Genomic DNA, 144,179 nt, shown 5'->3' on the forward strand with positions numbered 1-144,179 from the left:
GACGGCGAATATCTCAGCAACCATCGGCTTGCAGATGACATTGTCCTATTCAGCAACAATGGAGATGAATTACAACAAACGATTGAGGACCTTAATCGAGAAAGTGTAAGAATTGGGTTGAAGATGAATATGCCGAAGAGAAAGATAATGTTCAATAGCCTGGCAAGGGAACAATAATTCAGGATCGCCAGTTAGCCTCTAGAGTATGTAAAGGAGTACGTTTATCTAGGTCAATTACTGACAGGGGACCGTGATCATGAGAAATAAATTTACGCAAGAATAAAATTGGGTTGGAGTGCATACGGCAGGCATTGCCAAATCCTGACTGGGAGCTTACCACTGTAGTTGAAAAGAAAAGTGTACAATCATTGCATTCTACCGGTGCTAACACATGGGGCAGAAACTTGGAGGTTAACAAAGAAGCTCGAGAACAAGTTAAGGACCGCACAAAGAGCGATGGAACGAAAAATCTTACGAGTAAAGTTAAGAGACAGGAAGCGAGCGGTGATAGACGAGATAAACGGGGATAGACGATATTCTAGTTGACATTAAGCGGAAGAAATGGAGCTGGGCAGGCCATGTAATGCGTAGGATGGATAACCGGTGGACCATTAGGGTTACAGAATGGATACCAAGAGAAGGGAAGCGCAGTCGAGGACGGGAGAAAACCAGGTGGGAGGATGAAGTTAGGAAATGCGCAGGCGCAAGTTGGAATACGCTAGCGCAAGACAGGCGTAATTGGAGATCGCAGGGAGAGGCCTTCGTCCTGCAGTGGACATAAATATAGGCTGATGATGATAACTTGAATACTCGAAAGATAATTCGATTAACTTCGGTAATTACGCTTATCTCGTGGCAAAATACTCTTTTTATATGGAGACTGCCAAGCTGGACACTCGAATGTTAACAATAACATGATGATAATTTATGTCGTTCTAACTTAAAGAAGTAGTTAATTTGACGAGAGGTGATATTTTAAAGCGAACGTGAAATCACGGGTAATAATAATAATAATAATAATAATAATAATAATAATAATAATGGGGTTTTACGTGCCAAAACCACGGTCTGAGTATCAGGCACGCCGTAATGGGGAACTCTGGAATAAATTCGGTCACTGGGGGTTCTTTAACGTACACGTAAACCTAAGTGCACGGGTGTTTTTGCATTTCGCCCCCATCGAAGTGCGGCCGCCGTGGCCGGGATTCGATCCCGCGACCTCGCGCTCAGTAGCCCAACGCCACAGCCACTGAGCAACCACGGCAGCTGTGAATTCACGCGTATGAAATTATTTATTTATTTATTATATGTTATTTAAAGTTACCTAGTTATAACGCGCATTACGCATCACTGTGCGTGATAATTGAACATGGCTCCTGAAACTTTACATAGGAATTAATTACCGTCTTTAAATCACAAGAGCCGCATAAAAGCTCTCGCATTGCGATGTCGTTATATTCAGCACAGTTTCTCTCAAATTATCGAAATCCACACTGAATAGCTCAAAATGTCGAGGGGCTATGGTGTTGAGCTACTAAGCACAAGGTCGCAGGATCAAGTCCCGGCCACGGCGACCACATTTTGATAAGGTCGGAATGCGAAAAAACCTGTGTACTTCGATTTAGGTGCAATTTAAAAAACCCCAGGTGGTGCAAATTATTCCGGAGTCCCCCAATTCAGCGTGTCTCATAATCGAATCGTGGTTGGGCACGTAAAACCCGATAACTTTATAATCTAGCGGACCGCAGAACTTGTTTATTCCCTCGGCAGGTTATTGGATAAGGAAATCGTGAGCGCCACTCATTTTGTTGGCGGTGCATGAAAAGTACAAGATGGCGGAAGCAACAAGCACACGCGCTGTAGTAAGCACAGCCAACACCTGTCAGGAAATACTACAAGTGCAGTCGCGTGAAATCCCAATGAATTTGTTTTTGGGAAGAGCGCAAGCCTCGCATTGTTGAGCAAGCATATTTTAGGGGGCACTTGTGCTCTTCAAGGAACCGCTCTGGACCTGCAAACATTATGCGCACTCCTTATTTATACACAAATCATCGCTCATCGTTTCGTTCAATGTCGACGTGGAGAAACCGCACTGCGATGATGGGCACAAGAATGCAGGCAGTAGGGACGCACAACCCTGCAACACTTCTGGTAGAATTATGCGTGTTGTGACTGCAGTGGTCATGTTAGTTGTTGTTGTCTCTGCTCACGTTCCCACTATTGAAGACCTTAAAAATGTAAGATTTTTTTCCATTTATTATTCGATGTGTGACCACAAAATAAGGCTTATCGGGTAATGAAACAGAGATTGCCACTCAATATCTAAGATATGCACGGTTTACTCAAGTTTAAAAATGATTGCAGGGCTTTACGTGCAACGACCACGATATCATTATGAGGCAAGCTGTAGACTGGGACATTGAATTAACTTTCAGCACTTAGGGTATTTTACCGTGTACCATAGTCTAATTACGATAAACGCACTTTCATTCCACCCTGATCTGAATGTGACAGCCGCGGCAGGACTTGAGCCCTAGATCTCGAGCTCAGCAATGCAACACCATAACCGCTAAGCTACGACAGCGGGTGTTTATTCGACCAGCCTTTTTCATAAGTACTCACGTGTGTTTGCTAAAGGACAGTTTCGTACGCTTCTATGTTTTTAAAGAGAACATAAGAAACCATTCATAAGCTGGCACATGTGTTTGACTTTCCGTAGAGCTCTAACCTTGGTTAACTCATCTTTTAATTATGCATTATGAATTTAGGAATAACTATTATGCTAGAGTACAGTCGATGCTATCTCTAACTGCCGAAGCATGAAAATACCAGATAAATTAGCAGGAATAACTCCTAGCTGTGTATTACCATATATATTGTTTGTTTAATGCATTGGGGAAAGTCTAAGACATATGTATTGGGTGCAATTTATTGTGGGCAAATTGAATTACCCAAAAACAAGAAATGTTAGGCTAAATACTCGGCGCCATGTCACTGTCAATGATTAAGTTACCCCACGAGACTGAACCGAGAACAGCACAGAGTAAAAAATGTTAACTTGTAACTTTTGCTGTAATCTTGTGTAACTCTTACTTAAAACCGAGTTACACTAGCTAACTCGCTTTTTCAAACTATCGTGCATCAGTACGAAGCCCTTTCTTGTCTTTTTCAAATCTTTCGTTTACGCCATGTCAATTACGACTGTCACGGAGGTTTTGCAAGGTTAAATTCACTAATAATAACAATAACTGATCAACGAAAACACATTTCCTTGGAGTGATATTGCAGAATTAAACCTCAGTTTTCGATGAAGTTTTATCTTTCGAGCATATGCATTACAGGTGATAGTTGTCTGTTATAAACCACCCACATTTAAGAGTTGTCCACATATAAGTCATAGGTTTGAAGTGTCGATCGCAGATAGTGTTTTCGGGAACCTGATGAAAAGCGAATGCATTACTATATATAAAGGTACATATTAAATTTTTATGCTTATCACCTAAATTGCTTGCTTCCTTAATTTCCAAATTTGATCTCGGTGGCTGGAAAAGTTTCTTGCAGTGCAAATAAATTATGGTGCTCTGGGGTCCACTTTAAATCATTCACTGCGAAAGCCATAAATAGCCGGTAGGCTTTGTGCTTTGCTTGAGCAACGTCAATAACCTGCTCATGCTTCTGCTGCACATAAGCTAGGTGATTTGCTTGGTTCAACAAAGACACTTTGGGTGCCTCAATAAATTCATGAAAGTATCAGTGTGAAATTCATCGCAGGTTGAGTACGTTCTTCACATGGCCAAACTTCATAAGTGGTTTGTCAAATTTTGAACACTTCTGCAGGTTATTTACAGTAAATGTTACAAGTAACAAACATGGTTCAATCACGGTTCAAATGCGCTCACCCTGTTCTCCAATCTTTTTCATTACCCCTTCCACCTTCCTTCTTGCTTGTTCTGAGCTGCGCTACAATCCTAAAATGGTTCAATTTCTTGTCGTATAAAAACTTCAGAATGCTTCCTCTTCCTTAAAAAAATAAAATACTTGTGTAGTCTAAATACACACAGACTTTGTTTTGTTTGCAAAATGAACCAAACGAAGCTGCATAAACTGAACGTCCAGTGATTATATAATTCAGGAGACCGAGAGAACCAATTATACGCATCATCTATGCATGAAAATATGGAGAAAACAAGCATTCAGTAATAATTTTCCAACCACTCACTTAACCCTAGACACTACACATTTTTGATTATTCTGGAGACATATAAAATTGCTCCAAGCTTTTTATCTCCAAATCTAGCAGCAAAGTCTTGTAAACTCGTCTTACAACGCTTCTGAAGACGCTTAAAAGGAGGGTTTAGGAAATCCAGCTAGCCCGTATTTTTTAAAAACCCATACACTTCAAAATATTCCTGCACATGACCAAAGACATGTATCCCATTTTCGCTAAATTTAACTAAGATGAATAATATAGTTATTTCAGAACAGCGTGAGAACCTGCGTATGATGCTTTCGAACACTCATTTTTGCAATTAAAGCTTCGCTGTAATTGCAAATCCATGCAAGCCGCAACTTAAGAAAGAGCGAACATTTTCCCAGTGCATGATAACATGCCGCAGGCATAGCTTACAGGTACAACTTATACAAGTTTTACGGCGCGCTGGTCACCTAATCGTCCGAAAACAAAACACTCGTGGTTCCGCCATTCCACCTTTATTTCGCATGGCGTAGATTTGCCGCAGCCGCTGGCGGCACTGTGACGTGGGGCCTGCTGCGAAACGTTACGCTGTGAAACGTGCATTATCCTGTGCCCGAGGGGCGCGCCGCTGTCACTCTCTCCTTAAAATCTGTCTTCTACAGCACCCGAGATACGCGGGTGCCTTCGCCCATCACATTCACGTTCGGCACTCTTCCATATAGGTGCCACGCCACTCTGAGCAAGGTGACCCCCCATTTAGTGTAAAGATTATGGCTGAGAGAGCCATATGTGGCTCTGTGTTAGAGCCCCAGTGCCGTAGTTGCTGTCTGATACGCACCCCTCGTGCACACGGAGAAATAAATCCCCTATCGATGACAATATAACTGGAGGCGCCTCTACACCTTGCCGATGAGTGAGCAAACTCACAGCAAAGCGCCTTTTTGTGCGTTTTTGTGGCACAAACTTCGCATATTGACGCATGTAAAGGGTCAGCCACTATTAGTACGAACACGGCGCAGAGTGGCCGCGCTCGGCGCAGCGCCAACGCACAAGCCACGGCCGCGCATCGAAGCTTAGCGGCGCAGGAGCCCAGGGGCTTGGAGGCGCGACTTCGTGTCGTCTGCTAAAGTGCGGGAGCGCGCCGTGCTTGCTTTGCTGCGAAGCGCGCCTAACTCTCGGCATGCTTGTAATGCCTGAGCGCCTCGAAACCGCGTTGCGGGAAAGCGCACTTCACTCACTGCGGCGTGTTGAGTAGTTTCAGCGTTCGACAACTGAGCGCTTCCTGTTTTCGGTGCCACGATCCCAGTTAAATGTATGTATTGTTGCAAACATCTCAGGACTGGCTTGGTTTGGTTTAATGAGAGACGTTGTAGAGGAAGGCTCCGTATAATTTCGGCAACCAGGATTTATTTGACGTGCACTGTCATTACGCAGTACACGGTTGTCCGTGCATTTCACCTCCACAGAATTTCGGCCACAGCGGCTGGGTTTCGACCCCGCGACCGTGGTCTTGATGTCTGTTGGCTTTTTTTTTCGTATATATCGTGCATCGTCGAGACAGTTCAAGCAGTCGCTCAGCAAGCGGGTCTCACGCACCCAGCCCGATCGTTCCACTCTCCGGCAGAGTCCTGGACTTGTGCCGCTCTAGTCTGCTGCATTATAATGGATATATTGCTACTGGTTGAGCTGCCCCAATGAATCTGTGTTCACCACTTCCATGCGCCACCGTTGTGGAACAGCTTCTCCGTTCTTGAGGTCCACAACTTCTGCATTCTTGTCTTCACCATCTCCGAACGCATAGCCTAGCCGAACGCCACGAATAGAAATATCAACAACATGTTCAATATGTTCTGAATGTGGAATCAAACCCCAAAGATTGCGAAAGCGTCCTGCCATTCATCACCTCCGCCTTCCAAAACCGTATGACGCGAGACGACTGTTTTGAATAAATTATTCTCTACGCTGAACCCACGAGTTCAAGAAAGGCAAACAAAACAGTAGTTGGGTGACTGGCGATTTTGACGCAGGCGGTGCACATACCAAGGATGGTGGGAGTTCCTCCATCGGCCACTCTTACAACGTGGGAAGTAGCCGGTGTGACCACCTTCTTTAGGCAATGGCGAACAGTAGAGCTCATGACAGAAATATAAGCTCCGGTGTCGACAAGTGCAGAAATCTTCCCGCCATCAACGTCAATGTCCAAACACACAGCGTCGAGTCGGCAGAGTCGGCAGAGTCGTCGATGCAGCGTTACCTCCGGGCGATGCATCGTTTAGTTTTCCGGAGGGAAGGAGCCACGGGTGCTCAGTGACGGGGCGCGGCGTGGTGGCGGGGAGCGGGAGGACTGACGGCGGTACAGTTGCGAACGCGACTGGTGACCTCTAGGTGACGGCAAGCGGCTGGACCATGTCGTGGCAGCGTCAGGATTGTAGGGGTGTGCCGCAGATAGTGGTTCGAAAGGGCTGCGATCAAGGCGGCGAGCATGGCCAAAGGATGGAGTACGTGGCGGAACGACCAGCGGTTGTGACAGTAGCGAGAAACGTGCCCCACACGGCGGCAGTGAAAGCAGATAGGCCGATCGTCTTCAGTTCGCCAATCAGCAGGGTCTCGCGATCGTGGAGCGAACCGTGGATACCGAGGGAACGATGTCGGGGCCCCGGAAGCGGATGTAGGGCTGACAACGGCGCAAGCAGCGTGAACCCCGAGATTCGCGAGTTCGTTTCGCACGATGGTTTGGACGAGTGAAACCGCTGGTGTGCTCGAGTCGCCGGCGTTAGGGCTGGTAAAGACGCTAGCGGGAGCCATTGCCTCGATTTCACGGCGGACAATCCTCGTCAATTCGGCCGACGGCGGCGAAAGGTTGGATTGCGGCCGATCTTCACACGACGACTTTGCAGCGGTGTTGGGAAGCCGGGCGAATGGTCATTCAATACGGCGGCTCTTAGCCTGCTCGAAGCGCTGACACTCCTCGATCATGGCATCGACGGTAGCACAATTTCTGCACATGAGCAGATTTAATGCGTCGTCCGCTATCCCTTTCAGGACGTGGCCAACCTTGTCAGACTCTGGCATGTTATTGTCAGCTTTACGGCACAGCGCCAGCACATCCTGTATGTAAGACAAATATGATTCCGTAGACGTCTGAGCGCGAGTGGACAGCTGCTGCTTCGCAGCGATTTTTCGACTGGAGGCCTTACCGAACCGGTCACGGAGCTTTTGTTTGAATGTATCCAAGCTCCCAAAGTCGGCCCTCATGATTGTCATACCATAACTTCGCCGTTCCACTGAGATAAAACACCACATTGGCCAGCATGACTGTCAGGTCCCAGTGGTTGGAGTCGCTCACCCGTTCATATAGCGTGAGCCATTCCTCAACGTCGATACCATCGGTGCCGTTGAACGTTCCAGGGTCTCGAGGTTGGACTACTACAATCGGTGTCCGCGGCGCAGAAGCAGATTCCGGTTGGTGTGCCATGGTGGTCGCACCGCAGTGCCGACCGCTTCGGAGCTCCGTCGTCTGGCGAGAATACCCCGCACCTCCACCAATGTGTGACGGGGCGTCAAATAGATAAAAAGGGACAGTATTTATGTACAGGGATTGTTGACAGAGATGGCCAAGATGGCTGAACACGCGCAGCGTTTCCCGACGATCGTCGTCTTCTTCCATAATGCAAGGAGGCGGCCCGCAACTATATCAGCCCGCAACTGAAGAATCTCAGTGGATTGGGTATTCACATTTTCCTTCAGTGACACCACTTGAGTTTCTAGGCTTTTCAAGGCCGAGTCGGGCTTTTTTGTCTGCATCACAACAGTGTCATAGGCGGATGACAAAAACTGTACAGAATTTTGCAGTTCAACTACAGTCCCTTTCACTGAAAACACTTCATCTATTATTGGTTTCAGAGCCAAGAGCTCGTCGAAAGAGGCAGAAGAACAACCATCATGTCCTTAATACCCCTTAGTTCGTCTCTGAGAGCATTTAATTCCTTTGCGCAAGAGCCAGGATCCCAGCCACTGCAGTTCCTTCAGGATTATGGGCTGTCAATATGCGGTTATCACTTGCAGGTGTTCTGCGTTGCTTGCATTTCCAGGCCTCTCTTTCTGTCACGCCCATTGATGTAAACGTATTTTCAGCCACACCCGAACAATTTTTGCCAAGGTGATAGCCTAGCTTGCAATCCAAACACGTCAGGAATCTGCCATCACCTGGCAGCTTCTCCAAGCAAGATTCACATCTGGTTCGGTCTGGCATGGTCACACACACAAAGGAAAAAAAATGACAAGGCTGAATATACTGTTCACTAAATACCTATCACATCAGCGCAATGTTCAACACAATAAAACGCAATATACTTATAACATTAGCACAAAGTTCAACATAACTAGACAGCAGTCGGCAGCACTGGCAAACGACTATGCTCTTAAAAGTAATGGCTTGTCGTAGCGGCACCCGCCGCTATCAGTGCGTGATCGGCGAAAGACTGAGGCGACTGTCGTCCAACTCGCAGGCAGGCGAAAAAGCCCCGTCTTTATTTCCACAGCAGTTTAAGTAGAACCAGCGTGACGTCAATGACACGTGGTTCTATACAGATGCGTCAGGCACAATGAATCGGCACATCATGCGGGAGCGTGCTTTCAGCCGCATAGAAATACAATCCAGCACATCCCCCCCCCCCCTTTTGCAAAATAAAAGTGGTTTTCGTGTGTGGCATTTACAACACTCGCGCATGAACAAAAAAGCAAGAAACCTTAGTGGTAATCGACCACGAACGAAACCTTATTCATCAATCCCGTAGCGAACTGGTCGCTTAACCACTCTGCCAGACTTGGTGATGGTTACTGTAGCAGAAGGTACTCAAGTTGAAATCATAGCCCCTGAAGCTAAAGGAAACCAAGCTGTTAAGGTAGCGCGTGACTCCCTTTCCATAGAAACCAATTCGGCTGTATCGCTTTCATTTGGAAAGTCGTACCTGCCTTCGGTCTTCCTCTGTTCTGGCAAGCGGTTCAGCATTCGTCGGTTACGCCGGAGCGTACTCCCTTCCTGGGTACGTATTATGTAGGACCGCGGTGTAGCGGCTGTCGCTAGCACCGTTGCTCTGGACTTCATGTCTGTTACCCAAACGGAATCACCTGCTCTTAGTTTATTTGTTCCCGGGTTCTGTGGCGCCTGTTGTAGTACCGTGCTTGCAATATCTTGTTGTCACTGTCTTTGGCCCCAAGATTAAGCAGCGGTGGCTGCACTGGACCACGTAGCTGCGGCGCCATTGGACCTCTAGTTCTAAGACACCGGCCCATGAGGATTTCAGCCGGACTAGAGCCAAGAATGCCTGGGGTCGCCCTGTAGGCAAGCAGAGCCAAGTACGGGTCCTTAGATTTAAGGATCAGGCGCCTAATTGTTTGCACCATACGTTCTACTTCCCCATTAGCCTGAGGGTACCTAGGGCTAGCAGTGACACGTGACCAAAGCCATAATTATGTGCAAACCTATCAAACTCTGTACAAGAAAATTGTGGTCCATTGTCTGTCACTACGGTCTCCGGGATGCCATGGCGTTCAAAAACACTTTTTAGTCTTTCTATCACCGCACCAGTTTTTGTTGAGCGAAGGAGGGCTACTTCCGGATACCGTGACAGGTAGTCGACCATGACAAGAAAATGACAGTTGTTAATAAAGCGCAAATCGACCCCAACTCGTTCCCACGGGAAACTTGGCGTTGGGTTTGAAATCAATGACTCCGAGTTCTGGGTGACAATGCGCGCACAAGTAACACATTCTTTCACTTGCCGCGCAAGTTGTTCGCCGACGCCTGGCCACCAGACCAATTCTTTTGCCAAAGCTCTAGTCCTTGAGATGCCCTGATGCCCATCATGTAGCTTTTTTAGTACTTCATTTCTTAGGCACTGAGGTACCACCAATCTCGTCCGCTTTAGCAGCATGCTATTGCCTTCAAAAATTAGTGCTCGTTCCTGCCAGTACGGAACTAAGTAACAGGAAAGCTTTGGTTTTTCCGGCCAGCCTTGGCGACACAACTTAAGCAAGGCTTGGTTCGTTTTTTGCGCAACTTAAGCAAGGTCCGTTTTTTGCGCATCCCGCATTCTGTTACCAAAATTGTCACCCATTTAAAGCCCTTGAACACATGTTTTGACGAAAGACAACACTTCCGAGACGGTAAGTTCACCGGTGACTTTATCTGATTTCCTCGGCGCTCGTGAAAGAGCATCCGCAGTTATCAAGCTTTTACCGGGAACTTACACAATATGAAAGTGATACCTCATCATCCGCATTCTGAAGCGCTGTACCCTTGGCGGCAACAGATCAATAGCCATTTAACCAAGCAATGAAACAAGAGGTTTGTGGTCCGTTTCAGGCATCGCCTCAATACCTCTTATGTATTCATCGAACCTTTCGGCAGCCCATGTTAATGCTAGTGCCTCCTTTTCCAATTGCGCATAGCGTTGCTCGGTTTTGGTCAGTGACCTTGAAGCAAACGCTATCGGTCGGCACTCGCCATCGCGTTGTTTCTGGAAAAGGACGGCACCGAGACCATAAGACGAGGCGTCTGCCGAAAAATCGTCGGAAGGCGTGGATCGTACATAGCCTTGCACTTTGCCGAGAAGATAATAGATTTCAAGCTTTCAAAAGCCGTGTTCTGAGCAGGACCCCAAGCGCATTCGGTCTTTTTCTGTAAAAGCACCTGTAGCGGGGCAGTGGTTTGCGCCAAGTTCGGCAAAAAACGGCCTAGATGGTTGGCCATGCCCAGAACACTGCGTAATTGCGATATATCAGAGGGTGCTTTCAGCTCTTTAATGGCCCTAAGTTTGGCCGGATCCGGCGGTATGCCTTCCTCGCTTAGTAAGTGGCCCAGAAATATTATACTTCGAACACCGAACACACACTTTGCTTTGTTTAGGGTAACGTTAGACTGGGCCAGCTTAGCTGAAACGCTTGATAGCCTAGAGTCATGTTGTGCTTTGCTGTCACTAAATATGAGAATGTCGTCCATCAGGTTGACGACGCCAGGAAGGCCGGTCAGGATTTCCGACATTCTTCTTTGAAAGTACTCTGGAGCTGATGTAATCGCGAACGGCAACCTAGTGAAGCAGTACCGCCCAGACGGCGTAATGAACGTGGTCAGCTCTTCTGAGGCCTTACTTAGTCGCACCTGATGGAAGCCGGAATTTGCGTCCAATTTGGAAAACCATTTTGCACCGGCAAGAGAGCCCAGTGCTTGGTCGACAGTAGGCAATGTGTATCTTTCTCTTAAGACAAACTTGTTCAACTGCGTAAGGTCTACACATATTCTTACATCTCCCAAGTGTTTTTGTACAGGCACAATACCGGCACACCACTCTGTTGGCTCTTCGACTTTACGAATGACGCCCGTTTGTTCCATCTTATCGAGTTCTCGTTTTACAGGCTGCTGAAGCGGTATAGGAATCCTGCGTGGTGCGCTTTTTGCATATGGAACAGCGTCTGGTTTAAGCCCTATTGTATACTCCCCGGGCATAGTGCTTAAGTCGTTGAAAACCCGAGGGCACAAAACTTCGTAGTTGGGCTCCTTGTGAGCCACAGAGTCAACGAACTTGATGGCTCCCAACACTTCGAGAGCCGGCAATCCCAGCAGTACATGACGCAAAGGAGTGACCACATAACACGTTTGGCGAGAAGTTTGTCCCCTCCAAAATATATCCGCCTGAAACTTGGCCAGAACATTTAGGCGGTCACTGCTAGCGCCTGTCAAGACCTCGTCGGCCCTTTCCAAACTCGTGGGAAGTCCAGGAAACGACGCTGGAATTACGGACACTTCTGCGCCTGAGTCGACCTTTGCGAAAACAGGCACCGAGTTAAGCAATACCTGAACGTAACGCGCTTTGGTGCCAGGCGCCTCGACCGCGCCCATAAAAACCTTCCCAGTGCCCGTTTGTACAGACGACACTTTTCGCTCGTAGCCTGGAGAAGTCCCTTTTAGGCACACCTTGCCAAAGTGTCCCTTTAAGCCATAGTTGAAGCACCTCTGGTCCCTCTCTGGGCAGGCTGTCCTTGGGTGCGAGTTGCCTCCGCAGAAGATGCATGGTCCGTCGGAACGAGCTGATGTCGGCCGTGTTTCCTTGCTGCGTTGCGGTTTCCTGCGGTAGCCCACTGTGTCAACGTTGACGTCCTCACATGGCTTGCATATTGTGTAGTCGTGAACTTCGTTGGAGTTTCGGAGTTCTTCTTGCTGCTGCTGAACGGTCTCTTTTAGGCCGGCCCTCGCCAGGGCAGTTGCGAGAGACAGCTTGGGATCCATTTGGAGTGACTCGGAAAGTTTTTCATCCCGCAGGCCCACGACGAACCGGTCCCTGATGAGGCGCTGCTTGAATTCTCCGATGTCGCATTTGTCTGCCAAGACGTGTAAAGCAGTCATAAACTGGTCAATTGACTCTTAAGGCATCTGGTGCCGCTTCAAGCGCTCTCGTAGACACGTTGCTCTCCTTGATGAAGCAATCGTCAAACTTCTTGACCAAGTCCAATTTCTTCGAATCTTCTGCAGAAAGATTGAAGGTGGCGAAGATGTCCCTTGCTTGTCGGCCCATGGTATTAAGCAGAGTGCGTACTTGTGCGTCTTCCGAGCGCTCGTTCAGACCCGAAGCATAGCGATAGTCTTCCAAGTGTAGTATCAAAGTCAGCCACTCCGAGGTAGTGTCGAAGTCCAGCGGTGACGGCTGCTGAAGGCCCGCCGACGATGCAGTGGCCATTGCAGCCTCCATTTCTAACGACGTCTAGATCGAACTTTTCGAACGCTTTTAAAGTGGGTGGATTGCATCACTTCTGACACCATGTCGTAGCGGCGCCCGCCGCTATCAGTGCGTGATCGGCGAAAGAATGAGGCGATTGTCGTCCAACTCGCAGGCAGGCGAAAAAGCCCCGTCTTTATTTCCACAGATGTTTAAGTAGAACCAGCGTGACGTCAACGACACGTGGTTCCATGCACATGCGTCAGGCACAATGGATCGGCACATCATGCGGGAGCGTGTTTTAGCCGCATAGAAATACAATCCAGCACAGCTCACCTGCCAAGACAATGAACGTGGCGATGAGTATTTGGTGACAACTTCGCCACCGACCGCGGAGCACTGTTGATTCGGGAGCGTCTTTTATAGTTCCATGAAGGATCCAGGCGCCACGGTTCGGTGCGATGCCGAAGCTAGCAGCGGCCACTTTGGACACAGCTTAGCGGGCTATCAGGAACACCACCCCAACCTTCCAGCTGTATACCGGGCCTTGCTTGGGACGAAGAATTGCGCAGCCGCAGAAGCTTGCTCCAGGTTATTTCACGGCGACTACAGCAGCATCTGCCAAGACAATGAACGTGGCAATAAGTATTTGTTGACAACTTCGCCACCGACTAATAATAACAATAATAATAACTATTATTATTATTATTATTATTATTATTATTATTATTATTATTATTATTACTTTGATGTTGACTCGTCAGTTGTGAATCTCTTGCGCAGTTATGTTCTTGATAGACCGTGTCATATTAACGTCAATGGCCAAACGTCTTCTTCTTACTTGGCAACTAGCGGCGTCCCTCAAGGGTCAGTATTAGGACCACTCCTTTTTAAATTTTTATTATTGACCTTCTTTCTGTTATTCGGAACTCTTCTTTCCTTCTATATGCCAATGAAATCAAGATTATAAAGAAAATTCACACTTTTGATGACTGTCGCGCCCTGCAGTCTGACCTGCTTTCCTTTTCTGAAGGGTGCAAGGATAATAACCTCACCTTGAATGCTGCTAAGACCAAAGTCATGACTTTCACACGCAAAACAGCAAGTATTTCTTTTTCTTATTCTGTGGATTCTGTGCCGTTGTGTAAAGTCTGCGAGATCAATGATATTGGTGTACTTTTTGATGCAACCTTACACTTTTCGGCTCACACTAAACGTGTTGCAATGCGGGGTATGCGCTCTCTTGGTTCTGTATGCAGACTATCGAGGGAATTCAAATCTCCTACACCGTTCCGCAAATTATACACAACCATCTGTCTTGCTCAACTCGAATATGCGTCGGTCGTCTGGAATGGCTCTTCTAGATCCAACAGTGACATTATAGATCGTGTCCAGAAAAAGTTTCTAAGCATATATAATCACCGCTTTGCAAACCTGGACATTGCACCCTGTACTAGCACTGTTGGATTGTTGTCATTGCCCTCACTTCGCGACCGCCGTAATCGCGCTGACCTGTTTCTCTTTAAACTCCTCCACAGTAACCTCACCTGTCCCGAACTTCTGAGCTGTGTCATGTTCCGTATCCCACGCAAAATCACCAGAGAACATAGACCTTTCCATGTTCCTACCTGTCATCACGAACACTCAACTGTGCCCAGAATACAGAATCTTTATAACGCTTACTTTCGTGAACTTGATATCTTTCATAACTCCTTTTCATCGTTCTTTTCCGAGCTTTGCCTTGTGTTATAATTTCATGTATTGTTCAAGTGCCCTTCTCCCCCTTTTTCTTTTGTATTTACTTTGCGCTTGTTGTCGGTACTCTCTTCTTCTCACAAATTTTATTTTTATTCATTTATTTTTTAATAATTTTTTACCTGAGTGTTTTGTTTTTGGTTTGTAATGTATGCGTGCGCAAGCACTCAGACCTTGGGGTTGTTCCTGGGCACGTTAAATAAACATGATTGATTGATTGATTTTTTCAGTTTGAACATCGCGAAGCTGCACATTGGGTAAGAGAGACGTGATAGCATGGTATAGAAGTATAATTTACGTTGTGCTTATCAGGCTAAACATTTTAAACGGAGTATTGAGGAGACAAATATTATCAGCGGGGCGTGCTGCCAGCACAACAGTTTGAGTTTATCTGATTTTAGATCATAAATCCTGTAGACTATTCTCCTCCTTGAGAAATAGTGGCAGTTAGAGAGCCGATTTACGAGCACTGTGGCGTATACGTAGAAACGATGTTCTGCCAAAATCTGGGATTATGTATGATGTCTGAAACACACTGAGAAAAGAGAGGCCCCGTTTACATATTTTTCATAACAGCTTTAAGGAAAAATTTGTTTTAGCCCATTCATGTCCATCAGAATAAGCTAAAAGACAAAACCATTCAATGCTTGTTCCTTGTAGCCGATGGTTTCACTCGCATTTTATACCGAGGACAACAAAATATTTTGATTTTTTCAGGTATATGTCGGAGTTCATGCAGTGAGTCGCAGCCAGCGGTCGCTCTCCAGTGAGTGTTTGGGGCATCGTGACAGCCGAAGGCCTGGGACCCCTCGTGAGAATCGGGAACCGCTTTAACACGGATTCGTACTGTGCCGTCCTGGACTATGTGCTGCTACCATACCTTGTTGGGGGACCATTTACAGAATAGGAATTCATCCTGCAGCATAGCAATTCGCCCATACACAAGTAAAAAAAGTTTCTGCGTTGCTAGAGAGTCGTGATGTGGCAGTCCTCGAATGGCCTCCATAGTCGCCTGACCTCAATGTCATAGAAAATTTATGGGGCAACATGAAGGTTGCTCTGGCCCACCGATAGGTTCATGCCCTCTCAGCACATGCGCTGTGGCCTATTGTCGAGGCGGAGTGGGAGCGGCTTAGATCAAACACCAACATTTGTCGGTCCCTATACTGCTCCCTGCAACACAGAATGCAGGCTGTGATAAATGCTGGAGGTGAACCTACCCGCTACTGAGCTTAGGGTACTTCCGGAAGTACACCCCACACGTGAAAGGGGCTTCACACCAGTGTAGTCTCAGTGACATCAGCAATAATAAAATTTTTGTTCTTAGTTGGCAGTTGTCCTTGTAGTTCTTTGCGCTTGTTGCCTGTGCTTTGCGCTGCATTCCGCCTGACCCAAGAAAGAGCTGCAGTGGCGGAAAACCTTCAGCGGAGACCAGGAGATTGACTGACCCATTATAAGGTGTTTCAGCCTGCGTAATAATGCAAGCAATGACTTGCATATAAACAAACGCTTGCATTGTGGACTGAACACATTCTGATTTTTTTCGCATATTTACGACATGTGTTGTCGATTTCCATGAGTTCGTTGGTCACATTCAAAGTCTCATCGAACGATCCGCGAGCACCTTAGAGCTATACTGAACATGTGAACACTCCGATCAAAAAGAAAAGCGATCCAGACGCCATATTCGGGCACATGGTATTGGCAGCTGCTGCTTTAAAACAACCTATCTGCTTTAGAGCGCACATGGAGAAAATAAAGCTTTGCTGCGTGCCCCTCTTCCAGAGTGCAGTCAAGTCGCGAGAATGCCCCGCCGCGATTGGCTATACTGAGCCGGCAGACCTATGTTCGATCCCGGTAGCTAGTGCCGCGTTCCAATGGAGGCGAAATAGAAGAACGCCCGTTTGCTACGATATATCAGTGCATGTTAAAGAGACTCGGGTGGTGGTTGTGAAACTTTATTTCCCAAAAGGTTTTTGAAGGACACCCGACTGTTCGTCAAGGTGTAGAGGGCACCTCCCAAGGGTGGTCGAAATTATCCGGAGCCCTCCTCTACAGCGTCTTCATAGCCAGAGTTGCTTTGCGACTTGAAACTCCGTAACCCTAACAAACCAGTATTGAGATGTTTGCAACAATACATACATTTAACTGGGATCATAGTACAGAAAACAGGAAGCGCTCAGTTGTGGAACGCTGAAACTACACAACACGCCGCAGTGAGAAGTGCGCGTTCCCGCAACGCGGTCGCGAGGCGCTCAGGCGCTACTAGCATGCCGAGAGTTAGGCATGCTTCACAGTAAGGCAAGCACGGCGCGCTCCCGCACTTTAGCAGACGACACGAAGCCCCGCCTCCAAGCCCCTGTGCGCCCGCGCCGCTTAGCTTTCCTCAACCGCAGCATTGTCGTTCTCTGAAAAATAGTGTTCCATGTGAAAAAAAAAGAAAAAAGTTCATTCCATGTAAATGCGACTTGAGAACTCCGTGGCCTCAATTCGCTGAAGGAATTGTCTCTTGAAGTAATTATATAAAATATTTATTTGAGAAATTTAGGTTTTCTTAGTATTAAACAAAAAATTAGAATTGCGCTATCTGCAAAATGGGATGTTTCTTTTTTTATGTTAAGTGAAAAGCAAAACACCCAATACATGGTGAACATAACACCAATTGTGGTGGAAAATCAACATTTATTCAGTGTAAGTTGCGCAGTATAGCTATCTGAGTAAAAAGGAACAAAAAATCACCAGCCATTCCGCGGTCGAGAAAATGGGGGTAAGGGAAGCTTGTGGCAAGACGACGCTCTCGCGGGCATTCGGCTTAGTTTGCCCTAAACTCAGGGTCGGCGACTCTTCGCTGACGTTCAACCTCAACATCGCGCTTCTGCAATTCGGAGTCTACGGCTCTTTTCTGACTTTTCGCCTCGACTTCTGAAGCCTGCACGCTAGAATCGGCACGCTAGAATAGGACGAAAACCTTCGCTTACCCCCATTTTCTCCAAAAGGGACGGACCGGTAATTTTGTCTCTTTGGGTCCCACATGTGACAAGGGTAGTTAAAGGGCGCGTTACAGGCCCCCGAGTCCAGCGGGGTATCTGCCATTGAGCTTGGACCCTTTCAGCGCGATTACCCGGATGGGCCCACTCTTTAGCGTGACACCACCACCACTACCACCAGCACAGCCGCCGACAATTGTGAGGCAATACAAGCTTCGCTTGAAAGCTGATGATTGGTCTCGTAGAAATTACAGTGCGGAAATTGTTCAAAAAACAATAAGATCTACAATTTCACAGCACTGAAATGTAGTGCGCTATCGTCTGCAAAAAAAAAATTGCCAGCTGCAGCATCAAGATATAATTCTCTATCCATGGTTCTACAAGTCTTAATATTTAAAAACTATAAACACCACCCGTTTCACCCTATCCTCACAAATAGAAATTGTGGAAAGCAACATGCACACGTGCTGAAGTAAAGTGCAGCACCAACTTAGAGAAAATATCGCATGTGAAAAGTAACAACATTTTATAAAATGGGACGCTGCAAATACATGCTCAACATATGTATTTCTTTCAAGCTTTTCTGCACTGCCACGTAAGCCAGCTGTACTTTTCAAGCTGCTGCTCTATACATAGAAATATTGCTCACGGTTGTGCACGTACCTTTGACCAAACAAAAGATCATCACTTACAGGTGTCTTTGTAGTGGAACCCTCAACTTTTAGCAAGAACATTCGCCACACTCCTAAAATAGCTTCAGCAATGTTGGCATTCGTGATTCTGACACGCAATGTCGTGCAACAGTTGCGGAAGAACTGCACGTCTCGAGAGACTGGCGTTGCTGATTACTTTGGTTCTTGCTTACGAAATTCCCACTCTAAAAGACCTTGAAAATGTAAGCTTTCTGTCCAAAATTTTACTTTCCAGTACGGAACACATCTTTTATGGCTAGATATTCAACTTCTTTAAGTTACGCATTAATGGTACAATCAGCTCGCCTTCCTCACAAAGAGTCCACAACCGTGTTTGCTGGCGAAACTTGCATGACATTCTGAATTTGCAGTTCAATAAGTACTTTGCTAAATATGTAACTAATCGAGCTGGTAAGTAGCCAAGATTTTAAGAATAAATGTCTAATGTTGCACGTAAACAAAGTGCAGGAAAGGCACCACATATATGTTGAGTTGTGCAGCAAGCAGCTAGATCAATTTCTGAGGGCAACAAGGGCGCTCATATTGTTATTTGAGAGTATGGAATGATTTTGATAGGCCATTTATTGCCCATAGTAGGAAAGAACTTTAAGTTCTTTCCTACTAGGGCAAATCTGACAAATCTACCCCCAGTTACTAGCAAAAGTAAAGCGGACATGCAAAATTCCTCTTGATTGACTATAAACTACTCAACATTTAGGGGATACAGGTTTAGTGCAATATTGAGAAAGGCGCTTATAAAGGGAACTGCATAGCCTAATAGTAAAGCAGAACAATCATTAGCGCATTGCTTCAGTGTTAGTGGCTTGCGAGGTGCTCTGATCCTTGTTTGCATTACGAGTTTCTTTATGTTGTTGGATGGTCAGAACAACTAGCTACTATTTACTGCACGAGCAGATAACTATTCTAAGTGGGATTTGCTGTGTCTGATTGTGCGTCCATCCAATCAAGGATGTTGCTCCATTTCTGTGATAGCAAGTCGTTACCGGTCATCTTCTCATCCTCACGATACATCCTGCCTTATGGCGCGGAAAAACAACGCATTTTAGTACTGACACTTGAGATCCAACTCCTAAACCTACTGAAGTTGGGACACGGACGCGATAGATACTGCTGTATCGCGCATCTTCAGCATTTCGAAAGTTGCGAGTGGTTTCCCACATTAGGTGTGTTATGATGCTGGCGGCGCTTGTTGAATTTCGCTGTCCTGAAGAGGATATACGCTATCGAAAAAAAGCAGCGTCTGCTTCTCTAGTCAGGCCGTCGCTGGGCACTGCGTTGCGGAGTGCATATGCGGCCCGCTCACCTTATCATGGAGCTAATCTGCGGTTGTTGCCAAAGTTTTGCGCGAGTAGAGTGGCTGGAGGCTTCATGTCTCCGATATGGGCGACCACCAAGTCTTGGAACAAGAGTAATCTTAAGCTTCGGAGATGCGTTTAAGCGAGAGGCAGCACGAAGTGCTCGCTCCCAGCTGCCGGTGTTCTTGACCACGCAAGCGTTATCACAACGAATATTCGCCGCCAACGAGTTATACCTGCTCCGCGTTTTCCGGTCGGTGCGTGACAACGTACTCGTAATTTAATTAATAAGTGAATGGTTGCTACAGAATACCGAACATGGAATAATTTAAAGGAATGAAATGGGCTAGACCAGCTGAGCAGAAAAGAAAGTGGCACTCGACCCTACCAACAGCAGCTGTCCTGCAGTCTTCCTCGGAATTAAAGATAACGACTGTCTCCTCTGTCTGTCTTTAGAGCACTCTACTCCAGTTTGTGACAGCAGTGTCAACTACGAAGAAAAGTTGAATAAATTGGCTACAGAGAACCGATGTTATCGAGCACCGTGAGCGGACATCTCGCAAAATACTGTTATTGAAAAGTCAAGTGCATAACATGCACAGGAAGACACGTCTCCTCAATGTGCGATCTCAAGTGGAAACGTAAGAAGGCAGAACAAAAAAATCCCCTAACCACGAACAGTCTTCATACCATCTCTTCTTCGTATGTGGATGTTGAAGTTTTATTGCAGATAATTAGGGCATGGATCTTCGGGAAAAATCAGAGGGCCTACATTCGTGGCATTGTCTACAGCGGAAGCTAGCGCACATTCAATCGTGAAGACGTATCCAAGACACTTGGCTTGAAAGAACTTTGATCTGTTAATTTACAGCTAAATATTTTTAGGCAGACAAGCTGGGTTGCCAAGCAGAATCGCCTTGTGGAACTAAAACTTCCCAGCCAGTATGACACACGCGAGTTCCTGATACCGCCCATTGAAGTACCTTTTGTATGCAAGCATGTTCAAGTACCAATCGGGCATGAATTTCTTAATAACATTGGAAGCCGCGGTCATCTCCTCGCAGATAAGCTGTCGTTGCCGAGCATGACTGAAGTTTCTGATATTAGCCTTTTACTGGGTGCTGACCATGGAACTACTGAAATTCATGTCCAGAGAAACAAAATGTTGTCATGGCCAATAAGACATGGTGGTGCTCGGTTCTGCATTTGGCTCGATGTTACAAGGACCTCTTTCTTTTAACACCTGTTTGGAAGCAGCACTCAATGCATGCGTCTTGCGAATAAGTGCATCTATCGACTCTAAGAACGAGATTCTTCCGAGGTTGTGCAAGTTAGAGAGCATCAGGATTATGCCAGTCGACAACACTCCAGATAAGGAACGCAATGGGGTGCTAGAAATATTTGGACATGATATCGATTTCGTCAACGGTCACTACCAAGTAGATGTGGACAACTAGAAGATAACCGATTGCAAGCACATAAGGGACTGATGTATCTCGGATAGAAAATGATGAACAAGCTAGAGTGTGCCGTAGAATATGATACAACCATCAAGAACTATTTGAAGATGGAGCACGCTGAGAGAGCACCTATAAAAATTGAGGCGCAATCCTCTCCGCTCTACTATATGCCGCATCACGTTGTTGTGCGAAGCTAGTCGACAATACCCGAAAACGAGTAGTTTTTGACGCATACTTTCATGATCTTGGTTCATCGTCCCTAAATATCCATCTCGAAAAAGGACCAAAGGTACTAGTCGACTTGGTTACTCTTCACATACGTTTTCTCATGAACTGTATTGCTCCGACGGCAGAAATTGAGAAAGCCGTTCTCCAGATTAGCGTAAAATAAGAAAACAGAGATGGGTTGATATTCGTATGGTTCAAGGATATACTCTCTAAGAGACAACCCGATCCCAAAATAGAGGAATGGCGCATAACAAGGGCACCTTTTGGAACAGTAGCAAGCTGATTCCTACTCAATGCTATACTACAACGCCACCTGAAGGCAGTAAAGGTTCAAACAGAAGACACGGCCAAATTGCTTGCTGCTTCTTTCTACGTTGATGATCTTCTTATAAGAGTCGATAGCGAGAATTAAGCTCAAAATGTATAGAGAGAGGCAAATGCTATAATAGTCATCTAATTTGTCATCACATTCTTAACTAAAATGGTAACTAAATTGTCATCATATTCTAAAGTGCTGAGAGATCTTATTGGCACGGCCGAAGAAGGTAGCGTCCCCTCGGGAGCGGTGAATAAAATTGCTGTTGTTTAGCTTTGGTTAACCCTGGTTGATAGCGAAAGCTTCAGTGCCCTGGCTAGGCCCATCGCCGAGCTGTGGCCGAGGTGTGGTTTCGCCCAACTCTATTCGGGCAATGGCGTCAATGTCTCTTTCAGGGCTCCGCAAATGCCTAAATATAGTCCGACGTAGCGTGAACGCACGCACAGGTTATGTCACGTTGGCGAGAGCAACAGCTGCCATAGTTCGACCGATGGTTTGACGTACTGGCACCGCCAACGTAACCGGACGCGCGGCCAATGCGCTCCGTTGCGCCCAGCGTCTGATGACGCTCGCCCACGTCCTGATGGAATATAAACGCGCCTTAATGCTTTCTTGTGGTTTGACCTCTAGCTCTCAAGGTGAAAACTGTTGAGTCGCCGACGGCTACCCGAGGTAGCGTAATGAAGTTTTTGCTTCAATAGTGGGACTCTTGAGGGATCGACAAGATGACAGTAGGCGCCAAATGAGTATCATAGTTCACGGGAAAAGATCAAAAGCCGTCTAAAAAAGGCGTTCTGCGAGCAGTGTCTAGGATATTTTATCCGCTCTGAATAGTTGCACACTTAAGAATTCAGGCCAAGATATTGTTTCAGGAGTTGTGGTAAAGAGAAGCAGATTGGTACGCAGATTTGCCTTCGGACTTTGCTATAGAGTGGGAAGATTGGTGCTCAAATCTGCGTCAATTTCCTTCGACGACTTTCCCACTTTGGATTGTGTAAGACTAGGTTCGAAAGTCACTCCATGCAGCTCCTATTTTTGTGATTTGGGTCAGAGGGCATACGGAATTGGTGCATACTTGAAATTCCTTGACCAAGAGAATGGTGCTCATAGCCCCCTCATAATGCCGAAGTCATGAGGAGTGGCGCCTATGCAGAAATTGAAAACTGTACCGCCTTGACGTTTTGCTTGGAGAAAGGCTAGCGAAATTTCTGAAGACAGTCTTTAAGATGTGCACGTTGTAAACTAGCCTTTTGGACTGATTACAAGGTCACACTGCATTGGATAAAATGGTCTCCAAAGAAATGGAAGTCATTCATCGAGAATAGGGTGGCTGAAATTCCAGGCAGTTCCGGTAAAAGCAATGGTGTTATAGTCCTGGGACTGGTAATGCTGCAGATTACCTTACACGCGGAGTTCAGTTGCATCTTCTCAACACAAACCCAGTACGGTGGAAATTACCACCATAGTTGACAGAAATGAGGTATGCATGGCACATGCACACCCTTGAGGCAGATATGCAGAGTAATGATATAGACTGTAGTGAAGCAAAAGTCGTCGTGCAAGTTTTACATGTGAGAACTTCGTTGCTATGATGCGCCGTGAACGTCACTCAAGCCTCACAAGAGTATTACGAAGAACAGCGTGGGTATTTCGTTTCGTCAGAATGTGCAAAAGTAAATGCATCGGGGTCCAAGCACAGCTCACAGCCGAAGACATTAGCGGTGCTGAAAATTAATGGATCAAGATGGTTCAAGAGGATGTCTACGCAGAAGAAATCAATCAGCTTGCGAAAGAACTACAGCTGAATGACAATTCACGTCTGAGAATGCTTCATCATTTTCTCGTTATAAAAGTACGGTTGCGTGTATGTGCACGACTGCAATTCTCACAGGAAGTAGAAGAAATTAAACATCATATTTTGTTCTTCCGCTTCACCAACGTACGAGCCATGTTTTGAGGCAACAACAACAGCAACAACTGACAAAACTTCCCATCCGAGACTGCCATAAGGGGACACTCCACAGTACACTGCAAGATACCCTTACGGAGCTTAGGGAGAAATTTTGGGTACACCGGGGAAGACAAACTGTAAAAAGAAAGACATCAGACGATGCAACACTTGCGTCAAGATACACTTGAAGCCACGCAGCGCACCTGTTTCACCATTATCAAGTGAACGAGTACGCCGATCTGATACCTTTAAAGCGGCTGGAAACGATTTTGCTGGACTTCTTCATATTGACACGGAACAGCCGTCACAGTGCGGCTGCACTGAGGAGAAGTAAGACGACGTCTTCCCGCTTGCTATATCGTCGCCATTTTGGCCTCCGTTAGCTTCCCTGTAAATTAATTGTAAATAGCCTTAGGCATCAGCTACACGTAACATTATTTGGTGGAGGCGGATCTTCCCCGTAGCCATCATGGAGCTTCGCAGCGGTCGCAACGGTGACAGTGCAACTTCGGCTTCTGCTGGCGGCCCTGCATCTACGCTAAGCGTCTCCGCCTGCAGCCCCGACCTACATCGCCGTTTCCCCCCCCCCCCCTCGGGATCCTGGTGTTTTCACCGGAGTCGGCAGTCCTGATGTTGACGAACGTGTCAGCACCAGTCACAGGTGGGATCCGACTATTATGCTTGCCAACGTCCTTTTCTACCTCGACGGAGCGCCACGGGCATGGTTCCAGACTCTTGAAAAGGAGATCTCGAGCTGGGATCTCTTCAAAGAGAAGCTGCATTACCTTTTTGGCAATCCGTTCGGACGCCAAATCAATGTCAAAAAGGCCCTTGCTACACGTGTACAAACGTCGACCGAGTCCTACGTGTCGTACATTGTCGACTTCTTGGTCCTTTGTGCCTATAGGCTGGCCCCCACATGTCGCAGGACGATAAGGTTAGCGACGTCCTCAAAGGCATTGCTGACGACGCCTTCAATTTACTGGTGTTTATGAACGTCCCCAGCATCGATACGATCCTCAAGGAGTGCCGCCGTCTCGAGCATGCTAAAAGACGCCGGGTATCCCAGCACATCACGGGTCTTCCCAACACAGCTGCTGCGTCATCCTGTGACGACCTCTTCCCCCAGCCTTCGCGATGTTACAACTTAACCCGCATCATTCGTCGTGAGGTCAAAGCAGCACGACCGGCGGCCCCTTCATTCCCGTCACCTGATCATCCTCTGGCGACGATCTCCTTGATCCAGGCCATCGTCCGTCAAGGGTTCTGAAACGTTGGCCTGCAATCCGTTAGTTCCATGAGCTCGGAACCTTTTTCTCCACGCACATTCCCATCCCGCTCTTACTCGTCCTATGGAAAGCGCAACCCGTCCGCATGGCGAACCGTGGATTATAAGCCGATCTGTTTTAACTGCCGATGCATTGGACATATCGCTCGCCATTGCCGCAGCCGTTAGACTTTTCCGACCAACTATTATTCTGATTACCACCCTCGTCCCTCTAGCACTTCCTTTTCCTTCGCTCCTTCTATGCCCGATCTACCATCCTTCCCTGCAACACCTCTCACACGATCCCGCTACTACCGCTCGCCTGCTCCCTTCCGCCGTCAATCTCGTTCGCCCCCGTCACGCCGTGCTCCTTCTCCAACCTACTCGCCGCACCCCCGACCGGCAAAGTAGACAGTGCAGCTTCTGGAACTGAAGCTGCAATGATTTTGGCACGAAGTCATCCCTTCACCTTACCCACGAACAAGAATCTTTTGGACATTCTTGTTGACAATGTTCCCGTGTGCGCGCTGATTGACACCGGGGTGCATGTGTCCATTATGAGTGCTTATCTGCACCATCGGCTTAAAAAAGTTCTGACGCCTGCCCCAAACCGAGCTGTACGAGTGGCCGACGGAGGGACTGTAACAATTGTTTACATGTGCTCTGCCCGACTCACCATTGCTGAGAGACACACCGTCGTTCTATTCACCGTCATCGAGCATCTCCCTCGCGAACTCATTCTCGGTCAGGATTTCCTCGCCGGTCATTCTGCCCTCATTTACTGTTCGGCCGGCTTACATTGCCTTGCCTCTTCTAGCCGACCCTGTGGACCCGCCTCCAAGGCATTTGAACTGCATGGATTTTATTCGCCTACCGCCCCACTGTGTGACACACGGCTACTTATTTTCCTCACCAGCTGTACCTGACGGCAATTACGTGGTCGCACCGATTCCGGCCGTAATATTTGCACATGGTGTTAGCGTGCCGTACACTGTGCTGAGAATTACTGGCAACCGCACCTACCTTCCTGTTGTCAATTTCGCGCTAACCGCGCAACTTCTGCCTCTGGGGATCTCATTGGTTATAAGTAGCGCTCTGCAGGATGATGAGATCGAGCCATTCACAGTCGAAGATTGTTACAGCTCAGCCTATACCGTGACGCCATCCCACGGTAGTGACGTCGACACTGAGAAAATGGTTTCCCCTTACCTTACACCTGCTCAAGTTCAAGCCCTCTGTGCGTTCTTGATGGATATCGTGACATTTTTGAGTTTGACAATCGACCCTTAGGTCAAACGTCCGTCGTGACCCATCGCATAAATACTGGAGATGAGAACCCTATTCACCGACGCCCATATCGTGTTTCTGCGCTGGAATGAGCTGTTATCCAACAGGAAGTAAAAAAAGAGGCTTGAAAAGAACGTTATCGAGCCTTCCTCTAGTCTCTGGGCTTCTCCCGTCATACTTGTCAAAACAAATTACTCCATCTCCCGCTAAAGGGAACCATGCATGTGTGGATGCGAAGCAGCGGGGAGATGGTTATCTTGAGCGGGAGATGGTTTCGCGGCAGCGTCCCGAGCGCTCATCGCGGCGCTGCGCAGGAGAGAGAATGAGGCGCGCGCGCTCCGTCATTTCATACCGCGGAACTACCGTGGCGCCCCCAACGGAGTATGCAGCTTGAGCGGGAGATGGTTTCGCGGCAGCGGCCCGAGCGCTCATCGTGGCGTTGCACAGGAGAGAGAATGAGGCGCGCGCGCGCTCCGTCATTTTCATACCGCGGAACTACCGTGGCGCCCCCAGCGGAGTATGCAGCTGTTGCACCACCTGTCGTGCACGCCGCTCCTGATTCCTTGAGGAGAGAAAGGGGGAGCATAGGAGAGGAGAGAGAGGGGGAGGGGACGCGCATGCGCTGTGGGGTGTGGCACGCGGGCGCCGCTCCGTAGATGTTTCCTAGAGGAGAGAGAGGGGGAGGGGAAGCGCATGCGCTGTGGGGGTGTGGGACGCGGGCGCCGCTCCGTAGAGGATTCCTAGAGGAGAGGAAGGGGGGAGCGTAGGAGAGGAGAGAGGGGGAGGGGACGCGCATGCGCTGTGGAGGTGTGGGACGCCGCGGGAGGGACGGACAAAGCCACCGGCAAGAAATGCTTCGCATTTAAAAAAGGATGGAACGTGGTGCTTTTGTGGAGATTACCGCCACCTGAACAAAATCGCAAAAAAGGACGTTTACTCTTTGCCACGTATTAATGATGCTCTATACTGCCTGTACGGTGCCACTTAGTTTTCTTCTATCAACTTACCGTCGGGCAACTGGCAGATATCCCTTGACGACATGGACCAAGAGAAGACTGCATTTGTTACCTCTGACGGTCTTTACGAGTTCCAGGTGATGCCTTTCTGTCTCTGTAACGCACCCGCCACCTGCGAACGAACGATGGAGTCTGCTTCCGGGGTTCAAGTGGTCCACCTGGCTGTGCTTTCTGGACGACGTCATAGTTTATTCGCCCACATTCGACACGCATTTAGACCGTCTTTCAGCGATTCTTGACGTGTTCCGCCGGGCCGGCCTCCAGTTGAACTCGTCAAAATGTCACTTCGCTCGCCACCAAATCACCGTCCTTGGACACCTCGTGGATGCCAGAGGCGTGCGACCTGATCCGGTCAGAATTCGCGCCGTTACGAACTTTCCTTTTTCGAAGTCTAACAAGGAAGTTCGTAGTTTCATAGGGCTGTGCTCTTATTTCCGACGCTTTGGAAAGTATTTTGCAACCATGGCACGTTCCCTTACTGACCTCACGAAGAAAGACGTCCCGTTTTCTTGGGAACCTGACCATGCCGCATCTTTTACGCAGCACACTGCTCTCCTTACCACCTCTCCAATCCTGGCCCACTTTCACCCCTCTGCCTCAACGGAAGCTCGAACTGACGCCAGTGGTCACGGAATAGGAGCAGTGTTAGTACAACGCCAGCGTGGACATGATCGCATTATAGCCTATGCCAGCCGACATCCATCACCCGCCCAGCGCAATTATTCAATCACAGAGCACGAGTGCCTCACTCTTGTGTGGGCTGTTGCGAAGTTTCGTTCATACTTGTACGGACGCCCATTCTGTGTCATCACTAATCACCGCGCTCTCTGCTGGCTATTCTCGCTCAAGGACCCCACGGGACGACTCGCTCGCTGGGCTTTACGCCTGCAAAAATATACCACGAGCCCGTCGACGAACGGGATCATGCGGACACCATTACTTCCGTGTTCTCTGTGTGCCCAGTTGCTTCAAGTCGGTAACGATCAACGGCGCGATCTTTCATTACAAGTCCTCATAGACCGTCTGCAGTCATCGCCTGGGGGCCCCTCTCTCCGGAGTTTTCTCCAGCAGGAGGGGACATCATACCTCCACAATTTTGATCCCCACGGCGCTGACCTTCTGCTTGTCATTCCATCACACCTGCGTTCCACTGTCCTCCGCCAACTTCACGACGCTCCCTTGGCTGGGCACTTGGGCGCTTCGCGCACATACGACCGTGTACGCCGTCGCTTCTTTTGCCCGGGTCTCGCGCGCTCCGTACGGCGCTACGTTGCCGCTTGTGAGCCATGTCAGCGCCGGAATAATAATAACAATAATATTTTATTCCACAAAGTTACAAAGAAAGCAGCGTACATATCAGGCCTGCCAAAGCCACATAGGGCTTGAGCGGCAGTGCCTGGCAGGCAGCAGAACTCAACAGTTATTCAATTGACATACTTTTCACATTTAAAGTAGCATATGAAGGGGAAAAAAAACAAACGAGTAGTTCCCTGAGGCGACTAGCTGTCAATTTGCCTGAATGCCTTTTTTTAACTTGTATTTTGTTTCAGCGCGCAAGACGGTTTCAGATAATTGGTTAAAATATACAGGAAGACAGTAGTCTCGTATTCTCTTGTCACATATCGTACAACGCCTTAGTACAAGGTAAAGATTCTTAGGCCGCAAACAACGTGTCGCAACGTACCTGAGCTTGAAATTACTTTCCAAGAAATGGTTTAGCACAGCAGTTTCCAGCAGTAGTTGATTAAAGTCCGGCATAGATACGGTTTTGAAAACGTCACTTTGTCAATAAGATTTAAATCAAAGCTCATGTTCTTTAGAATAGAACGGTGAATAGAGTTTACCCTAGTCTGCCAACGAATTGCGCAATGACCATAAACTGTTATGCCGTACCTTATACACTATAACAAAACGCATGTACAACAACTTTTCGAACAGAGAGGGGCGTGTAATATCTAGAACCGTAAAGCACACAAGATGCCGCACCAAGTCCTTTGCATACATAATCTAAGTGGGATTTCCAGGAAAGATCACTGTCGAAGTACAGAAGTATTTTACAGAAGTCACATGATCTAAAGGATTACACAGCCATGAATAACACTTTGAATTGTGTTGCAGAAACGGGTAATCGATGTTTAGATTTTCAGAGGATTGTGAAAACAAATAAGTTTTCTGTTTGACGTAATATTATTGATTAAGTTAGCAAAAAACCAGTCTATAGCCTTAGTCGCCATTGCTTGTAAGGAAGTAATAGCGTGCATAAAGTTTGTTCACTGACCTAAAATGACAGTATCATCTGCATACTGATACAATCCAACAGGCACCATATCAGCAAGGTCACTGACATAAATATTGTATAACAGTGGACTGAGTATAGACCCCTGGGGGACACCGGATTTTATTACAAAGAAATCCTCTAGGCCGGCCCTAGTGAAACCTGCTGGCGCCTGTGGTGCAGAAAGTTTTCCAGGAGCGCGAGGAATGTGCCACAAAATCGTAACATTGAAAGCTTGGTTAACAGAATACCATGACTCACGCTATCGATAGCTTTGCTGACGTCAAGGAGGACCGCACATACGATCGGATTTCGTGGGCTTATTACCCATGGGCTTATTACCACGCCATTTCTGAATCATGAAAGTTTATGGGCCCATTAGCAGACACATAAAGGGCCAATCTCGCTGCTAGCGGGACTGCACGATGGTTCCACGACACAGTATATTACTATGCCCTCGGTAGCAACACCCACTATCCTTAGCTTCCTGTGTGCAACTTCGTTTTCCACCAATCGGCCATTCTCGAAGCGGAGGTGTCTGTTGCAGTTGGGGCGCTACTGCTTTGTTTTTATTATGGTGACATACATTTACTTTCACCTTGTAGTGTCATTGAGCAAGATTACGTGCAGTAAGAGACGTAGTGGACGGAACTACACTACATGAGGCACGAACTCGGGCAACAGTCTATGCTTCTTAACTTTCACCTTGTCGGAACAATTCTGGTGGATTGACCAAGAATTGGCAAACACCAGTGTCACATACACACCGCCGAGGTTATCTGCTCACACTTACCCAGTGGCACATAAAAATTCACCAACGTTGTAGGGCCTATACTTAGTGGCCCAAGCGAGTGGATACCTTGGGTCACTGACTATAAAAAAGAGGGTAGATGCGTACCATAATCTAAATGATGTTCCCAAATTATATGTATAGCACTAATAATTACAGTGCTAATGTATTTTACTACAATGGTTAGATGTGCTCTTGTTAATTGGCAGAAGAGAAAACTACTAAACGCATCTGATGTACATTGCCAGCGTTCAGACGAATTTTTCTCTCATGCCGCGACGTTCGGTACTGCAGATAGCACAATGCTGCGGCAGCATGCACGCTACGTCGTACATGATTTGAGCTAGACAGATACATTGAATACGCTGTTTCAAGATTTCCGTAAGCGAGTAATCTTTCATTCTCATGTATGAACACTGATCTATCTAGGGCACCAAGTCTTGCAGAAAAACAAAAACATGCTAGCAATATTGCTGTGAGAGGGTAAGTGGGCCCACAATTCTCATGTGGCGTTGTTAAAGTGCATGGCCTGTAAACATTCCTTTAAAAAAGCAAGGAAAGGAGCTAATTCAACTATTATGCGCAGTAAAGTTGAATGCTAACTGCAGTAAAGTCGCGGCCGCCGACAGCCCGAGATGGGAGCTGCCACGCTAGATGGCCAGGTTCACAGAGCATTCTATTTAGCTCACCATCAAGCATCACGAGGTATTGTTCACGTGCGACGTAGGGGCCTGACACTAAAATGAGACACCAGCGACTTTTCGGTTGTTCGTAAACGTACTTACTCTTGCGGATTGCCGGGTTACTTGAAAGCAAATATGAGTGGCCGGTTTGCTGGCGCTAGATGGCGGTGAGTTGCTTAACCAGATAACACCCAGAGGTAGTTGCTGCGAGGAACCGTAGCATACTTAGGTACTGGTGTACCGTGTCCGCAACAACGTAACCGTTAAAATGCTGTGTTTTCTTGATTTCTTTCGAGAACATCCACTTTACACGAAAACGCGTCTTATGTATTTGGATTACACAAAACGGCACAAGATGCCGCGATCAGCGGGCCATTGCCCAACTAGCGTTGGTAGCAATAACAGCAAGGAAGAAGTTGATACAGTTGGAGTCGTTACTTGCAGAGGTGTCTTGTACAATCTATACAGATCGAAGTTTTAATCAAGAGAGGAATTATCAAATAGAGATAAGCAAAATTCTCGATTGCAAAGTGATAAATTGTCTAACGCAAGTTAGCTGATTAATTTTCGCTGGCCTGTTTCGAAAAAGATGTCAATAAAATCATTATCATGACGCAGTGCTGACGCCTCCAATTGACGCAATCAAATTGTCGCCGCAGTCCAATTGCCGGAAGGGATTTGACACATCTATCATTCGTATAAAAGTGAACCGTCCTGTTAAACATCTTGAGCCACAAGGCTGTGGCACGGTTAGTAACGCGCCATCCAATCACTATGCCCTCGATAGCAACACCCACTATCCTTAGCTTCCTGACTGCAACTTCGTTTTCCACAAATCGGCGATCTCAGGCAAGACTGACTTGTAAGAATGTCTTAGTAGTTGGCCGTCTCGCAAACGTTTTATTGTCTCGGATGAAGTTATGCACAACGTAACACTCACTCTTGCTTAAGCTGACCTGGGGGCTTTCCAATAAACGAACTGCCTGTCTATTACTCTATGCTGCAAAGCGTTAGCAGGTTTATTAATGAAAATGAATTGTTGTAAACTTTAAAATCTACTTTTTCTGTACTTTTACCCAGGCACTGAATCCAAATGCGATAGTCTGGATCCGTCATAGAAACTACGAGCAGGCTATAGGATCCCAGCATTATTGCGAATATTTTGAAATAGCAAGCCCAAAACCTCCTAAATACGCAATTGTTCAACATTACAAGGTGGACAGCACATGGTGAGTATTCGGACACTAGTATATCTTAACATCATGATTAAAGATACCTCCTTTATTATAATAATTTAATAATTACTATTTTTGAGCCTATTCAATGACAGGAGTGTGCTTGGGGTATAAATAAGAACTGACTGTCCACTTAAATTTTAGAAGAATAATGCAATCCTTATCATGTGCATCCAGCGAAAACACGGGGAGGCGGGAAATTAAAATTCAAGACTATGCGCACAAGGAAGTGAAAGCAGGAGCCAACGTTTCGAGAAGTGCACTTTTTTTTTTCAAGGCGACATATGCTCTCCTCGCACACAGTATATATGCACGGTTCTTCTAAAGCGGAGAGAGGGTAAGGCGCGGGGGTGAGGCAACGAGTGGGGGTGTGTTGGTGGCGGGGGTGCAGAAGTGAAGAGAAAGATGTAATGGTCAACGTCGGTGGGGCAATGGCGGGGGGGGGGGGGGGCAGGCATTAGGTCAGTGAACTGTCGTTGCTGAAAGAGAATAAAAGTAGCGATAGAAAATGGTTCTCGTGGAGAAAAATTCATAAATATATAAATGAGCGAATGACAGAAATGAAATAAAAGGGAGGTGGGGGCGTTGCAATATTATCGACAACCCACAAAAGAATACCTTAAAATGATAAAAAGGCAAGAGAACCCAAGGAAAAATAACGAAGTGCTGTTGCCTACAGTTTGAAATTTATCATAGCTTATATATTCTAAATCTCTCTTTGAAACGTTTACGGCTATTGTTGCAATGTCTTCGATTTATGGATGAGGTATGATTCGCTGTATTTTTTGTCTCGTGCAGAACGGAAATTTGACGGTAGGGTGTAGAGTTCCAGTTCATAAAAGTTATGACCTAGTTAGTTGAAATGCTCAGTGACGGCTTTGGTAAGTATTTAGCTGTGTCCGCGTGATGTCCGTTTAGCATGACGTTCTTTTGCGGTGCTTTTAATTTTATGGTGACATTTAAAGTGCCTGTAGATCATGCACCTGGGGCAAGAACATAATTTAATTGCGGTAAATGATGTTGGCGGCCTTTTGCGTGCACTAACATGTCTTCAAAGGTTCGGTTGCGGCGATAGGTCAACCTTGGTATCGCCGGGAACGCTTTTCTCAGACGCTCGTTACGTGATAATATTGGGTGATATTTTCGTAGGATATTGTTTACGTTTGGTATGGCATTAGAATATTTATTATAAAGGCTCATGGTCTCTCAGATTCTGGTGTGGGCTGCTTCGTAGCTAAATCTGACTGCCTCTCCAATCTTCACGCGACGTGGCAACTGTTGTCGTTAGGAACTTGTGGATAGTTTCTTACTGCTAGCGTTCCTTTGAGATCATTTAGATGGTGGATATAATCACTGTCTTCGATACAGATTCTTCTTATTCGGTTCGCTTGCGCGACAAAAATTACTCGCTGGCTGTGTCGCGGCTGATCACTGGTGTAGTCTAAATGTTGCTGGCGAACCGTAGGCTCCCGGTACAGGCTTCCGGGCGATTTAGAATATATGCGCTATAATAAGTTTCAAACTATAGGCAACAGCACTTCGTCATTTTTTCTTGGGTTGCCTAGTTTTTTTTCACTTTTTTTTCATTTTGTTTATTGCATTGTTAATAAAATTCCAACCTCCCCACCTCACTTGTCTTACATTCTTTCCTTTCATTCGTTTATTTGTATTAATTTGTTATTTTTCCACGAGCACCATTTTCTGCCGCTACTTTCATTCTCTTTCAGAGATACGATAGTTCACTGACCGCCAGCGAAGCAGCTAATCCCTCCCCTCTCCTCCTGTCGTCCCGGCTCTTTCATGAAAAGTACAAATTAGACATGAGCAAAACGGTTCGCTTCAGTGAGCGGCTCGGAACGGCTCAGCTCACTGAAATGAACCGGTTCACTTAAATGTGTCACCTGTGTTATGCATATTCTATAGTTATTGGGCTTTAAAAAACGATATATGCATAATTGGATAACCGTGGTATTGCTATTTTCGCTATGCTTAGAGAATATTTTCACATATATAATTTTAGTTGTAATGAAACTTTATTTTCGAATATTGGTGATAAAATGCTTATGATACTGTAAAAGGCAGAATTCCACGTACTTTTTTCAGAAAAAAATATATAACTTCATCGTCATTACAGAAGCTCGTCTGTTTTTGTGGTACGTTAAAATCAACTTTCGTCAAAATAAGAAAACAAAATGATTGTACATTAGCTTTCAACTTTATTCATTTATTGACATACTCACGCTCCCTATAAAATGAGTGAGCTGTAACGCCATGCAAAATGAATATCGAAATCATTTCTTGAAGTAAAATACAAAAATCATACGAGAGATCCACAAAACTGTCGCACGTACCTTTCGTTTTTTTTTTTTTTTTTTGTATTGAGCGCACGCGCGATACCAGCGATCATGCCATCAGGCGCCAGGACAAAAAAAAGAAAAAAAAAAGAAATGAAGTTATATTACAACACAACAGATCACTGGCCTCGTTTTAATGACGTGCTAATGATACACGCTCAGAAAATGCACAGAAGTGGATGCCGTGGGCGACATTTTGATGACTACACTAATTAGCACAAATGAAGATCAGGATGTAAACTGTACGTTCACATGCTGTCTTTAAAGACACGGAAGACCATCTTCGGAGTGTTCTTGCACCAGAGCACGATGTGCGACCGGCGACTCATGCGAGGAAGGGCAGGAGGGCAGTTGCTTTCTTGTACCGCTAATAAATTACGCGTAGTCGCACCCAGCAGAAGACCCGGGTCTGACGGAACGCATCAGCACAGATCACTGAACGCGAGAGAACTGGCTCCCTTTCGCCAAAAGAACCGCCGCTCACTTTACTGAACCACGACTCACTCACTCTTTAAAAAGAGCCGCTCACAAGATCCGGCTCGCTCCTGAGCGACCCATCTCTAGTGCAAATTCGCAACTTCGCGTCTAATATATGTCCTATGGCACTAGCTATGAACTGCGGGAGCGGCTTGTACTTGCAGACTGCAGCCTGCGACAAATAATTCGCGACTTTATGACGTCGCTTAGCATTCTCCCCACATCCTGCATCGCTCTGACCCTTCAGCAAATACAAGGCTACACACAAACGCCAGTGGCACTGACCTCAGAGCCGTGCCCGAGCTAGCAAACCTGTCTGCCCGGACTATGTTGTGGCACCTGCCAGCTGTGCATTCACTAAAATGGAGGCAGACTACAGGGTTACTGTAAAAATAATGCTTATCCGTCGTACGGGCCACTGCCTAGTTCCGTCCACTTGTATGGGAACCCCTCGATGGGGTCACAGGCCACCAGGTCCTTTCTTAACTCTAGCCTTTGAAATACTATCCAACCAGATCAATTTGAAATACAGCTCCGGATGGAAATCCAAAATCAAAAGAGGTGGCTTAGAGACGGAGTAGCACACGAGGAATCAGGATTATAAACAGGGATAAGGTGCCTCAGAAAGGCTGGCCAACGTTTCGATAGGAGGACCTATCTTCGTCAAAGGAAGCTCCGGATGGAAGCATTTTGACGCTGAAACTCTATACCGTTCGCCTTTTATTGCCGAGTCTACTAGAGTTTCAACATGTGTGTAAATAGAATCGCCTCCCAACTAGTGATGCAAAACTATCGGTAAATTTACTGTCGATAGCAGCGATAGTTTTTTTAACTATCGATAGCGTAAAAAAACTACCGATAAATTATCGATAGTGCAGTCGGTGTTACTAACGATAGTACCATCGGTTGTGCCTGTACGTCCTTGTATGTACGTATGTACATTCGTGCGCTGACTTGTTTAGAACGCTGGAGTGGTGTGCTTCAAAACAAACAATAGTGCGCAACTTGTGTGTCAAGAGCAACGTGCTCGTTCCTCGATTTTATTGCCATGCAGCTTCGATTGAGTTCATGCACTGACCTCGAAACACAGCCAGCATATGTGCTGAAGTAATAATTGCACTCGCATTCAGCTCAGAAGCAGGCGCGCTAAGCGGTGCACCTCGGTTCGCTGTTGCCAGCACAGCAAGTACATTTGCGATACTAGCATTTTATCCAGCAGCTGTACGTATGGTACATCTGCAGAGCTCGGTGACGGGTAGACTGCGATAAGTAACTCATAGTTACCACTTCCACATTGGTCCGCAAGTTTGTTGCCTCGTGTTGAGCGAACAAACAGGCTGATAAAGGCTGAGTCCCTTGTAGCCTTTTCTCTGCCTCGTCCGCCCCGTTTAGTTGCTCCTTCTCGTGCTCCTTCTCCTAGCATCAGCCAGTAACCGCTGGGCATCATCGCTGTTGAATATATTATGCATTAGCTGATCGTGCAGCTGCGGCTCGTGAGGATGCCTCATTGCTGCTCAGCTGTTCCATTGTCCATCACGGTCGCCCTCTCGACAGAACGAGGTCGCCTCGTCAGCATCGCGGTCGCCCTCGTGCCCCTTCCGGGACAGAACGTGCGTCTTTTTACCTGAGGTTGTAGAAGCCCTTCTCGTCCAGTACCAAGATCCTTATCGAATTGATATAGCAGACGACCATCAGACGAAAGACCTCACCGAGCGTTCTAATTGCACTGTTGGCAATACGCTTGCCATGTATTTCGCACCAGATCGCACCAATCGGAGCCTAATTCTGCCACTAGGTACGTTTACATGCGACACCGCAACCCGAACAGCTACATGTTTTTCTCACTATTTTCCTCTCTAGGGCAGGCCTGATCTAGGGCATGACATGTACACTATACTGCCCTTCCACTCAACAGCTTAAAAATGTGCAGCAGTGTTCGCAGCAGCTCGTCATGCTGATGAATGCCGCCAGTTGGCACGAATTTTTATCACTGCCCCGCAGCAGATCTAGAAAAGGGTTGATGACGCCAATGGTCTGCCATTATTTGACTCAGTGGGAGATTTTGTCTGGATGTTAGTTTATAAACTCTGTTTTCGGCTCTCAAAAATTTTGTTCTCCGGTCTTACAGCGCGTATTGTACTGTTCAGTGTACGTAGCAGGGCAACTACATTCTTGAACCGTCTACGCTCCCTTTTAACCTTCGTTGTCATGGGCGCGATCTTGTTTATACTTCAAGCTGCTGGTCTGACAATTTTTTTCTATCGAATGTGATTGTTATGAAAACAAGCTCGGAGAGAATAGCAGCATCGCCAATGGTACACATAAGAGACTGAGGCCAAATCTAGAAGACAACACGTTGCCCTAAAGCACTCCGCTGCTATCCGTTTTGATAAACATCTCAACATTGCGTTAAATGATGGCCGATCGACCGGTGCGAATGAAACAAAAAAGAACATGTTCCAGTGCGCTGACGCGTTAAAAACGTTTATGCCGTTCATTGAGTAATAAATGTCAGGTTTATGTAATGCAACCATAATGGTGTTCCTATCTCACATTTTCATCGTGCTTCATCATTCTCGTAACATATTAGGCTGTTTAGACACTATTTGATCGATACAATTTACTTATATCGAACGTATGCATTGCGTGCGTGGGTGTCGTAAGCGGTAAGCAATATAATCTGCTATATATACGTGAGACCTAATATCAGGGTTGCGGACCTCCGAAGCTAATTTTCCCCTAACTCGGATAGAAAAATTTCCTACAGTTCCCTAGATTTAGGCAAAATGCGGATATTGAGTGTATTCTCTGCAAGATAAACTGCGTATGTGCTATGCAAATGCACTAAACAGTTTAGTTTTAAGACTTATTTATGTATTCGATTGAAAGGATTAATTAGTCACTGTGCTTAAGCTGAAATTATGTCACAGTGCAAGTTGCAATGCTTACAACAGCATTTATTCGCACACAGCCTCAACAATGTCAAACGTAGGAGCATAATTGTTCGTTTTGGAGACGTTTTGGTGACCATCGCACACACGGTAATAATAATTATAACAATAATAATGAAGTAGTAGTATTTTGCGAGTATGCTTGCAGAAACTAAGGAAGCATAAAATTTATTTCCGCCTCCATTCCACCCTGTGAAAGTGGTTGTACAGCGAAGCTGTTGCTGACGTTACACCAGCGCCACCACCACAAGGCGTTGCACCGTCGAGATCAATGTAGCATCCACGACCTCGTTCGCGCGCTTTCCGTCGGTGCTTGGACGCCGCGGTGCACGTTCGCGACGTCCATACGCTTGCGCATAACCCGCGTTCACAAAGTGAATGTCACTGTAGATTTTAAGAGTATTGCCCTGATGTCGATTACGGTCGCAGCTCTTTCTGCACGACCGATGCAACGGACAGAGCGCCCACTCATCAATGACAGATACATCTTGTGCACTTGTTCGTCACGCGCGCATGCCGGTGTGCCGGAGTGCAACAAATATCCTCATCCTAGTATACCTTACGCCTGCGCTACTGCGTTATTGAACTAATTCAACTTCTCAAAGTGCGTCACAAAATTTGTAAAGTGCGACACACACACATAACCTGCACACATGATAGCATCGAATTCTAATTTGAACATACGAGAAAACAATTCTGTTACACGGAAGTCAAAATTACACTATAGCTCTCCTTTCCCTAGTCGACGCGATGGTGTACACGTACGGACGCAGAAAATTTGCCTGCGTAGCCATATACAGTTTCGCTGTACACGTGCTACGTTCTGCTGTTGTGCACTTCGATTATGCAGTTCGATATGCTATACGATTATAATTAAGTAATACATAGCATTAAAATGCGAAGGTATTTTTTGCAATTACTAAAGTAAAAACACGCGGTCACCTCTGTCGTTCCATCGCGACAGTGGTTGCATTTCTCCTTGTGTAAGCGGAAAATTTCCCTAGATTTTGACAAAGTTCACTTTCCCCCTAAAGACAACACAAATTCCCTAAATTCCTCTAGGGTTGGCAGCACTGCTTACTGTTCACAAAACATATTCTTATAAAAATACTTTCTTGGCCTCTTCATTTCAGGAAACGCATATTTCGAGAAGCATACCTGACGCCAGCAGGAAAGTGGTATGGACCCAACTGGGTTTTGAAATACGGAAGTAAGTAAATACTTTATCACATATAGGTAATATTGAACTAACGCAGACGAGCGACAACGGTCCAGGAGCAGAAAGGCAACTCGCTTTATGGCCAAGAACGACTTGTTCTTATACAAAGAACGCTATGACGTCACATGGCCGTGTGCAATCTTTAATCGCACGTTATCACAAGACGTCACACCAAAGCTTGTGCTACGACATTCCTTCCCACTTAGATAAGTCCGCACTTCACTTCCTAAAGTCCTCATGTCTAAACCTATCCGGCGGACGTCGCGCACGGCCGCTTCGTCGAAGGATAACTTCGAGCTTGCTTGGAAGTTCGGTGCTCTGCTGGGGATATGTCCTGGCGTGAAGTCGTTGTTGGTGCTGTAGTGGGAGAGTCGGTTGATGCCCTGGAAGTTGGACCCTGCATAGAGTTCCGCAATGCAGATTCCATGGGTTGTGCGGCGGTCGTCGGGAGCCTTGTAGGGGTAACTACGGGATCTGTATCTGGCGGTTGTTGCGGCTCGGCCAGGCGCATCGTGCCGGGAAGTAGCTGCAATGGTTCAGCTGAGCCAGGTCTCGCAAAGGAGTGACGCAAATGGTCAGCATGTACAAAGCGCACTTCACCCGCCACATTGACAAAATATGTCACTGGGCTCGCAATCTGCGTAACTACGCCGTCTTCCCAAGCCACATTTTCACCACGACGCATTTAACAAACACTTTGTCGTTCACTAGGAATCCTAGTTCAGTACCCCGGTGCTTATCTTTCTGCCGCTTGCTGTTCAGCTGCTTGTTGAACAAATCTTGCTGAAAATCGGGTTTCAGGAATGACAACTTGGTCTTAGGTTACCTTTTTTAAGAGCTGTGCAGGAGTGCTTCATGTCACACTATGTGGCGTGTTTCGATAGCTCATCAAAAACCTGTCTAACCCGGTTGCACCGACTCTCTGTTTTGCGAGACATCTGACAACAGCTGTTTCAGCAATGCCCGCTTCGTTGTTTGCACCAGACGTTCGGCTGCCCCGTTCGAAATCGGGTGATAGGGCGGCGTTCTTGTATGATTTATGTTATTTTTAGCTAAGAAGTGCTCGAACTCTTGTGATACAAACTGCGGCCCATTATCACTCACAATTACGTCGGGAAGTCCGTACGCCGCGAAGACACTTCGAAGTTCGAAAATCATTTGGCTTGTGACGGTTGAGGTCATTAGCCATACTTCAATCCACTTAGAATAGGCATCAACTAAAACTAGGAAGTTAAACTGTCCTTTCATAGTGAAGTCAACATGCAGCCTTTGCCAAACCTTGGACGGATAAGGCCAAGGGTGCAGTGGTACAGGCTGCGCGGCTGCTTGCACGACTTGACAAACCCGACAGGCTCGTACGTAATCATCTACTGCTTTATCTAGACCTGGCCACCAAATGAAGCCTCTAGCCATCATTTTCATCCATGAGGTGCCTGGATGGTCCTCATGCAGCAAAGACAACAGAGCCGGTTGCAATGCATCGGGCACGATCACCCTTGTGCACCACGTGACGCAACCTTGCTCGAGTGATAGCTCTAGACGTCTAACGTAGTATGGCTTGAGTTCGTTAGGCACTTCTGAAGGCCAGCCATATCGCGTGTACTCGACGACTCTGCATAGTTTGCAATCACGGGCGGTGACCTTAGCTACGTCAGAAGAGTTCAACGGAGTGTTTTCGAACATGGAAAGGCGTTTCGAACTCTCAGATTTTAACATGATGCCAAAGGTAGACGAGACAGAGCATCAGCCACTTCGATTTCAGCCCATTTGCGATACTTAAGCGTATACCGGTACGCCGACATTATCAAGAACCATCCTTGTAGTTTGGCAGCTGCTTGCGATGGGGTTGCTTTGTTCTGTCTCAAGATGCTAACGAGTGGCTGATGGTCCGTGTACAACATAAACTTTCTACCCAAAAAAAGCTCGTGGAACTTTTAAGTCCAAAGATAAGTGCTAGGGCCTCTCTTTCACATTGTGCGTAATTTTTCTCGGCTGACGTCAGAGTTCGCGAAGCAAAAGCTATCGGACGCTTTTCTCCGTCCGGCAGCACGTGAAAAATAACCGCTCCAACGCCGTACGCAGACGCATCACATTGCAACCCGAGCGGCTTGCGTGCGTCGTAGTAGGTAAGTGCACGGTTGTTTACAAGCAGAAGCTTAGTCGCTTTGAAAGCATTACCACACTCCTTCGTCCACAGCCATCGTTCTCCCTTCCGCAACAATCTGTACATTGGTTCTGCAGCGGATCACACGTTCTTCATAAATTTGCTGGAAAAACTGAGCAGCCCTAAGTATGCTCTTAATTCGGTTACATTTGTTGGTTCAGGAGCGTGCAGGATTGCCTTCACCTTCTCTTCTGTCGGGTAGATGCCATCGGCGCTGACCTCGTGCCCAATGTACGACACAGAATCTTGGAAAAACTTGCATTTTCCAGCTTTAACGTAATGTTATACTCCGAAAGCTTGCCCAGCACCCGCTCGAGTGTCTTTTGGCAATCTTACACGTTCTGGCATGCAACTATGACATCATCTATATAACAACCAACATTTGGACTACCAAGAAAATCCTTATCCATCATGCACTGGAACAAATTAGGGGCACTGGCTATTCCATAAAGAAGTCTGTTATACCGATAGAGTCCCTTATGCGTGTTAACTGTCAGAATATGTCTTAATTCTTGGCTCAGTACCACTTGTTGGTATGCCGATGACAAATCTAAGACACAAAATACTTTGCCTTCACAAATTGCTGTGAACAATTCCTCTGGTTGTGGTAGTGGGTAGTGGTCTACTTTAGGTACAGGATTTGCAGTCATTTTGTTTTCACCACAAAGGCGTATTCGATCACCTTGCTTCTTTGGGACAAAAACCAGTGGAGTTGTCCAATCGCTTCTAGTCACAGGCGTGATAACGCCTTGGTTTCAAGCTCAGTGAGGCGTTTTTCCGCATGTTCGCGCAAAGAAAAAGGAAGTGGGCCTGCTTTACAAAACACCGGCGTACAACCAGGCTGCAAAACAATTTGCGCCTCGAAGTTCCTGATAGCACCAAGCGATTGCGAAAACACGTTTGGAAACTTCGCCCGAATCTTATCTACTCTGTCTTCGCTGCGTAGACTGCAAAGCAATTTCCAATTCAGCCGAAGCTTATTAAGCCAGGTTCGTCCCAGCAATACACGTAACTCGCGCTCACGTTCTTTGACAACAACGATTGGTAAAACGGCACTCTGCCCTTCATAGGTCGCGGTTACATTGCATTGCCCTATGACATCCATTTTCTCGCCTGTGTACGTCTTTAGAACAATCTGAGTTGGTTCACAATTCACATGCGAAAACTTTTCTTTGTACACACTTTCAGGTACAACTGTCACTGCGGCCCTCGTGTCCACCTGCATTGACACTTTCTGGCCCTCCACATTTACAGTCACCACATAACCGTTCATCACAGATGTCTCGACGGCGCAGTTGTACAGAGTGTGCTCGTCTTCCTCTGATGATTCCATTACTGCATGTGCCTTCAGCTCGCTTTTGCTCGTCCGACACATGTTTTGAAGCTGTCCAACTATTGAACATAGCTTGCACGGGTACTTTTTATACCAGCAATTTTCTGGCGCATGCATCTTGCCACAGCGGTAACATTTTTGTTTCTTGGTCTTGTTTCGCGGACGAACTTTTAGCCTTCGTTTCGTCCCGGTCGCTGCGCTCATGCTCGTTAGTTGTCATTTTCACTGCGTTTATGTTCTCCGCCCGGCTTCCTGCTTGTATTGCGGCTGTTTGTTTCGCAGCCAATTCACTGTCAAGAGCTATTTTGCATGTCCTTTCGAACGTGAGTGCGTCAGCCGTGAACATTGCCTTCTGCGTCTCTTCACTTCGAATCCCAGCTACCAATCTGTCGCGTAGGGCGTCCAGGAGAAATTCCCCGAAGTTACACTTCCGGGTTAGGTGTTTCAACTCTACTACGAAATCTTTCACACTTTCGTGCTCAAGTTGCACTCGGCGGTTTAATTTGCACCTTTCTGCAATTATAGACATCTTCGGGCTGTAGTGGCTTTGCAAGAGCTCTTTTACTTCCGCGAAGGTCTTATCCCCTGGCAGCAATGGAACAACCAAGTTCTTGAGAACATCATAGGCTTCTGCTCCAATTACTGTCAAGAAAACGCACAATTTCTTCTCATCCGCTATCTCGTTTGCCCTGATGTAATGCTCAAATCGTTCCACATACGATTCGAAATTCTGAACCTAAGGGTCGTACTCGTCTACTTTGCCGAGCCGGGACATGGCTTGGTAGGAGAAGTAAATGTTACTTGATTGACTTTCGGGTCCCTTGCTGTCCTCTGGTAGCGACGCCTCCAGTAGTAGCGTGGCTTCGTCGAGCCGCCACATCCTCGTTGATGGTGTCCAGTAGGCCAGGTTACGGCGATCCCATCCTCGTCGCCAGATCAACTAATGCAGACGAGCGACAACGGTCCAGGAGCAGAAAGGCAACTCGCTTTATTGCCAAGAACGACTTGTTCTTATACAAAGAACGCTATGACGTCACAGGGCCGTGCGCAATCTTTAATCGCACGTTATCACAAGACGTCACACCAAAGATTGCGCTACGACAAATACATAAGCCATTACCAAGCTTAATCATTTCATTTGCAGCTCGGATTAACTTAGTCGCAAAGTCTCATCAGTCATCATCATCAGCCCATATTTATGTCCACTGCAGGAGTAAAGCCTCTCCCTTCGACCTCCAATTACCCCTGTCTTGCGCTAGCTGATTCCAACTTACGCCTCCAAATTTCCTAACTTCATCACGCCACCTAGTTTCCTGCCGTCCTCGACTGCGCCTCCCTTCTCTTGGTATTCATTCTTTAAGTGTAATGCTCCGCCGGCTATCCAATCTACGCGTTACATGGCCTGCCCAGCTCCATATTTTTCTCTTAAGGTCAACAAGAATATCGGGTATCCCTCTTTGCCCTCTCATCCACACCGCTCTCTTCCTGTCTCGTAACGTTAGGCCTAACAGTTTTCGTTCAATTCCTCTGTTACATGGGAGAGCTTACCTACTGGTTGCCTTGGTGCCCTTCTTCCCACTTCAATTGCTGTTTCTGAGAGGAGCCCAGTTACGGTTTCATTCATTACCTCTATGTTGTCTTCATCCTCCTGTTCTAAAGCTGCATATTTGCGAGCACCTGCCTGAATTGGTCTGCTTTTACCCTTACTGCGTCTAGGTTGGCCTGTTTCTTCTTGAGTAATTTTATTCTTTCTATCTTCAAATTGAGAGAAATACTAGACCTCACTTACCTAGGGTTACTGTAATTTAACCTACACCTAACACTACTACATCCCGCACTATGGTGGGATCGGTGGAGAGCATGAAATCTATTTCATTTTTTTAACACGAAAGTGTTTTATGCCGGGGTCCACCAAGACTTCACTGACGTATTTCCGTCACGGAAATACGTCAGCTTACAATGTACACGAACATAATACAAAGAAAGAAACCAGAAGAAAAAGTTCCACAAACATGCAAAATTTGGAAATCGAACCCACGACCTCTAGGTCCGCGACGACAGATCGCCGAGCGTTTAACCCATTGCGCCACAAACGCATTTGCAGAGAGCTACACAGACGCGCCTTATATATCTAACACTCCTCCGTGTACCCGCGCTCTTGCTCGGGGCGGTGCCGCCGCCTACGAGCAGAAAAGAGAAGTACTGCATTATGACACTAACGCGCACCGACAGTGAACGCTTCGGTGGTCTCAGCACAACGACGCCTCGATGCCAGCATTCGAAGGGACGCTGGCATCAAGAAGCACTACCAACGCCACCTAGGTGGCGTTCACCGTACTCAGCACAGCGGAGCGTGGCCTCCGCAATTAGCTCTGAAAATGTTTCTGAAGTTGATCGCGGAGGCTGCAATTACGACGCGCTGTACGCGCTGATTTGACTCGGTGACGATTCAGTTACGTGCTTTGTCTTGCGCGTTGTATTAGTGTGTCAGTTACGCGCTTCGTCTTTCGCGTTGTGCTAGCGTGTGCAGCGTAGTGCAGCTTCCATATGCACGACGGTTGCTCATGGTCATCGACGTTGGTAGTCGTGATGGAGGAGACGTGCCACCAGGCGTCAGCGTGGGTGCATCAACGCCTAAGGGCGCTTTAGCCACAAAACACCAATAGACATTATATATCAATGTGCAATAAACATTACACTACTTCTGTGAAGACACGTTTCACTTTCGTGTTCTATACCGATTCCTATATAAGAGGGATCAACCACATTTTCTTGCTCTATTAAGACTTTTCCAGGTCCACTTCCCGTTGCTGCGTTTCCTGAAGAAGGTATTCATTCATCGGAACCAATTCTTTCCCTCGAATTCTAACAACATCTCTCCTGTAGTGTTCCTAGAATCAATGCCGTAGCTGTCATTTACTTGCTCACCAGCCTTTTCCCCCCTTTTGCACTGAAGTCGCCCATGACCACAGTATACTAAGTTTGTACCTTTCTCATTGCTAAATCAAAATGTTCATAAAACTGTTCTATTTCTTCATAATCGTGAAGGGCTTGCACTACCTTCATTCTATACCTCCTATTCAGCTTTATTACCACAACTGCTACCCTATCATTAATGCTATAGAATGTTTCAATGTTTCCCGCTATGTCCTTGTGGACACGAAATCCTACCCCCAATTCTCTTTTGTCTGGAAGACCTCTGTAGCACAGGACGTGGCTGTTAGTCAGCATTATATAAGACTCACCAGTTGTTCTAACGTCACTGAGGCCAATAATATCCCAGGCAATGACTGAGAATTCCTCAAATAGCCCTGCTAAGCTAGCCTCACTCGATAGTGTGCGCGTGTTGAACGTTGCCAGGTTCAGTTCCCAGTGACGGCCTGTCCGGACCCAGACATTCTTAGCACCCTCTGCCGCGTCGCAGGTCTGACCACCGCCTTGGTCAAGTGCTCCGCATCCGCGGGGGACTTAGGGTCATGGGTAATTGTAGAAGTTATGAGGGAGGTAGTGGCCGAATACTGCACCAGGGAGGCCAATTCCTGCTCTGATGAGGGAGTGTCTTTGTTTAAGATTAGTGGGTCTTCCAAATTTGGTTGCACCTAGAGTAGCATAGCCCCACTAGCTCTCGGTAATATTTTTTTTCCGGGTGTCAAGCGCCACTCTATGCCTGAAAATGTAGTGGGTTGGAGGTTGATTCGAACTAACGACCTTCAGATGAGAAGCCGGGTGTTGTACATCTGCTCCGCGCCACCACCTTGCAGAATAATGTATAATAAATACGCGCTCCCACACGCAGCTGGTACTCTGCTTTTTGACGGAAAAGAACTTCTAAAGATACTTACAGATCGGTAAGGCTGCCAAAAGTTCACAGTCGGTTGGCGCAAAATAGCAAGGGAAAGACACCCGACGAAAACACATGGTGTCTGTCGTATTTTTGCATACCGCCACATCGCTGGGAAGAACGCTAGTGTGTGCGTCCGGGCACATTTCCTTGATTCTTCATCAAACATGATTATTCATGGGCTCTGTCATTTATTGTGTAATAACCATTCATAACGATGTTATTGGCCTTCAAGAAAACATGGATACCATTTTTAACTGGTGCAATGAATAGAAAGCAGGTCTAAGTGTATCCAAATGTAAATGCATGCGCGTGCAGCAGTTCACCAATGTGTCATGGCTATACTATCAATAATATAGCTTTTCCCCCTGCTTCATCAGTTAAATAACTGGGCGTTATCATTACCAGTAACCCAACGGCGGGGGGGGGGGGATTATATAAATTCCACTATAGCAAACGCTAAACGAAAGTTAGGCTACATCAAATGGCACTTGTTCCTTGCACAACTCCCGTTAAAAAAGGTAATGTGCACAACATAGATGTCAATATAGATTCGCCCGCCTCTTCAATACGATTTTGCAATGTGCATGCATGCCAAACTGTGAACTTTACAATTCGTTGTGAGATGCCGCAAGAAAAGAGGGGGCGTAAGATAACACACATTGTTTTTGAGCTTGCCTTTCGCGCACGTCTTTTCAGGAATACATACGCATATCACTAACCAGTACTTAACTTTACACGCAGCATAGTGAGCAAGAGCAAACATGGAGCAACAATTACCGACAAGCAACAGATTCAATATTATTGATAGTGAAACGTGTGCAGCGATTGCTGTGCAAGGCTGTTGCGGTGCAAGGCTGGCACGGTATAAGCCTTTGGAGGGCTCTTAATCCTCTGAGCACAGGGCGTGCATGCACCGTTGATACCAAACAGCCCGATGGCGGCCGTGCCGATGGCACGAATGCACTTCGGTGTTCGTATTGTCACGAGACTCTAGAAGTGGACTTGAAGGTTTAATAACCCGTAGAGCAGCTGGCTCTCGGAAGACGCGACCGTCGGGGCTGGCTCGAGCAGTAAAGGGGGCGCGCGGTCTTCTTTCTTCTCTTGGGCTCGACCCACTCTTGCCCTCGACCCACTACCTACAGGTGGCAATATCCCCCCTTCCGAACAAAAGCATCGCCTCGATGCTAAAAAAAATAGGCGTAGAAGACAACGACGAAGAAGGCAGGCAAAGCGAAAGTACACAAAAAAAGTAGCCGTCACGCCGGCACAGTCAATGAACGAAGAAGCAATCTCCCAAAGATAAATGAAAAGTAGAAACAAAGAAGGGAATGAGAGAACAAAAAAAACGAAAACAAAAAAGTTACGGACGCGCAATGTACGGCTTCATGCGCACAACATGAACTATGTCTGAGCTCGGTTGTCTTTGTGTCCTACTCCGTGTCTGCGATGATGTGTCCGGAACAACTTCGTAGTTTACGCCACTGACGCGGCGGAGCACTTTATACGGACCGAAATACCGGCTTAGCAGTTTTTCACAGAGACCACGACGTCGAACGGGGGTCCACACCCAAACTTGGTCCCCGGGGTTGTAGGACACGTCCCTGTGGCGGATGTTGTAGCGTCGTGCGTCTGCCTGCTGCTGCTGGCCGATATGCAGCCACGCGAGCTGCCGGGCTTCCTCAGCACGCTCTGCAAATTCCTCGGCGTCAGTTGTCAATAGGTCAGCGTCTTGACACGGCAGCATAGCGTCCAGCATCGTCTGGACTTCGCGACCGTAGAGAAGGCGAAAGGGCGTGAAGCGCGTCGTCTCTTGCACAGCGGTGTTATACGCGAAGGTCACGTAAGGCAAGATCCGATCCCATGTTTTGTGTTGAACGTCTATGTACATTGCGAGCATATCTGTGACCGTCTTATTCAGTCGCTCGGTAAGTCCGTTGGTCTGCGGATGGTACGCGGTCGTCTTGCGATGCCTGGTGTTGCTCAATTCAAAAACCTCGTCCATAAGCTGCGCTGTGAATGCTGTCCCTCTGTCTGTTATTACAGTGGAGGGAGCACCGTGACGCAAGACGATGTGGCGCATGAAGAAGTGCGCTACCTCTGAGGCCGTGGCTCGTGGGATCGCCTGCGTCTCAGCATAGCGTGTTAAATAATCAGTCGCGACGATCACCCATTTGTTGCCGTCGGCAGAAAGGGGAAACGGTCCGAGAATGTCCATGCCGACTTGGTCGAAAGGCGTGTGAGGTGCTTCAATTGGCTGAAGTAAGCCAGCCGGTTTAACGGATGGTGTCTTGCGGCGCTGGCATTCACGACAGCCTTTAACGTACTGTTTGACGCTTGCCGAAAGCCCGGGCCAATAGTACATTTCGCTTACTCTAGCGAGTGTTCGTGAAAAAGCCTAAATGACCAGATGTTAGTTCGTCATGGCAAGCGAGGAGGTAAGCACGGCTGGTCGAACGAGCATTCTTCTTATACAGCACGTTATCTCGCAGACAGAAGGACGTCAGCGAGCGGGACAGATGGCGTGGTATGGTTGTGTCGCGACCCTCTAAATGATCGATGATCGGTCGAATCTCACCGTCGTCACGCTGCCGTCTGCTCAAGTCCGACGAACTAATGGCGCCCAGGAAGCCGTCATCATCCTCTGTTTCCTGACTGGCAGGATCAATGGGTGCGCGGGACAGCGGGTCAGCGTCTTCATGCTTACGGCCAGACTTATAAACGATGGTGATGTCAAATTCCTGTAGCCGCAAGCTCCACCGTGCCAGCCGTCCTGAAGGGTCGCGCATGCTTGCCAACCAACAGAGGGCATGGTGGTCCGTCACTACTTTGAAGGGACGACCATAGAGATAGGGGCGAAACTTGATGATCGCCCACACGACCGCGAGGCACTCCTTCTCCGTAGTCGAATAATTCGCCTCGGCACGGGACAGGGAGCGGCTGGCATACGCTATAACTCTTTCCACTCCATCTTGAAGCTGGACGAGCACTGCGCCAAGGCCAATGCTACTGGCGTCGGTATGCACCTCAGTATCAGCATCATCGTCAAAATGTGCAAGAACGGGTGCTGACTGAAGGCGCTGTCGTAATTCAGCAAAAGAAGCCTGTTGCTCATTATGCCACACAAATGGCGTATCGTCTCTTGTAAGGCGTGTCAGGGGTTCCGCTATCTTCGAAAAGCCTTTAATAAACCGGCGATAGTAGGCGCACAAACCCAGGAAGCGCCGGATGGCCTTCTTATCGGCAGGAGCTGGAAACGCGGCCACAGCGGCAAGCTTGTCTGGATCGGGTCGGACCCCTTTGGCGCTTACTACATGACCGAGGAACTTGAGCTCTTCGTAACCAAAGTGGCACTTTTCGGGCTTAAGTGTGAGGTCTGCCGATCGGATGGCTTCTAGCACCCTCCGTAGGCGGTGAAGATGCTGCTCGAACGTTTCAGAGAAGATGACCACATCATCCAGGTACACAAGACAGGCCTGCCACTTCAGTCCAGTAAGGACAGTGTCCATCATTCGCTGGAAAGTAGCCGGGGCTGAACACAAGCCAAAAGGAAGCACTCGAAATTCATAGAGCCCATCTGGAGTCACAAAGGCTGTTTCCTCGCGGTCGCGTTCGTCTACCTCGATTTGCCAGTACCCGCTTTTTAAATCGAGAGAAGAAAAGTACTGGGCGCGCCGTAGTCGATCTAACGAGTCGTCGATACGCGGCAGCGGGTACACGTCCTTTTTAGTCACGTTGTTGAGCTTGCGGTAGTCGACACAGAAGCGTAGCGTTCCGTCTTTCTTTTTGACAAGAACGACCGGAGATGACCACGGGCTGTTGGAAGGTTCGATGACGCCATCGTCAAGCATCTCTTGGACTTGCGTACGTATGGCTTGGCGTTCTCTTGCCGACACGCGGTAAGGCTGCTGGTGTATCGGGCGTGCGTCGTCGTACGTGATGATCCTGTGTTTAGTGATGGAAGTCTGGCGTACCTTGGAAGAATGTGCGAAGCAGGTCCTGAATTCAAGCAAGAGCTTGCGCAGTGCTGTCTGGCTATCGGTGGACAGTTCAGAATTGATGTCAAGATGGCCCAGAGACGTGTCTGCTGTCTCCACTACTTCTGACGTGAAACAGTTGTTAACGTCTGCTATTGCGTCTGCAAACGCTAACGAAGTGCCGCGGAACAGGTGTCGGTGCTCGTAGCTAAAGTTGGTAACAAGCAATTGCGAATGACCAGCACGAATCTGTATAACACTGCGAGCCACACAAACACCTTGTTTCAGTAGGTGTTCTAAGTTACTTTCGGCCACCGCTTCGCCATCGCGTAAGCAACAGCATGTGACGTCGACGAGGACACTGGCACGTGGAGGAAGCTTTACACTGTCAGCAGACACACGAAGTACGTCGTCGCGCCGTCGGCCGTCTTACACGTCGATTGCTCGTTCGGCAGAGAAAGTGATACGACGCTCTTGCAGATTGATAATCGCGCCGTACTCCTGCAGGAAGTCAACCCCAAGGATAACGTCGCGGGAGCATTCGCGTAAGACAAGGCAGCTCGCTACGAATGTAGATCCTTGAATCTCAACTCTAGTCGTGCAGGCGCCCAGCGGAGTAACGATGTGGCCGCCAGCCGTCCGAATCTGCGAGTTATGCCAGGGCGTGATCACTTTCTTCAGCTGCGTTGCTATTTTGCCGCTTAGTATCGTGTAGTCTGCGCCGGTGTCCACTAAAGCACTAACGGCATAACCGTCAACAGTAACTGGTATATCGAGCGAAAGCCGGTCGTCTCGTTCAGTTGCAGGTGGTGTCGGGTCGGTATCTTTCCGTAACTGCGTCCGTCGGAGGTCTTCAGCGCTTCGACCGTCAGCGACCTCGCCCCCAAAGATCGCTTCAGTTAGTTTTCCCGGCGGGGACTGGTCGACCGCTCGGGAGAATACCGCTGGGGCGGAGGTGAAAATCGTCTCAGAGACGGCGAACGCGACTGCCGCCGGGCAGGCGGTGGCAAGCGCTGCTGGGACAGGTATTCCTGAATGTCCCGGGGTCGTTGGCCGTATCGGGGCGGCGGCGAGTATGCGGAAAAGCCGCGAATCCCAAGGCGCCGGTATGGGCACTGGCGGTACAAGTGGTCAGCTTCACCGCAGTGGAAGCACAGAGGCCGCGAATCGGGTGTGCGCCAAACATCCGACTTCCGAGGGGGCGGGCGTCTATCGTCGACGTAGTGAACCGCTTGCTCCGTACGATGGGCAAATGGAGCGGCATGAACAACGGGCGGCGGCGTGTACCCAGCGTCGTAGTACGGTATCGGCTGCACCGACTGAACTGACACCGTAGGAGGAGCACGAACGAATAGCGGCGGAGAGGAAGCAGGGCGCTTCAGGGCTTCCGCGTAGGTCGCACGAGGGTATTCAGCAGGTACTGCCGCAGCGTTAGCAGGAGGCAAGGTATCACGAAGCGCCTGGTGCAGTTCGTCCTTGATAATGCTCGCTATGGAGCTTACCGTAGGTTGCGGTGTTACAGCGGCCTTTTGCAACTCTTCACGCACTACAGAGCGGATGAGTTCTCGCAGTGAGTCGCCGTTGCTTCCTATGGCCGTGAAAACGTCAGCAGCAGACATGCTGTTCGCTTGCCGCTCATACAAGTTCGAGCGATGCAAAGCATCTTTTCCATGGTTACGGCCTCGGACAAGAACTCCGCGACCGTCTTCGGAGGGCTCCGTATGAGGCCAGCGAAGAGTTGCTCCTTGACCCCGCGCATCAGATGACGTAACTTCTTCTCCTCCGTCATTCTTGGATCCGCTCGTCGGAAGAGGCGCGTCATGTCTTCGACGTACGTGGTCACAGTTTCGTTTGGCAACTGGACACGGGCCTGAATCGCTCGTTCCGCTCGTTCGTGGCGATCAGAACTGGTGTAGGTCTCCAGGAGCTGACGACAAAACTCGCGCCACGACGGCAGTTGCCCGTCGCGGTTCTGAAACCACGTACGCGCGCCATCCTCCAGGTAGAAGTAGACGTGTCTGAGTTTTTCCGTGTCGTTCCATTCGTTCACGGAGGCCACGCGCTCGTATTCGACCATCCAGTCTTCGACGTCTTCGAACACTGTGCCATGAAACGTCTTTGGGATCCGTGGGCTCTCAAGTGTGTAACGGTTCGACATCGTGCTTCCCGTACCGGTTGGGGCGGTTTGAAGGGTGGCGCTGGTCATACCGGTCGATGTGGTGGGAACCGTAGCGTCGACGACTTCTGGGGACAGTCCCCTGATCCTGCGGCTGGCCCGATGCACGGGAGTGTCGACAGGCACTGGATTCGTAGCGCGGATCCTTGGAGGGGTCTGAAACATCCGTGAGGACGCTTACCCAGCACCTCCACCAGTTTGTCACGAGCCTCTAGAAGTGGACTTGAAGGTTTAATAACCCGTAGAGCAGCTGGCTCTCGGAAGACGCGACCGTCGGGGCTGGCTCGAGAATCAGAATGGAGATGTATAAATCAAAACAAACATAAATGTGGGAATATATACGCACCTGAGAATGAATAATTAGAATATATCAAATCACTTGAATAGAATAAGGAGTAAATGATGAATTAAAAAAAAGAAGTAGATAGCAAGTCATCAAATTTGTAAAAATATTTCGGTACCCTAAGCCGTGATTTTCTCATCTAAATCTTTCTGACCCTGTAATGTAATTCTGGATGGCATCTACAACCTTCCCGTCGCTGTGCCCAAGGGTAGAGGCCCCCAATGATAGTAAATTTTGAACATTTAATTCTAATCTAAGAAGGCGGAACGGTGTTTCTAAGGTTCTTTTTCGCAATTCAGAATATCTTTGACAGGCCATGAGAAAGTGATCTAATGTTTCATGTTGTCCACAATAGGGACAGTTAGGTGAGGGAACCAGACCAGCTCTGTGTAGGTAAAAATTTAAAATGGAATTCTGCAGCGTAGTCTAGTGATTGCGACTTCAAGTGAACGCGTTTGACAGAGTTTGCTATTCCAAGTAAAGGGGGCGCGCGGTCTTCTTTCTTCTCTTGGGCTCGACCCACTCTTGCCCTCGACCCACTACCTACAGGTGGCAGTATAATTGCTATTGCAATTAAACATTGTGAATGTCAAAAGAGAGTCTTTGACTGGGCATCTTGGTGGTTAGCTTGCCGTCATCTGGTTTGAAAAAGTGTAAAATTCGGCTGAAAAAATAACGGGAAATGTTTGCATGCCCGTGCTAGTAGCATATTCAGAAATTTGCCAAATATATCTCTTTTTAGTCATATTAACAACCTTTACATGTTTGCAGTATGAGTGACTTTATTAGCGGCATAAACAGGCAGTAAACTGGCTTGATAAAATTCCTCAACAGACTTTGAGTATGTTCAATGCTTTGCGCCATTTAATCCCAAAAGAGATTGTGTGTCTTTATTTGTCGCTATTTATAAAGACATGCTAAAGAACTAATTAGTGAACCATCTGACAGCATAAAGGCTGCCTTTATAGGCAAATCACAACCTTGAGATCTGAAACCCTTTTAGATAACTGGGGATTTTATAATTGCTACAGCATAAACAACGAAGATGAAGTGGAGATGAAGATGAAGGGGGTCCGAAGGTACTGCTGCCAAATATACTTGACAAAGTAAAGCCAAACACCTGAAACTTGTTTTCCGCCAAGTATTTCTAGAGCCAATTGGTACAACATGAAGCCATGATGGCTGCGGTGTGTACAAACTAGCAAAACAACCAAATGGTAGCACGGCTTGGTCGCTTGATCTGGCTTGTGTAGCTCCACCATGGCAACGGTAAAGCGTTGCGCTGCTGAGCACGGCGGTCGCATTTCTATGGAGGCGAAATGCAAAAACGCCCGTGTGCTTGCGTTGTAGGCCACGTTAAAGAACGCCAGGTGGTCAAAATTATTCCGGAGCCCTCCACTACGACGTGCCTCATAATCAGAAGTGGCTTTGGCACGTAAAACGTGAAGAAGAAGAAGGCAAGGTAATTAAGGCAAGCTTGTTGTCAGTGGCTGTGGACACTCCACATTGCAATTGTTTCGCGGCACCCTGACACGAAACTATCTAGGATAGTTTCCAGGTAGACTGTGTTCATGACATAGCTCTTACGCGGAGTTTGTTACTTTTGTAATACAACGATTTATTGCAAAAATCTAAAGTCGCACTGGTTGTGCACGAACGCTGATCGCGCGCACAGCGACAGACGCAAGAGCGCTTCTTCGTCCTATCTACGCAGTAAATCGCCAGGAGGGCTCATCTTCTCACCCGGGGGCCATTGTAGTGAAGTCATCAGTATTGTGTATGAAATTTTTTATGGAAATGCCACGCGGCCCGGCGAGGCCCTCCTAATAAATGTACGCACCCTTTTAATTATGCTTACAATAAACCGTACCAACAAAATTTTAATGCCGGAGTGTAGGTACATTATGTAATATGGTACAGAAAGATACATATACGGCAGGACGCACCAAGCATAAATGAATTTGTCTATTGCAATGGCGCAAAACGTATTGTTTTCGTTATGTAGTGGGTACTTAGATTCTATGCAGTTTTGAAGAGCCCCTAATTGATCTTCACGTTGTAAAATAATTGCTAATTAGCCCGTTGGCAAAGTTCCCCCCTGAAGAAGAAGAAAACAGTGCAATCGTTAACGATGAGGACTACAGTGCGCCCAACAAACCCTTGCTCGTAACGCTTCTGTTGGCATCGATAGGCGCTACGCTTTCTTTTTCTTCTTGACATGAATTCGGGCTCTTGCAGCAATATAAAGACAGGTATTTATACGAGAATTTTTTTAACAGTTTGAAAACAGTTATGAAATGAACTTCGAAAAATAAAATAACAACGGTACAGTGACCTGAAGATTTCGCCGACACCACTCGCCCGCTCACCGACTTAAGAAAGACGTTGCTTTCAAATTGGGCCTTGCTCAGACCAAAGTCTTCTGCGCCCTTGTATGCTAGCTAACGGCTCCCCCATTACTGGCTCAGTGTGAACCATCACCTCCCACTAAAATTCACACGGATGCCAGTGGCCATGAAATTGGGGCTGTACGCGTTCAATGACAGCCTAACGCAGAGCGCGTAATTGGATACGCCAACCGCCACCTGTCACATGCCAAGAGTAATTTTTCAGTTACTGAAAGGGAGTGCCTGGCGTTAGTTTGCGCAGTAGCCAAATTCCGCCCCTACTTGTGGGCCCGCACATTTTCCGTGTTTACCGATCACCACGCCTTGTGCTGGCTCTCGTCACTTAAAGACCCCACTGTACGATTGGTTAGATGGGCGCTACGGCTCCAAGGATACTCATTTGATGTTTTATAGAAGTCAGGCCGCTTCCACAAGGACGCCGACGGCCTCTCCCGTCATGCTGTGGACCACCCTGAATATGATGCGCAGGACACCGACTCTTGTGTCCTTGCCATTTCTGATCTGCACCACATCCGCTCTGAACAACGGCGTGATGATTGGTTACGTGTTCGCACCAATCGTCTCAATTCTGGACGTTCGGGGGCCACCCTGTCCATGTTCCTACTCCGTGACGACGTTCTCTACCGTCGCAGCTTACGCTAAGAAGGACCAGAATTTCTACTCGTTGTACCACGCCATACCCGGGCATCAGTTTTTGAGCATTTGCGTGATTCTCCAATTGGAGGCCACCAGGAGTTTCTTGTACTTAAGAGCGCGTACGACGCCGCATCTACTGGCCAAGCTTGTACTTCTACATGCGCCGCCACGCTGCAGCCTGTGCGCTCTGCCAGCGTCGCAAAGAATCAGCTGTGCTGCCCGCTGGACGCTTTCACCCCATCGATGTGCCCCCAGAACCATTCTTTCGCGTCAGTCCCGACCTTTTCGGCCCTTACCCGACGTCGCAATCTGGCAATAAGTGGGTCTTTGTCACGACTGATTACGCGACGCGGTACGCAATCAAGTGAGCTTAGCCCCCAAGCTGTACAACTGAGATGGCGAATTTCCTTTTACACGACGTCCTACTCCATCACGGCGCACCCTGGCCGCTCCTCACTGTTCCCGGCCGCACCTTCTTGCCCGAGTTGTTGAAGACCTCATTGGCTCCTGTTATACGGAGCACAAGCACAAACAGCACGTTACCATTCGTGACCTTCACCTATAGTTCGTCCCGTCCCTAGACCGCTGGCTTTTCACCGAATTTACCTTCCTTCCTTGACGAACACTGCCACTGAATATATTCAAGGCGTCTTGGCCCGGGCTCACATGGCGTGCCAGGTTGCCGGCTTCCGCCTCACTGAGTCTAAAGCCGCGCAGAATATCTGGTATGACAGCCGACATCGGGACGCTCGATTTCCTTCTGGCTCCTGTGTTCTCTAATGGACACCGCTTTGGCTTGTCTGAAAAGCTGATGCCGCGCTACACAGGGCCATACACGATATTGCGTCAGCTTGGCGATGTTAACTACGAGATCGCTCCGCTGGACTTGCCTGTCCCCACGGACCTTGTGCATATGTCTCGGCTGAAGCCTTATTTTGGCGCGAGTTCAGCTCCCTTGTAGTTGGCACCGAGACGGCGCCTTTACAGGCATGGGTTATGCTACGGCGCAACCAAGAGTGGCGCCAGTCAGAAGAAGACGATTGGACGTGTAGAGGCGGAATCGGTCTCTACAGCCATTTTATTTATGTATCATGGTTTTTGCTGTAAATATTGTAAATACATCTTTATATCTTTATATGTTACTTACGCGTCCAACAATACGTAAATGTTACTTTGGGAAGTTCTGAGAATATAAACAAAACACGAAAGAATGTTTCAGTACATTTCTTGCGCACGTTCATCTTATATTTTCTACGTACGACTCGCCATGGTTGCTTTGCGACTACGCTGTTGGGCTCGCTGAGCACGAAGTCGCGGGATTAAATCCCAGCCACGGCAGCCAGAATTCGAAGGGGGCGAAATGCGACTACCCCCATCTAGAAACCCCCGGTGATCCAAACTTGTGCGAAGTCTCCCATTACCGCGTGCCTCATAATTATATCGTGGATTTGGCACATAAAACCCCATAATTTTATGGCATTGGGCTGCAACGCACGAGGTCACGGGATCCAATTATGACCACGGCGGCCACTTTTCCAGTGCCAGACTTTCATATTTTCCGCCGATTCCCATGATCCATGGGCCATGTGGGGTAGACAGTTCAGTATCGGTGGAATCTGAGATTGCCATGTTTTTCGCTTTACATGGTTCTGGAGTGCCCGGGTTATCCGCGGCTCCTTTCCTGCTCACTTTACGTGGATTGTCAATGGATTCTTTGATACAAGCTTTTAAGATGTTGGAATTTGCTGAACATTTGTGGTTAAAAGCTGTGTGCTCTGTACTGATGTTGCACAATTTGTTGCAACGTTTGCTCATTTGCTGTGTGCAATTTGCTTTAGACTGCCGCTTTACATACCGCGCCACCCGCAGTGGAAGTATTCGTCATTGCTGTTTCGCCCAATAGCTGTTGTTTAAGACATACCATCTGTTTTTTGAGCGTAGCAAAATTCTCTGTTAGCACGCGGTTTTCCGAGATCACTCTGGTATGCGATGGTGGATGTTATGGGAACCTGGGACTTTGGATGTTATGGGAGCCATCCCACGCTACTCGGGCACCAGCCTTCTTGCACCAGCCTTCTGAATCCCGGGAATGTGGTTTCGTTAAGGGAAAATAGTTTGTTGGGATGTAAGAGTATATTGTAGTCATGGGCGAGTCGAATGAAAAAGTGGGGGATAAGCAGGCTAGTGAGAAAGCAATTGGCAACTACGGCATAGTATCTACGGTCACAAGAAGAGAGATGTTGATAAAATTTGGGGAAAGTAATCGGCTCCGAATAATTAATACCTTCTGCAGGAAGCGTAGAAACAGATAGTGGTCCTGGAAAAGCACTAATGGCCAAACAAGAAATGAAATAGATTTCATACTCTCTGCCGACCCCAGCATAGTGCAGGATGTAGAAGTGTTAGGTAGGGTAAAGTGCAGTGACAATAGCCTAGTTAGGTCTAGGATTTGTCTCAATTTGATGAGAGAAAGAGTAAAATAAGTCAAGGAGAAACAAGCCAACCTAGACACTGTAAGGGTAAAAGCAGACCTAATTTAGGCTGGTGCTCGCGAAAAAATGTATAGCTTTAGAACATAAAGATGAAGAAAACATAAATGTAATGATTGAAACCATAACTTGGCTGATTTCAGAAGCAGAAATTGAAATGGAAGGTAAGGCACCAAGGCAACCAGTACGTAAGCTCTCCCAAGTAACAAAGGGCCCAATAAATTAACGACAAAGCATAAAAGTATTCAATTGAAAAGATCCGGTAGAATTCGCTGAACTGTCAAAACTGATAAACGAGAATAAAGTAAGGAATATCCGAAATTAATCGTGTGAAAGATTGAGGAAGCAGTAAAACACGGACACAGCATGCGATCAGTAAGAAAAAACTTGGCATAGGACAAGGCAAGCACTGAAAGATAAGCAGGATAATGTCATCAGCAATTTTTATAGCATTGCAAGAACAGCGGAAGAATTGTACCCTGATCTGTACAGTTCACAAAGCATCCAAGCTGCTTTCATTCGAAAAAAGTGATGACCTAGATACTGAGGCTGCTTCTTTAACTAGCCATGAAGTTAGAAGGGCCTTACAAGGCATGACCCAGGGAAAAGCGGCTGGAGAAGATGGAATAACAGCCGATTCAATAAAATACGGAGGTGAGAATATGCTTTATAAGCTTGCGGCCCTTTATACGCAATGCCCCACGACTTCAAGTGTACCAAGGAACTGGAAAACTGACAACATTATATTGATCGATAACAAGGGAGACGTTAAAGAATTGGAGAATTATTGATTGATTAGCTTGCTTTCAGTAGTGTATAAAATATTCACCAAGATAACTTCCAATAAATCAGGGCAACACTTGACTTCAATAAACCAAGAGAACAGGCTGCCTTCAGGAATGGATATACTACAAAGGTTCACATTCATGATATCAATCAGGTAATCGAGCAATATACGAAGCACACTAAACCTCTCTGTATGGCTTTCATGGATTATGAAAATACATTTCATTCAGTAAGGTACCAGCATTCATAGCGGCTTTGCGTAACCATGGAGTAAAGGAGGCATACGTTAATATCTTCGGAAATATTTCAACGAGGCGCTGCAGTAGCGAACGATCACGAGAGGACTGACAAAGACGACGATCGCCGATAGTGTCGTGCACGGGCTTCATCTTGTGTGCCTGTCTTTTGCCCGTTGTACATATCGTGTAAATATATTGCCAAGCGTCTTTTCTCTCCATAACATTTTGGTGGAGAGTGCGGGTGTTTGAAACATCAAGACGTATTTACGCAGCGGACGCTCCTTAGCTGCATCTACAATGCCAGCTCAAGGCGGGGACGACAATACTTCAGGCAGGTCGCCAACCGTGCCTCAACCAACCGCCGCCAACCGCCCTATCATCTTCCCACAACTGTTGTACCCGAGTACCTTTTCCGGCTCGGACCACACTGACATCGAAAATTGGCTTCACCTGTAATAACGGGTGAGCACTAGCTGCAACTGGGGCCGGACTTTTATGCCAGCGAGCATCATATATTACCTGACGGGCACGTCAGAAGTGTGGTTTCTGACCACGAACAGGAGATTACGATTTGGGAGGTCCGTAAGCAAAAGCTTGTAGCGCCCACCAATGCCACAGCGCGGAGCGCTTTTTTCGGCGCTCTCAGCCGGTGCCTTGGCGCCGGCTATCAAAGAAATAGAAAAATAAAGAAGCGCAGCGCGTGCTCGAGGCGCAAGCTCGGCACGCGCAGTGTGGTTCCAAAAGCCAGCCACGCTAGGTCGTCGCAACCGTCGCTCGGCTCGCCGCCTTCACCCTTCTGATCAGGGACGACGGCACGGCTCGTACAGCCGCCGCCACGTCCCTCCTACATTGGTGACCCGGGAGAACGCGCCTTCCACCGAGCGACACGCTGCCATGGCTCACTGGCCGGAGCCGCAGTTCGACCCACCACTGCCGCCGTTCTCATCCAGCTACGTCGGCGCATGGTTCGCTCAGTTCGAAGCGGCTCTGGAGCTTGACCACATCTGGATCCAGGAGTTCAAGCACGCGGTACTCCTCGACGTCCTGCCGCTTGCTCTCCAGCTCCACCTCGGCGTTCCATCGCCTGGCCCGCGCCCGTACGACGAACTGCGGCAGCGCGTGCTCGACTTCTTCGGCGCTGCCTACCACCCTCTTCCAGTGGCTGACCGCACGGTGCGCGAATCGCTGCCTGCGTTCCCACCGCCAGCGCTACCCGCATCTCAACCTGTGCCCGGAAGCCACCACCAGGCAAGCCTTCCTCCCCCTTTTGCCCGGTCAGCTCGTGGCTCACTCGCGACGTATTCCGTCGCTATGTACCCCGCCAGGCTGCGCCGCGTCCACCTGCACTGCTCGCGTCGTGGTCCGCCTAGCACTTCAACTCCATCGGTCGTGCGCGCACCCTACGCGCCACGTAACAGGTGCGGTACGTAATACGCCGCCGACAACGCTCGCGCGGGTACCGCCGGCGCACCATTCGCCTCACAGGCCTCCCCGTTCCTCCTTCAAGACGCATGGGCCGATCACTATATCGTCGGTTGGACGCGCCCCTCCCAACAGCGTCCGTTCAGCGAGTCCCTCGACCCTTGCGGAGCTCCCAGTGCCGCCCACCTGAATGGTGGCAGTGACCCGATGCCTTCACGTTGACGACTCGGACTGGCCACAGACACTTTTCAATCAGGACTCAACTGGCTCGCCATTTCGACGTTCCGTCTGGGCGGGGGGCCCTGTAGCGCCCACCGACGCCACAGCGCGGAGCGCTTTGTTCGGCGCTCTCAGCCGGTGCCTTGGCGCCGGCTATCAAATAAAGAGAAAAATAAAGAAGCGCAGCGCGTGCTCGAGGCGCAAGCTCGGCACGCGCAGTGTGGTTCCAAAAGCCAGCCACGCTGGTCGTCGCAACCGTCGCTCGGCTCGCCGCCTTCACCCTTCTGATCAGGAACGACGGCACGGCTCGTACAGCCGCCGTCACGTCCCTCTACAATCTCATCGATCTGTTGGGCAAGCCCATCCGACGCCGTCGCGCAACGCAGAAAGAACTTGCATGCCGAGCTCAGACTTGCACTGCGTCCTATGTCACGTACATTGAGGACGTGCGCGCGCTTTGTCGCAATGTCGATGACCATGCAGATTCCCGGAGCGGAAAACGTACCGCACATCGTCAAAGGTATCGCGTATGACGCGTTTACACTCCTGCTTTTTAAGAATTCATCTACAGTGCAAGACGTCATCAAGGAATCCCCGCGCCTTGAAGAAGCAAAAAGTCGCTGCATTACTCCGAACTTGACCCGTCTTCCGAACACGGCTGTGACGTCTACCTGCGAGGATCTTCGTCTCCCACCCGTTCCACCCATCCCTGCTCCATCAGATAATACTGTGAGCATCATCCGCCGCGAGACTGAAGCTGTCTCCCCAGTTCCCCTTTCGGTGCGTACCCCGACAAGTCCCATGCAACCATTTCTCTTATCCAGACCCAACGTTGTCCAGACCGTTGTGCGTCAAGAACTAGCAAACGAAGGATTACAGGACGCTTTGTCCAGTCAACGAACCCGACTACCGCCCACCTGCTGTACCTGAGCTATGCAGAAGCCCATACGTTCGCCCTCGTTATCAGAATTCCGCAGAATGGCACAATTCGGATGACAGGCCGATCTGCTTCTGCTGTGGACGCGTTGGACACATTTCCCGCCATTCTCGCAGTGCTTCGAACTCGCAGCCTTGGCCGCGCTATCGAAACATCCGACGTCCAAGTGGTAGCTCACTAGTCCCGGTACACAATAAAGACAGTAGCGCTCCGTCATCATGGCCAGCCCGATCCAACCGCTCCCCTTCGCCATCCCGACACCTGTCCCGCTCACCACTGCGTCGTCGCTCTCCTCCCTCGTACTCCCGCCGCTCATCGGATAACTGACCGACGCAGCTACGAGAGGTAAGCCTGCCACGACGACCCAACCCGACATTTTTCTGCTCACACTACCTGGACATCACAACCTCATCAACGTAGACGTGGACGGTAAATCCTGTCATTGCATTCATTCACACCGGCGCCCACATATCGATGAAGAACTTAAGCTCCGTACTCGTCGGAAGAAAGTTCTTACCCCTGCTCCGATTGCTGTAGTCAGCGTAGCCGATGGTGCGACTCCGGCTGTTTCTGGGTTGTGTACCGCCCGTGTCACTGCTGCCGGATGCCACACTTCAGTTTTGTTTTACGTCTTGGATCAGTGCCCACATGCAATTATCCTAGGACTTTATTTTTTCTCGCCAGATTCAGTTCTTATTGACTGCTCTGCTGGTGTCGTTCAGCTTGCCTTACCTCATGCGGTTGAGCGTTTTGATCCTGTGCCGCATCGCCTGTATTCCGCCGATTACATTCGCCTACCACGTCTAGCCATGACGTACATCGACGCCTCTCCGCATCCCTTTGAGGACGACGGCGGTTACATCGCGTCACCCAACTCCACCATCCTTTGTTCGCAGAATGTTGTGCTCCCGCACACGGTCATCCGTATAACCGGCAATGCCGCATGTCTCCCTACTGTGAATTTTGGACTATGCCCTCAAGTGATACCCCAGGGTGTCTCTCTTGAAACCCTGGCTCCAGCCAGCAACTATCATATTTCCGTCTTAACTGATCCTGCACCGCCTCCTGCTGCTATTGATTGGGACCTCACGTTGTTAGATTACATAACGAAGATGATCTCCACTGGGGTTCCGGCCGAATACGTGGATGCACTGCATTTCCTGCTCATGTCGTAGCAGGGCATTTTTTATCTCAATGGCCGACCACTGGGCCAAACAACAATTGTCGAGTATTGGGTTCACACGGGCGATGCCAAACCCATAGAACGACGTCGCTTTCGTGTCTCCTCCGCTGAGCGACAAGTTATAGAGAAGGAAGTTGACAAAATGCTTGCGCATGATATCATGGAACCTTCTTCGAGCCAATGGACATCTCCTGTTGTGCTCATTAGAAAAAAATAGAACAGCTGGCACTTCCGTATCGACTACCGGAATCTTAACCAAGTAAAAAAGAAAGCACGTGTGCCCCTTACCTCGGATAGATGACGCCCTTGACTGTATCAGTCGTTCCAAGTATTTTTCTTCGATAGACCTTCGTTCCGGGTATTGTCAATTTGCAGTTGACGACATGGATCGTAAAAAGACGGCGCACGCTAGCCGTCTTCTGTCACCAGCCAATTTACCCACTGCCCAAACGAGGGCGAGGCATTCACGTTCGGTGATCGAGTAATCACTCGATCACCGAACCTGAATGCCTCGCCTTGGTTTGGGAAGTGGACAAATTTCGCCCCTACCCGTATGGACGTCCTTTCACGGTTATCACCGATCACCACGCCCTATGCTGGCTTTCGTCATTAAAAGATCCAACTGAACGTCTCGGTCGGTGGGCTCTACAGCTCCAAGAGTGCTCTTACACATTGGTGTATCAGATAGACCGACTCCATGAGGACGCTGATTGGCGGTCAAGTCATTCAATAGACCCACGAGATCTTCTTTAGACCGGCGAGTCAACGTGCGTCGTCGCGCTTACTGTGTTTGGAGACATCACCGATGAGCAACGACGTGACCCTTACCTTATCACTCTCAGCCTGACGGACCTGACAAGTTCCCCCTCTTTGCTTATGTTTGTGCTGCAAGATGGCATATAGTACCGGTACAGCATGCATACTGATGGCCCTGAACTGCTGCTGGTCGTTCCCAAGCATATGCGTGAGACTGTACTTGCACAGTTGCATGATGCTCCTACCGCTGGTCATCTGGGAGTCTGAAAGACATATGACCGTGTTCGGCGCCGTGTCTTTTGCACCGCTATTTACCACTCAGTGTGGCGTTACGTCGCCTCCTGTAAATCTTGTCAGCACCGCGAAAAACCAGCAGCCCTAACAGCTGGCCGTCTTCAACCCATTGACATACCACCTGAGCCTCTCTTTCGGGTTGGTCTTGATCTACTTGGTCCCTTTCCTCCATCGCTTAGTGGGGAAAAGTGTATAGCAGTTGCTACGGACTACACCACCCGGCACGCGATCACGCTGGCTCTCCCTGCTAGTTGTGCAACCGACGTCGCTGACTTCCTTCTCGAAGCTGTGATACTTCATCATGACATTCCCTGACAGTTCCTTACTGACCAGGGCAGCTACTTTCTTTAACAGGTTGTCCAGCACATCTTGCACACCTGTGCTACAAAGCACAAGTTTACAATGGCGTATCAACCTCAGAACAACTGCATCACAGAGCGGCTCAATAGAACTATGACAGAAATGCTTGCTGTGTACGTCTCGACTGACCACCGTGACGGGAGGCCGCTCTGCCGTTCGTCTCTTTCGCCTACGATACGTGCCACCATGATTCAGCTGGTTTCTCTCCATTTTTTCTCTCGTGTGGATAAGACCCTATACTGCCGTTTGACACGGTCCTCCCAGTCGTTCTCAATACAACATCAGAATATGCCCGTGATGCTGTATCTAGAGCTGCTGAGGCACGTGAGATGTATGCCTGTGTCTGGCCACTTCCCAGCAAAAGCAACGACGCATATATGACGTTCGTCACCGTGATGCCCACTTTAACCCTGGTGACATCGTGCTTCTTTAGAAACAAGCTCGGCGAGTTGGTCTTTGTGAGTAGCTGATGTAGCCCTATCCAGGCCCGTACCGTGCCCTGCGTCAAGTGACAGACGTGACCTACGAGATACAACCGCACGATACCTGCCCACCGCGATCCTCCTCGGATATCGTTAACGTCGCTCGACTGAAGCGACATCACTCGAACCTACTAAGCGCCGGGAAGGTGCCTTCGCCTCCGGGGTGCATGCTACGACGCGCTGCTGAAGCGAACGATGATGACAGGACTGACGAAGACGACGATCGCCAATACTCGCGCGCACGGGATTCATCTTGTTTGCCTGTCTTCCGCCCCTTGCATATACCGTGTAAATATATTACCAAGCGTCTTTCCCCCGCGTAACAATATCTACAAATATTCCACAGCTACACTGTTTCTCCACAAGAGAAGTAGAAAGTTACCTATTAAGAACGGGGGCAGGCACGGAGACACAATCTCCAGCGCTGTTCACTGAATGCTTGGAAGAAGTATTCAAGCTCTTAGCCTGTGAAGGCTTAGGAGTGAGGATCAACGGCGAATATCTCAGCAACCTCGGGTTTACAGAGATAGTCTGCTGACACATTGTCCTATTCAGCAACAATGGGGACGAATAACAACAAATGATTGAGGACCTTAATTGAGAAAGTGTAAGAGTGGGGTTAAATATTAGTATGCAGAAGACAAAGACAATGTGCAACAGCCTGGCAAGGGAACAATAATTCAGGATCGCCAGTCAGCCTTTAAAGTCTGTAAAGGAGTACGTTTATCTAGGTCGATTACTCACAGGGATCCTACACATGAGAGCAAAATTTACAGCATAATAAAATTGGGTTGAAATGCATACCGGCAGGCATCACCAAATACTTACTGGGAGCTTACCACTGTCTTAGAAAAGTGTACAATCATTGCATTCTACCAGTGCTAACACATGGGGCAGAAAGCAGGAGATTATCAAATAAGCTCGAAAGCAAGTTGAAGGCCACACAAAGAGCCATGGAATGTGACATGTTAGGCGTTCATAGAATGTGGATCAGAGAGCAAACGGGTATAGCCGACATTCTAATTGACATTAAGAGAAACAATGAGCTGAGCAGGCCATGTATGGATAGGATGGATAACCGATGGACTGTTAGAGTTACAGAATGAATACCAAGAGAGGGAAACGCTGTCGAGGACGGCAGAAAACTAGGTGGGGTGATGAAGTTAGGAAGTTTCCAGGTGCAAGTTGGCATCAGCTAGCACAAGACAGGAGTAATTGGAGATCGTAAGGAGAGGCCTTTGTCCTGCAGTGGACTTATATATAGGCTGATGGTGATGGTGACCATTGCTTGGCCTTGATTTCGAGTTGTATCCTGATCTTTGTTAATTTTTGTTGACTGTGTCAGGTCATTGTCTAGATCTCTATCTGAAACTCAATCAGCAGCGATGGGGATCTTGATCTTGTTTTGTCATTGGTAACCTCGGCCGCATTTCGTGCTCCGAGTCGCAGTCGTCCAATGCGAAACATGTTGGTCTCGGTGCCGTTTTGGAGATCCAGGTTTTTTGACTGCACTTGTTTTTCTTTGTTCCCGCCGTGCTTCGTTGGCTTTAGTCGTTTAGTGCACTCTTTTGCTCCTGTTAGATGTTCTATTCGGTATCATGCCCATTTTGTGGCGCATTCATGGTTCGGGTCACTCTCATGTATCCCGCAGTTGTGGCATAGGGGAAGGATTCGGGCATAGGGTTCGGGCAGACGTCGGCCCTATGCCCTATTTGGCAACAAATTTTACACGTTTTGATTGTATTCTTATAGGGGAAGCAGGGACCCTGCAATGTGAAAGTATTGCAATTTACTTTTATTCATATCTGCTGACGACCAATTTTCGAAACCGCTTACGCAAGCATCGGTCGCTGATGACCCGCAGCCCGGTCGGTGATAACCAACGAGCCATACGAGACGTGAAACTGTTTCTGAAGATGTACCCAGACTTTCAGATGGCTGGAAGTGCTGCCTCGAGGCGGCTGTGAAACATCACAACATATCGTACACCACTGGTTTAGGCTACGGTCCTCATTTTGCCACTTCGGGCACAGCGCCCATACTTCCTGCAGATCGCGAGCTAAGCCTCCTAGAAAACCTTGAAGTCACTCATGCAAAAAAAACTGTAAAAGAACAGTAGGTCTACAAGCGCCGCACGAAGATAAACTTTGATAAAAAGCAAAACAGCGAGAAACCGGAAGTACAACCTCGCGACTATGTCCATATAAGTAAAGGAGCTGTGCCTTCAAACTCAAAAATTTACGGACCATTTCAAGTGGTTAAGACCGCATCCCAGCATGGAATATTGAAGAACGTCTGGTACACTGGATATTCGGGTCAAACGAAGTGCGCCTCTATTGGAAACACATTTAAGTATTACACTTGAAATGGTGGATTGCACTTGAGATGCAATCAACGAAGTCCGGAAGAGTGAAGCGGTCTGCGCTGGATTCATGAAATAAGATGAAAGGGGGGCAAAGGGAGAAGTGAGATTAGATGGCGGACAGCACCCGTCTCACTGAGATAATGTCTTTTGTATAGCAGTTCTTGTTAGGAATGCGACAAGATATATAAAAGGCATAGTTCAGAGCACTGATTTATCGGCCAGACCGCCGGGCTTATCTTCAGTAGAACTTTAATAGAAAAAAAGTCACAGGCCTGCGCGGCACACGCAGCACAGTCGCAGCGCGAGCTGGTAGAGCGGCTCAAGAGTAGCTGGAATTTGGGCACCGCGCAAAACAGGGTCTTCGCGGCACTCTATTCGCCTCGTTTTCACGAGAACGATCTGAACTGTCCGCCCAGCGTCGACGGCGATCTGAGGCTTGTAATGCTCCCTGCACAGCGGTCTGCTGAGCCCGATCAAGCCTTACAACTGCCACTTACATGTCGGGCGCGCCGCGTTTTCAGACACCTTAACTAGATGGCGCACCAAACTGGCGGGATATTCTTCTGGCGGGAATTTTTATGAGGTATTCTTCAGCACGAAGGCATAGATGACGATTTCGTGGAGCTGTTGAGGGAGATATATAGAGACAACCAAGTAGAAGTGGTTGGGATGGTCGAAAAGGTAATCAAATGGTGGGAATTCACCAAGGATTGAAGCTAGGATGCCCTCTGTCACCATTGTTGTTCACGCTTTACGTTAAGGGTATAGAAAGACGACTGAAAAACGGCGAATTAGGTTTTGATTTATCCTACATGCGTAATGGATAAATGGTGCAACAGAAGGTCCCTGGACCGATGTACGCAGACGAAATTGTGCTACTAGCGGACAATAAAAAAGATTTTCAGATACTTGCGAATATGTGCGGGAATGCAGCGACAAATCTAGGCCTTAAGTTTAGCACAGAGAAATCAGGAATTATGAACTTTAATGAAGAGACGAGTAACTTCGTGGTGTCAATTCAACAGCAATTAATACCCATAGTGAAGCAATATAAGTACCTCGGCGTACACATAAACGAATGAAAGAATTACTCAAGCAACCACCAAGATAATCTGAAAATAAAGGGGAAGCGGAATGCAGCAATAATGAAACACAGAGCACTGTGGGATCACAATAAGTATGAGGTGGTGCGTGGAATCTGGAAAGGAGTAATGGTGCCAGCGCTAACATTCGCAAATGTCATTATATGCTTAAAATCGGATATCTTGTCGGGTTTCGAAGTTAACCAAAGATCAGTAGGCCGGTTGGCTTTGGGAGCCCACGGTAATACCACAAATGAGGCAGTGCAGGGTGACATGGGTTGGGCCTCTTTTGAAGTCAGAGAAGCACAGAGCAAAATTAGTTTTGAAGAAAGGCTCAGGAACATGGATGAAAATAAATGGGCGGCTAAAGTGCACAAGTATCTCTACATGAAAAGCGTGGACACAGAATAGAGGAAGAGGTCAAGGAAGTTGGCAACCAAGTATAGGATAATCGAAACTGTAAATAGGCAACCAGAAGTCATCAGAAAGAAAGTGAGAGAAATAGAGACCGTGATTTGGGTGCAAAGAAGGGAAACAAAAAGGACCATGGAGATCTACGAAAATGAGAAGAAATAAATTAGAAGGGAAAATCTGTACGATAACACAAAGGGCAGTGCCTTGCTATTTGAGGCTCGAGCCGGTTGCCTAAGGACCAAAATATACCGGAACAAATATTCGAAACTAGATGAGGCATGTGTATGCCGCAGTAAAGATCCAGAGGCCACTCAGCACAGTCTAATGGAATGCGACGGGATCCACCCAGCAAGAACCGTAGGTAACGTGCAACTCCCAGAAGCGCTTGGGTTTAAAGTGGAAGGAAACATAAACAGATCAGCCGTAGAGATCAGCAAGAGACGATTAGAGTACTGGTGGAAAAAAAGCAGGGAAAAGATTGATACGACGTCATCTCTGAAAATCATAGGTAGCGGCGGTACAACGTAAATTTTTGAAAAAGAAAAAGAATAATGAGAGGTAAAAAATTAAATCAAGCAGGCTAGTGACTATTTGTCGCCACCCCGTTTCAAAAGGGATGTCAATAAATCATCATCATCATAATCATCAGGCTCGCCAGTTCTTGAGAACGTTGAATGCCTGCTTGGTCAGAATCACATATTCAATGCTGCAATGGCTTTACAAATATTGTAGAAAATAACACAACTACAGAAAACGAAACTATTAAGTTTACAGCTATGTGCCTCAGCAATGAGAAATTCTATCAGAATTTTCTAAACTACACTAATGATAGATATGAACCAGATAAAGTGAATTTATTATACACAGTTCAGAACTTTACCATTAAAATGTGAGAGAGACTTTTACCGAACCCTAATAAACAATTGAAACCGGCAAATTGCAGTACACCCTGCTGTAACACGAACCAAGAGAAGAAAATCTATACTGGTTTCTCAGAAATAAAACTTTGCAGTTGAGAAATTGGACGAATTTTTCCCTTTCAAGAACTTTCCTACAACATACCGGCTTCTGCAAAAGTGATTTTCCTTATAAACATTGTAACAAATTCACGTCAGTTGTAAATTCATTCAACAAGCTTGTCTGCTTCAGATGCTGTAGACAAAGCAGTTTAGAGGACGGCAATTTCTGTTCTCGGCGCAGAGTTGGGGATTCGTAAACTTTGTCATCCTACGGTTTTAAACTTATCATTATTTGGCAACTCTTATTTGGTTCTCTGAATTTAAATAATGCACGCTACGGTCACCAAAATTGAACTTTTGATCTCAAGTGTAACAAATTTATTCAGACCTGTCCCCGGTGTGTAATAAAAGAATTGTTTTGCGTTTTTCATGTATTTGAAGAGGTAGCATTGGAGTTGGCCCAGAGCTAAAGCTTCCTCTTAATGCGCTTAGCATTCTTACTATTGGGGGCGAGGAGTTACGGAGTCGCCATGTGTCGGAAGCGCCACGCTTGGGCAGTATGAGGGATAACGCGGCGCGCGCCTCGTAGGTTTCGTTGTCGGCGCTCAATAAGAACACCACGCGGGAGCCCTCCTGGCCATTTCTGTAACTACTCTCCAAACGAGAGAAGTTTGTTACTGTCAAAATAATAATCTTGGGAAAACGGAAAGCGCGGAATAGTTTACAGGTGCTATTTGTTTGCTGAATACGTACAGTGCACGCCCATTGTACGCGGTCGACGCGATGGAGTCCCCCGAACCAGCTTCTTGCGTGAATGGTAGGCAGTCGCTATGTGAAATGTGTTTTTAAAGTGGGCTGTCTGTATAACCAAATGGAGCATAACACAATGACGCCTCAATGCAACGATCGCACGGGTTCGCAGCGACTGACTGCGCGACTGCATACATGTTCGCGCACAGTGTTTCGCTTTCGCTGCGAGCGTCTTTTCGCACCGCGCCGTGAGCTTTAGGCCGCAGCATAGGGAGATTTGGCAGTACACAAGCAACTATTCTTGCGTGGACGCTATAGGAGCTGTTCAAAAATAGTTTCGTTATAAATAGGGACTTCCGCGTTATACGGCGACTCGTGATGTGCCATCGCGACGATGGTTAGATTTTAGTAACAATTACTATAAACAATGGTCTTCTTTTGGACACTGACGTTGTACTTAAACAAGAGAAATCACTCACATGACCACGTTTTGGCAAAGACAGCTACTCGCAAATAATGTGATGAACTGATTTCTATAAATCCTGGTTGTTTGCCATTATGATTACGTTTTGAAGAAGGCGCATTAACAAAACCAAGCAACTTGTCGCATTGTTACTACTGATCATCATGTATTGATTACTTCAGTGTTTTGCATTGTATAAATGATTTGATTGTACTTCTTTTGAATTCATATGTATGGCCTCCCTGCTATGATTTCTTGTGAGATCGGCAGTATTGCTAAATAAATAAAAAAATAAAATAAAAACACAAGTTTGGCAGTCCGTTTACATTGTCATCGACGCTTTCAACACAGGCAAGAAGTCAAAAAAGCTATTGCTCAAGGGCATACTTCGCAGGACGTGGGATGCCTTTATAGTAAAAGTGCTTGTTGACGTGGATATATCAGATGCACAGGAAGCATTTCTGTGTCGATCCTAAGGGAGGCGGTGACCTATCGTTCTTTTCGTGCTCGTCTATTGTCATTTTACTGAGTTTCAGTACACTCTCTTGGGAGAAAATTAATGGAATATCAAATATACTAACCAGTCACCCTTCTTTGAACATAAAGCAAGTGAGCAAACATTATATTTATTTATTATATCATCGTCACAGCTACCGTTCGCAATACATAGCATCTTTAGCGCTACGATAATTTCTTTCCTAGCTCATAACCGCTGCTCACATTTTGCGACGTGCACAGAATGCGATGAAATGCGCCATTTTAATATTTATATGAACGTGGCTAATAAAGAGAACAGTTCGTTCACTTATTTTATTATACCTTTACATGTGCCAGTTATCGCTGTAGTGTTAAGCGAGAATAAGACATGCCCTATTCACATATAAAAATATTGGTATATATTATGATTAACCGTTCAAGAAAAATGCTCAGCATTCATCAGTTTCCTGACACCTCCATATATTACCCTTTACAAAAGCGCCAAATTCGAGCGGAAATCTGGTTTAATCCGATTGTCTGAAATTTTGTTCTGGGCGCAAATGTCGGGTACTGTCTGGTTTTGCCTGAAAAGGAGGGACCCTCCATGTGTTGTAGGGATTGAGGTGCCTTCCCGCGCCTTGTCGCGCAGCTCGCGCGTGGCCCTTAGCTCGATCACCGGCAACATGGCGGACACGGCTAGCGCTCCGGAGCTACTTTCCCGCGCAAACCGTGCTCCCCCCCCCCCCCCCCGATAATGGACTTGCCCTGCGAGAACACGTCATCGGGATGCGTCCTGATTGGCCTCCGGAGTGGCGGCCCCCGGGCAGCCTCTCCACCGGAGCTCTCTTCCGCCGAGCGCTTCCTCGCCGCGGCAGATGCTCACAGGCCCGCAACGAAGTGGTTGCATGAGACCGTCGCTCTCGCGACTGCTCGTTCTGGCGCTTCGTAGACTACTACCTTGTTAGCCCTAGGGCAGCGGGTGCCCGTATTCGATCGGTCTTGTGGTGAGCCTTTGCCCGTAAGCGCCTTGGCTGTCGCACTGTGCTGTATCTTGGGTGAATAAACCCGAGCTTGTTGGCGATCTGACTCCGGAGCCTTCTCTGCGCCGTGTCGGAGAGTCGACGAACCCTGCCGCATCGCCTTTGTGCAATGCGAAATGGGGAGCGTCGTGCCCTTTCCTGACCGTCGCTCGTAGGGTAAGCCTTGGGCAAACCCCTCCCCACAGGGTGCGACTTGGTATGTGCCATTAGTCCTGCTTACATCGATGCGATGTGCCAGAAAGTTGGTCTGATGCGACGCGATGCGCCAGTTGTCGCATTCATGTAAACGCCACTAGTGAACTTCCTCGATGACAGCTTGGGTTACTAGAATTGTACCACTGAGTATGTTCCGCTTTTCGTGATAATCATCACAGCATAAAAAACATCACCAAATACACACTCACCATAATATAGATTGCAAATCGCCATAACGTCGCCAAACATTGAAACCGATCGACGCGCCGCTATTTTTTATGCAAATCAAAGGGCTTATCTTAATCAAACATGGGTCACCAACCTTCCTCAGGGACACATCTCATCATCATCATCAGCCTATAGTTATGTCCACTGCAGCACGAAGGCCTCTCTCTGTGATCTCCAATTACATATGTCTTGCGGCTAATAAAAAGAACAGTTCGTTCACTGAATGTATTGTTACGGGGAGTATTATATACATTTACGTGTGCCAGTTATCGCTCTAGTGTTAAGCGAGAATGAGACATGCCGCATTAACACATAAAAATAATGTTATATATTATGATTAACCGCTCACCAAAAATGACCAGCGTTCATCAGTTTCGTGACACCTCCATTTATTGTTACCCTTTACAAAAGCGCAAAATTACCTCGCATTCCCGCGCGTGATCGCTCAGATTTTGAGTGGCCAGCCTAGCGTGGTCCAAATTTATCTGTAAGAACGACACCCTCATCCCCCTCTCCCGTCGACCGCCATTTTTCTACGTATGCGGAGCTGAAACAAATCGTCTTTATGCTTCATCTGGTGTAAACTATATTGACTTTTCTGCTATTACAACGCTCTTCAAGCTGATTTAATGGAATATCAGCTCATCGTATAGAAGACCTTACGGCATCTTCACGGTGGTTCACGATATTTCTGAGCATTCCATTTCAAGATCGGCTACTGGCGGTCACCACCAATGGTCTGAAACAATTTTCCGAAGCTCAGAGTAGAAAATGTGGAAGGAACATCTTATACGCACGGTGCTGCCGCAATGTTTTTTAGCGTTTAATGACATAAGCCATACTTTCGAATAGTTTAAAACTGAGCGAAGATGGAATTAGCGGCAACCTTTTCTTTACCGGGTGCGCCATATATTCTTGGGATTACTGATCGAAATCTTCGTATAGTATAAATGAATGTGTGTTGTTTAGTGGCGGAAGGGCCAGATATGGCCAAAGAGCGCCATGCCAGTGTTTGTGAGTTTGCAGTGGAGCGATGAATTCTGAGAAGTAGTTGATGCGTGGCTGTAAAGGGGCCTAAAGTCGCTGTAAAGTGGGTAAGATATACATGTACTAAAATCATAGCATTGACTAATGAGGTGTACTATGAAAATGAAGAATGCATTGAGAAAAAATGATACGATATTTAAAATATTTAGGATGCAGTAATTGACAATAAGCACTACTGTCTAAACAGAGCCCTTAAACCACAAGGGCCTGGAGGCATGTGCTATAAAGAACTATCACAGTGGCATCCTCTGGAAAAAGGATGCGCTACGCACTTGTTGGGTTAATAACATGCAGGAACACATCGTTGAAAAAATCGACGACTGCTTTGGCATTAAAAAGCGCTGCTTCACCAAGAAACATAATGGGATGAAGAGGGACATGCTATTGGTACGTTTGTGGAAAATATTTCTTTCTCTCTGTTTCGGCTTCCGGACACTCCAGGAGGATGTGGAGAACGGTCAGCCTCTCACCACATCTAGCACAGGTTGGTGGTTCATCACCAGCGAGCAAAAAACTATGGCTGCTATATGTATGTCCTATTCTGAGACGACAGAACAGGACATCAGTTCGTCGTGTCTTCGTTACGGAGGGCCAGAACCCTAAGTGTGGTTTAATCAAGTGAAGCTTATTATTTGTTTCAGGGTCCCACAAGCGTTGCCAGTGGCTTCGCAGTTTCTTTTCCAAAAAAGGTTTCACATCTGTGGAAGGGATAGCAGCGGCAGGATTAATAGCTTGCGATGTAGTTGATGTGGCCAACTGGTCTGCTAGCACATTGCCCTCGATGCCTCTGTGGCCAGGCACCCAGCATATAATCGCATGCTGGTTGGTATATACGCTTTACACAGAACGGAATAGAGCTCAGTGAGTACAGGATTTTCGTGTTTGCAGAGTGACATCATGGCTTTCACGACGCTTTGGGAGTCTGTAAATACAATTGCTTTTTTGAGGTTTTGATTTCCTTATATGCTTCATAGCCGACAATAGCGCATGGGCCTCAGCTGTAAAAATACTTGTTTCCGGGTGCAGTACACCGGATTCCGAGAACGATGGACCGAAGGCTGCATAAGACACGCCGGCATGTGACTTAAAAGCGTCTGTGTAAAACTCCGTGCACGAGTACTTGGACTGGAGTTCTAGGAAATGCATTTTGATGTGTCCTTCTGGCGCGTGTTTAGTGACCTCTACAAACGATGTATCGCGATCTATGAGCTGCCACTGCCACGGCGGCAACAGTTTCGCAGGAGCAATAGGACGATGATCAAGCAGCGGAACACCCATTTCCTCACTTAGGATCCTCACACGCAATGAGAACGGCTTTCTCGCTGCAGGTCGGTTATGGAAGAGTTTGGCAGTTGTCACATCGTTTATAGTTGAATAAGAAGGATGTTTAATGTTCGCTTGTACTTTCAGAAAATATATAAAACTGCTGTATGACCTCTGCAGATGAAGTGACCACTGATTCGATTCTACATAAAGGCTCTGGATCGGACTTGTTCTGAAAGCACCAGTCGAGAGACGGATACCCAGATGGCGAACGGGGTTGAGGATATTTAATGTATTTGGCGTTGCGGAATGATAAATTATAGCTCCGTAGTCAAGGCGCGAACGGACAAGGCTGTTGTAGAAGTTGAGGAGGCATTTTCGATCACAACCCCAGGTTGTGCGCGAGAGAATTTTGAAAAGGTTCATCGTCTTCAGACACTTTGCCTTCAGATATTTAAGTTGGGGGATTAAGGTGAGCTTAGCGTCTAGAATTATTCCCAGGAATTTGTGTTCACTGCTCACGGATAGTTTCTCTCGATTGATCATGAGATTTGGCACTGGTGTCACGCCTCTTTTGTTTGAGAAGAGAACGCATGTACTTTTCTGTGCGTTATCTTTGTATAGTCGCTTCGTCACAGATAGAAAGTGGGGTCTGCCTGAGGACTCCCTGCATTAACATTAGCAAGCTACCTTAGTGGGCTATTAAGCTGCAGCCTGTGAACTCTTTCAAACATCAGTGTTACATTAGTGTTTCATCGGTGTTACCTGGAGTAACCTTGAGGAAAACTTAGGCAGCGACCACTACATCCTATGCACGACGGTGCACACGGCAAAGGTCCGCCTAGCCTTAGGGACGGCCAGGCTGACGGACCGGAAGAAATACCAAGAACGCCAGCAGACAGCCCCCTCGACACCTACTACGGCAGAAGGATTGGAGTAATTTCCTAAAGGAACTCTTAATGCCACCACTAAGGAGCTCCAAACCACACCAGACACACCGGCTATAGACAACCACCTAGCCCATCTCTGGGAAGCTCGTAGAAGTCTCAGCAAGAGGTGGAAAACACAGCGCCACAACCGTAACCTACGGCGACGAATCGACCGACTGGCGGAAGAAGCAAACACCTACGCTCGAACACTCAATTACAACAACTGGCACAGCTTCTGTGACTCGCTCAGAGGCACACTGAGCACCAAGAAGACATGGGCCATACTGCGATGCATGCTGAATCCGACCAGTACGCGCACGGAAACGGCTAATGTCATGCGGCGACTCATAGGAAAGTACCAAGGGACGGAGACTGAGCTGTTGCAACAACTCAGGACCACCTACACCGGTGAGGCTCAAACACCTACAACAGCGCCCAAAGAATACCATGGGTAAGCCAACGAAGATCTAGACGCCCCCATCACCTTCGCGGAACTTTACGCAGCCACGCAGACTTTCAAAAGGAACACACCACCAGGACCAGACCGCGTCACCAATGCGATGCTTCGCAATCTCAGTGACACGGCCATCGGACAGCTTGTGCATTTGTTCAACGATAAGGTCTGGAGGAAGGGAGGTCGGGTACCAGCGCCATGGAAATCGGCCAACATCATCATGATCCCAAAACCTGGTAAGCCGCGAAAGATCGGACAGCTGCGGCCCATCTCATTAACATCGTGCGTGGGCAAGCTCTTCGAAAGAGTCGTACACACCCGGCTCGAGAATCACCTCGAGCGTAACAGCCTTCTTCCCGACTCGATGTTCGGCTTTCGCAAGGGAGTCTCTGCACAGGACGTCTTCCTCATGCTAGCAGACGAGGTCTTCAGCCCTCCCCCGGGCAGCCTAGACAGAATCCTTCTCGCCCTTGACGTTCGCAAGGCCTTTGACACCATATCTCACTCCGCGATACTAGAAGGCCTTGAGGACGTCGGATGCGGAGAAAGAACAATTCATTACATTCAGGACTTTCTGCGTGACCGCACTGCAACAATTGCGCTCGGAGCGTCACGGTCACTCCAATATGAACTGCCGGGCCGCGGCACGCCTCAGGGTGCAATTTTGTCTCTGCTCCTATTCAATATTGGAATGCGCAAGCTCGCCCTACAGTTACAGGAAGATGAAGACCTCGGCGTGACAATTTACGCCGACGACATTATGCTCTGGGCGACCAAAGGATCATACGGGGACAGACAAAACACACTTCAGCAAGCCCCAGACACGGTCGAATCATACACAAAACATGCCGGCATGAAATGCGCACCGAGCAAATCAGAATACATACATATTCGACCAGCAAGAGCCCAAGCCAACAGAGCTCCGCCGTTACAACTACTTCTAGACTGAGAACCCATCCGAGAAGTCCAGCGGCTACGAGTGCTCGGAATGCATATACAGGAAACGGGCAGTGCCCGCATCGCCCTGTCCAAACTCAAGCGCACGGTTCGCAGTGTTACTAGCCTCATTAACAGAATAGCACGTAGCAGAGAGGGAATGACGGAGACAGACACCATGAAATTAGTACAGGCCTTCGTCATAAGCAGAATCACTTACGCTCTTCTTGTCCAAGCGGCCCGACAAACTGACATCGACCAAGCAAATCGACTGCTCCGGATTGCCTGCAAGGCGGCACTCGGCCTGCCCGAAAACACGAGCACTGACCGTCTCAGCGAGCTGGGCATGATGAACACATAAGAAGAACTCGCCGCGGCCACACTCATGGCCCATCGCGAAAGACTAAACGCAACACCCCAGGGGCGCTCCGTGCTAACACGACTACGATACCCTCTAACGCCACAGTTCTGCGGAGACGAGACCATACTTATGCCACCTGATCTACGAGCAAGAATCCATGTGAACCCCATCCCACGTCACATGAACCCTCACTTCCACCTGAAACGGCGACAGACCCGAGCAGCCATCCTGCGCAAAAGGCAGGAGGACGCAGACACATACTTTACTGACGCGGGCTTATACCCCAGAGGTGAGACAGCGACTCCTACTTATGTGGCTGTCGCGACAAACCGGGGGACTAGCGTCCGTACGAATGACTTCAAGCGCCACGGCGGAATCCGCGGCTATAGCCCTAGCCATCCGAGACGCTGAGGCCAAGAGCCAGTCGGCTTATATACTCACAGACTCGCAAGACGCCTGCCGGCTCTTCCTTCGGGGAGTTCTACCGGCCGGGGTCGTTCGCATACTAGGACCAAGCCTCCAAATGGACCAGAGGATAACCTGGTGTCCCGCGCACACCGGAGTGGAAAGCAACGATCGGGCGGATCGTCTGGCTCGAGGTATAACAGGCCGAGCGGCGATACATACCGCTCGAACGGACGCCTCTCCGACAGCCGGCAGCACACCGAGAGACATACTTGAGGCACAACGACTAGGAAGACGAACCAAAGCTCCACCTCACCCCAAGCTCAACAGGCGACAGGTGAGGGACTGTTGCCGAATGCAGACAAACACCTACCCACATTTACATGGACTGCACAAAATATTTCATAACAAACACAGCGACAGATGTCCATGGTGCGACTCCACCCCGACACTAGAACACATCACTTACCAATGCACGCAGCGTCCGGCAGATGCCGTCTCGCCGCTACTTAACGATACACTTAGCAATTGGTCGTGGGAGGCGCGACTCTCCGAACTTGACTTGGGAAGCCAATTGGCGACCCTCGACCAGGCCCGGCGCGCCGCAATAGCCAGTGGGGCCCTGGAAGAGGGGCTCCACCCACAGTGACCCAGCACGATCTTAATTTACATAAACTTGTTTCTCTCTCTCTTTCAAAAATCAGCCCTTGTTGCCTATGAAAAGTTGGAGAGTTTTGTATAGCATCCTTCTACTCCTGTTTTTCCTTTGAAACTTATTGGTTTGGACCACCAGTTTCCTTTTTCAAGAAGTTTCAAGAAGAAAGGGGAGGGGCCGGGGGGGAGAGAGGGAGGCCTGTGTACTCCAGTCTTAGCACCTTCTGCTGCCAGACGTCCGCGTACCAGTCGCGTACCAGTCGTGCAGGACTCAGTCCTGCATGGTGGGATCGGAGCTGCGCAGGGCAGTCTCGCACAGCTCCTCGCTACTAATTATTGGTTTGAGGTTGCGGGAGGGGATATTTGATGGGGCATTTCCACACGATATGGGACAGATCTGCTGTCTTGACAGGGCAGAAGCGACACTTGGGTGTCGGGTATGCGTCGGGAAAGAATAAGTGCAAAGTGCGTGGGATAAGAAAAGTGCGAGTTTGTAGTTGGCGCCACAATATTTCTCTCTGGCGCGTGCTCGACACAGAGAGAGGTGGATACGTTAGGCGTTGGTGTTTGTAATGTGTGCAAATTTCATAGAATGTGATGAGTGCGTCTTTATTGGTCTGTTGTTGGGAGTCATTGGGTTCTAGGGTAAGGCCCACATTTCCGCCCACTCGGTCCGTGAATCCTCGAGCAGCGGCATGAGTCATTTCGTTGCCTGGTAGTCCTTGATGTGCTGGAGTCCAGATGAGAGCGATGCAGTTTTTCGGCGGGTGAGCGACATGTATAGAATGCGCGAGCTTTGTAATGTAGCCGCTACTGAAGTTCCGCATAGCAGTCTTCGAGTCACTGATGATGACATCGCAATCAGGTAGCCCCGATGCGAGTGCAATGGCGGCCTCTTCTGCGTCGCCCGCTGAGGTGGTCTTGACTGATGGTGAACGAAGAGCGTTGCCCTGCTTGTCTAGAGCATAAAGATGTTTAGTGTTATAGGCTGCGGCGTCCACATAGTAGACCCCTTCCGCCTGTCCATAGCTGCGTTGTGGCGCCTTGGTTCGAAGTTTCCGGCGTTCGACGTGAAATTCGGGGTGCATGTTTCTGGGTAGGGGTTGGATATGGTATTGGCCGTGTATGTTCGGAGGAAGTTGATGTCGCTTGTTCTCGTTAAGTGGTGAAGCGTAGTGAAGTTATCTCAGGATCTCACGCCCAGCTTCAGTGGTGGAGAGTCTGTGATATTGCGATGATAGATGTGTTTCGGTTAATTCTTCAAGGGTATTAATTGTGGCTGTGGCCATCACCGTTTGTGTGGATGCTCTAATCGGTACACCAAGGCCGGTATTTTGTAGCGATGCCATTAAAGTAATAATGCCTTTTCGCGCTTATCGCACTTTGTGAGTGGTCAGAGCGACGGTCCGCTCGCGTTATCAACGTTGATATCGTGAGCGGACCGTCGCTCTGACCACTGACAAAGCGCGATAAGAGCGAAAAGGCATTATTACTTTAAAGGCATCGCTACAAAATACCGGCCCAAGAGCGACTTTGTGTATCTTGCGGATCAAGCAGTTTACAGTATCCGCTTCCGTCCCAGAGAGTGAGAGATATGGTAGTGCGAAGGTGATTTTGCTTAGGACAAAAGCTTGGATGAGCTGAATCAGTTCCTTCTCTCGAAGGCCTCCGTGTTTATTGGAGATCCTTCCTATGAGGCGTAGCGTGTTATTTACTGTTGTTTGTAGTGCTTGCAAGGTACGCTGATTTGCTCGGTTGCCTTTAAGGTGAAGTCCTAGCACCCTTATCCTATCTACCTGGGGTATGGAGTGCCCTTCAACCGTGAGTTCGATATTCGGGGGCGATGTCCTGAAGCGTCTCGTGGGGGGCAGAAGGAGAAGCTCTGATTTGGTGGGGGAGCACCTAAGATTCAAGTCGTGACCTACTTGTTCGATCTGGTCAATGGCTGCTTGGAGGGTGTCTTGGATGTGCCCGTCCGAACCCCCGATATATCCACAGCGTAATATCGTCCGCGTACAGTTCTTGAGAGTGAAAGCTAAAGGTCGCATAGCCAAATTGAAGAGGAGAGGGGAGCGTACTGCCCCTTGGGCCATACCATTGCTTCCTAAATGTATTTGACGTGATTGTTCGCTGCCTAATTGGAGCGTTGCAGTGCGCTTCGTGAGGAAGCTGCATATGTAGTGGTAGATTCGCTCTCCACAGTTTATACTGTTCGCGTAGAATGGCCAAGTGGGACACATTATTGAAGGCTCCCTTGAGGTCGAGGCCGAGCAACGCTTTTGTGTCGACATGCGTCGCTCGGTTCAATAATGTCTTGTTTGAGCTTAGCATGACATCCTGGCAAGAAAGAGACTTGCGAAATCCAGTCATTTCCGAGGGGAACAAGTGATTATCTTCGATGTATTTGGAGAGGCGTAGGTGGATTACGTGCTCCAAGGTCTTCCCTATGCATCATCTTGTTGTTGCGATAAAACATTCCATGAAAATGGTCGAGGCCTTGAAGCTTGCTAGCTGCATCAGCAAAACACACCCTCACCTTTCTGGATTGAGAAGCTCTCCTGCACCATGGGCCTCTCGTCGTGGGATTACTGAGGGTGTCACTTGCTTCAAGCCACGAGAGCTTGGGCACGCTATATGCCTCACGGAAATTGTTCAAAACCACAACCTCAGTCAGTGACCCAGATGCACGACCGAGCTTAGTTACTCTGCAAATCAACTACACTCTGACCTCATGTGTGAAGTGTTCCCAGAGGAACCCGGACTGCGCTGTCTTTCACGCCATTTTTTGCCATCAATACGGCGCCGAAGCAAACGGCACTTACGATGCTGCTCCGTCTTGTCTTCGAATGGAGGTTTTTGCTACAGCTCTCTGAGAGCCTTCGTATGTCACGAATACAGTCGGTCGCGACTTGTCCTGCGCCACCAGCCAGCTCACCACGTCATGCTAAATAGGTGTATTTTAACAGATTAAACCACCAAAAGCAACGCATGGTCATTTCCCGTCCACCAGCCAGGTGTGCTCTTGTTAGTGCGTCGAATAAGCGCGGTTTGACTATGGAATTGACTCTCGACCTCGAAGGGGTACCAGCAATGTGTGAGTTGCTTCCGTCTCGCAAATTATCGTCTCAAGGTCTTTTCGGACACAAATTCTAGCGAATAGTCCCCCGCTTGGCTTTAGCATGCGTTCCGCATGAAAAGATACGTGCCTTCAAAACCTTTTGTGCCTGACACATGATGCTAGTAATGGCCATCTATCTATCTATCTATCTATCTATCTATCTATCTATCTATCTATCTATCTATCTATCTATCGTCCCTCTTATTGCCCACCCAGTAGCCGAAGTTGTCTATCTACTTGAGCCACTAGGAATGTGCTCGGTGTCATGATGCCCATCGTGGTCATTCCACCTTAGTCATTCCATGATCCTGATCTGACTTGCGTGGTGCCGTCGTCGTCAAACTTTCTACCCTGACCTAGTGGTCGAAGTTGTCTAATTGCATGAATCACTATGAATTTTGTCGTTGTCATTTTGCTCGTGGCCGTTGCTTTGGCCACGAGCAACGTGGCCGTTGCATTTAAGCTTTGTCATCAAAATCTTGTCATGTCGTCGTCCTCACGCTATCGTCGTCGCACAGTTGTCATGCATTTGTTGTGACACCACCATTATGATGTAGTCGCGCTCGTTCAATCGTCGCCAATTCAACTCTATCATTTTACTCTCGTCATGACGTCACCCTCACGCCCTCTATGTATACCAGTGGTGTACGTTTCCTAGTAGCTTCGGACACTAATTATGTGGTCGTGGTCGTGATGCTGTCATGATCGTTGCATCGTGGTCACTCTAATTTCTTCCGACTCTCGTCATGCCATCGTCGGCGTGTCACTTCTCTTATGCTTTCGTCCTCACGCTGTCGTTCTGCCATTGTCACCACTTCAGTAACGTCATCGCATTGCCGTCACATCGCCTGCACCTTTCCGTAAACGTCATTTTTCTACGGTAATTTATTGAAATCCTACACCGTTCAATTGTGATTATGGCGCTGTTCTAATGCATTCGTCATCGCACCATCTCGCCGACTAATCCGATCTCAGACCACCATCGTTATGTCGTGTTCGTGCCGTAGTCGTTACGTCATCTTCGTCACACGCGCTCTATGATACAGCGGTCGTCAAGCCGTTGTCACCATACACTCGTCCTCATCGTGTTGTCCTCATACCGTATAATGTCATCGTCGCCATACAGTCATCGGGAGGCTGTCGCGGTCGTTCCGTTTTCGTTATTCTATCAGTGACATCCGACACTCGTCATGCCATCACCATCAGCTATCCCCGTCAAACAGTAGTCGTCTACCTGTGCCCTCATGCCGCCATCGTCTCGCTGTTCTTCTAGCATCGTCATTCCTTCAGTCACGTCATCCCATTATCGCCATTTCACCATCGCCATATTAACCTTCCTCGACCCATCGATGTCATTTCTCGTTCTTCATTGCATTGAAACCATGCTGTCATTATTCAATCGTGATTATGTCGTCGTGAGCATGCCATCGTCTTTATTACAGCTTCGTCATCCGTTTGTCGTCATATCGTCGTCGTCCAGCGAAAGTCTTCATGCACCCGTCGTCATCTCAATGTCCTAATATTATCGCCGTCAAGCTGTCGTCGTTATACCACCGCCATAATTTCAGAACCGACATCTCGTTGTAATGCCGTCGACGTTATACCGGCTTTTTCGACACACGGACGTCATTCTTTAGTCTTAATTTCGTCGTTGTCACAGTGCTGGCGTAACACAGTCGTCGTCCTGCTGCCATACTGATGGGCGACTTTGGTAAGTGAGAGCCATAGCAAAGTGGGGAGATATCAGAAGATTTCGCATAGAACCCAACTACCGTGGGTGTTAGAAGGACCACTATACCTGGAGGACTATCGTGACTTCAGGAATACGGTGTGTCCTTACGTTGTTAGAATTCTAATTTCATCACCGTGGGCAGTCATTGCGAAATAAATTCTGCCATAATCTTTTTTTTTTTGTTTCACTACAGCGCAGCAGTTAACCTTTAGTTATTCGGGGTTTTTCCTGCCATGCTCACCCAACAAACGGCAGTCGGCAAAGGGGTTTCTGTTTCAGTTTCCGCCTAACAAAATTATGCTTTCTCGTATATTGAAATTGCACTCATATGCTAGCCTGTCTGCATGTTGTGTGTAAGTCGTAGTTGACGAATTTTCTTACGCTATTTACTTTGAGAAATTCAATTACTTGAAAAACCCACTTGCGCTTGGCGGAGGGCCTGCATGATTGAGGATGTATGCTGTGCTAACCGTACCGCCACCTTGGGCCGCGAACACTCAGGCAGAGGTCGAACGGCAGCTGGAAAAGAGCCTTGTCTTTCAGTTTCCGCGTAACCGATTTATGTTTTCTCGTAGATTAGAATTCGCTTGCCGCCAGTTATGTCATCCGATTCCTGCAGGACCGCTTCGAATGGAGACACGGTCTTCCAAAAAATTTGATCTCCGACCGGTTGACCACGTTCCGCAGTCGCGAGCTCCGCATTTAGCTACAACAAGCTGGAGTCGCGCATAACTTCGCGTCTGCCTACCATCCCCAAGCGAATGGTCTGACGGAAATGTCAAACCAGACTTTACAACCTCGACTCGCACCGTATTGCAAGAATCACAAACGAGGCGAAGCGGATTGGGAAGACCATCTCTAAGCGGCTGCATACGAAATTAACACGGCTTTACAGAGCTCAACAGGAACTTCTCCATACGACATCGTGTACGGCCAACTACCAAAACTGAGCGCTACATTCGGCTTGGACATGCCAATAAAATTGGACGTTCCGTGGCACGACAGACACTTTGTCACAATATCCCAACCGAGGCGCGCAGGAGGATTGCGCAACATGCATTAGAAAGGTATTACGACTGACGCCACCGTCCAGCACCACAATTCAAAATAGGCGACGAAGTGTGGGTACAACGAGGGGCACCGTCTTCTTCAAACAAACTCCGCATTAAGTAGGAAGGGCCTTTCATTATTACTGAGCGCCTGGGTGATAACGTTTGGCGAGTGAGGACTATGGCTTTGGACTCGCGCATCCACAAAAGAAAACAAAATAATCTTGCTGTGCATGTGTCACGCATTCAGAAGTGCACCCTGTCGACATGCAACGTGGCATGGGCTTTTCTTACAGGAGCAGGCCAGTCGCAGCGTGGCCGAGTGTAATAAATAGTGGGGTCGTGGCTGGGAGGCGGGATGAAAGAAGCGAAGGACGAAGTCGAATAGAACAGCTTGCCGAAGGAACGGGTGTTTTGTCTGTTTTCGTCTCTTACAATACAAATATATATATAATATATATATATATATATATATTAGTTGTTGAAGTTGTGTGTACCTAAGGATTCAAGTTGCTACGGTTAAAAAGTAAGCGTAATTGGAAATGGTTTGACAACACCCGTGCCAGATAATTACTGCAATATTCTCATTTCTTCCAAGCTTTACTACACTAGACTGGTGTGTGTCTGGCGACAACTGCATACACACACCTTCCCCAGTCCGGTGCGATTGCAGCACATTTTCCCCACGCAATACCCGAGTGCTATTTGCAAGTTATGTCAGGCAACTAGAGCGACACTCTCACACATGTTGTGGGAGTGTCCTGTTATAGCAGCGAAAATGGCAGTAGCTCCGGAGGCTCTTGTGTCGAAGTGGGCCGCCGCTCTGCGCAGCTCCAACCTCAAAACACAAGAGTCCAGCGGGCCCGGGAGGCGGCGACGAGGCAAGGCCTCGAAGTCCCCTCATGGGAGACCTGAGCCCGGTTCATTAAACTTCGCCGGATTTGAATAAAGTTGTTTCCATCCATACATACACTAGCCTAAGGCAGCAAGTGAAATAACTGAGATGAGATTCATTTTCTTTCCTAGTTTCCTCGGACTATGCCTACGAGCTGAAATTTTGGGAGCCTACAGAGCACTGCGCCATCATGACTATAGGTGAGAGAATATGCGACATAATATTCTAAGTAACTTTATATACAGTCGCGTCCGGAATGAGTTGCAACACGGTAGCCGTGGTTGTAGGAGCCGCAATACTACACGCCGACGCTAACATAGCATGTTTTTATTTATGAAACTATTTATGAAGCCAATTTTTCGTAAATCGGCACGACCGTGTATTCTTGTGGCACCGTGCTGGGGTATCTCGGCCACCCTGTTGCGGCTGCAATTGCAAGTGCTTGTACGTATACAGGGTGTTTCAGCGAACACTTTCCAAATTCTTAAAGGTTGCCTGGCAGATAGCACAATTCTAGTTCATGAACTGGCCTACTTGAAGGGGCGGACATTACTTGCACAAAAAAATTATAAGCGTAATCGACCGATTTATAAATATTAACTAATTAAGCTTTAACTAATTACCTTATGGCCCATATTGCAATTTACAAATTCTAGCCTTGTAGTTCGCAAGGCGATGGATCCACTTGGGACGAATTCTGAGGATGACACCAGTTTCGAGATATTCATTCCCAAACTCTGCAGAGAAGTGCATCGGCGTTCCAGTTATTTTCTTGACAAAACGTCGTTTTACGCATTGAAACACAAAAGTAACTGGAACGCCAATGCATTTCTCTGCAAAGTTCGGGAATTAATATCGCCAAACTGGTGCCATCCTGAGAATTCGTTCCAATTGGGTCCGCCGTGCGAACTCCCCGGCTACAATTCGTAAATTGCAATATGGGTCATAAGGTAATTAGTTAAAAGCTTAATTAGTCCATTTTTGTTAATTAGTCGAGTATGTATTTTGTCATGGCTGTCACCCGTTCACCGTCTGGGCGAAGTCGATCGATGCGGTATACAAGCCGGTGGGTCGTTCCGTACTCAAGCGAACACAGTCAAAGAGTCAGAGTCGGGAGTAAACAAAAAAAAAACAAGATATTTATCGACTGCTAACGATACGCAAAATATTAAACTAAAATACTTAAAACACACAAGGCAACTTACACACCTGAACATAATATAACACAATGATGACGACAAATATGGCGAGCAATTAACAGTAGATATTAAAATGAAACAGGGCGCGGATCAAATATACAAGAATACACGGAACAGTAGTTCACTAAAACAAAATTCAACCGAAAACAAAGTTCAACAGAAACAAACGATGTCATACCCATGGCCGGGCAGCAGCAGTAAGTTCAAAAAGCGTGCAGTCGGCGCGCGGAGCTTTCCCGAAGAATGCCGGCGAGCCAATCTTGTTGAGGTGGATGCGATTGCTGGGCTGGGTTTCCCGGGAGTCTAGATGTGACGACTTCCCGGGAAACCCAGCCTGAAGCAGGTTGAGCTACCTTGAGGCGAAATACCGTGAGCTTCGTAGCAGACGTTGGTTTGTCGTCTCGTACGTCAACGAGGTACTCGGAGTTGCGGCGCGGCTAGGCGGCCCAGGCGATACTGGACGGCACTAGACCCCAGATGGCTTCTCAGCAGATCATATGTTCAGCATCTAGACTGATTAGTAGGGCTTAAAACCTGCGCTTAAATAGCCTCTCCTTTCCCTAGTTCCCTATGTCGGGGAACTGCAGGTATGCAGAGTTCACCTAATTATTTCATGACTCCTCCCAAAAGTCTTGGCAATCACCCTTTTAATCAGGGGCGAGGGAACGATTGATTCTCCCCCCCGCTGTCCAAGGTCGTGCCCCCCACTGCACCACACGGACGCACACGCACACACTTGGGTAATCCTCGTGTCGCTATCTCTAAACTATGAGCCGCACCGTGGGATCACGACGTTTTTGACGCCCGTTAATCGGCGTGTTGCTGTCTCGAAACTATAGGCCGCAGCGTGAGACCACGACGTTTCTGGCGCCCGTTAATCGGCGTGTCGATGACTTGAAACTATGCCACTCCGTGACAGATTCAATTTTTTTCTGCAAGTAATGTACGCCTCTTCGAGCAGCTCATGAACTAGAATTGTGCTATCTGCCACAGGCAACCTGTAAAAATTTTTGAAAGTGTTCGCTGCAACACCCTGTATACAGCCATACCGAATGTTCGTTCCGGTAAATGATGGGGTTAACCTGTGATACATGAAGGAACTGGTTTTGTAGAGATCACCTCGGTAGGGGACCACAGACAGATTTATTAAGGAACAGTTTGCAGTATGCACCGCACACAGGGTGTTTTTTTACACTGTACCTATTTTTTATAAAGGGCTGTCTAGTGCAAATGGCGTTTTTGCCTAGGTGAGTGGCACATACGTTGTCTCTGATAAGACAAAGTTAGGAAGACTGAGAATAGAAATTCCTTTAAAGCTTTTGATTGCAGCCTCGCGTGTAGTTGTTTACATGACAAATTCGGACTTAGTCCCATTTCAAGCGGCCCCCACTTTTTTACATGGGCACACAAGGAAAATTTTCACCGTGGACGGGGTTGTCCTCATGTTGTACCACATAACATATAAATGCGATAAGAAAGTGCTCCGCGCGCGTATTGGTACTCGTGTGAGGATGACTGGAGAAGGATAGTAGCTTGATGCATGCCGTTTTTCTGGAGCTCAATGTTGGAATTCACTGTGCTAAGCGCGCATTAGGGGAGGAAAAATTTCGAGGACGCTTAAGCTTCGCCTTTAAGAGTGGAACGACGTAGCATTCAAAGATCCCTGGCTGGTTATCAGGCTTTCCGGCAACTCAATTTTGTTTTCTCGTGTGTTAAAATTACAATCTGACGCTATCACGTCTGTAGGTTGTGGTCAAGTCGTACTTTACGATTTTTCTGACTGGTTTTACTTTGAGAAATTCAATTTTGTTCGCTAATACCTTGCGCCACGTGGAGGGCCAGCGCCGGTCGGGGTGGTTCGGGATGATTATTCCCGCCAACGACGAGGGCGCGCCCACGCCGACGCCAGATTTTCTGCGACACGGCGCCCTTAACGCTATCGCGTTAAAACAGCCTTCTGCTCCTACTAGCGCTTTTCCCGCTGTGCGTGGATATCCGTGAAGTTGTATCTTGGACGTAATGTGCGCCGGGTGCAAAAAATATGGGTGATCCAAGAAGGCCCCTGGCGATGAGCGCACATTCTTCCTCGCGCATATAGCTGCACGTCGTGTGCTCTCAAATTTCTGAAATGTTGTAAAGCGAGAAGCATCACGTTGGCTGCCGGCGCTTTTTATCACGCCTGGATTGCGACGAATGCTCATGGAGTTAGATATGGTCATGTTTGCCTCTGAAGGCATGCCACCGTGGTTGTTAATTTTAGTATTCAGCAAATATTTACTGCAATTTACAGGCCGATAAAGCAGGGAACCTTACCCGCCGTTGTGGCTTAGTGATTATGGCGCGGTGCTGGTTAGCACGAAGTCCCTTGATCGAACCCCTGCCGCGGTTGCAGCAACGCGATGGGGACGAAATGCAAGAACTCCCCTGCGTACTGTGTATTGGTTGCAGAACAACGGACCCCAGTTGGCGAAAATTAATTCAGCGTCTAGCGCTATACGGTACGCCTCATGATCAGATTGCAGTTCTCGTATGTAAATTACCAGAATCCAATATTTTTTTGGTTGTAGACCTTACTCCGGGCAATTGTTCATATAGACAATTTCCTGTCAGTTTGGAATGAACGAAAACAATTATCAAAATTTAGAAATAGACTGTTCGAAGTTATGGTATTAGCGGCAATATATGTGCGCCTCGCATAAAAAGTCGCAGAAAAGCCGTGCTCGTTAAACTAATTCTTTTTATATAAAATTGGTATAGTGTCAAAAACACCTTGTATGTGAATTACATAGTTCACAACGGCATAAAAGAAAAAAAAAAACGTCGGGAAATTGTTCATGTGAGCAACCGATCGCAGGAAGAGTCCTGCGGGAAAAGTTGGAGCAAGTGAGTGGGGCGCGCTGGTCAGCAGTGATCAATAAAAGGGTGTAAATGTGAATCGTAGAGGCGGTGTCTCCAGTGTTTGGACGAATGAGGACGGCTGCTTGGGATCGTTGGTATATATGTTATGTTCTACCTTTTGTAGCACAGGCGGGACGACAGGGACACAGAAAAGCACATTCGACCAAAACACAGCATAAACTTTCAACAGCAGGTTTATTTCCAATTCTCGCCAGCCCTACTTGTGGTACTCAAAATGTCGTCAAACACATGTGCATTGCTCGCTAAACATAAGCAAAACCGAGGAACCCACACATGTAACCACACTGATTGTTCGAAAGCTATCTTTTCAACACGAGCAAATATAATCGAGCTCTGTTAGTGATGATAAAATTGACTGCATACTAACATGTGCGCTAGTCCGCCATCGTAACCTAACATGACTAACCTTACATTACATAAGTAATCTAACCCTTCTAGCAATCATTGTCGCCACAAATGTGTCTGCGCATGCTATCGCCGGTGTTGTTTGAGCTTACAGAGTAAAGCCATCGGCATCATCATCATCAGCCTATATTTATGTCCACTAGCTGCAGGACGAAGGGGTCCCCCTGCGATCTCCAATTACCCTTGTCTTGGGCTAGCTGATTCCACCTTGCGCCTGCAAATTTCCTAGCTTTCCTAACAAATCTCCTAACAGAGTAATGTACATGTGTTCTATGACGTTTTGAAGATAATTAATTGGCAATGAACTCGTTGTTGAAAATCAGCGCTGTGTGTTCGTCTAATGTGTGTTCGCCTCGGCTGCAGGAGGTTGTACATGGAATACAAGTTGCGATGCTTGAGCGGAAAAAAAAACTGAACTCAATTTAAGAAAACGTGAACAGTGGGTCATTTGCGAAAACGTTGCATTTAGCGCTAGAAATCTAAAAGCATTTCGCAAAAAAACAAACTGCTGTTACCGCTAAGCTGACAACTTTAAAAGACAGAAAAACAGAAAACCCGGAAGTATACGATGGTGGCAAATTGTTTCACAACATACATCCTATCAGACAAACATAATGAAATGGGGTATGTAAATGGGGTGTGTAACCGGAAGCAAGTGAATACGGCCTTCAAAACCGGTTATCCGGATTATAGCAAAGAATATACAGTATATCCGGTTTAGGTAAACAATCAAGCCGATGATCGGATATTTGAGCATGAATATGTAATACCACTAACGCTTCATTAGACATACTAGGTTCCGCCGGTTGTGTTACAATATCATATGCAAAGCGCAATTATTCACAGGCTATAAAAACATATTTTTCATTACGCGGCGCAAAATGTGGCCTTGATTTATTCATTTATGCTTCAGTTTATGTTTTGTGTATCCCTCGTTACCGAGAAAGGGCTACTAGAGTTTTTGTTGAAAGGCGTCTGCGTCTTTAGGCGTCTAATAAGTATGTCCAGCAAAAGCCGGCAAACTTTCTTTGAATGTCGTAAGGCATGCATAGTCACAACACAATATAAAAAAAAACGCTTAACCGTGCTCCTGGCCGCGCAACGCTTGCAACAGCGAAGCTGGGCGACAGTAGCCCATAATTTTCCTGAAGTTCGCGCGAATTTTTCATCTTATTACTCATGATGATGATAATTTCTTTTCGCGCGTCTTGGATTTACGGCTGTCACTGCGCGTTGCATAGCGCAGCTGGCAACACCGGCACCGCGTTCCAACGCCGACACCGCGTTCCAGGAGACCCGCTCCGTGAATACGTCTCTTTCGATCTCGCTCTCACAGCGTGCAAAACTTCTTCACCTCGCAGAGCACGAGCGCACGAACGCCCCAGCTGTGGACGATCATATGGTTCGCACTCATATGGTTCGCATAAATGCATGTTCTGCATGCGTGGCTGTATAGCCTAGTGAACCAGACACTATTTTGTTGAGAGTGTTATGTACACACGAGATTTGTTCAGAGCCGAAGGTAAACCCCCAGAATGGCTACCTACATTGGATCAATTGGCCTCTGTGAAGCATTTTTAAGCCACATACAACGGCCGAGTTGTAACTGGTGTATTTAGAATATGTACATATGTTTCTGGTAATTTTTGTTTGCGTTTGTGAAATGGCAATAAAGAAAAAAAAAGGCTGTATTAACTTAGTGGTATCGACGCTCGCTTTGGAACCGGAGATACGCGGGCTCGAATCCCGCCTCGGCAAGAAAGTTAATTTTGTTTTCTTTCTAGTTAGTTTCATGATACGCACCACAAATTACGGCTGGCTTAAACAGCTTCGCTGTTAAAACGCAGAACTTGAAATATTTCTCTGTTGCGTTTCGTTAACACTCTAGCCTCGAAGTTCTGAATAAATTAAGTAGTGACCTCCTATATCGCAGCGGCGTACAGATCTCTTTAAAGAGTCCCTGAAACGGTTCGGACAAATTTTGTAGACGTTTAGGATACAGCTACAGTAAAACATTCGCGTCACCATTTAAGAAAAGCGTCTCATCTTAAGAGAACTACGGACGATTACAAGTTGCCGTCCTGCCTAGCCATGCATTTCCTCCTCAACTCGTTCGCCGAGTGATCGGGGCTAAGCTCCGCCTTCGCTGGCTCTACGTCATGTTGTGACGTACGTTGTCGTCTATTTCCGGTTGCCTTGGAGCCAGCGCGCGAAGGCTCGCAAACCTCCGCGCTAGCCGCCCGGCCGTCGATCCCCAGCGAGAGCGATCAAGCAGCGTGCGTTGCGAGCGTTCTGTCGCAGCGCCGAGCGTGTCCGGTATCCACAGGCGGGCTGGGTGTTTTGACGGCTAGGCAGAGGCGTAAACTAAAGCCCCTCCATACCGCTGTGATGAAGGAGCTTCGTAGACGTACGTGAGCGGCCTGATCGGCATGCATGGTCCAGCCATCTGGTGGCACAGAGCTTAAACAGCCAAATACAGATCTAATATTCCTGTAACCAAGTGTAAAACATTTCAAACATATAAAAAGACAACGTGTTCCATATTACGTTCCTACCAAAAATTTGAGCCAGCAGCAAAGTAGAAAAAGCTTGGTTACTGCTCTATTAGCTGTGTGTTTGGTTGAGCTTTGTGCCGCAAGGTGGCTGCACCGTGCAAGCTGTTCACGTTTGCCCCTCCGTTCACCACGTAAAACGTGGTAAAACGGCCAGTACACTTACGCTTGCGTTCACCTGAATACCGGACAAGGTCAATTCTATTGTGGTAATCCTTCGACGTGAAGTGACGTCCGCAAACGCGTAGATGCTGGCGCCGCTTGGATACCGTCAGTCCGATGCGCTGCAGCCACTCCGCTCGTCTGCTGCCTTGCTGCGGCGCACGATGTCGCAGCTTGACATTTGGCCGATCGCTACGTTTGCAGCCCACAACGCAAGGGCGAACCATGGTGCTTGCGAAAAGAAAGAACAAGACCAACACTGACCGCGCAGCTCTCGTCAACACGGAGCACGTTGTAACACAAGCAGACGACACTTGCTGTGGGCCGGAAGTGCTTTTTGTGTAGTGATAGATGTCCTTGTGCATTCTCTTTCTGATACTTTCTTTTTGTAGAAACAAATTAACTAACATCTAAACTATTACGAACATTTGTTCACCATAATGTTGGAAAAATTAGCGATGACGCGCCTAGGGCAGCCAATCGGATAGCTGGCCCAGTGACGTATTCTTGGCAAATCGCGTCATCTGGGCACAAAACTCAGCCGCTTGGCGTGCTGCGATCGGTAGCGATGTACCTTTTTAAAACCTTATAATAAATTACACGCTTTACGTGGAGCGCTTAGATGTGTCAATTAATGATCAGAAGGACATACTCTAACGACTCAGTACGTTTGTACAAAATCGTCAAAATCGTTTCAGGTTCCCTTTAAGAATCATTGCGCGTTAAAGGGTCACTGTGCAGTAACGTACACCAAATTGATCAGTCGTACGACCACACTCCAGGATCATATTTTACATCCACGACGCTAAGACGATACACGCACCTCACTGCAGGCTGTATCTTTAATTCACTTTGGTGATGTTTCTTTATAGGTGGCGGTAGTTATTCAATAAATATGAAGACCAAAGTAACTGGACAGTAAGAAAATAAACGGAGCGGTTTACCCGGATTTTATTTGCTCAACGAACAAGATATATGTTAAACGTATGAAACTAAACCACATTTATTACATGCGCTGCGAGGAAGTTCATAATGTAAACAAACATTTTTTATCACCCGCACCGTACTTGTTGTGGGGCAAGTATTCGCACGGATGTTTTTATTTGCCTTTGCAAAGGGTACCATCTAACGTCAGCCAAGCTATTAAAGAATCTCGTACAATATATGATTATGGGACATATATTCAGTCATCAGTCTTGCAACCAAGATCATTTTGGGTGCTATTTATCAAGCTAACTATGTAAGATTAATACACAAAGTTTTATTTAGAAGTTCAGTGCTTGGTCTGCAATCAGAAAAGCAATAATACGTACTAAAAAACACATTCAGGTCATTTCATTGCGCTACGTCGTGCGCAAATATATTTAAAGTGCTTCGTGCGTAGCGCGCAAACTTCAACTGTTGCGCGATCGCGCACCCGTGCGGCGTTACACTAGTGTTCTGAAAAGTGACTGAAAGGAAGTGCTCTACCACTGCTTCAATCAGCAACCGCCTAGAAGTCGTAAGCTGCCGACGCTTGGTACTATTGATCACGAGCTGCCTGTTCCCTTGACGGCCTCAGCCTATCGCAATCGCCAGACGTTTGTTCATTCAGACAATGAACGGAGTTATTTCCGACAAATTCTATTTGGGACCGTTGATGTCGCTGCGCTCGGTTGTACAATCACGTGGCACTTTTAGGATTTAGCGCGCTCTATTAGTAAAGCGTGGAAAAAGTAATTACACTTCACATAGCACGATTAAATCGACTGAATTGGTTACTTTAGAGCGCAACAATTACTTTCCCATGTGAAGCTCGCGCTGAAGGGCAATATTAATGTTGTTTAATTAGTATTTTCCACTTAGCAGGTAGTTGCCCTGAAAAATTACCTTGACAGCAGGAGAGCACTGATGACCGAGAGGCGTGGCCTAGGTCTCATAATCTTATATTCCACCCACTTTAAGAGTGTGACTAAAGTTATCTGTGACACTTTGTTTGAAGTGAATATTTTGTTCCCAAAATTGACTCACCAAAGTAAAATGCCCGACATGGCATGAACATGTGATCTATGTTTTATGTTTATCTGTAATGACGTTGTTATCGAAAGCACCAACAGCGTTATTTAGATAATGTAGTGACATTATTTGCCAGTGATGCAAGCCTGTGAACTGAAACCGTAAACGGAACTTTCGTGCTGCTGATAAAATACAGCGGTCCTCATTTTACCCTGGTATAATAGCGGTTATTTTCGTCCACTGCAATTATACGAATTTAAAGCCATGTTTCCCCACCTGCGTCTGTTAACTAAATACACATTAGAGACGCGAACAATTCGTTAAGAAGCACAAAAGTTCGGCGACATCAAACGTTCATGAATGACACTCAGTTGTTCCTAGTTCACTATCGCTTCTAGTGGCCCATACCATTTTTGAAGTAAACGTGTTATTATTAAACTATCTGGTTGATTGAGGCAATGCTTATTTATATATGAGAAACAATAATTTATTTGCCGAAAGGCACTGTCCAAAAACATGCCAACTGACATTTCTCCTTGTTTGTACTGCAAGCTAGTTTGAGATTGCAGCGCCGTAAGGTGCTTTTTAATGTGTACAACGTCACACTTTCATTCATATGCGAAACATGTTATCCTATGCAGTAAACAGCCGGTAGAACGAACAGATTACCTTCTTTCGGTGATGCATGCATTCGGCTGCACTCATGAGGCGTCACGTGGCGTTGTATAGCGCTCTCTTTTGCGCTCCGCACACTAACCGCTGCGGACTGTCTAATGCGACAGATTAATCTACCAAACTGATATTTCGCTCCTTCGCGGACTGTGGCGTCTAGTATTATCCCTGCTGCGGGTGGCATGCGCAGTGGCCGAGCGATGCCGTTCGTGACAATAGGTATTGCGAAGCCTAATCATGCACCATGGCGCAGGAAGTGCGCTTAATTTTGTTCTGCGTTGAAGCGAGGGTGTCGGGAGCTTAATCTAGTGCAGACGATGAGAAAATTCAGTTGCGATCGTCGTTTCTCTAGTCGTTGGTCGATGCTTTCGGCGTGCGAGATTCTTCTGGCTGGTCACCTGACGGAACTCCCATGCATAATTGTTGATTGAATAAAATCTCGGGCAGATCATATTGTTACCAAATAATGCTCGAGACAACGCTGAGGATAATACAGAATACGACGACGCTCGCTGATGTCGTGCGGACTGGTTTTGCATCTTTTATGGCTTTATGTTTTCTAAATATTCTGCAAATATAATCTAAGCCTCTCTTTCCCCGTAACATTTTTATGTAAGGCTCGGGGTATCCAAGACGAACAACGGATTTACGTAGCGGCCGCTCTCTGGCTGCATCGGCCATGCCAGCTGAAGGTGAGAATGCTTCGGTATCGTCGCCAACCGCGCCCTCCGTCATCCTGGCACGACCGCGCAACCCTGGCACCTTTTCCGGAACGGATAACACCGACGTCGAAGATTCGCTTCAGCTCTACGAACGGGTGAGCGCGAGCAATCACTGGGACCAGACCGTCATGCTCGCTAACCTGCTCTTTTACCGCGCGGGAACGGCACGCGTCTGGTTTGAGATCGACGAAGAGGAGCTTACCATCTGGGACTTTTGCAAAGAAAAGCTCATTGATTTTTTTGGCAAGCTTGTTGGCCGCCGGCGTGCCGCGCAGAAAGACCTTGCTTGCCGAGTTCAGACTTCCACTGAGTCCTATGTGACTTGTATTCATGACGTGTTTGCGCTTTGTCGCAAGGTTGACGAGAAAATGCCGGAAGCGGAAAAGGTCAGGACACATCCTCAAAGGCATCGCGGACGACGCCTTTAGTCCCCTCGTTTTCAAGAATTCTTCGACCGTGCAGGACATCATTGCTGAATGCCGCCGCTTCGAAGAAGCCAAAAGCCGTCGTATTGCTCACATTTCTCGCCTTCCTAATACGGCTGCAACATCTACCTGCGAGGACCTCCGTCTCCCACCCTCGCCGGCTGCATCCGAGAGTATTGTGCGCATCGTCCGCCGGGAGATTGAAGATGCATGTCCAGTTCCTTCCCAGATTCTCGCCCCAGACGATTTCCACGCAACAATATCTCTCATTCAGACCGTTGTAGGGCAAGAGTTAGACAATTTCGGACTCCACTCACTTGGTGAATGGGACCGTTGGGCCACATAGCCCAGGCCACAGACCCGACTACCGTTCACCCGGCGTACCCGATCTACCACGAAGTTCGTACGCTCGCCCTCCTTATCGAAACCCGGAGGAATGACCCACCTCTGACGAGAGGCCTATCTGCTTCTGCTGTGGATGCATTGGAAATATTTCTCGCCATTGTCGCAGCGCTTGGAACACGCAGCCTTGTCAGAGCTATCGCAACACCCGGCGCCCGCCCGGCAGCCCGCGCCCGTCGACCCACATAGAAGAAGACACCGCGCAAACATCTCTGCCCGCACGACCAAACCATTCCCCTTCGCCACGCCCTCGTCTTTCCGTCTCCTCTTACTCCTGCCGCTCCTTGGAAAACTAGCGGGCGCAGCTCCGAGAGGTGAGCCTGCCAGGACGACCCGACCCGAAATTCCTCTGCCTACACTGCCTGGTCAACACAACCTCATCAACGTGGACATGGATAGTATAGCCGTGACAGCACTGATTGACACAGTGGCACAGATATCGGTTATGAACTCGCACCTCCTTGCACGCCTAAAGAAAGTCCTACCTCCTGCCCCGCTCGCCGTCGTCTACGTAGCCGACGGTGGAACGCAGCTGTCACTGGGATGTGTGCTGCCCGTGCCGCTGTAGCCGGACATCATACGTCTGTTTTGTTTTATGTCTTGGAGTAGTGCCCACACGAAATCATTTGAGGCCTTGAGTTTCGGTCGGCACATTCGGCCATTATTGACTGTGTTGTCCAACTCGCCCTACCGTATGCCGTTGGCCCTCCTGATCCTACGCCGAGTCGACCTATGTTCCACCGATACGTACGCCTACGTCACCGAGCCGTGACGCCCTATTTCCGTTTCACCCGATCCACCTGTAACTGATGGCGATTACGTCGTGTAGCACAAATGCACCGTCCTCCTGTTGCAGAACGTCGCATTTCCCCACACGGTTGTCCGCATAAAGGACAATGCCACCGGTTTTCCTTTAGTGAATTTTGGCCTCTGTCCTCAAGTGCTACCCCTGGTTATATCTCTTGCAATCTTGGCCTCTGCTTCCGACTACCATATTTCTGCCTTATCTGGTGATATTGCGTCATGTACGTCTGCTGGTTCGGGCCCTACAACCGGATTTTTAGAACCTTTCGCGACAATGATCGCTCCTCCCCTTCCGGCCCGCCATGCGGACGCACTTCGATGCCTTCTCACCTCGTACCGGGACATTTTCGGTCTCGATGACCGGCCACTGGGTCCAACGTCCGTTGTGAAACATCGGATACACACCGGCGACGCTGGCGCGATACACAGAAGGCCCTACCGTGTCTCCCCTACTGGGCGCCAAGTCTTAAACAAGGAATTCAAAAAGATGCTTGCCCGAGATATCATTGAGCCCTCTAGCAGCCCTTGGGCTTCTGCGGTCGTGCTCGTGCAAAGAAGGATGACAGCTGGCGCTTCTGCGTCGACTATCGCCATCTCAACAAAGTAACAAAAAAAAAAGACGTGTATACCCTGCCGCGGATAGATGACGCCCTCGTTTGTTTCCATGGTGCAAAATATTTTTCTTCGATAGACCTTCGCTCCGGGTACTGGCCGATTACAGTTGACGACATGGAGCATGAAAAGACAGCTTTTATTACACCTGATGGCCTCTACCAGTTTAAAGTGATGCCGTTCGGGTTATGCAATGCCCCGGCTACATTTGAACATATGATGGGCGCTCTCCTTCACGGTTTTATGTGGTCAATCTTCCTGTGCTACCTCGATGACGTTATTGTCCTTTCACCAACTTTTGCCACGCACCTCGAGCGTCTTTCGACAATTCTTTCATATTTTCCGCGAGGCTGGGCTTCAGCTTAATTTATCAAAATGCCACTTCGGCCGCCGGCAACTAACAGTGCTCGGACACCTCGTAAATTCTTCCGGTATCCGCCCCCATCCTAAGAAAGTTTGCGCTGTCAAGAATTTCCCCGTGCTGACTTGTGCCAACGACGTTCGAAGCTTTGTGGGCCTCTGCTCATACTTCCGCCGGTTCATACGCTATTTCGCTAACGTTGCACGGCCTCTCACACAACTTCTCAAGAAACGCGGTTTTCATCTGGGACCCGGAACAAGACGCTGCGTTCGCTGAGCTTACCGTGCGGCTCGCTTCACCGCCAGTTTTAGGCAATTTTGACGTGACCGCTCCAACGGAAGCTCGAACCGATGCCAGCGGCCATGGAATCGGCGCTGTTTTGGCTCAGCGCCAGCAAGGTTGCGACCGTGTTATAGGGTACGCAGGTCGTCTGCTTTCCCAAGCGGAGCGCCATTATTCCATTACTGAACGCGAGTGCCTTGCCCTCGTTTGGACAGTGGGTAAATTTCGCCCCTACTTGTAACGCCAGCCGTTCACAGTTATCACAGACCATCCTGCCTTATGCTGGCTTTCATCGCTAATGGATCCTACTGGCCATCTCGGTCGGTGGGCTCTACGACTCCGAGAGTATACTCATATACAGTTGTGCATGAGAGCGGCTAACTGCATGAAGATGCTGATTGCTTGTCGCGTCATCCAGTAGACCCACCGGAGCTTCCCGTTTCAGAACACCGGAGATGAGCAACGCCGTGACCCCAACTTGCGAGACGTCATTCTCCGGCTGACGTCTAAAACACCTTCCCCTTCTCTGCGTACGTTTGCGCGGCACGATGGCGTCTTGTACCGTTACAAAATGCACCCTGACGGTCCTTGAACTGATCTTGGTTATTCCTGCACACATGTGTCCAACTGTCCTCACACAGCTACATGACACTCCTACCGCGGGTCATCTCGGTGTCTCTAGGACGTATGACTGTGTTCGACATCGCTTCCTTTGACCCGGCATTTACCGTTCCGTCTGTCGTTATGTCGCTTCCTGTGAAAAATGACAGAGCCACAACAAACCAGCAGTACTCCCAATAGGCCGCCTTCAACCCCTTGGCGTACCATCGGAGCCATTATTTAGGGTTGGTCTTGACCTTCTTGGCCCTTTCCTGCTCTCTGTCTGCGGAAATAAGTGGATAGCAGTCGCTACCGAGTACACGACCCGGTACGCTATCACTCGGGCGCTTCCAGTCGGCTGTGCAACCGACGTTGCCGACTTCCTCCTCGAAGATGTTATACTTCACCGCGGCGCTCCACGAAAGCTCCTCACAGACCGGGGTCGCTATTTCATATCGAAGGTTGTCCAGGACCTCTTGCACTCCGGCGCTACAAAACACAAGTTGACAATGGGGTCCCACCCCTCGACGAACGGCCTCACAGAGCGTCTTAATAGAACTATCAAAGACATGCTTGCTATGTATGTTTCCGCCGACCACCATAAATGGGACGCCGCTATGCCCTTCGTAACATTTGCTTATAATTCCTTCCGACATGAATCTGCTGGTTTTTCTCCGTTTTACCTTTTGTACGGAAGAAATTCCACGCTGCCATTTGACACCCTACTTCCCGCCGTTGTCAGAATACGCCCGTGACGCCATCTTCAGAGCTGTAGAGGCACGCCAGATTGCACGCCTGCGCCTTACCGCTTCGCAGGACAAGCAACGACTTTTCTATGATGCCCGGCACCGCGATGCCCACTTCAACCCTGGTGATACGGCCTTCTTTGGACACCGTCACGGCGAGTTGGCCTTTGCAAAATGTTGATTTTGTCTAATTACCCTGGCCCTTAACAGGTCTTGCACCAGGTGACCGACGTCACATATGAAATGACGCCCCTCGATTCCACCACGTCTCGACCTTCCACCGACGTCGTCCACGTCACACGCCCTAAGCGATACCCCTCGAACGATCTAGCAAGCAGCTGGACGGCGTCTTCGTCGACGGGGGTCATGTTACCAAGCAATGCTCCAGACTGAGGGCAATACAGGAAGACGACGACGATGCTCTCTGATGTCGCGCGGAGTGGTTTTGCATCTTGTATACCTTGTATTAGAGCACTGCACGGGCTCGGGCTTACCCGAAAGCCCGGGCCCGGCCCGGCCCGTGGGCCGGGCCGGGCCGGGTAGAGCAGTTTTTTCACGGGCTCGGGCCGGGCTCGGGCACGGCGTGTGCTTTTTGACCCGGGCCCGGGCCGGGCTCAGGTTTTTTGACGCGGGCCCGGGCCGGGCTCGGGCTTTCTGCGAGTTATTCTCGGGCTTCTCAACTCTGAAAAACATGTATTTTTCGGTCTCGGGCCGGGTTCGGGCCAGTTTCGAGTCGGGCTCGGGCCGGGCTCGGGCTTAAGGTAAAGGGGTAGCGGGCCGGGCCGGGCGGGTAACGTAGATTATTTCCGGGCCCGGGCCGGGCCCGGGTCTCGCCATAAAAGTTTTGATCGGGCTCGGGCGGGCCACCCAATGTAAAAACGGGCCCGGGCCGCAAAAATCGGCCCGTGCAGTGCTCTACCTTGTATGCCAGTGGACGCTTTGTACATATTGTGTAAATATAATTGAAGCCTCTCTTCCCCCGTAACAATATTGCCGGTCATGGGGCTCCGGCAGACCCAGGAGATGTGCAATTTAAATACAGGTAGGATAAACTGGTGCTCCAGATGCAAGGACCAAACCACGGTGGGTTTTTTTTTCTTTTAGGAGGCTGGTAACGGTAGAAACATCATTTAGGGGGCGCCTCCGTAGTACAGGTTTCAAGCACGCCGTGGTTGCTTGGTGGCCATATTGCTGGGCTGCCAAACACGAGGCCGCGGGATCGAATTCCGGCCACGGCGGCCGCATTTCGATAGGGGCGACATGCGAAAACACCCATGTACCTAGATTTAGGCGTGAGTTAACGAACCCTAGGTGGTCGAAATTATTCCGGAGCCCCCCCCCCCCCCCCCTCCAACACACACACTGTGGCGTGACTCATAATCACAATCAAATTGTGGTGTTGGCACGTGAAACCCTTCAAATAATTTTTTACCGGTTTCAATTGTCCTGCTGTTTAATAACGAAGGTCACGAAATAAGTGCAAGAAAACGCTGAATGCTCCTTGTCTAACATTAATTGGTATGGGTCGGAGTGGCTCCGGCGTACCGCGCACCATAGACAAGCTGACTCGATCATGTGCTGAGCTCTCCAAGTTCCCATACTGCGCTTTTTTATCGGTGCACTATGGGCTGCAGCCGGCATCGGAGACGCAACACTTTCAAACAACGAAACACCGCCTTCAATGACAACGTGTTTTTATTGCGTAGCCACACTCACACTGATGTTCCTTTAAACATCACGTGTTTGCTTATCTGGTAACAGATATTATGCGGTACGCTGAAGCTGCCTAAAATAGCTTTGGAGTGACAGCTTGCTATTTATTGTTCAAAAAGCAAATTTCAATTTCTTCCAGATAAAACCTTGTGCGACATGTTCGTTTGGGACGATCGTGTTGAGAAACAAAATACCAAGTGTGATAAGGCCTATGATGAACTGTGTGGCCGCAAAAAATACAATATATACAACCTTTACTGTCTGCCGGCGTGGAAAATGTAAGTTAACTTTCTTCACTAAACCTAGAATTTGTGGTAGGCATACCACGTCTTGTTGAGAAAACGCACAAATATTTGAAAATGTAATGTCACTATTCATCAAGCAGGCCATCTATTTTGCTGTTCGCGCTTTAGATCTAATTATACTGAGTCGTATACTGGCAGATGGAGGCGGCTGTTTACAATTAATCCTTTATTGCTTCTTTTCTGGGCTCACTTTTGTGAGGATGAAATCGCACTGGTGTGCTCACTATGCATGGTATGCCGCAGAATCAGTAGTTATTAAAAGAAAATCTACTGCTACTCATTCAGCCTAGTGATTTCAGGGGATCCTGTCACGAATATCTATTAATGTTCATTATCATCGTATTCATTCCCGCTGTAGGGCGGAGGCTTCTCCGAGCAATCTGCATTTATCCTTGCCTTGAGCCATCCGATCGAATCGGTTTGCCAGCGAATTTCCCAGTTTCATCACACCACATACTTCGCAACCCTAACTACTGCGATTCCATTTCCTTGGCGCTCATTCTGTAATTCTATGGACCGCGGGTTATTTGCCCTATGCCCTCACCTATCCCGCCCATCTCCGTTTCTGCCTTTTAACGACAACTGGAATACCGGCCGCTCCCCTTCGCTCTATCATCGACCTCACTGTCTTCCTGTCTTTGAACGTTACGTCAATCATTTCCCATTCCATCGCTCGTTGCACTCTTCTTAACGTCTTATGAGGCGTTTTTATGAACGTAGAATTTTTTGCCCCATATGTTGACACCATTAAATGCAATGAGTGTATACTTTTATTTTCACTGCTAGTGGTAAACTAACGCGCATATCTTGACAAAACGTGCCATACGTGCTCGAAACCATTTTTATTTTGATCATGTCACTTTCATGGCTGTGTATTAATCTGAAAACGAAAACAACCCTTTAAGGCGACTATCAAGATCTGACAAATTCCAAGACACTTCTGGCTTTGGAAAAGGTGTAGCAACGCTGTAAAAGACAACAAAAACCTCACGTTGCATGACCCTAATCATGTCATACCACGAACAGAATGCGATGTTGGGCTACTTGGTCCATGCTTAAAGTGTGCTTCTGGCGCAAGGAAAACTAAGTGCTCTTTCGGTCCCTTCTATTTCCCCCATAGTGTTACTTGCGCCAAAACTACATTTCATGCATGGAAAACATGATATTTATAACAGCTTCACAAAGGCATTTGTTTTCAAGAGGAAATATGCTGCTGTTTCGCCAACATTTCAAAGTGAGCTACGTCACTGGGACGCATCAAATAAATTTTGACACGTCTCTGGGGGTAAATTAGTACGATGCCGAAATACGATGGCAAAAGTATGGCATCCATTCTACGAACTTCAGTCGTCGACAAAATGCACTGGTCGGTAAAGGTCTTCAACGCTGATTCTTTCAAACGCCTACTGGCGGCCTTTAAGGTGAGAGCTCTGGCTTATGTTTCCATCCAGCGATAGTTGTTCTGGTAAGATGGTATAGTGAAATAGGCAAAATAAATAAGGCAGCAAATTTTTTTAGACATTGCAACTTCACAGCCCAATTTCAACCGACTGTTGTTTCCATCGAAGTATTCCGTTAAGCATTTCAGTTCGCTGCAGTTAAAATGCACATAATAAAGTCATTGCCCGCATATAACTATTTTGATCACTACTTTCATGAAAATTTGTCAAAAGCCGTACTCCTCCCTTATACAATCCCTTCAGTGGCATATCAGCGCCAATGTTCTTTCATTTTATACACATATGATTTCGTTCTCTGGACTACTTTTTCCTGTACAGCTATATAAATGTTCTCCCGCTGATTAGGCATAATACCGCTCTGGCGGTCTTCCATAAGTCATCTACTGCAAAGGCCGTAATTAACCCACATATTGTTACAAGCCACTTCATTGGACTAACCAAATAACGACTATCACCGGGACGTTGCTCGTGTTCGACCATCTTGATTACATCTGTAAACATTCTACTCATATATCGTGCTTCGCTTTTCAGTCTACTTGACATCTGAGCCAAAGTTTGCAGTCATGCACGCTGCGTGAAGCTCACAAGAGGAGCGCGAAGTTGGATATTTCCCAGACACTCTGTTTTCAAACGAAGTCTTCTCACCCGCTTCAATGCGGCCGGTGGCTTGCATTTGTCGTCATACATAAGATTCCCGGTGACGACTGCTTTTGACTGATAGCTGACATCAATCAAGAAGCGTGTTTGGATCAGTCTGATTCTTCTTTCTGTTACTGTGTTTATTAATCGACGCACTTTAATAAAAAGGCTGAAGTAAGCGAGTATCTGCTTTCGAATTTCGATAATTTTGTACTTCCAGAAACACTCGTCGTATCATGCTCGGTCGTGGCGTTGCACGTAGGAAATAAGCTTTGGTCATCCTTATTATCGGGATCGCAGCCTTTTGGTATCGCTAATTTCGATTAGCATTGAACACTCAACTAGCATCGAGGAGGCCCTAATTGCAGTTTCGACTTTTGGGCCTCCTTCTGTATATGCACTATGAAACATGTAATACAAATATGAAATAAACAACTTGATTGATTGATTGATTGATTGATGATTGAACCCTTTGAAATTAAGGTAAGACAACACGTACGCTTGCCAGCGCGCTCACTCCTAGCCATTCCTTGCTAGACCATTTGGCAAACGTCGCATCAGTATTGCGCTATTGACAGCGCTTCCAAATGCACAAGTTGGATGTGCCTACTATCCGTCGATCAAGCTGGTGCAGGACAAATCCGGTCTGCACCACGTAGCACGGCCGGACTGCACAACATGGGCGCGAGCGTGCAATCAAGCCCTGTGTTAAACAAAGCAAGCGCTGCGCATGTGCACTACAGCTGTATATAGCTGTAGTCTGCTTTGTAGCGTAGATGCCGTTGCCGCCACGCGACAAGCCCGCTCGCTGAGGGCCACCGCGCTTGGCGCGTCAAAGGTTGCAAAATCGGAAATAGTGGTATTTATGTGAACATATAGAATCTAATTTCAACTGCACTTCGGTGGCATTTACACGGCAGAGTCGGGCACGCGCCTCTCCTCCGTGGCCTTCACAGTGCAAGACATTGAATAAGGAGCAGGAGCACAGTCAAGGGGATGAAAAGAGATCTTTGCTAATAACTACACTTCTGCTGAACGTGTTGCAGGACTTATAGCTGCAAAGTATTTCTGAAAATTCTCTTACACTACAAATCCATTTCACGACTGCAATAAAATGTGTTTCGGGGCGCCTATAAAATTGCAATTACTTAGGCTTGAATATTATTCGAACTCTCCCACTGGCTTTGCCAGCGCTCGCTTTTGACATTTTCCTTTGGTGGTAGCGGTCAGACTGATGCATTCGGCTCGAGTTTGCTCGTCAAGAGACTTTCAACCTTCAGTGCTGAGATAATCGGCTCCGACCTTGACAATTATCCGAACATTTATTTCACAATCTAGTCAACTATTACTATGTATAACGCTTATAGCTGATCAATCCAGTTAGCTAGTTCTGCGCAGGTAGGCTTGGTGAGAAATTAAGGCAATGGTCAAGCACTTACAGAAAATCATTGGCGGTGGCTACGGCCGTGGCGGTGGTAGTGGCGGAGACAGCAGAGCCGGAAGCAGTGGTAGCAGCAGAAGCAGCAGTAGTAATAGTCCCGACAAGAACATATACGAAAGCGCACTTAGGAATTCAAACCAACTGCAAAGGCAAGAAGATACTTCAGCGTTAGATTCCTGCTCCTTCACTCCTGAATGCTGCTGCCAGAAAGATGCAGGGTACGTGTTGTCACTTTGACTCGCATATGGTGAGGGCTAGACATGAAAAAAAAATTGTATATAGACCTAATCTAGCAATTGAACATCTTGACATGTGGAACATCTAGCACAATTATTCTTGCAGGAAAAATAACTTCACAAATTTTTACCCACACTATGTCACAACCTTTTAGAGCGGAATCGGTTTTGATGCAATTAGTATTCCTTGCCTACTTCCGTGACTTAGGCGAGGTGCCGTTGCCTGTTATCTAGAACATGAAACATCACTCTCACTCGCGAAACACAAACAGAAAATCAAATGTCCGATGGTCGGTTTCAAACTCGATTCCTTCAACACAGCAGCGCGATGATCCACCCATTGGACCATATAGACGCTTTTTGTCGAGGTCTCTGCAGGCTTCTGTTTCACAGAACCTACGATAAGTCGTCGCCGCAAATGGCTTCACACACACACACGAAGCGAGAAGTAATTGTTGAGATGCTAGTGCAGTCTCCCGCGGCATTTGTTGCCACAAATGTTTAGATGCTGTCGACGGTGAGGCGCTCTGTGACATTGCTCCACCGCTAATTATTTGATTGCTTTCTAGTTCATGCCTAAGAATAAACTCTTCTTTCATGAGTAATAAATTATTTATTGCCACAGAGTCGCACCTCTCTTTGCGACTGTTTTCACTGTTCAAATGGCATTAAGTGAGCACAGCCTCGCTAGGTTCATATTCCAAATATTTGTATTTGCCTACTTTTTCAAAAAAAATTCCTTTGATGTGATACAATATTACTTCCGTGGAGAATCATATATTCCTACAAAATATCCTTCACAATTCCAAAATATATATCACAGTTGTGCTGTACATACTTTCCCTAAGTATAGTGCACATTTACGTAGGCGCTGAATTTCCGGTGCGTAAGATAATTTTATTTATTGTAACGAGTTTAATACTGCAATGCCGTGTCACATACTATAATTTATACTAGAGGCTAGAATGGTCGCTTATGCCTAGGAGATATTTATAGTGAGATTAGGTACGCTGAGTGTGGCGTCAGGACTTTATCGAATGTACTTGAATTGAACGAGAAGAAAGGGAACCGAGGGGCCCGATTTTTTATTATCATATCATATCATAATTTGTTTGTTGGCTTCTTATGGTACTTAATTGAGGCGTTCGGTAAGCGCGGCCTATTGGGAACTGTGTAAAATTGAACTGTATACATCAATCCTAAAATTCCTCTGCTATAAAAAAACACCAATACAGTTGTAAGAAAAAAAAAACACTTGTCGCAGTAAAAGCAGTTATAAAAATGCACTGTGTCGTCGTTTTGCTGGTGTCTTTAATACAAACCAAAGCGTACATAGACATTACTGGTTTACAGTGGCATAGGGCGCATGGATGCGCAATCACGGTTCTCAAATAGCTAACTTGGTGCTATCAGCTACCTTAATTGTATAAAAAACGTCCCTTCCCATAGTCATCGAGAGATAGATGTTCCCACGAATTATTTGTCCCCAATATAATTATAACTGAGCCGGCGTGGTGAAGTGGCTAGAGTACCTGACTTGTGAATAAACTATAATGTGACAAATTATAGTTTAGCTTAGAGCACTGCACGGGCCGATTTTTGCGGCCCGGGCCCGGCCCGGGCCCGTTTTTACATTGGGCGGCCCGCCCGAGCCTGATCAGAACTTTTATGGCGAGACCCGGGCCCGGCCCGGGCCCGGAAATAATCTACGTTACCCGCCCGGCCCGGCCCGCCACCCCTTTACCTTAGGCCCGGCTCGCAACCGCCGCGAACCCGGCCCGAGACCGAAAAATACACGTTTTCCAGAGTTGATATGCCCGAGAATAACTCGCTGCACGTTACATGCGCACCACCAGAAAGCCCGAGCCCGGCCCGGGCGCGGGTCAAAAAGCACACGCCGTGCCCGAGCCCGGCCCGAGCCCGTGAAAAAACTGCACTACCCGGCCCGGCCCGGCCCACAGGCCGGGCTTTCGGGTAAGCCCGAGCCCGTGCAGTGCTCTAGTTTAGCTCTCAAGACAGCGCAGTGCGCTCAAATGTTATTTTTGTACGTCAACAAAACACAAGTTCGCGCTCCTCTATCCAAAAATTAGCTCCATTCAAATATGAGCCCAACATTGCTCAATGAAATTGCAAGCAGGCTTTCATACGTGCGCATGTATAACTAGGCCTAACGTCATACTACGTAAAGATTGCCAAAATACAGCGCGATCTTCCTAGCTAACACCAGTCATATTCCAATTATAAATAGAGCCAGAAGTAAAGAATACTCATACTACATTCGATTCAAATGTATATAAAAATACCTAATGCCTAATTAATAAATGATATTTTATTTATTTCACAGATACCAACAAATGACCTTTGAACAAGGGACTCCTACGAAAAGAGAAAAGTTGTAAACATTTCGTGAGTTCCACTGATTGCATAGAGTGGCATGTGGAATGAACAGAATATATAACAAGATTTACACAGATTACGACATCATAATATTGGACGCTGCTGATTCATCTATTATATTGGACGGTTGATGATTTTTGTTATGGAGTTTTGAAACTCGCGGTAATTATATTTCACTGTGCAATAAAGGTGGGCTGACGAAGCTTGTAACTCTGTTGCTACTTTTCTGAGACATTTTACAGCCTGTGTCCGCTGTATTAGTGCGTGAAGGTTGGCACACGTGACACTTTTCTCAAATGCACATAGGACAAATAAGTACGAGGACAGTTTTATTGCCAGACAGGGCAGTTTGTACTGAAAGTTTCCGAACAGTGCCAAAGAAACAAATTGGAGGACCCTTCAATAGAGTCACTACAACTATGACACTAACTAAAAAATATCTGTTCATATAAATGAGATATAATGCTCGATTAGGTTTTCCTTGGGCGTTCTAGCTTCTCTCACGTGATTCATGCACTATAGAGAAGGTGAAAAACGGGAACGATAGTTCAGTGCTAGCGTTGTAGGAGATGGATCTTAAGATACAGTTGGCAGAGCCAGCTCCAGGAGACAGTGAGAGTGCGCCGAGCCATCGGTTGCACGCTGTACGAGTCGCCTACGGTAGACGACTCACACGCAGTGTTGTTGCCGAAAAGCACTCGCGATGTCCTGGTACAAGAGCCTGGATCTAAAGCGCTTGACACACCATGCAGCCTTGTGGTGGAAAGTCGGATGGTGGATGCCATGGGTGGTAGACCCATGGCGAGCTTCGTAGCTTTGCGGATGATGACATTGAGCTTGTCGACTTCGCAGTTCTTGAGAGCGAGGTACGGGGTTGCGTTCGTTATTCTGCTGGTCAGTAGAGCTTGAACGACTCCCAATGTTTCGCTCGTTGAGGCCACTGCGTCAATTGGCTACCCTTCTTACGAGGTGTGTGAGTTGGGAGAAAGTGAATGACAAAAAAGAAGAATACGGAAATGACAAAGAGAAGAATACTGTTTGATGTGTTTCCTGATGGTCCGTACAGCCAAGTCACGACAGGAAGATTGGGACGGAATTCCTATTGCCTTCATCACGCCGGCGAAGCCACGTCAGGCACATTTTGCTTTCTCATGTCGCAGCTTGCAGTTCATCATTCTTTCATTCATTTATTCATTCATTCATATTATGTCGCATCATGCATGCTAATTGTGCAGTCTAAAAACGGATGCGAGGTTTGACAGGGACTGTACCGCCACTACAATTTAGAGTGACCGGCATGGGATACCGGGGCAGACCCACCTTATTAAAAGGATAAGTTCATAATACATACCAAGATATGAACCATACGCTCCCCCCCTGGAATAAAAGTGAATGATGATGATGATATAAACTTAAATTTTCGAGACAGTGTTCCCGAGCGTTTGAGCTTTGTATCACTATAGGTGGGAGGGTGACTGATTCCGGGAATTCTCGGGCCGCGATAGTATCCCGGGCTCTGGCGACAAGACGTCTTTGGTCGTCCAGGGCCGGGGTGGAGATCGTGGCCTCCCACGTCTCGGCGAGGAGGTTCACGTCTTCGGTCGTTGTATGCTTGGTAACGGCATCTACGGGCCGCCACGGGCACTCTAGTAGTAAATGAGCCAGAGTGTCTGGCACGACGCAGATCGGTCAGTTGTAGGTGTGTACTGTCGGGTGCATGCGATGCATGAGGATCTCATGGGTGTACGTATTGCTCTGCAGTCTTCGGAATGAGGTGCTTTCCTCTTTGGTCAGTTTTGGGTAAGGCGGCGGGTACACCCTGCATTCCAGTCGGTAGTGCTGGAGTATGGCGTTATACGTGGGGGGTATGGTCTCCGCTACTGCTGCGTCACCAGGCGGTAGGGGGTGCCGCGAGGCAGCGAGAGAGGCTCGGTTGACGCGATCGCGGGCCGCGGTGTGTGCCGCTTCGTTTCCCTCGAGGCGCTCTTGCCCTGGTACCCACGGGACGCAGGTTAAGGGAGCGAAGTGCTTCTTCGGCCTCTCATGTAGTTGCGCACTGGCTGCCCTCCCACGTAGGTATGGCTGGCAACGAGGAGGCGGACACCCTCGCTAAAGCTGCCCACCACCCAGGAGTCACATTCACTCGAGCAGTGGTGGCTTCAGACTACTCGAGGCCCCGACTGAAGCAGCTTCTACTGGCGATCCACCCCGACCCAAGGGTGGCAAATGGCAAGGCACCCAAGCTGCTCCCCGAGTCTGGCCTCACCAGGCGAGGCAGGGCCACTCTGCTGCGACTCCGGACTGGCTGCATATGGACAGCAGCCAGGGTTCATGCCAAATGCCGCAGCGCCTCCCCCTCGTGCCGACGATGCGGCGACCCCGAGACACTCGAACACCTCCTCTGCGCCTGTCCAACCCTAGCACAGGAACGTTCCAAGGTCATGCGAATCTATAGACTGCAAGGACTTCCTGCTTACTCACCCACCAACCTGCTGTTCCGATCCCCTCCCATCTCCCCGCACTACACAGCCTTGTGGAGTTCGTGGAGGCGAGTGGGATAGCAGCACACCCATGTGCGGACGAGCCCCCTGAACTATCTCTTCACTTTCCTCTTTACCTCCTACTCCCCCTCTCCCCTACGACGCTGCGCCGTGCTACCTGATGGGCTGCAGAATTAATCGTCTCTTCCTTATTCATAATAAACACGAGTAGTAGGTATACTGCGGATTGGGAGTCGTGGTGGTGGCGAGGGCGATCGCCTCTTCTTCCGCGGTTTCCTAGTTCCGCACCCTGACGGTGGCGGACGCCAGTTCTTTGTCTCTCGAGTCGACCGCACTCAGGCGTAGGCGGTTTGGCCCGGGTAATTCGATGCATCTACGTAGCGAGCATCTGGATCGTGCTTGCGCAGTCTTCGGATGGCGCCGACTCGAGCAAGGATGATGCTCGGGATTCACGTTGCGCGGTAGTTTGGCGATGCACAGGGATTCTTTTATGCATGGCGGTATCTTTACCTTGCGGTCCACGTCGGAGATGTAGCGTTCTCCGTAGCCGAGGCGCGCAAGGACCGATCTGCCTGTCGGCGTGAGCTTTAGTCTCTCGAGTTGGTTGGTCTTCTGGGCTTCCACCAGCGCTTGCCAGCTGTTATGAGGACCCATTTTGAAAAGTCGGATGGTGGATGCCATGGGTGGTAGAACCATGGCGAGTTTCGTAGCTTTGCGGATGATGACATTGAGTTTGTCAACTTCGCAGTTCTTGAGAGCGAGGTACGGGGTTGCGTTCGTTATTCTGCTGGTCAGTAGAGCTTTAACGACTCTCAATGTCTCGCTCCTTGAGGCCACTGCGTCAATTCGCTACCTTTCTTACGAGGTGTGTGAGTTGGGAGAAAGTGAATGACAAAAAAGAATAATACGGAAATGACAAAGAGAAGAATACTGCCTCATGTGTTTCCTATCTAAACTTTAGTTAAGTAAACGTGGGAGTTTGTACCTGAGCAATTGGTGGCCATAGTTATTACGAAATCAGGGTAATGTCAGGCTCCTTGTATACAAGGTGTTTCACTTAAATTGGGCGAAAATAAAAATATGGAGATGTCATGTAGCTCGACCAAACCAATGTAATGTTATTTGCCGTCGCTTGGAGATACTCACATGGTTTTCGCATTCCGCATAATTCCATAATTAACCTCTCCTGGAGTACGTCACACCATGCCAGCAAGGTCGCAGCGTGTCGTTACCAGCGCACGTGCAGTGACCCTGGTTGGCAAAACGCCGCCGCCGCCGACTTTCTGCGTTTTGCAGTCGCGCATTACTTGGTGTAGGTGAGCGCCACGTGGACACGTGTTTTTTCTTTTTTTCACGTCTACTTCCACAATTCTCTTGCCGGCCATATTAGCAGTATTGTGTGCCAGTGAACATCGGCGTTCGGTAAACTGCTTGATGAATATATTTGGACGCTGACCTTTTTTTACTTGCGAACATGAAGCACTAGGTGGTCTGGGATGGGCTGTACGGAGAAAGATAACGGCTTTTCCATGGATGTGCGACACATTTGCGGGGGTAAGGTGTGCGGCGAAAAACAGCGACGATATCGGCTCTTCTTTGCGCAAGGAAACAGACCACATTATGTGTGTGTGCGTGTATGAGTGCTACGCAATTGGCAATACATTGCGTTTGCGAGACTGTGGACGTGTGTTGAGCGAAATGAGTCCAGTCGTAGTTATGAGGCACCGATAGAACTTGAGGACCCGCATGGGGAACCTTATAGTAGGAGTTGGACAAATGAAATGTGGGGCTCGGTCAACTAGTAATTTTGGGATCAGGCTACTTAAATTTCCGGGTGGCTCAACTTGAAATTTGGGGAAGGGCGACGTTAGATTTAGGGGTGGGTCATCCTAACTTTGGGGGTGGGCCAACTTAAAATATGGACTTGGGCCAATTTAAAGTTGGGGATGGGCTAGCTTGAAATTTGGATGTGGGCTAACTTAAACTTCTGGGCCAGCCAGCTTAAATTTGGGGATGGGCAAACTTGAAATCTGGGGGTGGGCGAACTTGATATCTGGGGTTGGGCCAACATATATTTGGGTGTAGCCAGACTGATATTTGGGGCTGGGCCAGATTAAAGTTTGAGGGTGTGCCAACTGAGATTTGGAGGTGGGCCAACTTGAAATTTGGGTGTATGCTGACGCATACTTAGACAACTCCAGCGAAGTTACTGCAGTATATTAAAGCCAAGCTGTCAATGGCTAGGATCCCGGGATTTCTTCGTGGCGTAATGTCGACTGAAAACAATGAAGGGCCGATCCCGGCGGCAATGCGGGCCAGAGAAATGGCTTATGCTCTCATAAAACAAATGCTGCAAGCACTAAGCAAACTGGAGCCAATGGAGCATACATTCTTTTGAATCACGCATCCAACTTACAGACCAGCAAACACTTCAATAAACAACAAGCTTCAAACAAGCATCCGAACCGCATAATCAAAGAGGCACTCTTGATAACAATGTGAAGCACGTAGCGCTCGCCGAATACATTTTCCGGTAAAGATTACTGTTGCGCAAGCTGCCGCGGTGACGGCAGCTTGCGACGTGGGGAATGATGTCCCTAACCATTCGTATATACAATAACCAGCCTGGCAACTGATTCAATGTTGTTGTAGCATCGCTATGGGTAGCGTTGCTGTCAAAATCACCATTACTCCCATTACTATTATTACGATATCATCTAGAGATGCTCAAGAGACGAGCCGCCGCGAGAAAGACGATGAAGTGTGTCTGGGCTTTTGGCGCGAGCAAGGTGTCGGCCTGGCGGTTTGATTCCAGTGTAAATAAATTGTAAACAGCCTCTTTCGTGTGTGTCTTTCCACACGTAACATTCTGGTGGAGGATTGCGATCCCCGTCCTCGCCACGGAACTCCGAAGTGGTCGGTACATCGAGCTTGTCACCATGCCTCCCGGTGATGAGACCGCGTCTGCAACGGCTTCGGCTCGTCCGCCTGCTCCAATCGTCACGGTTTCCCAACATCGCGACCCTGGTGTGTTCTCTGGCCTGGAGGGAGAGGACGTTGACGAATGGCTCAAGCTCTATGAGTACGCCAGTGCTAATAACAGGTGTTGACTCAACGATTATGCTCGCCAATGTCATCTTTTCTCTCGGCGGCACCCCACGCGTGTGGCACCAAACGCACGAAGATTAGTTAACCAGTTGGGACAGTTTCAAAGAGAAGCTACGGGAACTGTTCGGCGACCTCATTGGGCGCAAGGTTGCCGCGAGAAAGGCTCTTGCGTTCCGTGTTCAGACATCTACGGAGCCCTACGTTTCATACATCCTCGACGTTTTGGCTCTATGCCGCAAAGCGGACGACATCTATGTCTGAAGCAGATAAAGTGGCACATGTGCTAAAGGGCATCGCCGACGACGCTTTCAATTTGCTTGTTTTCGGCAACGTCTCGACTATCAACGCCGTCATCAAAGAATGCCGTCGCCTTGAACAGGCTAAGAGCCGCCGTATGTCTCACCACATCACGCGGCTACCAAACACTGCTGCTACGTCGACATGTGAGTGTCGACCTCGTCAGGCGACCACCTGTGACGACGTAACCCGTCTTGTTCGCCGCGAGCTAAAGGCCACCTGTTCACCCGCCTTCTCCGCGACGCCTCCCGATCCGCCTGCAGCCACGATTGCAATGATTCAGGCCGTCGTACGACAGGAATTTGAGAACATGGGTCTGAACTCCGTGTGTTCAACCACTCAACCCAGCGGTCACCAGTTCTCTAGCTGCCCTCCTCGTCCCGGGCAGTCATTTTCTTTTCCATACCGCATCCCGTCCGAATGGCGTACCCCTGATGACAGGCCGATCTGCTTCCACTGCTGTCGCATCGGCCACGTCGCTCGTCACTGCCGCAACCGATGGCCACCACCTGCTCGGCCGTACGCCGACGCTTATTCCCGTACCTTTCGACCTCCTGTTCCTTATGCTACCCGCCATGAACCCTCTGCCGCTGATGCCCCAGCTCCGAACCTTCGCTACAGCCGCTCGCCCTCCCCTCCACGCCATCAGTCTCGTTCGCCCCAACCCGCCGCTTTTCTTCGCCTCCCATCGCCTCCCGGATCCAGCCGGAAAACTAGCCACTGCAGCTTCTGGAGGTGAAGCTGCGTTGTCGACCCTGCCCTTAAATCCTCTGCTCACGTTGCCTACGAACCAAAACCTTCTTGACGTTGACGTTGACGGCTATCGTGTCACTGCACTGATCGATACCGGAGTCCATATTTCTGTTATGAGTGCTGCCTTCCGACGACGACTCAGAAAGCTCCTCACCCCAGCGTCGACACGCGTCGTCCGCGTTGCGGATGGAGGTACTGTCCCTATCGTCGGCATGTATACGGCCCGTGTCAGCATCGCCGGCCGCCACACTCCTGTGCTCTTCACCGTGCTTGCTCATTGCCCCTACGACCTAATTCTAGCCCTCGATTTTCTCTCCGCGCATTCTGCTCTTATTGACTGCTCTGCCAGTACCCTTCGCCTTGAGTTGCCGATTCTCACAGAACCTCCTGATGCACCCCAGTGCCGCTTGCGCCCCACCGGCTTTATTCGCCTGCCGCCAAAGTCATTAGCCTATGTTGAACTGATGTCTTCCCCACCTGTTCCTGATGGCGAGTACCTCGTCACTCCTCTGCCCGACATTCCACTACAGTATGACGTCACCGTGCCTCACAGTGTTCTTACTATTAATGACAACTGCACTCGAATGCCTATCTTTAACTTTGGATTGGCAAAGCAAGTTCTCCCGCAAGGTATTTGCCTTGCCAAGGTTGATTGTCTCGGCGACCATCAAGTGGCAGCTTTATCAACCGATGGTTCTTCCGAACATGGCGGGCCCCTCGCGCCAGCCTCGGGCGCCGATGCCAACATAAAGAAAATGGTTGCGGCAGACCTGTCCTCTGCGCAGGCTGAAGACCTTTGCCAAGTGTTGTCGTCGGACCGAGATATTTTCGACTTCGGCGATCGCCCTTTAGGCCAGACGCTCGCGGTCAAGCATCGGATTCCTACTGGCGATGCTACGCCCATTCACCGACGACCATATGGAGTTTCTGCGACGGAACACCGAGTAATTCAAAATAAAAAAGCAAAATGCTAGATAAAGACATCATTGAGCCTTCTTCGAGTCCCTGGGCGTCACCTGTGGTGTTGGTATACGGCGAGGCTAAGCTCCCGAGTGTGCTGGCTCCTTCATTCCGCGAAGGCCAGGTGGCGCGGCGGGTGGCAGTGGAGGCCATAGAAACTCAGTGGTGCAGGCGCAGCCGTGTAGTTGGCTTTCCCTCAAAAGGATGTTTTTTGCGCATGTGACCAGATTTGGCGAATAGAGGCACGAGCGGCGCGTTCAATCAGATGTGCAACTCCTGCACCCCAAGGGCAGCATATAGAGTAACTCTAATTTGTTCTGCAGCCCGCCACTCCAGCTCTCTAAACAACTCTGTGGCATTATTCTCTAAACACATTCCCCCCAAACTGTTTTTATTCCAATTTCCTGCCGTCAAATTTAGGTAACCACCGACGCAAATCGGACGGTGACCCGCAGCGTTGTCTGAACAACCTAATGATAGACTTTCCTCGCCACCTTTGTTCACTTTCAAAACGAATAGCATTGCCTGTACTGAGAGGCATTTGTTATCTAATTGGCTGACGAGAGGCGAGGAGCACGCTCTAGTGGAGAGCGATCGATGGGGCAGAGCCAGCACAGTGAAAATAGATAACCGCATGAAGAGGGTGGTGCCGGCTTCTCCGATTGGTCCGCTTCGCCTTACTTAGGTTGCGCTGGCTGGTGGAAAATCACGGCGGCGGGCAACGGAAGGATAAGAATGTCGCAAAAGCGGATCCTCATCAAGGAAGAGTTGACAGAGCGATGTCATACACGTGCCGAAAGGGCTCGATAACGTTTTACTGCCACGCGAAAAGGTTTATCATGCACCGGCAGGTGCGATAGTGAGAGCGTGAGCGATCGGCGGGCTGCCATCTGCTATTACTTTAGGAACGGGGCAGTCTCTGGCGTTAAAGAAAAATTCTCAGTTTTGTTCGGCATATTAATGCTTTTTTTCGCGTACTCGTCACTTTGACGCAGTGAGCTTTCGCGGTTTTGTGAGGTTGCCTGACGGACAGGTGAAGTGGGCGCAGCCCATAAACATTGAACCAATAGCATGAACTAATGGTGAACAGGCGTTGAATAGGGAATGATTATGTTTCTTTTTTGCTGTTTAATAATGTATAATCAGTGTGTACACGGTATATCAGATGGGGAGCTATCGCGGTTTTCGTGACGTCACGTGACAGACAGGCGAAGTTGTGAGTGGCCCGAAAATGTTTTGACCAATTGCGGTGGGCTGATTGCAGATTTGAAATAGAAAAGTTTGGAATAGCTTTACATTATAGCACGCCCGCTCACGAGTGTGCATAAATACATGTAAGGAGATACAAGGACTACCGATGGTACTATCGATAGTAACACCAACTGCACTATCGGTGGTAACACTATCGATTTCACTATAATAATAATGATAATCTTTATTTTCATCAGTTCACTGACAGGAAAGCTGCGGGTAAAAGCTGCTCTTTGTAGAGGCAGCTTGACAAGAGCCCGCAGCTACCTTTGTGTAGTACATACAGCAGTGGCAAGAAGCATAGCACACTTTAGTCAAACAAAAACAAAAAGACATACATAGCAGTAACGCAACTTAGATTCCTAACATATGTAGCTCACGTAGCTTAGGCAGTGTACACTTGTAGGGATCAACACAGGCTTTCACAAAACAAAAAGATATACATAGCAGTAACGCAACTTAGATTCCTAACATATGTAGCTCACGTAGTTTAGGCAGTGTACACTTGTAGGGATCAACACAGGCTTTCACATATTTGTTAAGTAGTTTGGGAAGAATGTACGATAGTTTACCTTCTGAGTAATTTGTTCTGGCTGTTTTTACTTTCCACGTGTCTTTACTTCTTGTGTCAAGCGATGTAACGTTTTGCTGTAGGTTGGAAAGGTCATGTAAAAAATGTCTATTTTCTTTGACTTCGATACTGATTGCTACAGTCAATTTAAATGCATACATGTTATGAACGGGTAATATCCCAGCCTGCTCAAACAAGCCGCGCGTGTGGGCATCATACGGCAAATTGGAAAGTATTCTTATGTATTTCTTCTGCATCAAGTATAACTTTTGTAGGTTTGTGTAAGTTGTAGTGCCCCATACCAAAAAACAATAGGTAAGGTGTAAATAAAAAAGTGATTTATACAGTAAAAGCTTTACATTATATGGTAACACTGTTTTGCAGCGGTGTACCATGCCCACAACGCGCGATAACTGTTCCAACACGCCGTTGACATGTTCGTTCCAAAGCATATTACTTGAAAATGTGACTCCTAGAATTTTTATATGATTTACTAACCCTATTATAGATATTTACTGCTCGCGTAGGTAAATATCTATTTTCAGTGTGTTATAGGCCACCAAAGAGAAAGCCTGATAGCTTTTTTTGCTTCTATGAAAAACTCTTGCATTTTTCTTCGGAAAACATGTATTATTTGGTATCAGCAGGAGACTTCAACATAGACATGTTAGGTCAATGTACGTCACAGCAAGCCATGAACACGCTGATTCTCTCAAATGGCTTCGATAGTGTTATTACTTCACCGACTAGAATTACAGAAAATAGTGCAACTTTATTAGATTTGTTCGTTACGAATATAAACCAGAGCACCGCCTTTACAGGAGTGCTGTCCGATGATATCCGCGATCACCTTCCTATATTTCTTTTCATAAAAAAAAAAAACTTTAGTTCGCGAGTATGTCGGACACAGACGGTTACCGTTCAAGATATATCCGAGTCTAGCCTTGAAAGCTTTAGAAATGAGTTGCTTAATAGTAACTTAAAGACTTAGAGATTGACTCCAACCAAATAAGGAAATTTACTAGCCCGACGTTTCGGAACCAATTCGGCTCCTTCTTCAGGGGGTATTCTTCGAGGTGGCGGTGTGCCGCTTTTACAAGCGTACAATACATTTTTAGAAAAAAACAAACATTTACAAACGCCATTTCCGAGAAAAACAAATGCCCTCGCGGTTTGAATGTGCCAAAAAAAAAATCTTGTGGTCCGTCTTCGGAATGTTCGGCGACGGCGCTAAACCTTGGATGACCCCTGTACGACGCCGGACCGGCACAGCTGATTTTATAGACTAGCTTTTTCTTTTGGTGGACGGTCTTTTGGTTGAGGAATGAGGATATTCAAAGTGTTCATCGGTTATGCGCGACTTTGAAAAGCCTTTGAGGCCTTCTATAGCCCTGAACATAAAAATATCCTCAAAACCAAAAGACCGTCCACCAAAAGAACTCAAGGCGTCGTCTATACCTGTGCCGACTGTCCGGCGTCACTAAAAAAATCTAAAAGAAAGAATCAGACAACATGAAAACGACGTCATTCAACCGTTCGCCGAACATTCCGAAGACGCCGACCAGAAGATTTCTTTCCAAGAAACCCAAATCCTTCAAACAGAGACAAACTGGCGAAAAAGGCTGCTACTCGAGTCTTGGCACATTCAGAACACGGCGGGTAATATAAACCGCGTGAAGGGCATTCTTCCTTCCTTGTATGTTCATGGCCTGGCAGACGCGACGAAGGGAAGAAAGGACCCCCCGCTCTAGGTCAGCAACACCAAAACAACTCGTCCTCCCCCCCCCTCCCCCGTCCCTCGTCAACGAATTCCCGCGACTAAAGGGCGCCCGGCACCGGTCATCCTAGCCGACCAGCGACGCCGAAGCCCCCCCCCCCCCCCCCCCTCCACCCCATCCCACCACCCCTTTGGTCTGTCTAGAACAGGTGCCAGGACAAGTGTCTCCGCACCTTAGGCTCTCTCTCCCTTCCTCTCCTTTGTTACGACGGACCTTTTAAAAGCGGCACACCGCCACCTCCGAAGAATACCCCCTGAAGAAGGAGCCGAATTGGTTCCGAAACGTCGGGCTAGTAAATTTCCTTATTTGGTTGGAGTCAATCTCTAAGTCTTTATCAATTTTCCCAACCAGACAGGTAATTCTGTCGAAATGTTTAGCTTAATAGTAACTTGGACGAGATTATTTTGATAAAAAGCGTAGAACAAGCGTACAATACATTTTTAGAAAAAATTACAAACATTTACAAACGCCATTTTCGAGAAAAACAAATTCGTTTGAATAAAAAAACCCGTAAACCTTGGATGACCCCTGACCTGCTAAATAAAATTAAACATAAAAATGAACTCTACCATAAGTTCATTGTAACTAGGAACTTTACCATTCTAAAAGAATATAAGGTGTAAAGAAATCGTTTAAATAAAGAAATTAGAAAACGCAAATCGCAATACATACACAGAGAAATAGAAACTAGCGCAGATAACTCTCATGCCTTGTGGAAAAAATTGGACTTGTTTCTTAACAGGAACACGCCCCGCCAGAGTGTTCAAAACATCACAGTCAACGGGCGCAACATATCAGGAGTCGAACTTGCAAATACTTTCAATGACTACCTAGTGAACAATGCATATGATGTGGCGTCTAATGAGTTTATTCAATTTCTTCCTGATCCAAATTCATCCTCTATGTTTTTAATGCCTGTTTCAGAACAAGATGTTTATTCAGTATTGTTATGATCGGCTTGGGACTGCACCTGTCAAATGTGGGAAAGAAGCCCGAGCGCCTTTCCCGTGACGAGATAAAGCTCTTTCATCCTCGAGGAAGCGTCTCACCTCTACGGAGCAGACGAAAACGGCGAGCTACCAAGAAGGAGGACCCGAGGGAGAGGAGGTCGTCAACTTGACCGTCCGACAGAGGTCTGACACTTCCACAAGTTCCCCGAAGGAGTCATCGGCAGGTTATGATCTTCCTGGAAACTGTATCTCTCCAATGTGGGAAGCAAGCCCCAGCGCTTTTCCCGTGACGAGATAATCCCCTTCATCCCCGAGAAAGCTTCTCACCTCTACGGAGCAGACGAAAACGGCGAGCTACCAAGAAGGAGGACCCGAGGGAGAGGAGGTCGTCAACTCGACCGCCGGAGAGAGGACTTCCCCGAAGAAAACATCGGCCACCACGAGGGGATTTGAGGCCGTCCTGGCCCTAGTGTTAATCATAACCGCTCGAGACTCGGATAGAGTCAAAACCATGTACCAATGAAGTGAATACAATCTTTTCTATTTTTCATGATCACGATGCCCGCCTTCATCGTCGTTTCCTGATTCCTGCGGTGACGACCCACCTCACCCGGTCGAGATTATATCAGTATTTTCTCAACTTAAAAATAGTTCATCTCGTGATATTGATGGCATAAAAATCAGGCCTATCAAATATGTGCTGGATATACTTGTGCCTTGTATTACTCATATAATTAATCTTTGTTTGTCGAACGCAGTCTTCCCCGAAAGAATGCAGATAGCGAAAGTTAGTTTTTTGTTTAAAAAAGGTGACAAAAATGACGTACGAAACTATAGGCCCATATCTATTCTATCAGTATTTTCCAAAGGATTAGAAAAGCTTATGCACCGTCAGCTATACCAATTCTTCGAAAATCACAATGTAATCTCACCTACTCAGTTTGGTTTTAGAAAACACCGGTCCACAGAAATGGCATTACTGGAACAAAAGGAATTCATTTTGTCTCAATTTGAAAAAAAAAAACATGTCGTCTTGGGATTGTACGTGGACTTTAGCAAAGCTTTCGATAACATTCAACACTCTACATTATTTAAAAAGCTACACTGCTATCGAATTCGTGGTCATGCGTTGGACTTGAGTTAAAAAGTTATGTGAAACTTGTTTCAAAGTTATTTGAAACATCGGAAACAGGTAGTTGAAATAAATCCTAACTGTTCGACGTTAAAGCCAATAACTAAAGGTGTGCCACAGGGAAGCATCCTTGGTCCTCTTCTGTTGATTGCCTTTATAAACGATTTAATACGCATTTATCCTGATGCTATGTATGTTCTATATGCTAATGATGTCAGCATATTTATTTCTGCTGCAAGCAGCGAAATACTTCAGCAAAAGATGAACCAGATTCTTGCACAACTAAAAATATGGTTATGTTCCAATAATTTAGGTATAAACACTAGTAAAACAAAGGCGGTACTATTCAGACCAAAGAACAAACCGGCAAACGATAATTTACATCTTGTGTACGGCGATACCGAAATAGGGTTAGTAAATCATATAAAATTCTAGGAGTCACATTTTCAAGTAATATGCTTTGGAACGAACATGTAAACGGCGTGTTGGGACAGTTATCGCGCGTTGTGGGCATGGTACACCGTTGCAAAACAGTGTTACCATATAATGTAAAGCTTTTACTGTATAAATCACTTTTTTATTCACACCTAACCTATTGTTTTTTGGTATGGGGCACTACAACTTACACAAACCTACAAAAGTTATACTTGATGCAGAAGAGATACATAAGAATACTTTCCAATTTGCCGTATGATGCCCACACGCGCGGCTTGTTTGAGCAGGCTGGGATATTACCCGTTCATAACATGTATGCATTTAAATTGACTGTAGCAATCAGCCGCGAAGTCAAAGAAAATAGACATTTTTTACATGACCTTTCCAACCTACAGCAAAACGTTACATCGCTTGACACAATAAGTAAAGACACGTGGAAAGTAAAAACACCCAGAACAAATTACTCAGAAGGTAAACTATCGTACATTCTTCCCAAACTACTAACAAATATGTGAAAGCCTGTGTTGATCCCTACAAGTGTACACTGCCTAAACTACGTGAGCTACATATGTTAGGAATCTAAGTTGCGTTACTGCTATGTATATCTTTTTGTTTTGTGAAAGCCTGTGTTGATCCCTACAAGTGTACACTGCCTAAGCTACGTGAGCTACATGTGTTAGGAATCTAAGTTGCGTTACTGCTATGTATGTCTTTTTGTTTTTGTTTGACTAAAGTGTGCTATGCTTCTTGCCACTGCTGTATGTACTACACAAAGGTAGCTGCGGGCTCTTGTCAAGCTGCCTCTACAAAGAGCAGCTTTTACCCGCAGCTTTCCTGTCAGTGAACTGATGAAAATAAAGATTATCATTATTATTATAGTGCAATCGATAGTGTTACCACCAATAGTGCAGTTGGTGTTACTATCGATAGTACCATCGGTAGTCCTTGTATCTCCTTCCATGTATTTATGCATACTCGTGAGCGGGCGTGCTATAATGTAAAGCTATTCTAAACTTTTCTATTTCAAATCTGCAATCAGCCCACCGCAATTGGTCAAAACATTTTCGGGCCACTCACAACTTCGCCTGTCTGTCACGTGACGTCACGAAAACCGCGATAGCTCCCCATCTGATATACCGTGTACACACTGATTATACATTATTAAACAGCACAAAAGAAAAATAATCATTCCTTATTCAACGCCTGTTCACCATTAGTCCATGCTATTGGTTCAATGTTTATGGGCTGCGCCCACTTCACCTGTCCGTCAGGCAACATCACAAAACCGCAAAAGCTCACTGCGTCAAAGTGACGAGTACGCGAAAAAAAACAATAATATGCCGAACAAAACTGAGAATTTTTCTTTATAGCCAGAGAGTGCCCCGTTCCAAAAGGAACAGCAGATGGCAGCCCGCCGATCGCTCACGCTCTCACTATCGCACCTGGCGGTGCATGATAAACCTTTTCGCGTGGCAGTAAAACGTTATCGAGCCCTTTCGGCACGTGTATGACATCGCTCTGTCAACTCTTCCTTGATGAGGATCCGCTTTTGCGACATTCTTATCCTTCCGTTGCCCGCCGCCGTGATTTTCCACCAGCCAGCGCAACCTAAGTAAGGCGAAGCGGACCAATCGGAGAAGCCGGCACCACCCTCTTCATGCGGTTATCTATTTTCACTGTGCTGGCTCTGCCCCATCGATCGCTCTCCGCTAGAGCGTGCTCCTCGCCTCTCGTCAGCCAATTAGATAATAAATGCCTCTCAGTACAGGCAATGCTATTTGTTTTGAAAGTGAACAAAGGTGGCGAGGAAAGTGTATCATTAGGTTGTTCAGACAACGCTGGGGGTCACCGTCCGATTTGCGTCGGTGGTTACCTAGGGCGCGATCTTGTACGCGTTCCGAAATGGAACGGAGGCGTTCCGTTCCATCGAGCCGCACACGATTGGTCAATTTGAACGTCGCGGTTGAAATTGACTAATCGTGTGCGGCTCGATGGAACGGAACGCCTCCGTTCCATTTCGGAACGCGTACAAGATCGCGCCCCTAAATTTGACGGCAGGAAATTGGAATAAAAACAGTTTGGGGGGGGGGGGGGGAATGTGTTTAGGGAATAATGCCCCAGAGTTGTTTAGAGCGCTGGAGTGGCGGGCTGCAGAACAAATTAGAGTTACTCTATATGCTGCCCTTGGGGTGCAGGAGTTGCACATCTGATTGAACGCGCCGCTCGTGCCTCTATTCGCCAAATCTGGTCACATGCGCAAAAAACATCCTTTTGAGGGAAAGCCAACTACACGGCTGCGCCTGCACCACAGAGTTTCTATGGCCTTCGCGGAATGAAGGAGCCAGCACACTCGGGAGCTGAGCCGCGCCGTATCCTGTATCATGGCCGGGCTCGACTGGAGCGCGCGCTCGCTTTTTACGGCCTTCGCATCGGGGTTAGTTCTTGCCTATCGCCGCCGCTCGGTGGGGGGCGCTGCGACCTCACCCTGTTTAAAATCCCTATATAAGAAAAGTACCGCCATCCTTTGATAAACGCCGCTTCTCTCTCTCCTGTATCTCCGATTGTACGATGACAGCGCGCGCTTTTCACTTCTTTATATTTTCTTTTTTTCCGCCTCAGAGCCATGTTGAAAGTCCTCTGCGCAGCCGCAGTCGCCGGCGGTGGCGGCGGTACAGTGGCTAGAATACTAGAAGTGTGATCACCGCCAAGCGGCTGCAATGGGAGGTAGTGACGCCGCCTTACGATGTTTCCGCTAGGTGGCGCGCGCTGTCGTATACCCGTCAGGCTCTCAGGCTGAGTATGTTCAACGCTGCAACTCGGCGGTCAAACGTGATTCTTTTGCCCGTTTTCGCTGTTGTTTCGCGCTGCATTTGCTGGTCGGACAGCCTTGTCGTGTTTACGTTATGTCTTTTGCGGAGTGTGTGCCATGAGCAGACGTCAGAGCCACTGCTTTGTGCCCAGATGCTCAACTGTGTACAAATCGTGCAAGCAGAAACTTTCATTGTTGGGAGTCCTAAGTCCATAAGGTAAGTTTTTCACGACCTCTCATCCTGTACAGCCTGAGCAGGCAAGAGCAAATAATCAGTTTATGATCATACATTATTTACCACAAATTAAGTCATCGCGACCACTGTCAAAACCTCGTGTTTGTACGCTTCGCGTTTATAGCCACTTCAAGCGAACCGCATGATGCGGTATAGTTCAAGTTTGTGAAACAGATAGTTTTTGAAACATTCCAGGTCATTACATTTCGCGCTCGTAACAACCTGCCAAATTGTGGTATAGGAAACTGAAATAAAACAAACTATGTTTATGAAAAATGATGGAAAAGCACATATCTTTTATTATAATTTGGAGACTGAAATTTGGCGCAGTGCTGTCTTGAACAGCTGGCAAACAAGTTTCCGAAACGTTCACATCACAGAACGAAGAAAGCGCCGTCGCCTTCGCAAGCACGGTGCTAGTTGTCTATTTCAGTCACAAATGACGCATCCACGTGTGCCTGGAAATTCCGCTTGTATTGATGAATCAGCTACAACGCAGCATAAGCACAAACAGAAGCAAAAATAGGTAAATTGCAGAAACAAAACACGACCAAACACCCTTACATCACATTGACCGTACCGCGCCGGCGTGGCAAAGGAAGTGGTATCGATGACGATGGGCTCCTCTTTTGCTCGACTCCGACCACGTGCAAGTTTGTGCGCATGCGCGAGAGAGGGTTGTGACATTCTTTCCATCCACCAGCTCGCCTTGACCACCGCCGAACCGTGCGCACGCCCTTACCTCGCGAGCGTTGAATGACACCAGGAATTCCCTCTAGGTGATTTGGCGTGACGGGCCTTTGTGCGCGCATCCCCTTCTTTGGGGACTACACTTATAAGGAGAATGTACCTTATGGCCGAGGTCGAAAAAGAACCTTGCAAACCACCGGTTTAACTGTGTTATGCTGTGAGGTGCTGTATAAATTTTTTTTGGAGAGAGAACTATTGTTATGAAGACGACTTTTTCTCCAAATGCAGCAAAAATATAAAGAAAATAATATCCTATAGGGTAAATTTCACGGTTAGCACACTTATTTTAATGCTATTGTATTTTGCACAAGAACATCAGATGGAACATAAAACACGAAAATTTGCTGCATAGCACCAAGCGCAAGAAAATGCTGAAAGTATTCTTGTCAAGTAGTATTACTTTGATAGTTAGAGATGTTCAAAGCGTGGCGGCAATGACGTTCCCGGTCTTCAAGCGCCCGAAGCACGGCCTTGGATATTGTAGCTCTTGGTACAGCTGAATGCCGCAATTGCGAATGCCGTAATTACGACTGTTGTATGGCCACGGCAAAACCTTATTGGAGTACAGAACATTGTCGCCGTGTAATGAATCGAAAGCGCTGAATATTATGAGTGCGTAATTACCACTTTCCGACCAGTTTTCTCACAGCAAGCAACAATCCCCGTGTAGCAGATGAGTTGAAAGTTAGTTACTTTGCCTTCGCTTTGACGCAACGTCCTATTGGATTTTTTAAAATATAATTTGGGCGAGCCGTCGGTAGGATGAAAAGACGAAAGCGTGCGAATAGGGAAGCATTTTTATATAGTAAGGATAATTTCAATTTTTTTCACAGAATAATTTCGCAGAAATTGGACGTTTGCAGATGTAGTTTTATTTTTGGGGGGGCTTCGACCTGTGCACTTTCTCAGGTCAACACAATGGCTCACACTAAGCATCAACGTAGTTTGCCGTCCTTTGGATGTTTCAGAGGCAGCGCTCCAGCTCCGTGTTAGCCTTAGTTCTGGCTCTTGTTATTCTTTTTCCCAGAGACCGTGATGCTACTGTGCTGACATGTTCCATCTTAGGGAGTACTATTTATATCGCGGAGTGTATGGACCTGATTATCCGTTACAAAGCTAGTTGCAGTGCGTGGTAAGGCATGATTTACGCTCGAGCCGCACGCCACACCGCACGCATCCTGTAGGGTGAAAAGTTACACAATTCGCAGACTGGTACACATATTTCGGTTTGTACTGCATGCGCGAGCCCAGTCTAAATTGAAATTTGTGCACCAGTGTGCGAAATGTGCATGCATGCGTACGGCAGGCGGACGGTGCGGCTCTAGCGTTAATTATCCTTATAATGCGAGATTAAAGTGGTGCAACTGGTGCGCGGCCTGCATAGTACTCCGCTATCATCACACCGTTCAGTTGGTGTACCGCAAGGTAATTTTCTCGAACTGTAATGACGTCACCGGAGGCTGACTGAGTCCAGTCGAACCTCTAATAAAATTGTTTTAATAACTATTTACGAACGTATATTGTTGAACATTTTAATAGCCCTCCGTCAACAATTCGCTACCTACTTGGATTGAAACTGCCATTTAAAACAAAGAGCTTGATTGCTGACCATGTTATATAACCACATTATTGTGCGTTAGACAAATTTATAAAAGCTTTTAAGTTACTTCCCATTCTAAACTTTTTTCAGCAAAGAGCACGAGCTGTTGACGTACTGAAGATGCATGTCCTTCGGAAAAATAAATATTTTGATGGTCTATGGTAAAACATTCTTTACACAAATGTAATAAACCTTTCACGGAGTACTAGAGATGTTATTTACACAAAAGTAAGAAGGAAGGCTTTTTTTTTGAAAAGAAGAAGACGAAGTGATAGGAGAACGCCAGCTTTGCCTTCTGTGCTCCTGCAAATCAGTATTAGCCAACCGTGTAAACTTCTTACGGCTTCGAGGACAACATCAGCTGCGATCACTGATACCGGTGAGCGGCGCGACGACACCAAGCGCTGACGTTCGACTGCCACCGTGGCGGAGGGCAGCAACGGAGATGTGCAAGCGTGGCAAGGGCCGCCACTACCGCAGCATGGCTCCGGAACCGACGAGCCTGTGAGCCAACCTGGAGCCGCCAGGGTCTCCTACATTCGACCCCCGACACTCGTCTCGGATGCGACGAGGAAAGCTGAGAGCATATCGGACGAAGCAAGCAGTGCGAAAAAGGTGAGAGTCGAAGATCAGAACGAGTACATGAATGAGAAAACACCGACGTACTCCCTTCGCGACGACGAAGAAGAAGATATTGAGATTGAATGTGATGAGGAGGCAGATTCGTTCACTCTTGTGACATATAAGAAAAGAAGGTTCGAGGGTATTCCTGTGGTATTTCAACCAATTGAAGAAACGAAAACGTTCTGGAAAGTGAACCCAAATGTTGTCGCCTCAGAAATCGTTATGCTAGCAAAGGAGAAAGTAAGCTCCTTCCGAGTGAACCAAGACGGAAGTTTCTCAGTAACTGTGAGTTCTCTCGCCTCAGCCAAGAGCTTGTTGTCATGTGTGCAAGTAGCTGGCTTACTAGTGAGCCATTTATTCCGGAGTCATACATACGAAATGTGGGCAAAATCAGGCATGTCCCGCTACAGTACACAGAAGAACAATTGACAGAATATTTAAGAGAGACATCAGAGAGTGACATCAGCTAGACGGCAGACCCGTTATATACGCCAAGAAGATGGCACTGTGGAATCGCGCCCAGTGAGAAGTGTGATTTTTCAATGACCGACCAATACCAGAGCGAGTGTATCTTGGCTTTACTAGTCATCCAGTCGAGCAATATCTGGGGCCAGCCAGGCGCTGCTATAACTGCCAGAGATTTGGTCACTTAGCGAAAAACTGCCGAGGAACAAGGCGCTGCAAAATATGTGTAGAAGACCCCGATCACAAAGACTGCAAGTCTTTAAGACAGCCTAAGTGTGCGAATTGCAACGGACCCCACACTGCATCATTTTCAGGATGCCCACAGAATAAAGCAGTAGCTCTTCAACATCAACACGACATCATCTATGGTCGCATCCAACTGCGTGGTGCACCGGAACCAAACAAGAATACGATGAAGCCAGCGCAACCACCTCGGCCACAAGTTCCTAAGCATCAGGACACCTCTATGAAATACGCGAAAGTCGCAAGGGGACCACAAAACCGAGGACAAAGTTTTGGGACATCACCAAGCCAACATCAAGCTTGACAAGAACCTCAGGAAGGATCTCGTCAAAAGAACAACCACGTGACTAACATACGACAGCATACCAGCACACCGCAACCAGTAAGTGTAACGAAACAGGGGACCCCCTCAGCGTCTATTGCCGAACTTGTCATTCCAATGTTGTTTTCTGCTTTAAAAGCCATATTTGTCGCGATTCCACAGGCAAATAACCTACCGGAGGTTAAGGCCGTATTGTCGATGGAACAAGTGATATGACAAAACGCTACGTCAGCCACTGCGCAGACGGGGCATGAATAATTGTTATCAAAATGTCGTCATATTCCAGTGGAATGCGAATAGTCTTCGCTCTAAGTGTGCGGATTTTAGAAAACTGGTGGCTCAGTTCTCCTTTCCAGTGTTATGTATTACAGAGGCCGGTGTAGACAACGCTTTTCGGCTAGCTAACTACGTTGTTTATACATCCTCTCGATCTTCAGCATTGAGCAGAGCGATGATCTGTGTTCGAAGAGACCTGCCGTCAGGGCTATTAAGTGCTACAGCGTCAGACATCCCAGAATACGTAGCATGCGAAGTTCGGTTTGGTGGAGTAAATATCACTATTGTCAGCGTTTATCTACAGCCTTCTACAAATATTTCATTTTCCACATTGACGGGCCTCTTTCAGAAATACACAAATTTTGCGGAGATTTCAATGCACACCATGTCATGTGGGGAAGCGCCTACTGCGAGCGTCGTGGAAATGAGCTAGAAAAGGCAATTCAGAAGAGTGGTCTGTGTTTGTTAAATGATGGCTCAGTGACCTTCCTACGTGGTTTTAATTACTCCAGCTGCCTCGACCTCACGCTCTGCTCAAACGATATTGCATGTGGAGCAACATGGAGAACGGACATTGAAACAAGGGGTAGTGATCACTTTCCTATCCTAATACAGCATCATAGACTACGATTTTTGACTTATCGGCGCTCTGCAAAAATAACAAATTGGCAGGCATTTCGATATCACATTACAAGTCAAGCTGATGCTGTCAGTGATACAGACAGTCTATTATCACTTATAGGAGACAAATTAAATCTTTGTTCAAAATTTGTTAAGATTCCTGATGGTTACGCTGGTGTAGACTCTGAATACGAGAGGCTCAGAGCTATACGCCGCAGAGCTGAGAGAAAATATCGACGCACAGGCCTTCTTGAAGATTACCGAGAATGCCAAAAGGTGTATGATCGTATGGGTCGGCAGCTGGAGCGACTAGGTACCAAGCGCTGGTAAGAATTCCGCACTTCACTCACTTCCTTTACACCTGAATCAAAATTATGGAATGTTCTGCACTCTTTAAGTGGACCAGTAACGCACCAACAGCCATTCAGAGCTCTAGCTTTAATCCAGAAAGTACCGCAAACAACTGTTGCAAACGAGTTTTGTAAGCTTATTACACGCCCAAGTTCAGCAGTAAATACATCTGAATACAGTAATTCTGTCGAAGAAATCAAAGCATCGATCAATTTTTCTATTAGAAGCGATCATCATCACCTAGATCCACCATTTTCACTAGAAGAATTAAAGAACGCACTTGTATCGTGCCGCCAGAGGACAGCAGCTGGACCTGACGGGGTCACATATGCTGCCCTGAAAAACCTGGGTCCTGTAGCCACAAATACTTTATTAAAATTACTAAATGATGCGTGGATATCTGAATGTCTTACTCCTTCTTGGAAAATTGCGCGAGTGGTTCCGATACTAAAACCGGGTAAAACTCCTTTATCGTTAGATTCTTTCCGCCCTGTAAGCCTGACAAGTTGCGTTTGTAAACTTATGGAAAAGATGATTGATGCTAGGCTTCAATGGTGGACAGAATGCACCAACGCACTCCCCACAAATATGGCGGGCTTCCGCAGGCGCCGGTGTACGATGGATGCGATTTTAGATCTTGTTACATACGTAGATCATGAGAGGAGCTCTGGAAAAATCACCGTTGCAGTTTTTCTAGACATAAAGCGTGCATTTGACACAGCCAGCCACACTCACGTACTGCATGGGTTAATTCAGTTGGGCATAGTTGGCCGAACACTGAGATGGATTGCGGAACTCTTAAGAGACAGGAAAATCTATATTGAAACTGCTGATGGAAAAAGCACAGAGCATAAAGTGAATCAAGGCGTTCCACAAGGTAGTGTACTCAGTCCATTTTTATTTAACTTTGTTATGGCTGAATTACCCCATATCTTGCCTGATACCTTGAATTATTCACTATATGCAGACGACTTGTGCATATGGGCATCTGACACGAGTACTCAAGCCGTTCAGCTAAAGTTACAAGCTGGCCTAACAGTGATTAATGATTTTTGAAAACTAGAGGTATGATTATTTCAATTGAGAAAACTGCTGTACTTCCTTTTACAAGGAAATGCCTCAAGAGATTCCAGCTCGTACTAGACTCTCAGCGTTTGCAACTTGTGCGACAACACAAGTTCTTGGGTATTATTATAGACAGACGATTATCATGGGCTCCCCAAATAAAAGCATTAGAGGAGAAAGTCAACTCGCTAATCAATATTCTTCGTCGATTTGTTGGAGTGAGATGGGGTAGTTCAACCTCTTCTTTATTACGCATTCACTCGGCGATCATTAGACAAAGAATAGCATACTCTGCTCCTGTACTACATGGAATATCCCGTAATCTAGAGGAAACAATTCAAAGATTAATGGCCAGAAGCCTTCGCATATGTCTTGGCGTTCCCCGTGCATCTATCTGCCAGTGCTTTGGTAATTGCTGAGTCCCGCCAACCAACTTTTCATGCACTAAGATTTACGGAAACTTGTCGTCACTTTTTTCGTCTGGCAACACAACACGCTAATCATCCATTATGCCAAGACCTTCAAGGTAGAACCGCTGCACGCATACATGATGAAATACGGCGGTGCAAAACCTTACTACCTGCTTACGAATACTGGCCTGCATGCGCAGCTCATCCCCCATGGCGACTTACAATTCCAGAAATAGTACCTTCAATTCCTGGAGTAGGTCGTAAATGTGATATGCCCGTAGTTGCGATAAAGCAATTAACTTTATCACATCTTTACACTAACTACGTAGATCGCATTCACGTATATACCGATGGATCATGCTGGAAACAAAGCTCTACATCAGCGTTTTATATACCTGCATACCAAGAGAAAAGATCTTATAAGCTTTGCCAATTTACAACGTCCACAACAGCAGAACTTTACGCAATACTTTCTGCGTTACGTTACATATGTCAGCATTCAGGACCTCTTCGCTGGGTAGTTCTGAGTGATTCGCAAGCCTCATTGCTCAGCCTAAATGAAATCAGCTTAAGAAAAACAAACAGCACATTGGCATACGAAATACAGAAGACATACGCCATAGCGAAAGATCTGCAACATGACATAACTTTCCAGTGGATTCCAAGTCACTGTGAAATCATAGGAAATGTAATGGCTGATCAAATAGCACGTGCAGCTCATCAAAAGAATGAATTATCACTAGTTCCTCTACCAACCAGTGATGCGCGTTGTTTATTGAACAAACTATGCGGTAAATTGTCCAAGGAAACTTGGTTCGTAAATGATGCGCAGAACTCTCAATTATATAATATTGATCCTGGAATAGAATTTCAATATTCCGCTTAAAATTAACCGATCGGTTGAAACAACAGTACATAGGCTTCGGCTAGGCACTGCCTACACTAAAAGCTTCCTGTATAGGATAAGAAAAACTAATAGTGCTACATGCTCATGTGGAGAGGCTGAAGAAGACATAGAACACCTTCTTCTACACTGTAAAAAACATGATGCTCCCCGTAAGAAGCTTTCAGAAAAACTACATGGCTTGGATAGACGACCACTATTCATAGGAAAAATTTTGGGTCCATGGCCGACAGAAAAACTACAAAACATCGCTGCGCGCGCCTTGGTCCAATTTTTGGAGGAATCAAAAATATCTCAAGAATACTAAGTTATATATTAGTTATTGCAGGCATTGTTATTATTAACAGGCACTCTTGATTACATGTTTACTGTGTCTTCGTGTTCATGTGGCATTTGTGTATGCGCACAAGACTGTTGTATTTAGAGCACAGCATTCAAGAGGGACCTAATTCGCAAGTGCCCAACATCTTTGTGAACTTGGTTTTGAGAACATTTATGGTTTGTGAACTCATGTGTTGTGTGTGAACACTTCAGTTCTGAGAGTATCTATGTTATGTGAACTCTTGTGTAGCGCGAACATTTATTTATATTTCAGCTAAGACTTTGTACGTGAATGTTCGTACATGTGGTTATTAGTGCAGTTTGGTGATTTTTGACAACATTGCGAGGACAACTACCATGCAAGAGAAGAGGAGTAGCCGGCGCCACATATAGGCACCAACCTCTCCTTAGATACATTTATTAAAAAAAGGAAGGCTTCTAACGGTATATGAACAAATGTTCTTTAAACAAAAGTAAGAAGGAAGTCTTTTATATTTAAAACATTTTTATACTAAAGTAAAAAGGAAGTCTTCTAACGGTGTATTTAAAGCATTCTTCATACAAAAGTAAGAAAGAAGTATTTTTATCTCCTATGCACAAATGTTACTAAGGTGTAAACGTATAAATCACCGCATATCCACGGAGTGAATCATGATGAGTGGGGCGAAGCACTTCAGATCGTTATACCGTAACATCTCCCGTGACATTGCCCCACTCACGCATGTAAATGCGTGACAACGCGGTGTACAGTATATAAAAGGTGTTTATAGCTCATAACGCGTATATCGTGTTGAGTTCCGGGTTGCCTTTCGATTTCGTTATTACTGCTTCATGGTCGGTAAAATGCCGAGCCAGCGGTTCTTCTAGCGGATAAATCGTAAAGTTTCCAAAGACGAGGTCTATGCACGTTGCCCTCGTGGTCGTGGGTTGCTTGTAGTCGTAAGAGATGCACCGTAAGATTGCAGTTTGTTGGCGGCGTTGCCGCTTTGCCGCCGCTTCCCTCGCTCTCGCCTCCCGGGATGCTTGCTGTCGGCGTTGCCGGCGAGCCGCCGCTTGCCCGCGCCCTCAATCCGGGTCCGCTTGGCGTTTTTGCCTCTTTGCCGATGTTTCCCGTGCCCTCAACTCCGGGTCCGCTTAGCGTTTTTGCTGCTTTTGCCGATGCTTCCCGCGCCCTCGCCGCCGGAGTAGCTTGCTGTCTGCGTAGACGCTGAGCCACAGCATGCCGCGCCTTACGAAAGAGATTGTGTGGTCTGGAACTAGCCATACACAGCAGCGCCATCTCGTCTATAGACGTTGAACCGCTGCATGCAACGTTTCATCCATGACAGACAAATAGCGTGGCAGTCGATGTGAGCACGGACGACAGCGGACGGACAAGGCTAGACCTTAAGGAGCTTCGCCCCTAATAGAACGTCAGTAAAGTAAATGGAAGGTTGGTAGGAGGTCTAAATAATGTTAATAGGCATTTTTCTTAGGGGAGTTGTAACAGACATGAGGAACAATACATTCAGTACAAGTTGCGAGGCTTGAGGAGAAGAAATAGTGCTCAATTCAGGAAAATGTGAACATTGGGTCATTTGCGAAAACTTGCATTTAGAGCTAGCAATGTCAAAGCATTCCAAAAAAAATACAAACTGCTCTTAGAGCTAACTTGAAGAACATTAGGATACAGAAAAACAGAAAACCAGAAGAATATATGTTTACGACGGTGGCAAATGAATTCACAACACATCCTATCAGACAAACATAATGAAATGGGGTGTGTGAATGGGGATGTGGAACCGGAAGCAAGTGAATACGGCCTTCAAAGCCGGTTATCCGGAATACAACAAAGAACATACAGTATATACGGTTTAGGTAACCAATTACGCCGATAATTGGATATTTGAGAATGAATATGGAATACCACTATCGCTTCATTAGATATATTTGGTTCCGTCCCTTGTGTTATATTAACAGATGCAAAACGCAATTATTCACAGGCTATAAATGAATTTTTCCTAATACACGGTGCAAAATGTGGCCATGACGTCTTCAATTATGCTTCATTTTATGCTTTGTGTAATGTTGTACGGCATGCATAGTCGCAACACCATATCAAAAAGGAAGAACTTGAATGATTTTTTGCTGTGTTCCGTTAACTCTTTATCCCCAAAATTCTGAATTAAGTAGTGACCTCTTCTATAGCAACACCGTACAGATATCTTTAAGAATCATTGCGCGTTAAAGTATCACTGTTCAGTAACGTACATCAAATTGCTCAGGCCTACTACTACACTGCAGGGCCATATTTCACATGCACGACGCTAACACTGTTATTAAAATAGACAAACATCAAGCAGTGTCTTTCATTCACTTTGGTGATGTTTCTTTATAGGTGGCTGTAGTCATTCAGTAAATATAATAACCAAAGTAACCGGACAGGAACAACCTAAATAGTGCGGTTTACACGGATTTTCATTACTCAACGAACAAGATATTTGTCAAACGTATGAAACTAAGCAACAATTATTACACGCGTTGCGAGGAAGTTGATTATGTAACAAAGATTTTGCTTAGCAGCAACGTATTTGTTGCGGGGCAAATATTCTCACGGATGTTTTTATTTGCCTTTGCAAATGGTTCCAGCTAACGTCAGTCAAGGTATTAAAGAATGTCGTACAATATACGATTATGAGACATACCATATACAATCATCAGTCTTACAACGAAGATCATTTTTGGGTGCTATTTATCCAACTAATTATGTAAGATTGATACACAAAGCGTTCATTTAGAAATGCAGTGCTTGGTCTGCAATCAGAAAAACAATAATACGTACTAAAAAACACATTCAGTTCATTTCATTGCGCTACCTCCTGCATAAGTATATTTAAAGTGCGTTGCGCGTACCAGGGCGCAAAATACTTAAAGTGTTGTTTGATTGTGCCCCCGGCGCGGTTTGACACCAGTGTTCCGAGAAGTGACTGAAAAGAAGTGCTCTACCACTGCTTGACTTGGCAACCGTCCAGAAGTAGCAAGCTGCCGGGTTCTAGCTAGCACTGATCGCTAGCTACCTGCTCCCCATGACGATCGCTGCCTATCGCAATGGCCACGCGTTTGTTCATACAGGCAATTAACGGAGTTATTTCCGACAATTTACATTTAGGACCGATGAAGCGGCTGCGCTTGGGTGCACAATCACGTGGCACATTAAGGATTTTGTGTGTGGAAAAAGTAATTCCACTTCACATAGTGCGATTAAAACGACTCAATTGGTGCTTTAGAGTGCAACAATAATTTCCCCATTAAAGCACGCGCTGACGCTAAATCATAATTTTGTTTAATTATTCTTTCCTACTTAGCAGGTAGTTCCCCTCAAAATTACCTTGATAGCGGCAGAGCACTGATCACCGAGCGGCTAGGCGTAGGTGTCATAATCTTATATTCCACCTACTTTATTTAAGGGCTTGACTAAAGTCCAGTGTGGTACACTGTGTGAGCGACTATTTTGTTCTCAAAATTAAAATGCCCGACACGGCATGCACATGTGATCTATGTTTTTCTTGTGTTAATCAATAATGACCTTGTCATCTAAAGCACTAACTGCGTTATTTAGTTAATGTAGTGGCATAATTTGCCAATGACGCAAGGCCTTCGACTGAAACCGTAAACTGAACTTTAGTGATAGTGATCAAATAGAGAGGTGCTCATTTCATCCTGGTATACTAGCGTTTATTTTCGTCAACTGCTATTACACAAATGTAAAGCCCTGTTTGCTCACCTGCGTCTGTTAACTAAATGCACATTAGAGACGCGAACATTTTCTTGACATGCACAAAATTTCGGCGACATCAAACGTTCATCAATGACACTCAGTTGTTCGTAGTTCACTATCGCTTATAGTTACCCATACCATATTTGAAGTAAACGTATTCTTTTTAAACTATCTGGTTGATTGATGGCAGTACTCATTTATATACGAGAAGCACTCATTTAGTTGCCAAAGACACTGTCCAAAACATGCCAACTGACATTTTTCCTTGTTGGTACTACAGGTTACTTGGAGTTTACAGCGCCGTAAGATGTTTTTTAATGTGTACAAAGTAACACTTTAATTCATATGCGAAATATATTGTCCAATGCGGGAACTTCTTCCGGTGATTCATTTATTTGGCTACACTCATGACTCCTACAATTAATCCATGGCCCTCAGTCCTCAGCGGCTGCGGAGCACCTGACCAAGGCGGCGGTCAGACCTGCGACGCGGCAGAGGGTGCTAAGAATCTCTGGGTCCGGACACGCCGCCACTGGAAACTGAACCTGGAAACGTTCAACACGCGTGCCCTATCGAGTGAGGCTAGCTTAGTAGTGCTATTTGAAGAATTATCAGGCATTGCTTGGGATATTATTGGCCTTAGTGAGGTGAGAAGAACAGGTGAGGCTTATACAGTGCTGACTAGCGGCCGCATCCTCTGCTACAGAGGTCTTCCAGACACGAAAGAATTCAGAGTAGGATTTCTAGTCTATAAGGAAATTCTATAAGGAAATATAAACCCATTTCATTGTGAAATGGGTTCCGCTGTAATTGTCGTTGTGGCGTGAGTATATGGTGCATGCCACAAGATGACTGTGTGTAGTGGAATTACATACAAGTTCCATGGGCATAAAAAGCCAGACGTCCACATTTTCCCAGCCTGCATTGCTCGTGGGCGAAACAGATGCAACATTTATGGAGCCTGCGTGAAGCCGGTTATGCAACCGGATGAAGAGCTAGTCGGTGCCCACTAGGCACCTGTCCACGTTGCGCAGCAAACACCTGGGGGCCCGGCACGAAGACCTTCGCGTTTAGTCTGTGATATAGCCTCAGAAGCCCGATCGTTGGCCGGGTTTAATCCTGCCTCAAATATTCGCCAGATGAAGGCTACAATACTGCCAGGCCATCGCTAGAGCAGACGCACTTGCTGTTGCGCAAGAATTTTGTGGCGTCTGAAGGTATAGATGATTTGGACGCGTTCTTCAGCGAATAGCGCAATGTAATTCTTGCCGGCATGTGCCATCTCACCACAGCTTCGCTTAGACCTGCTCACGTAATGAGCGTGATCGACGCAACCTTAAAGCAAACGGTGTGGATAACATCTGGCCACCGTGGAGTAAACAAGCAGGGAGGAAAGCACTGCCCGCAGCCGCTGTTATGGCATTGGTCACGGCGTTGGCATTGGTCACCATGTCATCGTGGTCACACTGCCGTCGTCGTCGCGCCTAATAATAATACAGAACTAACAAATACTCAAAATAGTAACATATTACAAAAAAATATTACTCATCTAGTAAGCAGTTAAACTCGCATCCTTTCCCGATTCTAATTTGTAGATAACTAAAAATAAGTACTGTATGCAACCTTGAAGTCATGGCTGCAGTGTGCGCAAAAGCGGAGACATCAAATATAGCCAATGTTGCCAGGTTTGGCTATATATAGCCAAATTGGGCTACAGGAAAAAAATGTTGGCGTCGACTTTGGCTAGTTGGCTATGTGGCTAAATTTGGGCTATTGAAAATTTGCGAGCTGGCTTTGTTTGGGCTATAAGTGGCGCCCTAATCCACGCTCCACAGTAGAAACAAATCTCGAAGGCTATCATTTAGCTGGCTGAGCCGGCAGGCACGGCTGTGCGTGTGGGCGCGCGCGAAATCCTCCCCCTCCCCTTTTCTCTGCGCCGTTGTCTGAGCCGGTGGCTTTGATCTTTGATGCACTTAAAGTTACACCGTGCTAACATTTGCGCCAGTAACTTCTTCTCATCTTCGTGTTATCGGTTTCAGTCATCAGACACCCCACCCGATACCCGGGCATCGGGATGAGCCTGGGAGTAGAAGGGTGTTACAGCACACTGTACTAACGTGGCTATGCTCAGAACGGGAAAGCAGTAAAGTAGGGTAGTAATGAAGGAAGGGAAGCGCGCTTTTATGACACGCTCGAGTGCGTTCATGACCATGGCTTCTGGGCGAAGTATCGCGTTGGGCACTGCTTTCGACCTGCTCCATGCTTCTCACGGTAAGCTTTACAGCCATCTTCCTGCTCGTTGGTGGCCGCGCCGTCTTGTGCGAGAGGCGGGAAAAAATATCTGCCCACTCGTGTCCAACGAGAAGCATTATAAGGAATCAGATGCATGCAGCATTCTACCTGAATGATATTAAAAATTCTCATAAGATCGGTTGAGATGATGAGAACAGAAACCGATGCCACTAGAGGAGAGTTGAACCATGGGGAAGTGGGCCAAGTGTGCGAGGAAGTATAAAAAGGAATGGGAACAAGACCCCGAGCTCAAAGGTGCGACCTGGTGCTTTTACGCAGAGATATTGTTACGCGAAGAACGAGTCAGTAAGACGGGCAACTATTTACAGGTTGTATTTACAACAGCGGTTGCAGCGCTGACCGGTTAGGTTCACAGCGCGAGCCCAGCTCGGTCTTCCTCTTCTTTTCTCGAGTGATGGCGCCCGCGCGCCTCGGTCAAACAATCAAATACCACACGCGTGTAGCATAATCCCCCGGCGGCAGAAGCGACGTCCCGGAGCGTGTAAATGTCATCACTGGGAGGGTGATACTGCTTCAGTCGTGTAACGTGCACGATATCACTGGACTGGGAAGCAGATGGGGCGTCAGGGGCGATCTCGTATGTGACGGGAGTCACGGCACGAAGCACTCGGTAGGGGCCTGTGTAACGCGACAGCAGTTTTTCTGACAGGCCGACCTGACGCGACGGAGACCATAGAAGCACCAAAGAACCAGGCGGGAAGTGCACGTCTCGGTGTCGCTGGTCGTACAAACGCCTTTGACTCTCTTGGGAGTTCAGAAGGCGGTCACGGGCAATTTCCCTTGCGTGAGCAGCGCGGGCGACGGCATCAAGTGCATATTCACTGGTGGGTGCCGCGTGAACAGGGAGAGTTGTGTCGAGGGGCAGTGCTGGTTCTCGGCCGAACAGGAGGAAAAATGGGGAATAGCCGGCTGTGTCGTGGCGCGAGGAATTATAGGCAAAGGTGACAAACGGCAGAGTGAGGTCCCAGTCTGTGTGGTCTGAAGAGACATACTTCGCGAGCATGTCTGTGAGAGTGCGATTAAGACGCTCCGTGAGGCCATTAGTTTGCGGATGGTATGACGTGAATAGCTTGTGCCTCGTGGCACAGGACCGCAGGATGTCCGCGATAACTTTTGACAGGAATGTCCGGCCACGGTCTGTGAGAAGTTGTCGCGGAGCTTCATGTAATAAAATCACGTCGCGTAAAAGAAAATCGGCAACATCTGTGGCGCAGCTTGTAGGGAGCGCTCAGGTGATGGCGTAGCGCGTGGCGTAATCTGTGGCCACAGCGATCCACCTGTTCCCAGAGGTAGAAAGAGGAAAGGGACCAAGTAAATCTAAACCAACCCGAAAGAATGGCTCCGCGGGAATGTCGATTGGTTGTAGGTACCCAGCACCTCCACCACGATGTTACGCGAAGAACGAGTCAGTAAGACGGGCAACTATTTACAGGTTGTATTTACAACAGCGGTTGCTGCGCTGACCGGTTAGGTTCACAGCGCGAGCCCAGCTCGTTCTTCCTCTTCTTTTCTCGAGTGATGGCGCCCACGCGCCTCGGTCAAACAATCAAATACCACACGCGTGTAGCAATATTTTGCCAGTAACGTCACAGATACAGGTACTCATTGTGCTAATTTTGAAACATGTTTGCCACGATGACCTCACTGCCCCACGTCGCACGAACAACACCCACCGTGTTAGCTTAGAACCTTCCTGTTGCTTTGTCTATGTCTGCTTCTCGATTTTTTCAACTTTCAAGTTTGCAGGCATTCTCCTAGTATAACCATGTACCAACTAGCACAACAAGCCACTCACATTAGCAGGTGAGGTGTCGCACTGCTGGCTCGGGGACGCGGGTTCGATTGCCGGACATGGCGGCAAGATTTCTATGGAGGCGAAATGCAGGAACACCAGGGAACCTAGATTGAGGTGCACGTTAAGGAACGCCAGGTGGTCAAAATTAATCCGGAGTCCCCCACTGCGGCATGGCTCATAATCATATCGTAGTTTTGGCACGCAATATCCCTGCAATTATTCTTAGCACATGACCCTGGTTTGATTTTTGAGAGTAACTGGTTTTCGCAGGATTACCACAGTTATCAATTTGTCGTTTGCCTTTGCTCTTTGAGCGCCGTCGGGGCTTTTACCATTTCGAGCGAGTTACGTTGCGGACGTGCTCGTCGCCAAAAACGACTGCGCGCTTTCTACACTGATGTCTCGTATTGCGCAGTAATCCTTTGAAGCTTCACTTACACCGATCCAGACAGTGATTGGCATCTGTCATCTCTCACTTTTTTAATGCATGTTCTTGGGGCGCTAGAGACCTACGATGGTGGCCAAGTTGGTGTAAATGGAAACTATATGGAGTGTGTCCCAGCTAAGCCGAGCCAAGCTAATTGAGAAAAAAGAGAAAACAAGATAGGACGATGAGACAGAGTGTGTTTTGCGCAAACTGGTGAATATTTCGGTTGCCATATCGTACCTAATTCGAGAAAATGATAATTACTTGCGCCATCGCCAAACATCTCATGTCAGGTTGTGCAACACATTCGAAAGCATCGTGCCCAATTGTTTCGATTTCGCTACGTCTTTCTTTTTTCGCCCTCTGGGGCGATTTACTGGTACTTGAGAGTTTCCGGGCCCAACCAAAAAGCGTTCTGCGTGCAAGTACTGTGGCGCTGTTGTTGATGTGAAGGATCGACCGTCAGGGTCATTTTGTTACGACGGGTTGTGCAAAAAAGGATTGCCGTAGTCGAATGTGAAAATAAATGTATGTACACATAAAACTGCAAATAAAAATAGCTATATTTGGCTACATTTTTTTTGCTCTTTTTTCTGTCTGGCTACATTAGGGCTACAATTTTCCTAGCTTTGGGCTACGCCGCCTAGTCCGACCTGGCAACACTGAATTTTATAGCGCAGCATTATACTTCTGCGTCAGGGACGAGACGGTGATCTTTTTCTCGATCAGGCCGACGCACTAGGTCGGATGAACGGTTTCATTGTCGCGAAGGCTTTGTATGTTGTATCAGTTGCATATGTTTCATTGTGTAGCTGCAGAGGCAGTGTAGTGGCACATGTTACAGAGGTATGCGGTAAAGCTTATTGTAAGATTATAGAACACCATCTGCAATGAAATGTTAGCCCTCTGAGAAATCAAACGCTCACTCATTGTAGTCTCTGCAACACGTTGCACGGGAAATGCGTCCTTCTAGACTGGTCTTGTTGGTTGGCATGGTGGTTGCAATTAACGCAGTCACTCTTCAAGACCTCATGAGTGTAAGTCTTCCTTTTCAAGTATCCTTGTGAGTGTCAATCGCACAAAATGATTTAAACGTGTATAGTAAGCTCATCTTGTATTTATCCTGAATGTTCTATGTGTCCAGAGATGCAATCAAAGAGGTCATCTCTGAACGCATAGAACATTTACAATGGTCACGTTATTTTGGCGGTCACAAGCATCTAAAACGCTCTTTAGATTGAATATCTATTAATTGGAAAAATAGGAAATGGTTGTGCAATCTTTGATGTCCATTTATTTTCTGTATACGGGGACGTTCTAAAAAATTATCCGTCCATATTCCGAAATCTTTCGGAAAATAGTGTTGTAAATAACATGCATTGCATATAAACAGAACCAAAAGGGTAATAAACAACCGGTAATAAAGGTTAGCTTAACCGCCTCTATCAGCTTCTGTTCATTTGTGAGATTGATAATGTTTCTTATCACCTCTATTGAAGACATTTAGCCTCAGAATTCTCCAACAAATAATAAAGAAATAACAATCAATAAATAAAGGTACATGATGGAGTAGTTATTGGATGTTCATGATTTAAGCATGTGTTCTGCAGTTCGGCGGGATGCCAGACTATTTTTCCTCTAATTTTTGCTGATTTAGGGTTGAGGTGGTTGTGAATTTAAAAATTTAATTATGGGGTTTTACGTGCCAAAACCACGATCTGATTATGAGGCACGCCGTAGCGGGGGACTCCGGAAATTTGGACCACCTGGGGTTCTTTAACGTGCACCTAAACCTAAGTACACGGGCGTTTTCTCATTTCGCCGTGGACGGGATTCGATCCCGCGACCACGTGCTCAGCAGCCCAACACCATAGCGACTGAGCAACCACGGCGGGTGAGGTGGTTGTGCCTTTACATGAAATATGGACAGCATGCATTCACGCACACCTCCACGGAATCGAGCGGTACACATAATCGGCAAGGAAATTCACAGGCTGCATGATTATGCTGTCTCTAAGGTAACTGTGCTGCTGCACAGTGACCTTAGTTGTGCATAATTGTTCATGTACATGCGGAA

The 144,179-nt window shown here is 47.4% G+C and overlaps 1 protein-coding gene across 3 annotated transcripts; it reads left to right on the forward strand.

Moving 5' to 3' along the window:
* The first annotated feature begins 18,408 nt into the window (after positions 1-18,408).
* On the forward strand, positions 18,409-109,274 carry LOC125946944 (uncharacterized). 3 transcript variants are annotated; one of them, XM_049671156.1, is made up of 6 exons: positions 18,409-18,546; positions 32,013-32,161; positions 39,083-39,159; positions 86,161-86,229; positions 102,740-102,878; positions 109,026-109,274. In XM_049671156.1, exons 1-6 carry the CDS (start codon positions 18,442-18,444, stop codon positions 109,078-109,080), a joined length of 594 nt encoding a protein of 197 aa, XP_049527113.1. In that variant the 5' UTR covers positions 18,409-18,441; the 3' UTR covers positions 109,081-109,274. The 3 variants fall into 3 exon arrangements, with proteins under 3 accessions (XP_049527113.1, XP_049527115.1, XP_049527114.1); XM_049671158.1 differs by lacking the exon at positions 102,740-102,878; XM_049671157.1 differs by lacking the exon at positions 86,161-86,229.
* Positions 109,275-144,179: the final 34,905 nt, after the last annotated feature.

This window comes from Dermacentor silvarum, chromosome 7, assembly GCF_013339745.2.
Source record: "Dermacentor silvarum isolate Dsil-2018 chromosome 7, BIME_Dsil_1.4, whole genome shotgun sequence".
NCBI lineage: Eukaryota > Metazoa > Arthropoda > Arachnida > Ixodida > Ixodidae > Dermacentor > Dermacentor silvarum.

Coding starts and splice junctions, on each gene's coding strand:
- LOC125946944 (XM_049671156.1), top strand. CDS start 18,442: ATGTCGTGCAACAGTTGCGGAAGAACTGCACGTCTCGAGAGACTGGCG. Junction 18,547..32,012: donor CTCTAAAAGACCTTGAAAAT/GTAAGCTTTCTG, acceptor ACTTTTACCCAG/GCACTGAATCCAAATGCGAT. Junction 102,879..109,025: donor TGTCTGCCGGCGTGGAAAAT/GTAAGTTAACTT, acceptor TTTATTTCACAG/ATACCAACAAATGACCTTTG.